Source organism: Phaethon aethereus (assembly GCF_964289735.1).
Source record: "Phaethon aethereus genome assembly, chromosome: 13".
Taxonomy (NCBI): Eukaryota; Metazoa; Chordata; class Aves; order Phaethontiformes; family Phaethontidae; genus Phaethon; species Phaethon aethereus.
Window position 1 is genome coordinate 17545736 of NC_138589.1, and position 121896 is coordinate 17667631.

Here is a 121896-nt window from a genome sequence, read left to right on the forward strand (position 1 = left end):
GTTATATCGAGTTATTTCAAAAAAATATCATAGTCTTTGCCAAACAAGATACAGATATCTGTACAGTGCAAGCTAAAATTAACCATAGTGGCATTGCAGTTAATAAAGAGAAGTTATTATTTATTGATATTGGTTAAATACAAAATGTATGTATTACAGCTCTATTAAGCAGGCTGTGGCCACCATAAATGCACTATTATCTGCTAAATATACAACTTATTAGAAGAGTTTCCTACAAACAGTCCTATGCGTAAATTTAATTTTCCTTCAATTATTTTAGGTATGAAGTTGAGAGTTTGGAGAGGTTTGCAATAGGAAACATTGCTTAAAAGTCTCCAGCAGTTCTACACACGTATTCATTTTAAAACTGCCACTTTCACTGTGCTTGCCTTTAAATTATTTTATCCTTTTTTGCCTAAGAGACTTTTCATGAGGATTTTTATTAATTTAGGGTTCTATTTCTAGAGCTATTTTTTAACGGAAAAGTGGGTTTTAGGAGTTTATTGTCCTATATTTAGAAAGACTATATTTGTAGTAGTATGTTTACATATTACTACTACTACTACTAAAACTACTGTTTTACACACACCCTCCCAATCGTGTCATGTAGTTAAGTATAAAAATAATGTAAAAAATGACATTCAGTAATAAGGAATGTGTATCTGTGTATGTTTCCTTTTGACAAGGTTTGTTGTAGGTTTGTGTCTCTATCTTTTAAGGGTGATTACTATGCGTTCATGATATCAAAGGCAAGTCAAAGAAGCATCCACAGCTTTCCCAGTCAGCCACCTCTCCGCTCATCAGAGTTTACAAGAACAGGGCTGTATTAGCTCCTGCCATGATGATGCCGTAGTACACAGGGTACCGGCTTTCCCTGAATAATGAATCCTCAAAGATTTTAAGTACAATCTGCTCTAAGAAATCAAACTGGTTTTTAATCTGGTTTCACCATAAATGCCTATTTTGCCATAGCTATGCATGCAAATGTGTGCATATCTAACATACATATACACTTGTATGTGCATATAATACATACATATATAAAAAACACATATATGAGTCACACATCGGACCTGCATACGTATACGTACATATTACAGCAGCTACAAGGAAGCTCAAAGACTGAGCTACAGGCGCTTGTGGACTGCCCATACCATCCGGTGTTTGCTTTTGGTGTGATGCTGGCCCCAAGCCAAATGAGGAGAGACCGATCCATATGTTACCGTCCTCCACCACTCTGAGCTGACCTGTATTCGAAGCACTGGAAAGCATTTTGGGAATGTCATTCTTTTAGCTTGGCCAGTCCAGATTTAACACAGAAAGAAATGTGCCATCCCAGAGCTCGGAGAAGGGAGGAGTGGAGCAGGGTGGGTGGGCAGCAGGCACCCAAGCCAAGGGACCCAGCGGCACCCGGGTGACGGAGGGCACCAAGGGTGCACAGGTTCAAGCGCTCGGAGAGGAGGAGCAGCAGTTCCATCCTGCCAGAAACATCAGCTCTCAACAGCTCGGAAGATCCAGCTATTGTAGCAAAATGGAAAAGGCTAAAATGTTCTTGGGGATGGCTGCTCAGGCTGACTTGCGAAACACCAGACAGTCACAAAGAGATTTCCAGCTGTCCAAGGAAGACTTTTGTCAAGGGCTTTATGTTAAAAAGAGGAGGAAAAGAAAGAACCAATTGTTAAAGCTGAAGCTATACAAATTCAGATTAGAAATAAGGCACATGCTATTAACAGTGAGGTTAATTAATCATGGGAGAAACTTATTCATGTTGTGGTGGCTTTCCCAACATTGGATAATTTAAAAAACAACATGCACTGTTTTTCTAAAGCGTATGGTCTTGTTCCAACAGTAAGCAAACTTAGTTGATATGAAGCAAAATAGAAGGGAGTTGTATGACCTGTGTTATGTAGGAGGTTAAACTTGCTGATCCAAGCAGCCATTCTTAATTTAAACTTTCTGGGAAAAGGGATGGTTTCACAGTGTGCAATTAATCAACATCTATTTACCGAACTGACATGAAACCTTTCTACATGAAATGCCATAAAAGAGTGTTACTGAATTAGGCACATTGTTTTCCGCAAAGGAAGTTTCTTTTTACTGAAATGTTTTGGATTTTTTTTCAATGAAACTTTGAAGAAAGTACAGAAAGTTCTTTGAAAAAAATGAGATAATTCCTTTTACAAAGGAAGTTATATTTTACCAGAGAAAACTATTGTCATCGTTATTCTCTGAATAATGGAGCAATACATGATTAAATCTAGTGAAATAAAGAAGCAATAGAATGGGCAGAATAATACATGCAGGACGAGAGCACCTGTATGCCATCTTGTAATAAATATGGCAAGAATAAAACATTAAAGGGGCAATGGAAGTGGCTGAAAAAGTGTGAAAGACAATCAGGGGTAGACTTTTTATTTTTTAAAGAGTTATATTATGTATAAAACATCAGCTCAACTGGAGAACAGAAGAGATTCAGACTGAAGTTCTGTGCACAGGGAAATTACAAAAAGCAGGAGGCACAATTGGCAGGAAAGGCTGCAGCCTAAGTGCTTAAGACAGGTGAGATGTTATCGAGCAGATAAAGCATGAGATGGGTGAAAGGCATGACAGGACATCGGAGAGGGTGAGAGCAAATTTGCTGCAGGGGTTGGTGACATATGAAAGGAGACAGGAAGCCTACCACTATATTACGATGTACTAATTTTCAGTATGTTTGGTTCCGGAGAGAAAGAAACAAGGTTTTTAACAATTAATTCTGCATTATAGCAATCAAATGACAAAGTCCGTAGAGAGGTAATTTGATAGATCTTTCAATAAGACTGGGCCATCCTGACTCAGCCTGAGTCAGTATCTTACTGCAGGATTGTCCAGGCTGGTTTTCACAAGGCTGCCAGACAATGCCACAGGAGGACAAAACTGGTCACCAGTTTTGGTTACTTTTACTCAGCTGGTAACCACAGCCGGGGAGGGAGAGTACTGGGTATGCACCAAAAAGGGTCCTGCTGCAACTTATTCTGCAATGTGGAAAACAATGTGGAAAACTCATTATCTAAGCTAGCTGCCCAGAAAAAAATGCATTTCTTCATAAAGAATGGGTGAAGTATTCTACTTCTTCCCTGGGAGAAAGGAAGGAATCAGGATTGAATCCTGTGCCTGGAGCAGCACTTATACTGAGACAGACTGTAAAGTTAAAGCCTGGTCCTACCCAGTGGCAAATGAAATTGTTTTTTCATTAACCAAAAAAAAAAAAAAAAAATTCAATTTTTTTAGCTTCTTATTAAATACAGTCCACTTGTCAGAACAATAAAATTTAGTAAGTTACCACTAACCATGTTATCTGATCAGTTCAATTTTATGTCACAAGAAACGCTTGCATCTGCTGATTAAGATCTGCTATTTCCAGTTAGCACCTCATGACAGAAGTTACCTGGAGCTCGAAGAGAGACAGAGAATTTCTTTTAATAAAATATTAATATGAATTAATTCAGTGGTAGTAGTAATTGTTACTGAGTTCATTCTTCAAATTCCAATTTTAATTCACATACCAGTGCTTTATTACTGACTTTTTACAGACCTTGTGAAATGAATTATAGCAAAATCTCTGCAAGATAAAAAGATGTGCTGTGTGAATTTCTGCTCATCATTGCAAAAATCTGAACTGCTCTGTTTACAAAATTTACCTGATGCTTCCACATGTCATCTAAAAGCCAAGTAAATCTGTTTGAAATAAGATTTCTCGTTTTAATGTAAATAAAAGTAATGATCGGTAAACACTGCAGTTTTTTATAATTAAAAGAACTAAAGAAATTATATCTTTTTTAAGTATGCTGTGCATGGCACTAGCCTCCTTCAGGCAGCAACAGGCTTGTCCTTGACACTCATTCCCTCCTCCATCTCCTCCCTTCTCCCAGCACCCAGCTACGCAGCCATACAGGAGGGGCAGCACAGGCCAGGGTCCTTGCGGCGGGATGCCAGCGCTAACCCACCACACAGGCTGAAGGCTAGAGCAGCAACCAGATGTGGCTAGCAAGAGCTTCTGCTACACTACAGAGTCCCAGCTGAAGTCAGCTGGAGACGGGGTGACCAGACGAGCACGTTTAAGTAATCTGCATCTGTGCTGTGCTCGGTGTCATGCCTGTAAGAGCTCCGAGCCACAGCTCTTGCTACGTCTCTCCCATCAGGACGGGTGCTTCTTTTATCAGTTCTCTCACTGAGTCATTGTCTGACTGTGGGAAATTAATCTAGTTTTGTCTGTACTTCAGCATTCTCTGTTGCAAAATAGCAATAAACTCCTTTATGTACATGTGTGCACACAAACACATGCGCACACTTTTACCACTTAAAGAGGGTTTTCTAGCATGTCTTGCATGTTGAGATGCTAGTGTCAGCATTTTACAATGAATGCAATATTTAAACTTCTGGGCACACTTTTCCATGTACTGAGAAGTTTCCAATGGTAGTAGTCTGATCTTTCAAAAGCATCATCAGATTCTAAGCTAAAAGAAAGGTTATTTAAACATTAGTTTAAATACAAAATTGACTAGGATGTAAGGTATATTCAGATATTACTTATCATACATATAACATTTTTGTTAAATATAACATGATGTTATGTATATATCTCCAGGCACTCTGAAGACAGAGTACCTTGTTTAGTCTTTCAGCTTCATATAAATAGAAATTTTACGCAAAATATTCAGTAGGGGAATTATGGTTACTGCTGGCTATTTCGTTTTTTTAAAAAAAGGTAATTAACCCTTTTATTCAGGCTAAATGTTTTATTCATTGGCTGTGATTTTCTCCAACTTGTAGAAGAGGTTAGGGAACAGTTGATGCCTTAACTTACCTTTTCTCAAGAAAAGATATGGGAATAATTTAGAGGCAGTGTCTCAACACTAATTGATCTAATCACAGCTTCTCAAGTTTTACTTCATATTTCTTGCATCTCAGATCTGAGGGCGATTATTCTGTGTTACATATGCATTTGGTGGAAAGAAACGTGGTAAGTGATTCAAAAAATTCTAGACATGCCTTGCAACTTAAATTATTCTATGATACTGTGAATTTAAATTCAATTAGAAACAAGTTTTGAAAAGTCAATAATTAATGGTCCTGAGAAAGCCAGATAGCCAGGCAAATACTCAGATAATACTTGCCTCATCTATTTTATTTATTTGGGTATTTATATGGCAGTGATTAACCTTGACATCATTAATCTTGAATGAGCATGGAAATGTTTAATTTTCATTATTTTGCTTTCAGTATTTGCTTCTGCTTCTACAAACATCTCAAGTCATTTAGCATCTTGCAAACACTTCGGAAAATAATTTGTTGCTAATGACTCAGATTTTTTGGTTTGTCTCCATTAATGAACATGAAGCTAGAAAACAAGAGCATCTTTTCAGTCACTGGCAGCGCTATGTCACCTAAAGCACCTTCCACGTGAGTTCACATTTGGAGAACTCAGCACACTCAGACGTTCTTGAGGAAATACCACAATCCCACGAGTACGCTGTGAAATGCACCCACCCCAGCTAAACGGGTAGTTTCTTATGTGTGAATTGTACCACCAGGTACCTTTATCAGACACACAGAACAGTTCACAGTGCCCGGATAACCTTTGAGCCTTCCATGACAGCTGATTTCCGTTGGCCTTTGGCTTCAGCCCAGTATTCTTTTCTGATGATGATTACTTCAAGTTACATACTGCGTATTATAAAGCCTGCTGTGTGAAGTGGGGGTTTTGTACAGTATTCTCAATAGGCTTGATGAAAATCCCACTGAAGCCAATGAAGAGATTCCCATTGACTCTATACTGGATGAAGGCCAGGAAAACTGCTCTGTGCTGTTATTTTTGGTTACTATCCATGTTGCTTCACCTTTTATTAAACTGCGTATTATTCGTTCGCCCAGGAACTTTTACTACAGAATTCAGTCTCACAAACAACTCCAGGTGTCTGTGAAATTCAAAGACAAGAACTGACACACTGACTTTTCACAGGAACTTGTACAAGATACTAAACTGCTTAAAATAAAACACAGATGCAGCAAACTTTCAGCTCTGCAGTTTTCATGAGAGCCAGTTGTTAACATGTGTATCCCTAATTGCACTGGGACTCACCTTCCTAGTATGGTGGTAAGAAAAAAAATAAATCCTGTTAAGTAAGGAATACAGCTGGCAGAAATACTGCCTCATGGGATAGAGGCATAAAGGAGAAGCTAAAGCCTACATATACACAGAGGAAGAGGAAACCAGAAAGGAATAAGAAAGAGCAAAGCTGGAGTAGGCAAGCTGGAAGTGATGAATAGACAAATATGAGAGAGAAGGTATGGACTGAATGTGAATGAGTAAAAGGTACCTGTAAGAATAAATGGAGTATTACTCAACTTGACCTTCAGCCAAATGTCTTTTTCTTCCCACACAAAACACACCGCAACCCCCCCTCCGCTAATAGAGCTAGGCTTTGTGAACCCAACCTTGTTATTCTATGCAGGTTGAAAACTTTGGGAGTAGTTCAATTGCTGTATCTTCCTGGTAGAGCTCACACACAGCTGTGTTTGGGTCCCAACTGCATTGGATCCAGGCACGTTCAGCAGACCTGCCAGCTCTCCCAGCGTGGATACTAGTCTGTTGCTTACAGCAGGAAATCTCTCTCTCTGCTGCTTTGAGCAGTGACTGAATAGATTTGTCCAAATGCTGGATGTCTGGATATCCTGAACAAATGGCCATTTCACAAGGATGCTGAATCACATATGCAGAGACTGCTGCATCAACTTCATTGCCCATACACTATACAGTCTGTGTGCAAATGTGCAGTATGTCTGACCCAGCTGGGATGTGTCAGATTCGCTCTGCGTAGGTCCATCAGCTGTGCAGCAACCGTCGCTGAACCTAATGCTTTTGGACCTGCCAGTGTTGGTAGGTACATCTAAGCTTTGCTTGGCCTAGGGGGGCTCCAGCATTGCTTTCGCCTTGGCCTTTCTGTAGCACGTCACTCTCCTCTCCTGTGTACACCTTCATCTCCGATTCACAAACCCGCTCTCCCTTTTGCTGTCCTTCCTAGGCAAGCATCTTCCCTCTTTCTTAGCTGGTCCTGGAGCTAAGAACACCCCTCCTATCAACAACGTAAAGCCCTCTGTGCCTGCTCCCTTTCTCAGAGATTATTTGCATTCCTACCTAGAAGGCATCTGTGGTACTGAAGACCAGGTCTTAACACGCAGTTTTGTAATCCAGCTTCCAGGGAAATTACCACCTTCTAAGTAGCTGAGGACAAACCTGACAGTCATGTTTGTTTAACGATCAGCTATTGCACTGTCCATTGCTCAGACTGGAATAGGTTCTAATGTTTACTGACCCTCCAATATCACCAGCCTGTAAAATGTGTAGCCTGTGGATGATTACACATCCACAGGGGAAAATATTATCAGACAGTAGCTTCATAACCTGAGACAGAACTCATAGGTAAATACAATCCTAAAAATACCATGCTATCATTACATAAAACACCAAATGTCTGATTATCATTACCCTATTATAATAATTTCTCCTGACATGGGAACTGATCTTGTCCCACTTAAGCCAGTTTGAGTTTTGCTATTGAATTCAATGAGTGGAAGATAAAACCCAAGGAGAGAACACAATAAAAGAAGGAAGAGGAAGACGTTTTAGCATTGAGCACATAGCAAACCCTTAGTTTTCACTCTGTTCATGTATAAATGTTCAGAATAGATATTCAGAAAACCTGTATGTCATACAGGTTTTTTTTCCAGACTCTCTGGGCACCAGAAGGATGCTGGTGACCAACTGGAACATCCCGACTGCTCTGTGGGCGTTTGCAGTAGTTCTGTTCCAGCCTTCTCGCACTCCCCTCGAGACTCATCTGTCTCTGGCATTAGCAAGAAGGGAGATAGAGCAGCTGGGGAATCAATAGGGACAAGCTGAAAGTTATTTACAGATGTTAGCCAGGAAAATTGGAAACCCGCAGAGCAGGGTAGCGTATGCAACTCTGTATCTCAGAGTAGGTGTTCTCCTGTAATTAGAAGCAGGAATGTTTGCTACTGATTTTCAGCTTTTGCTGTGAGCAATAGCACTGAATCTCAGCAATTTATGCCCAAATATTCTAATATTCCTGACATGGAGATTCTAAACTCTCTAAAAAAAAAAAAAAAAGGAAAAAGAACATATGGCACAATTCCAATTATCTGCAGAGACAAAATCTACCGCATTTTCTGCATGTCAGTTTGTCATTGCACCACAACAATGGTTTCAAACACAGGATGTTTATGAAGATTGGAGGAGGGCGAGTTGCATCAGCCTTAACATCATCTTCAGCAAGCTCAACTAAATCCTTTTTTTGTTTCATTGATGAGTCTGTCCCACATCTATCCTTGCTTCACACATTTCACTGGACTCCAGGAACTCTGTGATCATTTAACCTCCCCAAAAATAAACAAGCAGAACTGAATCGTAATTATACTAACCATCGTTACCACCATCCCATCCTTGATGTCAGGTTTGGGAGTACGAAACACCAATACCATCCACAGATTTCTATTTGTTGTGAATCTTATAATTTAAATTGATCATCTGAGTACACAAGAACATATTGTACTTGCAGGATGAAAGAAACACTCAGCAAATCTGTGAATACTATATCCTCAACAAATTGCCTATCAATTAGATTTGTAACATCACACTTCTTACTACAGCCCATAACTGAATTCACACTTTGGAAAAACACTCCCTGTTACCCAGTTCACAAAACCTAGTGTAATTTCTATTTTAATAGTTCTCCTGCTCATAGAAAATAGTTAACTCAAAAAGTTATGACTCCTTTCCTCAGACAGGTTGAAACAGATTAGCTTTTAAATTTATCCCCCAACTATTTGGTAGTATATTCCAAATGCAGTTTGTTCATATATACCGTAAATCCACACTAGTTTCATAATGACCAATCTGAAGAACAATTTTGACTAAAGGAGACAGTAAAAATATGAAAACATGTCAGAATAACAAAACTGAACTGAACATTTCCACAGAAATAGGTCTAATTTTTAAGATAGTTGTGTATAAAACTGGTGTGCTTAACTGATCTTAACACAGAAAGTAAAATTCCAGTATTAACTGCAAGTCAGAAGTCTACCTGGCCTCTGGCACACACCCTTCTTTTGTATATGTGGTTGCATAACTCCATGCTAAGTGTCTGTACCAGCATTTTCACATTTTCAAATTTTCAAATTTTTTGTGTTGTGTTCTGTTTCCAAGACTGGCCTTAATCAGCCCTGTGAGGCCTTCATAGCAGGTTCACGCTCTCAGCCTTCTATTAAGGCTCTAATTAATTCCTGAGTTCTAAATGTTCCATAGCTATAATTTATTTATGGGTCCAACATTTTCCTCACATCTGAAATTAGATTTTCAGCTCTTTAGTTTTTCCTAAATCTTCCCTTGATCCTTCTCAGTGTATATGGCTACTACATTTAGTATTTTTCTCTCTCTGACACCTTCAGAAAAGGCCTCTGGTACTGTACTTTTCTAGTTGAGTGCATTGTCATAGTGTCACCCAGAGTAAAGGTCTGTACTAGTTATTTGCTCTGAAAGGCTGACTCACTGCTATTATTTGCCTTTCCTTGTTTTAACTTGCCTTGAACAACACAGTAATATTTCTATTACCACCAGATACCACTCATTCTCATTAGTCTCTTTTCTAAAAATTAGAAAACAACATTAGAATTGCACATCATGCCTTCTTGAGCTTTGTAAACCAGGGAATATCAGGACCCCAATATTAAAAAAATCAGTAAATAGTCACTGTTGTGTAATAGATTTATTTATTTTAGACACTACAGAAACAAACCAATCATGGTTTGGCAAAAAGCCAACAAATCCCAACCAAGCTGTCCAGCCAGCCCATACACACATCCCAACAGAGCTCAAAGGCACTGCTGCAGCCCTCGCTGCTAACCAGGATACTCACAATGAAATAATCCCCTCAGATAATCTACCGATAAAATGAGCTTTAACTGTTTCTTTTTTAAGATTAAGGGTGTGTATGTCTACCAGCATCTTAAAAATACTTATTTTGCAAACAGTTCTAAAGATGTAAGAACAGGAACCACGTATTTTTCAGACATTCAATTCTGCTGCCACTGTTTACATGCAAAGATAGCGTGGTCCAAGGGAGACACCAGCTGAAAAGCCAGTTCTGTCCCTGGCGTGTTGCGTGAAACAGTGTGTTTTACTTCAACTTGGTCATTTGTGCAGTACCTAGCACCTATACTCTGGTAACTGTTCTTATTATCTGTATAAACTGTTATAGTCCATCTATCAAATGCCGCTTGTATCCTGCCTTCCTCTGACAGATACACTAACGCTCATCCATAAGTACCTGGTCAGTGCAGTTGATGCTGGAAAGCTAATACTATCCCAACTGAAGGAAAGAGTAAGGAGCATTATGACTTTTTTTTCCCCAGTAATAGGTATTACACAGCTCCACCTGAAACATTTCCTTGGAAGTCTCTCTGTTGCCTCCATAAATGCTTTCTCTGTTCCGAGATGGAGAACAGCAGCTTCTCTGGTATTCTACCTTAACTAAAAACTACCCATCCAGATCATTTGTACAAGCACAGCTTCTTCTGCTTCAAGGGTGGGGAAGAGAGAACTGGTATGCCAGTGCCTGGCTGTCAGAATACCTCTCATCCTCACCAGCTTACAGCTACTGAAGAAATGATCCTCTGTGTCTTTACACATTATGTCAGGGCACAACTGACAATATTATGGGAATTACGTATGTAGTGTAACAAGAGTTATGTTTGCTGATCATGTGTTAAGAAAACAGGAAAGTCACTTGGTTCAGTTTCAAGTGTGTAGGCAAACCAAAAACCTATTCCTAACTGTCAAGCAGCCATATCATAAGCAGTCTGCCACAGTGACAAAACCATGCAATGCCACAATGATCTGGAGTCTCCTTTCCAGGTTTATGTCACATTTATTCTCTCAACTCAGAAACATATTTGGTTGAGAGAAAAAAAACAAGGAATGGCTTTAAATGACTCATTTATACCTCATCCAAATTGCGCTGCTCCGAATGCACTGCGATGCTTCTTTTTCCTTAAAAGCAGCCACTCTGTTCAACTCGGAGCCTGTTTTATTCACAGCCCTGCTACAGCTATTTTCCTCCGTGAGAGCAGAGCTCCCGGAGCACATTTGCGTATTCAATCTGAGCAGACATTTCCACCATGAGGGAACCACAGTGAAGGAGTGGGAGTCGTAGGTGGGTGTCAAAGAAAACCAAAAAGCTATCTTATATGCACGCTGAGGACAGGAAACGGAGCTGGCTGTTCCTCAGCTGTGAGACCCCATACATGACACAGTGGTGAGAAGGAAATTAAATGAGCGTGTCAGTGGGAAAGGAACATGGCACTGGACATGAAATTAAATTACATTATTGGAAATTCCACTAAGTGAATGGGATCAAGAAATCAACCTGATTAGGGCACAGTAGTCTCTGAGGAATCAGGGAGAGGGCCAATTTAGCTAGCAAGCCAGTAGAAAAAAGCTCCAAGACAAAATCAAAAGAAAACAGGCAGAGTGGTAAGAGTTTCATAGATGCGTGCGTGTACCATATGTAGTGGTATCAACGAAAACACGAAGTGCTTTGAAATGCTGAATCACCTGAGATGGTCAAAGTGAGAGTTCCATGCTACTTATTTCAAGAGGACGTAGAAGAGGAGCAGCTAATAAAATAAATTAAAAAATAGAACTCGAGTATGGGTAAATATTGGCTTCAAAGAAATAAGTCTATTCATAGTTTTAGAAAGGGAAGCATATCTAGAGATAAAAACGCCCTTGAATTCAGCCTTGGTTTAGGAAGTCTTAAGAAACAACACTGTGATTTCTACGTACTTATCAGGTCTGTACCTGAGTGTCCTGCCAGACTCTCCCAACCAAATCTCTCTGTGACTCCAGCACTTGAGGCAGGTGAGTTCCTACGGAACAGAAGGGAAAAACAGAATAAATCTTTCAGTTTTATTCATTTATTTCAACCTTCCTCAGTTCTTTAAACACCTGTGATTGAAACTCCTCACAATCACTTAAATTCAAGTAGCAAGAAAATGATACTTCTGATTACAAAACTAAATTGGAATACAATTAACATAATTAAATGTGAAAACATGTATTAACTATTGTTATTTTTTACATGGGAAAAATCAGTGCCACCTGAGAACTAGTGTATCCAGCCATTCAAAATGTGTCATTTCTCCAAGCCAGGAATGTCAACAATAATCTCCCCACATATTCAGCTACATAGACTTTTACATAAATCACTGCAGATATCACCTGAAGGGAACTGAGGATAAGTTGCCAACTTCATTCTGTAGGCTCGCAACAAAATTCCCTCAAAACTACTTTTGTCAAATCAGAAGATCAAGGGATGTTTTGAAAAAGCAGAGTATTTTGCTGTATTCTTCTCTTTCTACTTGTGCCAAAAGAGACTTCCAGAGAATACAAGTTAGATAAATAGTTGCACCTGAATTGATTACTAACGCCAAAACCTGTTGAATTAATCCAAGCTGTGACAACTAAATCAAGTAATTTTGCTATCCACAGAGTGACAGACGCATGGACTGAATCAGGAACCAGATTATCCAGTGAAACATAGTGCTATCAAATCAAAGCAAACAGGTTTCATTACATTCACTATAAGAAAAGCAAAACTACTTCAGCTAACAAGTTTTAAAGGACTGATTTTCAGGATGCTGAATAACACATGTTAACACCAGAATAAGCAGCCTAAAAGTAACTCAACATACCAAAGAGGAGCAGAACGGGAGAATTTACCACACCGCATCGCTGAGCGACGAACACGCACTCAGCAAAGACTCCCAAACAAATGCCAGTGAACTTTCAAACAAATCTGCTCTGACTGCATTGCAACCTTCTGTGATTACTTTCCATGAATATTGTATCAAATGAAGATTGCTCGGTGGAACACTGAATTTTAAAGGAATGTTGCACAGTAGCTGAAGAAAGTGAACTATGAATTTTTAATTGAAGTATTCATATCAGAAACAAGTCTCTAGAAGTTTTCAGTCTTCTAATCAGATGGATATTTGGCGTGACCTGTGAGTGCAAGTGATACAGTTTTAATTTCAAATGCCAAATAAGAACAATGAATCCTGACAAGCATCAGACCAAGAATTAATGAGACATGGCTTTCACTTTTCCTGACAGTAAAATATTTAAATTTTAATGGCATAGTATTTTTTAATCTTTTTATTTAGTTTTCAGAAGAAAAAAATACAAAGAAAATTAAAATTCTATCCTCCACCATCATCCACATGTACCAATTTATGCAACTCCAATACACTCTAACTTTTGTTTACATCAAAAAAGCTGATCCAGCTGATTCAAGCCAGCTGACTGAAGAGGAGGGGGATCGAGCTGATAGCGTTCTTGGAGAAATAAGAGAACTGAAACTCCTTGGCTAAATGCAGTAACAGGGATTTTTTTCATTCTACTGAGCCACAAATGGTGTCCAGACTCATGAGGCCTTAATAAATCCTACTGAGTCATGAACTTACACGATCGCAAGTGTATCAATTTTTTCCCATCTTGAACTTTGCAAATTATTTTTGCAACAGAAAATTATTGCGTATCACATACTACAAAAAATATATATTAACCACACTTCCCAAACAATTTTTTTTTTAGGTTATACCACACAGAAGTTCCAGCTGAAGAGGAATTTAATAAAGAATGCTAGGCATCTAAAACCGGGCAGCTATTACAGAAATATCAATGAGGCACTGAAGACAGTCATTACTAATTAGGAAAATAATTAAAAGAACATGTGTGCAGAACATAATGGTATTTCCATACATTGTACAATTGATACAAGAACATATTATAAGCTTGATGCCACTCCTGTTAATAATAACGGTTTACTATTTTATCAGGTACAACCAAAACCATGAAGTTACTGTATAGCTCATGGAAAGTGCTCTCCTCCAAAGTCAAGATGAGAAGAAAAAGAACAAAAGGAGAAGATGACAGAGAAGGGAAAAAGGAATTCCTTTTTTGGTCGTTTTTATTTTCATTAATTTATTTTTGCTCTCTAGTTTTAACTACTGAGTAGGCTTCCCTGTAATGGGAGGAGAGCAGGAATCCCATTTCAGCCACCGGGAACTTACCACTCTCTCAGATGAATCACAGTGCCATCACACGCTGGTATCGCTGGTGGCAGCTGTAGTTAAGGGCAGCTTACAAGGACACAAACAGACACCTACGAACAGCCTATGCTCTGAACAGACCAGACATGAGCCTGCTGTCACCACGAAGCCAGGGAGCTGCTCTTGCAGAGGTTATGCTGAGCTGGTAAGCCTTGCTCCACAGCACTCTGAAGAAGCCATTCTTGTGCCCTAGTGAGGCAGAACACCAAATCTTAAATAAAGCGTGGGACCAAGTTAAATTCCTATTAGCTTTTTGCAGCAATGCTTCCAAAATAACACTCCCTGCGGACAACAGCACCATGGCAAGGGGAGAAGGGAGGGTTAACAGCAACTTGGCCAGACAGAGTTCGAGCCAGTCATCTGTAGGAACCCAAAGGGGTATAAGCCGCACAAAAGACCAAAAATCACTGTGACAAAATGTGTGGAAAATCTAGGCCAGAATGAGGAGGGAAATGAATTATCCATGTGCCAATCCTCATAAGCTCAGCCCATTCTTCAAGTCTGGGCTCCTACAGGCACTAGTAAGTTGGATAGCAGTTTTTACATGTTTCAGTGATTAAAAAATTAGATGGATTGTCAGTGGCTGGACAGGTATGAATCAGTCCATAAACATCAAGAAAAAATCCTGGTGAAAATCTCATACTCTACGAGGCTTCAAGATCATTTAACATACCAAGACATATGTCATAGGCTTCCAGATCAAAGCTTTCATGACCTTTGCTAAATATCATCTTTAGTTCTCTTCCTTTATTCATGTGGTGACCCATGAAAACATCAAACCTTTCTTTTGTAAACAGCAAGTGCATAATACCTGCTTTCCATTGCCATGCATGTCTTCTTTCACTGTCACTCTTAAATAACTGAATCATCTTTCTCTTCCTCAGTCCTCTACAATATATACGCTGAAAAAATGTTTGCTAAGAGCTACAATAGTCAGAGCCATTTCATGCTAATATTTCATGCTCTGATTATCTTTTTTTCCAATGCGTTACCTTTAAAAAAAAAATAACCTGTTCAACAATACTATATAGAGTTCATTTCTATCCTGTGAATGTTTTGTACTTATTCATGATACTGTTCTTTATTTCTTTGGTTGATGACACTGTCATGTGTCACCTCATCTGTCATTTACATCTCATTAATATCAATTGTGCCCTCAGGGATCAGTTTTGTCATCAGAAAATGGCACAGAGCATCTGCAAATGGAAGAAATACCAAGAATCAGTGCCAAAAATAGGAAAGAGACATCTCATCTCTCTTTCTCAGACCCCACAGATGCTCCTGTATATAACCACAGGCCGCTGACATTGTTCTAGTCGCTAAGGTATAAGGAAGTTGTGTTTAATGATCACATTGTTTTTATTGGAAAGTTAGCTAACTAGCAGAACAGCAAGCTGGCACTGACTGCAACCTGCAGTTTCCTCCTGCCCAGGACCCTGCCTACCCTGAAATAGCAGCTACTAAAGACAAGGCTTGATGATTCAGACTGCAAGAGAAGCACCGGGATGGAACCATGGAAGCCACTTTTTAGGGTTTCATTTCCTAAGAAAAGCTGAGTGACATGTGATGTAGATAGATTCTTACCAGGCCAGTAAGGGTAGGCAGAAATACCATTTCTCTGAATACCCCACACGCACTTTTCATTTTACGAACCACAAAAGTCTCTACATTGTTATATAGTGATGCTCTTTGGAAAGAAACCAAAAAGTAATCTTCCAGCCACAGCAGTATAGCACCGCTGCCAATCCCACTCACTGGAAAAAGTACGAGACAGGCTTGCCAGGATCATCGTACTGGCTTAAGTCTCATGACAGATATCTGATGGGTTGAACACTGGAAGTTTTTCTACAGAAGACCTTAGCTAACTTTCCTGTCAATTAAAGCTTTGTTTTTTGTATATCTGTATGACTTTGGAAGATGAGGATTCAAGAAAACACTGTGAAACACCTGATAAACTTTGCAGCCTGCTGGGTCATCATACTTGCATGCTCTTGAGTGTATTCTGCTGTGGAGCAGTAGATCTATCAGCATGTTCAGCTCCTTCTTTCTGCTGATTTCTATTGTTGAAACATACGTGACATGATTTTCTGTTTCTCTCTGACCCTCTTCCTGGAAGCAAGTCATTCTTGTCTTTTTAAGCAACCACCAAGTTGCCTTTTCCATGATTAAAAAGCTTATTCACCATATGTATTAAAAATTCCATTGGCTTGCACCCACATAGATATTTTTTACAAATTACACATTGGCGTTCATTATATGGACATTTCAAAAATTCTGATACTATTTACTCATTCTTTGCAGTAGGCTCTGCCTTTCCTAGGATAGCTAATTCCCCAATGCATGTCCACAAATGTGGCACTTGTGGGCCCCTTTGAAAATCACAGCTGTAACAGCAAAATTTTATGTTCTATCAAAGCTCCTGTAGTGCCACTCTCATTTCAAGTTGGACAGTGCTGTACTCATTATAGCCACATAACAAACCAACTTCCAAACTATTTACATGCTTGGTTCATTTGCTCGCAATTGTATTTAGGAAAATATCTCATACTGTTGGCTGCTCAGTCACTTGCCTCTACACCTTATTAGTCAGCACTGGGAGAATCCTCCACTGATTCACAAATAATGCTGAATAGCAGTCTGTACAGACATCTGCCTAACTGCATAAAAAAGAACTTACATCCTCTTTTATTGCAAATAATGTCTACCAGATTTTCCAAGAGGTATGTATTTCATACATCTTCCACTACACTTACCTACATCCCCAAAACCTTTATCCTAATTTCACTCGTCAGCTTCTGATGTCTTTATATATCACATTAGCATCTAGTCTGCCTCATCTTTTCCACTTCAGTGGCTGTATGTCTCATTGTACTGTTGCAGTTTATCCACAAGGCCCACACCTTCCATGCCACAACATCAAGATGACCGCTCATCCAGATAATCCTGGTCAGTACTGTCACAGCTTTGACAACAGATGACTGTACCTGTCACATTAGATAAGCTATCCCATTTGCTTCACATTAAACAGCAGGGCAATACATAGATATCATCTGTTACATGAGAAGCCTTGGTAAAAAGACAACTCTATCACACACAAAAACCATGAAGAGCAGAAAAAGCCCAGTGGCTGGAGGAACTGTAGTTTAATATTTAAAAGATTCCCTTTCTGAATGAAAATTACAAGGCAAAATCACACACATGCATATAGACAAAGTCACTTTACTATGAGATGGTCTATTCTTACCCTTGATCTCAATCAGCCATCTTGTTTCCATCAGAAACGCTCTTAATATGATAAGAAGTTCAAAAAAAATGCAAGGAATTAGACGCAATTCTTCAATCAAATGACAGGCTGTGCTCCTTACAATGGTTTTAACAGAAAATGGAATGATACGGGTTTGAAAGTCTGTAAGCATAGTCAGTGGAAAGATGCACTAGAAACACTCTCCGAAATATGAACAGCCTTCATGTTAAGTCTCTCTTTATCCACCTTTGCAAGAAAGAAATTGTATGGAGGTCACACCATTTACTATGTTTTATCCAAACAGACTGATGTAAATGGCCTATATGGAAATTGTCATCAAGTTGCAGCTTTTCATTACCTAAGTAGACAGGATCCTGTTACCCTGGACTCTGCAAACACAGGAGCTCTTCCAGCAAAAGTCATTGCAGCAAACGCTTGAAATAAACAGGCAAAGGCAACCAGGTAGGGTGGTGGACATCTTATCGAACGGTCAGTATTAGTACAGCAGTAACAACTCATCTGCGTAACTTCACTGATTTAACTTTGGTTTCGTTTTGATATTTTAGAACTGATTTATGGTGTGACATATATGGATTATTATAAAATTCCAAATGAGGTGTTAAAATCATTCCTTGTGTGCAAGCAGCAGTGAATTTGGGATATTTATTCTACACTTAGGAGACCTTACTGTATAAACTCACCTCCTCTACTATGTGACTGTTCTTCTGAAGGGTCAGATAAGGGAAGTTTACAGTCAATTAGTAAGGATAGTGATTATTAAGGTCTGACAGCACTCTCCTCTGGGTTGAAAATCTAGAAATCAAGTTCTTTTTTAGAAAGCAAAATCTGTAAAGGTCTCAACATTGACACACATTTTTTCAAAACTCTTCTGGGTGAATTTGGCCTGCAGTCCACAGCTGACTCCACTCCAGCTCTCTAACCAAGGGCTGCAGGATCTCAGATTGTATCACTGGTCCGAAACTGCATGTATCAGTTTACATGGCTGGTAATACCATGAGAACTTATGGCTCAGAATATTAAGTATTCTTCAAAGAGAAGTTAGTTAGAACATGTCAGAATTGCTATCTTCTCTCTACCCTGATCACTAAAAATGCAGACTTTTTGTCAAAAAAAATGAGAACTCTCAAGTTATTTCCTTAGTTTTACGTATTTTGATAATATTGATTGCAATTATTTTACTGTATTAAAAACTTAAAATTTTCACTTAGTAAAAAATTCCATTTTATATCTGGAAAAGTTTTTGATATAAAATTTTCAAGAAGCACTTTCAAGGTTAAGTTTATATTTACTTGTTAATGAGGATAAAAACAACCCAAAAAGTCCTAGAATGACAGCCTAAATTTAAGAAAAAAGTGCAATCTTCAACCCAGACTGCAGCAGCTCGCCTCAAACCAAATGTCAGTTACTAGCTTCAGTGCGGTTCTACGTTACCACATCTGAAATGCTTTTCTATTCATGCTACGCAGATTATTAGCAATCATATATTTGACTGGAGTGTGTACATACACAAAGCCACTTAGCTTTTAACCCAAGCAATAATATCATCTCAGCAGGAAGCTGGGAGGAGAGAAACATTCAAGATCCTGCAGCATCCATATATTATAGCAGCAAGCGTAATACAAGAATCTTAACAGAATTTTCTGCCTATCACCAACATATTTACCCATTAACTCTGGGAAAGCAGTGAGCCCCACAGGTACAGGGCAACATCTGCAAAACCCTCAAAGCGGTTTAGGAATTCCCACAGGATTTGGGCCGAGTCACTGAGTGTTAAAAATTGCGTAGAAAAAAATTCAGCCCAGGAGCTCGTTTCCCACACAAAGGACTTCAGCTGGGTTCCAGCCCAGAAAAGACAGAGACAGGCGGGAGTACGTCTTTTGGGAGGGAAGTGGTGACACTCAGAAGAGAAGGGCATAGATTAACTGAAAGAACTGCTGCCCAACTCCAGAGTGGAGCGGAGAGGCGGTTGGTGTATTTAGCTGCGTTGTCCTGCTTGGCTAATGCAGTTCTTGCTGCAGTGGCCACGGTGCTCATTGTTCTCCAATGCCTGGAAGCAAGATCAGCCCATGTAGCTGCTCTTTCAACAGCCCTTTAAAATGGGTCTGTTATTTCTTTCATGCAAATACCAAAATCATGCGTACATATCATGACTCTTCAGGTGTGCTAATGATCAACTGGGTACTAATAACTGTGATCAATAGCACATGCAGTAGGAAACTAGACCTAGATGGTAGAATTCACAGTTAAAAGTGAATATCTGAACAAGGGCTGTTTTTTGCTTTGACTTGATATTTTGCTTCATCTTAACAGATTAGTGTCCCCTTCTGTGAATTGGGGATGTTCTGGGATGTATCTGCAATGGTAGTTATTACCTGCTCTACAGGAGAACTGTCAGATTTAATCAGTTTATACTTAAATGTTCTAGACATGGAAATTCTATGTCAGGCTAAGGTATTACTATTGCTTAAGTACTATAAAGCAGGTGCAGCATTTCAAATCTCAGGTGACTAGAAAACAGGCACTGTGTAAAGCATGATGCAAACATTTCATGGTTGGGGCTTCTGCTGCTACGCTGTTATTATTTTCTTTCATTATTTAAATTCAGCGTTAATAAAAGTCAGTTCATACTGGAAATTACTGCTTAATGTTTTGGGAACTTCACCTTTTTTTCTCTTTTTTTGCTCCTTTATGCAGTTGGAGTAACTAATTGCTTTTGAAAAGGATGGATTCATTTTTAAACATGAATCACACAGTAATCTTACTAGGAAAGAGAGGAATTAGTCATAAAAACAATTGTGTATTTAAGCACAGAAGAATATGTAGAGCAGGATAGTGGGGGGTGGGAGGCTGAGATAGACACAAAGCTGCCACAGCTATTTAAATCAGCAAAAATAATACCGTAGTGGAAAAAAAAATGCTAAGCCAGCTTGATAGCCAGCAGAGGGAGCCAGGAAAAGCCCTCAGTATCCAGAGTTAGAGAATAAAAACAAATGCAAACAGATGCATCTTTTCTCACATCTTTTCTCCCATCTTCATCTCTCTCTTGAAAGCGACACACTCTTGGATTCCCAGTACATATTACCCATTTCCACTACTGCAGAGGCATTCTAAATGCAGTGAAGTATCTTTAAATGTTTCAGACTTACTTTCCATCAGAGACCAGCAGGGTTTACAGAATTTATAGAGAAAATGGAGAGCTCTGCATGGACTTGGATAACTTGCCTGCTGTGCACTTCAATCCTGATACCAGTTGTTCTCCTGCAGTATTCTGCAGAGCTGAGCCACAAAGAGGATGTATGCACTGATCCATGGCTCATGCTTCTCCCAAAATACCTATCCATAGATGATTACCCCTGAATCAAGTAACTGAGACACTGATACTGCACCTGAGCAGAGGAATGACTAATACTGGATTAGCAATGGACTCAGACATTGCTGTTGTTCACCAAATAGGACAGATGACAGTTTGAAGCTTTATTCAGCCAGCAACATAAATGACTGAAGAAGTTACTGGATAGATTAATAATATCACATAAAACGACTCTTCTTCTAAGCGAACAGACTAGATCACGATGAGTTGTAGGAAAACCCAGCCCCACACTTCTTTCATTGCAAGTTGTCTTATTTACACGACTCTGAAAATCTGACCCAGAGCTCAGAAAATGCTCCTTTACAATAAAATCCAGAAAACTTGCGGGGGGAGGGCACATTCCTTATGTAGCATCACTTCAACATTTCTTGGGTGCTCATTTTGGGCCATGCTCTTCAGCTACAAAATCACACAGGTAACTTTATTTAAGTGAATAATCCAGAGTCTGAATGATCAGGTCTTTCAAAGAGGTGCATCAGCACTTTCTGCAAGTAGGAAGCAGGACAGACTTTGGGCAAATTGTACATAACTCCTTTTTTTCCCCATAAGCAAAATACTTGTTCCAGAACATCTTAATTTTCATTTAGACCATCAGAGTAGCTCCACTAGTTCCAGTTAGACTACTGCTTTATCTTGGCTAGTCAAAGATATAAGGTTTTGCAGGGAACAAATGACGTCACAGGCATTCTTCAAATTAAGTTTTCCAGGGTTTCTAAAAACAGATCTTTGACTAATACTGAGAGAAAGCTATATTCACATTCATAACCCTACAGGTTTACAAAAAGCATTTGAAACATACCATTATATTCAGGATAGCATCACTTGACTTATCCCATCTGAAGGACTTTGATCAACATTGGGCACTCACAATTCATTAGCTATAGTGAGCCATGGACCAGGATTTTTTTTTAAACTATTATCTTGTACATAATTCTGAAGTGCAGCTAGAATCAAGGAAATGTCAGTCTATTCATGAACATGCTGCTAACAGAAAAAGTTAAAATATGATTAATAAAACCCAAATCTTCCTAAACTGACCATATTCTTCTGTGTCCTTTGGACTTCAAGAAAAAAAGGGTAGAAACAGACATTTAAAAAGTCTGTATCTTGGTCATGAGTACACTTAGGACAAAAATTATTTACTGAAGCTTACATCATGTGCTATTATTTTCCACTGTGACACAAAATCATAGTTGTTCGGCCCATAACAGTGATATGCAAACGTCTTCTGTCCCAAGCACTGGCTCTGTGGCAAGGAATACAGAGCTCATTATGTTGTCAACTCTCAGAGCAACGATAGGGGAGTATTCTGCTGGCTTAGCAGAAAAAAATGGAAGAAAACTATCAGTAGCTTGTATGTACTGTAGAGTCTTCTTCTGTAATGATATAATTGTTGCGTGTTCGGCTGCACACTTTGGATTGCCAAAGCTGCTTGATCTACCAGACCTATCCTGGACGCAAACGTATTTCACTTAGTCCTTGCTGTTGCATATTATTATTTTTGTTTGGTTTTTCCCCTGAATATTACCTTAAAATCTTGTAAGAATATTTTACAGTGCTGTAAAAATGGTGATAAAACTCAATTATAAGGAAATACTTAGCAAAGAGGTCTGAACTTCTTTTTTTACAAATTCAGTAATTATAATAGTTCTTGTCTTTTCCCTCTTTGCAAAGTGTGTACTTGTTCCTAAGAGATACTGATACGTGTGCATTACCAATGTTCCTACTTTATCTTAAAAATAGCATTAGTAACATACAATACAGCAGTTGCTTTGGTAACTGATTTTTCCCCTTTTAAAGGCTGAATAAATAGTTGTGTAATACACATGTAAATTATCAGCAGATATGTGATTGCATTGGGTCTGAAACAACTTTTATACCATTTTTTTTCAGTGTTTCTATGAATATGCATAAATGTTGAGGTATGACATGCTTACTAAGTAAATAACTTATGTCAACATGGCATGTTTTGATTAAAGAAGGTTATTTGGAAAACTATGATTTTGAGTAGAAGCTGAAAAATTAACAAGGGTTGTGGGAAATAAAACTTCATCTAGTTTCACTCTACTGGTAATCTTCACCTTAATGACAGTCCCAACTGTACAAGAACTTTGGGAATGAAACAATTACATCATGTGTATTTTGAGCTGATTTCAGTAGCAGAATCCAAGCCTGTTGTTTGTGATTCTGGGGCAAAGCAACAAAAAGAGCCAAACTTCTTAAACTGCAGAAACTATTCACATCTGGCCTGCAGTCCGCTTACGGTGCGGACTACTTATCTTTTAAAGCAGCCATAGTTCCTAGCAGTGCACCAGCTATACGCGACAGTTACACTCCAATATCCCAAGAAAGCAGATGAATCTCCCTCCAGTCATCACACTCTGTACAAATACAGGGAGCAACTAAACAAGAGCCAAGTAATTCCAGCTGACTTCATTACCAAAGTCCAATTGGTCTCGGTGAGAGAAAGGAAGACACTGTGTGACTCCTGGCAAAATGAAACGCATGACAATAAGCAACATTTCTACTGAGAAAGCACTTGTGACTAATTTAGAAATGCAAATTATTTTAACATATGTATGGGCATACTTGGACATGGTCCAGAAAAACTGAAATCATGCCACTGGTTATACCTGAAAACGATATACTAATTTCTCCCCCCTAGAATGAGTGCAAATATACTTGATCTCAAGTACTATAACATCTTTCTAGCAACTTACTTAAAATACAATACTATTTTATTACTGAGAGCATTAAAATACCATGTTTATAGAACAAATATTTAATTAAAATTAAGATAATAATAATATCACACTGAAGCATAAAACTAAATTTGTTTTGTTATAAATTAAAAAGGGTACGTTAGCACAGACACATGTGTCAGGAGTACGCCATACTATCGTATTTGTGAACTACGTGCAGATCAAAGCAGATGAATGGCCAAGCTACCATCCAAACACAGTGAATGCTGCCTGGCATCACCAGAGAAGGAATGAGTAAGGGTAAATGTTTTCTCAGAATGATTCCTTACAAAGATGTACTCAACAGATCTAATGTTTCTAAAACTAGATGCAAGGCTACCAAAGTCAACTGAATGATTCCTATTAATTTTGGCATTAGGCTCTAAGAAAAGAGGTTGCTTTGGAAAAGTGGTAGTCCTGCCTTAAGTATTTTAGGAATATAAGGACGGTGGGTCAAGCTGCAGCTTCAATCTTCAAAGTCTCAGAGGACCTTCAAGGGTGACAACATGTTAAAAAACCCCAGGAAACAGGCATGAAATCAAATATAAAGATGTCTATTAAAATACTCTGTCTTGTCAAAGTCATTAATAAATTGTACGGCGGTACTAGCCGATACAACTGACAGGAGTGATTTTGTGCATCAGCTCCAGAAAGTTTTTAATCCTTCTGCATTGATTAATGCCAAGAATCAACTTTTCTCAATCTCTGAAGATGGCCCCATTTCCACCTGAAAGTGTTATGCTTCAAAATGAGAAGTATCATAATTTGCTGTCTCCAAGCGCATAATCAGGTATCGTCAAACATCACCCTTCCCTCACTTGAGAGGAAATACGCAAACTGGCTTTCAAGGCGCTTAATCTACTACTTACAAGTCCATACTTACACCTTGGCCTGCACAGGAATTTAGAAAGAATTTTATTCACTGTCATCAATTATTTCTGTGCTTGTGACAGTGCAGAGATCTAAAATACGCTTTTTTAATAGGTTTCACACTTCCAGGCACTTATGATAAAGATTTTGATGTTTTCAAACAGCTATTTCATATAATCTGAAGTCCGGTGGGACTTGAGTTCGTTTGATGCTCGTTACATGTGATTGTTATGTCTTCTCTACTCCTGTTTCTAGCATTCCGAACTAATTTAAAACACACAGTGTCATTAAACTGCCCTGATGCCTTCACATTAACTAGCAGTTTTACCAAGTGAAGTACTTCCTTTTTATCACTATAGGCAGTGAGTTTCATGTGATCTTATTTTCAACAGCAAATGACTTCCTGTTGTGAGTTCAACTGTTTGAAACACTCCGCAAAGAATCCTACACTGCAGGAAATAGTCCTGTTCTATTTAAATATTTGCTAGTTATACAAATTACTTCCTTTCCAAATTGCTTTTTTTACTTTTTAAATTGTTCGGTTTAATTATCAAACTACTTTCAAGTGCAGGATAGCTTGGTTTTTTTCAGAATACTATTAGTTTTAAGTTATTTCTGTAACTAATACATGTTTTTACAAGATGCTTTTCAACTCCCACAAAAGTAATTTGAAAATAACTACAGCATCAGAAAAAGTAACACTGGGATATTTAAAGTTTAAAGGATAAAGTTTAAGTGACAACTAAACAGTGATTTTTCCATTCTGATGAAGACAGTTCTTGTCATTTCAACCCTTAAAAAATCAAAATATCTAAACATTTCCTTTCTTTTTTTCATGCCAAAGCCAAAACATATTATGATTTTATTTTAAATGGGAAAGAAGATAGTCTCATGTTAGATTAAGTGCATTAAATGAGTACTGGGGATATTTGATTAAATGTTTTGGAGGCAAATGCACAGTGACATGAGCCTAATGAACTACCAACTACCAACTGATTTGATCGAAATGACACCACTTTCAGGTTATTTAGAAAGGTCACTGTAAAAATAACAATTCATTTTTAGGATTAGCTGTTGATACCTGCTTGCTCAATAGACCAGCACGTATCAAGCAATGACAAAAGCAGTTTTATGAAAGTTGAGTAGTAACGGCTTAACTCCGTTGCTTACATCAGGATCTAATTATAGAAGGCTGGGTCACGCCGCTGGCTCTGCCTGCTTCCTCCAGCACACCAGCCTGCGCGGCTGAGTCAGTGCGGTGAAGAGGGAGGAAAGTCTACCGCTGATATGGGCTCTCCACCTGGCTGAGGCCATGACTCCACTCCTGGTCAGAAAAGGAGATACATTCATGTCTGTTTTCAAGTGTTAATACAACCCCGCTCCAAAAAAAAAAAAAAGAAAATACTTTCCCCCAAAATACATTTAAAGAAATGCAATTAAATGTGTGAAATAAACTATTTGTAGGGTTGATCGTTTTTTAACGCCATCTACTTGATCATCTCATTGCCAAATAAGGGAAAAGTCCACAAAATTTTTCATCCACAAAAGGTCAAATCTTCACAGGGGCTAAAAGTTCAGACCTCAAGACTGCTTTTTAAATTACACCAAAGATCTGTATTGTTTGTCAATTTACAGGAAATTTGTCTGCTGTGCAATACAATTGTGAAACAACTAAATTGTGTAGGAGGAGGACAGCAGTTTGTAAAAGAGGAGGATGGCACCAAAATTAATATAGGAACCTGCATTTAAGAATGCAGGAAAGTCCTTAAGTTTCTTGTGCAGAAATTGAAATAGTAAGTTGTAGCTTCTTTAGCAGCCAATGCCCATAATGTCATTGTTAGTACAGTCAATACAACTCACCTTCTATTTTTTATTTGCTAAGCTTCAAAAATTTAGTCTGCTCCTGTTAGCTAATCTTTTAACTTCAGTACATTTACCATGTTTTAATCTCACAAGGGCAACAGAGAGAAAGGTCTGGTTAAATGACTTTTCTACAAAAAGGCTAGTAATTACTGATAGCAAAAGTACCATGCAGTTTTGGTATCTTTTTTGTAGGTGTCACCACTAACTTTCCCAAGACTACTTGTTCCTGATCTACGGGATTTCAATCCTGGGACTTCTACAGTCACGTTGAATGTTGCTTTTTGTATAGCTGTCAGTGACAGATTACAATTGAAACAGTTTCTATAGATGGAATTTGAAGCCAATTCTTCCTTAAGAAAGAAGTATGCAATCATATCTAGAGGAAGGAAGTGTAATGAATTTATAAAATCCATGTTTACTGATGAATGAGCCCTAATTCTGACTGTGATGAATAATTCCAGTCTTAAGAATGGGAAAGGTTACTAAACAGAGTACATTGCAGTATGAAAGAAAACACACTATCTTCATTCAACAAATTAAGGAACAAGAGGCTCCTGAAATTTAAGCAGGACAAGTGCTTACAGTTTTCCTTTTAATTAAGGTGGTAATTTTATATGACTTACTAAAAACAAAAGAAGGTGCCTAGTCATTGCTGAGAAAATACTGTTTGAAGGTCAAATTCCTCTGCAGCTGCATAGAGGTCGTCTGCATTTCACATAAAGGGCAGAACTGGCCCAACGGTAGAAAAAGAAAATACCTCTAACATTTAATCTGATTTTTTCTCAGCTTCTAGGTACTTAGTACATGATTATACTGAAGTTATTCCATAAGTTTATAAATCTGAAGGGCCCAGTCTTTGAATAGACAGTCTTTCAGAAGAACTAATATATAATCATAGAAGAAGGCAGGCAGTTAGAAATGTTAGCAAGCTTTGTCCATCCAGACATTTTCTGGCAAGTAAAATTATTTCATTATTTTAAAGGTTGATGAAGTTAAATGGTGGCAAAAGCCATAAGATACCTCAAATATGATGATGATTCTCCTTAGGTTCAGTGCAGGATATCAGTCCTGCATCGGTCAGCTGAACGGTCTCATTGCGCTGTCAAATTCTTGTAGGTTAATAATTACAACAGCAAAGAGCCGTGCAAAAGGATACATCTTCTCCTGGTATAAATGATGAGACTGGCTTCAAAGGACTCACTCCTTCAAGTGGGGTCATCCCATTCTGTCAATACTAGGCCAAAACGAACTCTGGCATTTCTCTCTAATAAAGGATGTTAAGGTAAGCTTTGTGTCTTTCCCTCTCCAAGTACATGTTAATAGTGCAGCCAGAAATTTTAAAGCATGTTTAACTGGAGAAACTGATAGCTTAATACAGGTTGGAAGATTTACATTAATGGTGCTGTCCACAAAATAAGTTCCACAGAACTTAGGTGAACAGCATTGTGCCAGTGAAGGAAGGAATTTTAATCTGCTTTTTAAAATATAGTAAATGAGTATTTAATAACTAATGGAGACAATGACTCTTTAGTTCTATGAGCTGCTAGGTATCTAACTGAGGAATATTTTGAAAACCATCCTACCTTGCTGTTTGTAATTAACTACAACCCCAAAAAAATACTAGGTTGCTTCAGCTTACTGGGAAGAAGAACGACAAGCTGACTGGACATCAATATTATCACCAGATAACACAATATGATTTAGCAATCGCTCTCATTTTTTCAGAAAGCTGCTAAAATGAAATGTTTAGACAAACATTTCCATCGCTAGTAAAACCAGCAGAAACTAGCCTTATTACAATATTTTTAGACCCCAATTTTCATTCCCTGAATAGAAAGTTCACCTTTGGGGCTTTGTCTCGTGCTTCCTTGTTGCAATCTCACTACTATGTACACTTTCAGGTCAATGTCACTGCCCCTTTCCTGCTCCAGGTTCCCGTAATTCCACCACAAATGGCTGAATCCTTTTTTAGCTATCATCAGCCGCATTTGGGATTTGGGATTCTGGAGCAAGAGGGTGGCCATGGCAGAGGACCCAAGCAGGGTACCACACATCCTAGCAATAGGCTGTTGGTGTAGGCCTTCCCTGCCACGCCACCAGGCATAGCCAGCGCTGGTGATGATGTGATTAAGTGTTGCTGTCACATAACCCGGCGGGCTGACACCCTGGGATCCACAAATGCTACATGGTCTGACATGTGAATTGTCATGATTCCAGCGGGGACAATGAATTCTGGTTCCTTAACAGATCTGGGCTTCATGCCAAGTTCTTAATAAATCATAATTAGGAGCTCAGATGTCGGGAATTGGTATGATGATCAGATCCAAGCAGAGAATTTGGTTCAAATCCCCTCACTTCACCATGCAACTAGAAGAATGACCACCCAGCACTGAGAAAAGCTCAATTTAGCAATGCGTATTGCTCCGTTTAACAAAGTGAATTGCACTTAATAATCTTCCGCTCTCAGAGCAATCTGTCTCCTGAACAATTCTACTTCATCACAGCAAACTAGTTCAAGAAGAAATTATTTTAACCTTGGCATTAGAATTCTGGATAAGATATTTAATACTCACAACTGGACAAAGAAATAAGGTCATAGGAGACATACTGTTCTGAACCCTGCTTTCCCCTTTTTAGAGGTTTGCAATCTGTATTGGAGACCTAGAAACACAGTAAGGAAACTATTAGACAGAAACAGATCCTCTCCTTCATTAGAGCTCTACTTGGTGCAGAAGACAGAGCAGATATTAGTAAGGAGAGAGCTGCTGGGCTGAGGTCCAGCTCTGAAGCCCCAGCAGGGAGTCCTCCTACAGTAAAGGATTTCTCTGCTAGCCGGCTGTGGCCAAACCCCATGCCCTTTGTATAATGGAACATACAGACCAGAATGTCGGAATCCATTCCAAGAATTGTGCCAGATATCAGTTAACAAGGAGACTCATTTTTACATGTTTTATAAATGCTGGTGGCATTTATATGAAGGCTTTGGGCTTTGCTGAAGAATAAGTATGAAAGAGCCTACTTTACTTCCTCCACTGAGGTTGCTTTTCTAGTTCCAAGCAGCAGGACTGCAGCAGAGTCAAGATAAAAGAGTAGGTCATGCATAATTAAATATTAATTTCTACCAAGTTCTTAGAAATCTCAATAATATTATACTCAGTATGTGTAAACACTTGACTGTTTCACCACTTTTCCCTTCAGTGTTTTACTTACACTAACCTGTTAGTGATATTTTCAATAACTTAAATATTTTTTCACCTTTTACAATTAATAGATCATCTACATATGATATGATTCTTCTTAAGCTGAATCATTTTCCTCACAAAGTTAGTCTAATGTTAAAAGTAATTTTAGACTGGCTGCATATTTGGGGGGGGGCTAATGTTTTCTCTTGGTAACTTTTTTAAAGGAATTTGGTATTTGGATGCATTCTGCCAACACTGAAGTCAGTGTGTATTCTACCACTGACGTAGATGGGGAAAATTAAACCAAAACCAATGTTTTTGGCAAATGCCATCCTCTATGCTTGGTTTTGAGCGGGCATCTCTTTTTTTTATCGGCTATAAATAGATGTCATATCTAGCAGAATCACATTCCTTGTTGTTAGCCAGCTCTTTAATAGCAAAATATTTGACCACTGCAACATTTTTCTACTGGAGTAGTTAATGGAAACCTTAGTATAGCTCCTATTATGTATTCAAACTATTTGCCAACTTCCTCTCAGCATGTGAAAACTCTGATTTGTGAGCAATGTGCTTCATATACTGGGAGTATCCCAAGGAAGGCAATTACTGCATAAACCGTGGTTACGGTGTAACGTTCTCCCAAGTATAAAGGCATTAGGCAAAACAGATGAGAACAGGTTTTATTGCTACCAACGGCTGCAAAGAGCTACCCTTTAAAACCAACTGTACCAAAGGCTGACCTTTCTTAAAGTAACTCAATCACATTCCAGTTGGCAACACAGTGATTTTATCAAAACACCTTCTGTTTTTATAATGAACCTCATTAATTTTTGCTGAATTTGATTTAAGTTAAATTTTAAGTGCGGGTATAGCTTCTCTTTTAGGAAATACAGAATACTGAATCATGCGTTCTTTAAGGCAGAAAAGTTAAGGAACATATTTGCACACATCAGTGATGCCTCCCTAAGTTTTACGGACATCTACTTTTCTTTAAAATACCTAGCAGATGGTTCACAAGTTTCCAGAAACAATCACAGAAGTCAAGCTTATAGGTCAAACCATCTTCTCTGAATATTAACAATAGAAGTAGCTGTTATTTAAAAACCAGAAACCCACAGCCCTACTGAAGTACTCCAACATAAAAATAACATGGGCAAGTTAAAACGCACTAACACCTCCTCAGAATTCAAACCGTTCACAGAAAGAGTGGAAAAATTTAAAAAAATCACATCCAGGGAAAGGAAAAGGTGATTAGGGTTATGCAAAAAGGAGTTCAGGAACAGTACCACCTTGCAAAGTAGGGATATGGAACAAAATGGGAAAGAAAATTCATGCTTTAGAACACAGCATAATCATCTTGCAAGCTAAAAACACGATGGCAAAATTCATCTCATATGAGCAATTTTTTTATGCAAAACTCAGGAGATGAAGCTAAAAAAAATCAGCACATTTATGATTCCTGTAATGCCAAAAAGGCACCTTAAATCCAACCCCAAAACCTATTAACCATCATTCCTGTCAAACACTGAAAGCAAGATTTTAGAAGTCAAGTTCAAAATGACTCGTCCTGTTTTGCATGATCAAACTCTGTAATTCGCTTACAGAAACAACTTCACAGAGCTGCTCAGTTCATCAGAAATTGTGCCTGGGTGTAAGGTCAGAGGCAGTTTTCCACACCCAGCTGTGTGATTCATCCCAGCTCCACCAGGCAATAAAAAGTTTTTTGTTTTGCTTTCTTATTCATGTCTTCAGTGCTTCTCGTATCACAATGCGCAATATATGCTCAGCTAGAGAGATGTGATTCTTGTATTAGATTTCAGCTGAGGGGTGGAACGCTGAAGACTAAACATTGGTTTACTGGTGTAGTCTGCACTATAAACTACCCCAGCAAAGGAAGGCACAAAGCTTTTTCCATCTTTCTTTGGAGCAGACCCTTTCTAGGTAAGTAACTTTCTCCCCGTGCAGCTCCTTCTTTCTTTCCCTATTGAAATCTTACTCCATGAACAACTTCGAAACTAATTGTCCCAATCGTATGTAAAGGATGCACCGGGTAATGGAATCTTCCTGCATACCGGGAAATATCTCAAACAGAAGTGATAAGCATCAAAAATTTTTTCTGAGGGCTCAGCTGAAGCTAGAACTTAGTTCAACGTTTCAAGCTGGCCACAAGGTGTGGCACCCATTTTAAACTAGATGGCAATGCTTGGAATGTAAAAATAACTGATGCAGACTTAAAGACGCTGTATTCTACCTGTTTTTTTTCCATTATAGACCTGACATCTTAATGGTAAGTTAGACTCGAATATTCCTGTACGGAAACATTCTTTTGGAAATTAAAAAAATGATAGTCTTTTCATGCTTTGAGAGTTTTTTCTGCCAAAATCCTACATAATTTTCTAGAAAGTTATATCCCTGCTATACAATTTTATGAGCTATTTCAAAAGTCTATCATCTAAGGTATCACTTACTGTTCAGTCCTATGGGTAATTTTAAAAGTTTCTGTGGGACTTTATTAAATTATTGTAGAATCCTACTACTCTTGTTCCCATTAAATTTCACAGCATTTTTCCACAGGGGTTTGCACAGTCTGTTAAAGCAAAAGCCTGGAGTCAGTATAATCTAATTTGGACATTCTGATGAATGAATTTAAAGGGAAAATTGAGTCATCATTAATTTACAACACATTGCCAGACTTAACAGTAAATACTGATCACCATAGTTTTGGAAATATCTATCAGAAAGCTTACGCTCCAAGTCTTTTACTAACTGGTTTGCTACCACAAACAAGCAATCTCAACAATTTTGTGCTGATGTAGACAGCTAGGTATTTCCGATGGATTCTAAACCCTTATTCTTGAAAAAGTAATTTTAAAGGTCAAAATAATTTAGCTTCTTCCTTCAAATATTCTTATAGGAAAAAAAAAAACCAAGCAAACAGAAAATAGTTTACTGTTATCTAATTGGAAAGCAGAGACTTAGTCTGAAACAAACACATTTTATGACTATCCAGGATGAACAAACAAATTGGGGCAGAGAGCTAATAACTTATGCCAGCATTGCTCCATGCATCAAGGATCTTATATGCTCATGGGAGGGCATTACAAAAATTAGACTAATGTAGCAGAAAGAATGAGTCTGATCTTCTGTTACAGCATTATTTTATCACCATTGCTTAATATTTCACACAACTTCACAACGAACATCTTCTGAAAGAGTGAGACAAGTGCACCTGCTGATTGGAATTCACCGGGCTTACGCTGGACTGTGAGGCTTTTGAAAAATATGTAGCAGATGAGAAAAGTCCTGTTTTCTCTGTGCTTGTTCCCTTTCATGCAGATGGCTGTAAATTTGATGCAAGTATTTAAAATCTTTTCCAACCTCTTTGATCAGGTTGTTAATCATTGTTTAATCAGCTCCATCCCTACCTCAGGAGCATTTATAGGATTCTCTTCCCTGGTGTACGAGCATCGTAAGGGGACTGACCCAATGAGTCAGGTGGGAAGATGCTATGAAAATACTGTGACAGGCAGCAAGAGGTTATGAAAGTCAACTCAGGATTCACATTTTGAACTACTCACTACTTCAAGAAGTGAAGGAAAAATTCGTACACATTCATTATCATTGCTATTAACAGTAAAATAACTAGATAATGCCCAACTTACAGGCATTATATGTAACCTGCTTTGCAGTGATCACAGAATAGCATCCACCTTCAGGAAAATAGCCCAGGAATGCCACAACATGTAGTATAAATGACAGGTTTTTGTTGCTGAACATACATATTCAACATTTCCAAGAAGCATCTATATGAAAATAAGATGAAAGTAACAGCTTATTTATGGTACTTTTCAAGTATCAGGATCACAGTTTCCAAAGGTGGTAAGAAATCAAAAGAAGTGGTCTGCAATGTAAAATTTTTACTGAAGTTACTACACTCAAGGCAGGCCATATCCCATATCTCCAGCCACAAATAAGTCCATCTGCAGAAGTCTACCAGAATATGGAACAGCACTGTTTTGTAGGAGGTGCTGCAGTAGAAAATTTCCTGCGAAGTCTGGCCCTTTATAACACAAAATTAGGAAAGACTTCAAGAAACTGCTCCTTGAAATCAACAGAAAGTCTTTTAGTGACCCCAGTTTCTTTCATTAACTTCTAACTCAGATGAAAATAAACATATTTACTGCAAATTAATAAGCAATGGCAAACTGACGGAAGTTCTGTTACTGAAGAACCCCACATGGATTTGGTTTTCCATTTCACAAGAAAAGTTCGCTGGTTGAGTAGGGACTTCACTATACTTTTCTTAATTTTTTACATACACATATATATCAACATAAAATAAAAGCAACTTCTCACATGTATGATACAGACGTGAATATAACAATTTTGTACTTCATACATTTTCTCCATTCAGTGTATATTTTGTGGACAAACCTCTGAGTCACAAACCCTAGTAACTCATTAGCATAACAACAGTATATTAGTAATATCAATGGCATAGTAAAACAATAATAGCTTAAGGAACATCAACATTTTGTCACCCATGTATCTCCCATGAAAAAGAATACTAATATAAACTCCACTGACAAAAGCGTGACTTCATTCTTCTGTCACACACAAAATATCACTACCATATAATTAATGCCCGTAAATTCACAGGCTGTACTTGTGCATTGCTTTTATCTCCCTTGGAAGGAAATAATTCCAATGGTTTTCATCATATGCAAGTCAGTTTTGCTACGACTCTTTCGAATCCAAAAAGAAAAGCATTGTTTAAAAATTAATTAAAGGCTGTATTTTCAGACCAGACTCCTGTACACAAAAGGAAGGGGATTCACAGCAAGGGAAGGAGACATCCTGCGTCAAAGGGATCCTTGCCTGTCCTTGGTTTGCTGTCGTTCTGTGAGGGACTGAATTCACACTATCACATGCTCTGGCTGATGGAGTGCTACTGCTTACCAAGGCCCTAAAAAGTGTCTTCCAGCAACATCAGTTGTTTCACTAGGTTCTAACTCACTCAGTTGAAAATAAAAATATTTTTAGTGCAAAGAAATAAGTAATTGCAAAAGCACCAATGGTACTTGTAAGTTTTGTTATTGATTATCCAACTACTGCAGGTAAAATAGGGGTAATTTCTGTCTTCAGTCAGCCCACAGGTTGCAATATCTGATTCTAGCACATCCAGTGATGCAATCTTTCTAGAACAATGAGAACTGAGGTGAGTCATTACGGTGGGATAGGACATGCAGGGCACTGATGCAACAGCAGGGGGTCGTTATTTCTTTATTTAATGCTGGAGTACCAGAACAGGTCTCAATACTGTCAGCTTTGGTAAATAAGAGTCAAAGTTGTGACTCCCTCACTCAGAAGAGGTAGGGCTCATCTGGACCCACTTTTTGGTGATGCTTCTTCCTCCCCTCAAAAGTTACTTGGGCTGCAATGAAGTGAGGTCCACTGAAAGCCAGCGCCACTACCAAAATTTCTGAAGTGGGGGAAAGAAAGCACTCCAGGTGTCTGTGAAATCACAGGGATGTGGTACTTCTCCAGAACAAGATTCTGGTTTTAGGAATTCCTAATTCGAAGAAATAATGATGGGCAGAGCAACATTCTGTTGTCTCCTTTCTCCTAAAGACACAAAACAGCAGGAAAGCCCTGTCACACGATGGGTAACTGCTGGGTCCTGGGCATCTGGATTTTGCTATGAATTCTGTCTCTCTCAGACTGGAAAGAAGAGTCATGAGCTATAATATATACAACTGGACATATATTTGTACATGCATATTGTATATTTACTAGACAAGGGGGTGAAGAATTATCATATATTACAATTACGTTAGAGGTGAAAGAAGCTAAAGGAATGTAGCCTTTAAGGCTGCCGCTACTCAAAGCGACTCCAGCTTAATATGCATGCAACAACCACACACAATCATTCATGCAGACTGATAATGGGATTCTACATAAAAAATCCTTTGAAGAAGATTTTAAAAACTGTAACCGAAAAACTTTTAGAGAGTAAATAAATTCTCCTTTATATATAACTCCAGGAAGATATCTGGCTTCTTAAAAAAAATCTTATGCTTATGGAAGTGTGGAAATCCAACCAGAAGTCTGGAACATCAATTACAATTGAGTTCTTGTGCTTGGTCTACAGATCAGTGCACATTTGAACAGCAGATACACAAATATAAAAATATTTTCATAAATAAATTCTAGTTTTCTCTCTCTCCTTCCTCTTCCCTTTTCATTTGTATGTGGAATTTAAACCTTCAACAGTAAAAAAAAATACAAAAAGTTTTGTGTGAAACACAAAACTGCAACAAGTATCATGAATAACAACACCTTTTTTCCTATTAATACAGCAATATAAACTACTGTTTCTCCTCCACTTACTAATTTATTTAAATGTCTTTTCTCCCCAGCGCTGGATATAAACTGTAGATTGAAGTTTTCATGCTGTTTCTCTCCCTATCTCTTTCAGTATTTTACAGACTCAAATGAGTCAAGTTCAGCTATTCTGCCATAGACTGTGCAATTTAATGTCAGATGGTTTGGTATAACTAAGCACTTCCAATCAGGTTACTTATATTGTATTTCTCACAGGTTGTGGAGGGGAGATTGACATTGCATTTTTTGAGTCATGACAGAAGTGTCACAAAATTAGCTCGCAGTAAAAATTATACTTAACAATCAAATGTTACTTCTGAATGCAAGGTCATAGCATTTAAAAGCTCTGGCCTTACACTAAAGCAGATGTGTCTATTAAGATACCTTCTGTGATTCATTATTAATTCTAGAAAACTATTCTGTTTCCTGAACAGCATCATTATTCGTTGTTGTTTACTTGAAAACACCTTGCTGCTATCTGCATACAAGTGAGCCCTGCTTCTCACAGAAAGGAAAGAAGTAGAAAAGCATGTAGTATTGTTACTTGTGAACACCAGTTCCAACCTTCGTTGCTGGGTTCAAGGCCTCATAAAAGAGATCTTGCAAAGCTGAGCTATTCTTTGTGTTCTTCTGCACAGTTAAAACCACCAAATTCATCAAAAGACGGCCCCATGTCAGGAAGTCTTCTGCTGGAAGAAAAAGCTCTTTTCCATACAGAAGAGAATATGGGAAACTTAAAACTCCATGATAAATGTGAAAAATCTTCAAAAGAACACAAGAATTAAATGCAAGCTGCTGCAGCTTCTAAACTCTCCAGCAAAGCTCTGTTTTAGCAGCATGAAAGGAAGAGGTGGAGAAGTAGACAAATGATGGTAAATTGAATGAAGTAGGAGGTTATAAGGGAAGAAAAAAGGTAGTATGTCTTCTGGAAGTGAAATTACAGGAAAACACCAGAAAGTTGGAAACTGAAAACAGAAGTGGAATGAAACCTTTATATGCTGTGTGAATCACTGTTTGGCTAGAAACCAGGAAATAATTGCTGGAACAGGCAAACAGTGAAAAGCCGTTATAAGACCCTCGGCAGGAAACAAGCAGGATGACTTGGGAGAAGCTGCTGGACTGGTTCCGGACAATTTCCATTGATGATGCAGGTTAACGTAAAACAGTGAAAACAGGAATTAAGGAACAGACCCCTGCTCATTGTGAGATGTAATACGACAATGGTCTGATCCGATAAGCTACAGGAAACACTGCACCCAAAGAATCACAAATTAACTTGGTAAGAATGAATCTGCCTAAGTCAAAGGGTGACATTAAAATATCTAGAACAGAAGCAAAAGATTTCTTTCCTCCATCCTTCCATAAAGTGGATGGCTGCATCTGCTTTTAAAAGGAGCACTTTTTTTCTACTAAAAAAAAAAAGTTTTCCATAAAGTGTTCGCTTTCCTTGGAAAAACGCTGATTCATTTTCAAAAAAATACCAACTTATCACTGAGAAATACGCAGAGAGCTTTAAGTTTTGTTATGGTTCTGGATCAGAGCTGTAGTTTGACAGCCTTGTACTTCCACGAGAGGAAAAAACTGGAGCATAACTCTAAGAAGGCAAGAGCAGAAATAAGGTACGCTGCTTCCAGCATTGCTTCCAAATTCAAAACTTCAGGTTTTAAAACAAAACCTTTTGACTGAACATTTTTGGGTTTTCACTGTTTACTTTTTTTTTTTTTACAAAACAAAATCAAAAAGTATTCCCATTAGCTTTAAAGGCAAACTTTTAGAATAGCTGTCTTTAAACAGAAGTAGATATTTACTTAGCTTGATAATTGTAAGTACAGTTGTGTAGGACATTTCTTTGAGAAAAAGTAGGAGGATCACATTGTATTGCACTGGGTTTAGTCAAAAAAATGCTGTTCTCTCCCACAAGATTATCAAGAGGTCAAAGTTGAAGACATTACTCCACTCTATTTTCAAAAGTATAAGGCATAAGCATTGGCTGAAAATATCATTTCTGTGAGGCTAGATATCAAGTTACTGGTAGGAAAATGGCTATGATTAGGAGCTAGTGCAATGTGAATGAGCAAGCCAGCACTTCTGCCCATTCTCAGAGTGTGCTCTGAGTGAACTCTTTCTTTGAAAAGACTGGGTGACCAAAGATATATCTGACTACTTGTGCAATTAATAAAAATATTCAGTCCTCACTTGGCAAGTCTGACTTCTGGGTGGTCATTAAATATTACAATATTCAGCCTTTGTAACACCCATGAAGTCATACTCAAGCAAAGGAGAATTTAGCCCTCAGCCATTAACTTAATTAGCTTTTATTCTGTTTTTTCAGGCCAACTCAGAACACTACCAGCATGTACAATTTTTCCCATTTCTTATGGAGGAGACAGATCTGAGCAAATGGAAGCATCACAGAAAACATATATCTTTTGGTGGAAAAATGCACTTCTTGTGCCTACTGATGACTTTATAATTTTACCCTCTTAAGAGATAATAGTGGTCTCTTTCTTCTCCCCTGATGTAAATTAGAAGTGCCCTTAGTAACTCAATAAAATAAAACGGTGAAAGAGAACAAGGAGCAGGCCCATTACACTTTTGCTTTACATAAAAATGGTATTCTTCGATAGAAGTTTTCACTGTGACTGGTCTTTAGAAACTGGAGCTCTAAGGAGAAATAATATTTACACAGGATTGTAAGATTTTGAAATTTAACTTCATTCTAAATTAAAAACAAAAGCTTTAAAAGCTATGCACGCTATCACACAACGAGTGCAAAGAACAAGGCTAGTAGGGAATTGTATTTCCCCAGAATACTCTTTCAGACTCCTAAACCAGAGATTGTGTTTCTTATTAAATAGCTGTTAATTGATTTTTCTTTCATAAATTTGTCCAGTTGCTCTTTGAACTTATGAAAACTTTTGTTATCCACAGCATGCTGTGGCAGAGTTCCACAGCTGAATCCCACGGGTTTATAGGAGCATCTTCTTTTGCTTTTCTGAACCTGCCTGCTGCTACTTTAACTTCTTGCTCCAGATCTTGTTGGAAGAGACAGGGAGCAATCTCCTCCGCACTCTTCCCATGTCACTCTAATTTTATGGATTTCTATCGTATCACTCATTTACAGGCTAAAAAGTCCTACTCTTCATCCATTCTCCAAGAGGAAGCAGTTTCACTCCTTTGATTTGGCATGCTGTTTCCATGATTTTCCACATTCTGGAGTTCTAATGCATTTCATTTCAGGCATAGAACCAAAACTTTATATAAAGCGTTATGGATTAAAGCACACAACATTTAGTTACGTTATATGCTTTCTGTTTTGTTTATTTTTTTTTTCCTGATTTTTCTCAGTATCAAATTTTCTTCTTTTTTTGGACCACTACTGAGTGTTAAGCTGACATACTGAGCTGACTGATATTCAACTGACTGATATTCTGACCCTGTTTTGAGCAGGGGGGTTGGAGTATAATTTCTCCAGACGTCTCTTCCAATTTCAACAATTCTGTGAGTCTGTAATTCAAGCTTAGGGGACAGCAGGTGAAATATTTCTATTTTGCCACTGCACAAGATACTGGAATCACTCCTCTCCCAGTGTTATGCACAGCCTCAGCAACCGCGATTCAAGAAAAATGAACACAAAGTGGATCAACCACGGAAAATCATTACTAAGACGAATGGGAAAGGCAAAGCTTATCTTCCACAAGAAAACTAAATGAACTTAGGTTCAGCCTAGCAGACTGAAGACTGAAAAGGTTTTTGATTGATGTCTGAAGTACATTAGGGAGCTAAATACAGTGAATGTTTATTTAAGCTATATGACAGCACTGAATTAACAACAAACTGTCCAGGTGTGTTAACCATTCTTGAAAAAATTCAAGCTAGAAAATAGGACAAAGATTCTATGAAGGTTTTAAACAACATTTCCATCTGCCAGTGATTCTGGCAGTTACCAAAGCCAAAAGCTCATTATATTTAATATGGAGTTTACTGAGTTTTGACATTTTTGTGAGCTCTTTCTTTCTTGAAACTAAATGATGGGGAAGATAATGCAATTTTTCAATGTGCTTTAGCTTTCACAGAATTTTACACTGTAATGGAATATGACACTTTTGAAAATTCTCCATCCACATCTATCTCAAATGCAATATATGCAGTTTGAAACTATTAGCTACAGCAACAAGCAAGAGATAGGCTTTCCACCAACTCTGGATAAAACTCTTAACAATTTAATAAGGAAAAACTTCAAAACTCTCAGAAGTGTCTATACTGAAAAAGAAAGGCAAGCCCAAAGAAATACAGCTCTTGGAAAAAGCGATTAATGACTTAGAAATTACAGTTGCTAAATCTTTCTAAGGAGATGTGACAAATGTTTACAGCGCTAAAGCAGAGATTGTTCTATTAGCTCACATAAAGTCCTTTATAAATGACTGGAAATACCAAAAATTGCTAGCCTATCAGGTCAGAAAATTCAAGACAACAGCTTGCATTTTATCTATTAAAACAGAAGAAGAAAGTACAATCAAATTAACCAAACTGAAGAGGCTTCTATCTTGCTTTTTAAAACTTTGTGCTCCTTGACCTCCCTGTTCATTATGCATTTGAGCTATACAAAGGTGGGGTAGAGTTTGGAAACCCATTGGTCACAGCCCTTGAGAGATATTTAGCTGCTGGTGTGTCCGAAGACTCAGCATATCAGGTTTTATTTGAGCTGCAAAAGCCAACCTGGCAGTTAGGAAGTACAGAGCACGGGACATTATACACCTCATAAATTCTTTTAGTCGGAGTATTCTACACAGAAGATTTTGAGTCACTGACTTTTTCAGGACTTGTTAAGAACATAAAAGCATGCCCAGTGGAATGCTGCTGCGATGAAAGGTCTGCCGCTCCATTCAGATGGCTTATGCCTACTCATAAACAGCTTTTGTGAACCTCCTCTTCTTCCCAGCCACAGCATCCATTTGGACACATATGTTCATGATGTTTTGTGGAGCGTCACATACAGAGGCGTGTAGACTAAGGTGAGAGTCTTGTTTGTTTTCTGCAGAAAAAGCAACAGTCTCTCCAATACTTCACAAACAAAAAAAATTCTTTAATTTTAAACAGGAAAAAAAATGGTTACTTCCACTTTTTAGAAAAATAGCAGTGTCTCTGAGAATCATTTTACTCCTCCTTTCACAGAGCAACGGTCCTCTGGAGAGGACACAAGTCTCCCTACAATTCACATTTTAATTCTGATTTTAAACGCTCTCTCTTACCAAGTCTTAACCTCACTAAGGGAATGGGACATATGTCACAGGCCTCAGGGAAGTCAGTTTGAGACACTTTTTTGTACACAAATTATTTCTAGAATATGTGTGTAACACTTAAATCTTTAATTACTATTATTGCCGATTACAGGAATCTCCCCCTTATTAAAATGGTGAACTTCTGACAGGCTTTAAACAAATTACTCTGTGTGGTGGAACAGATCACATCTAGCAACAGCCAGCCCAGTAAATCAGCATTCTGTCTAAGGAGCAATAGCGATGGCAGCTACCTTGTAAACCTTCTTTTGAGAGGTCCTGGGGAATTGAAAATGGGTGAACAGGCTCAAGGTAGGCTCAGTTGTCAGTGTTTGCTTATGGATCTTTTTTACTGTTTTAATTTTATTGCTCAACAGATTCTGTTTGAGAGTTTTTTGGATACCTGAGCTGATTGACCAAGATAATTAACTCATTTAGACTTTAGTTTTCTGACCAAAAATTTTAATTTGCAGGTGAATACATTTATCTGCCCAAGTATATTCCCAGGCCTTTTTTCTTTTTTTCTTAATTCTCCTGTCACTTATTGAAATTTACTGCTTGAAGAATATACTTAAATGTTTCAGCCAAAGGATCTGGCTCAATCCCATCTCATTTGATGGGAAACCTTTCAAAGACTTTGCTGGAAGTGGATGGGTTCCTAATGGCTCCTTGAACTAACACCGGGTCTAAGGGGCAGCCATGGTAATGCTGACTGGCTGTCATTTCACTTTTTTTCACAAATATTTAGCCAAGTTCCACTACATGTTTTATATTCTTCCTCAGTGTCAACAAACCCTGAACATTAAATAACTTCATACACACCAATACAAGTTAAAGAAAACTTCCTCGGAGTTTCCTGGCATTCTGGATGGAGTGCAGCCGAAGACTTCAGCTCCAGCTTCACTACGCTGCCATTTTAGCCATCCGTTTTCTTTAGCTCAGAGATTTATGATGACCAGAAACAATTCAAAGACCATAGTTATAACGCATGCGTAATCCTCAGCAACATATATCTAATAATACAATTATGATGAATCTTAATTAACTTAGATTCTACAATTTTAATATCTGCAGCCAAGATTTACTGACATCTTGCAACCATTAACTAGTTATTCTTGTAGTAGCCTGTATGGAACAACTAAGAGAAATTATATGTTAGCCTTGTCTCTGCAATGTACAAGAACTTCCCATTATACATGGAATGTATATAGAATCATCTAGGACTGCCTCATCCTAAATGCTAAAATACATGTGGAACTAACATTATCGTCTAGATATAACTCTCATATTTGGCTCTATCAATATGTGCCATATTCTACTTTTCATGAGCCACATCTATAAAATTCTGATCTTAGATGAAATAAGCTTATTTCAAAGTTATCAGTTATGGAATATTACTTTACAAAGTTAGATTTTCAGCATTTCTGTAACTTCCCTAGTTGACTTAAGCATTAATGCATGAAATTGTGCCTACGGTCAGAGAATTGATCTAACCCTACTTCAGCTAAAGATTACTCTCATATTAACACAGAATTTTAATTGAGTTCTCATTCAAGTGATCAAAAGTCACAAGACTAGAGCTGATGCATCTATCCTCTATTTTAGCATCATCATTTCAGTTTATACCATCAGTCACATCACTTAAGGTTAAACTGTGTGAAACACGACAGGATCCATTCTATGTAATACAGACCTCTGTAACATAATTTAGACTTACTCTGATGCAGTACTGTAAATTACTTTTGGTTTACGTGTTCAAATAATAAAATTCATGTATCTTATAATAGGTTTTGATATTATTATTCTTATGTTAATATAATATTGAACACATTAAAATGCAACAGGATGCAAAGAAACCAGCTTGTACAACTTCACTTTAGTGGAATTAAGATCTTTGTAATGAAGAGGCAGACCAAACCAAAACACAGATTTTACTATCTTCATAGTTTAGAAACATAAGACAGGAATAAGTTCAGTAGGGCAAAATAGCATAAAGTAAATTTAGTACTGAAATACATTTTCCATAGAACAGACTGACATTTCTTTGCAGGTTTGTAAAAGGCACTTTATGACCCATTGGGAGTCAAATGTAATATTTGTGGCACAAGTACATACACCGTAACATTTATTGAGTCTATTTATCTGGGATAAAACACATAGGATACAAAATGTGAAAGCCATTATAATATTTCGTCCCCATTTATTTACCTGGCCAGGATACACTATTGAATTTCACAACTCATTTATGATGGAGTCATGAGAATATGGCAATTGCATAAATAACACCCCAAGTCAAAATGCAAAGCTGTAACCATTGAAAAAGCACAATTGCTTTTTATAGCAGTTCTTAATCTGCTCTTTCCTCACCACGGAAAGATAACACATTAACCATTTATTGATCTTTGATGTCATCATGTGACCTTTAAAATGAAAAGGCGTGGACTTAAACAAAAACTCTGTTCCATAACAGATTAATGCAGTTGGCCTTTCTTGTGACATTGTTATAGCTTCCAGAGCAAGTGTTTCTGATGTTGGATGCCAAGTATTGTAATTGCGGCAAGCACAAAAGGGAAGAGAGGCACCACGGATCAGAATCATTGGTTTAGCCTGCGTAATGAGAAGCAACCCTAAGTAGAAAATACTGGGAAACATCTAAAATAAATTATGTCTGTGTTAGAACCAATGATTAAAATACATGAAACTAGTCATGAAATTGGTTTTCAACTTCCAACTAGGCCATACCCAGATTGTATACACCACATACAAATATATTCCAGTATACACACATCTCATAGCCAAATCACTTTGAGCTAGGAGTTCTGGAACCTCCACACACAAGTGATTAAATTGACAGGCATGAAATCCGTTTGGATGCACGAGTCTTCCCGTCTTGTGCAGACAAATGAATGATGATGCTCACAAATATATGGCTGATATTTGTTTGTGAGAAACTGTGTGTGTGAACCGGGTTGAGCTGTTTGGCAGAAATCAGTGCTGCAGGAAGCGTCACTCGAGATACAACATGGCAGATTGTAATTAAAGATTCAGCGTGGTGAGATCAGAGCTGGAAATATCCAAATAACTGATTCCTCTCAGTATTTTGTGAACGCAGAGGATGTAACAACTTACGGATGACATTTTGCCTGCACTGAGGATGTGAGTGCTAATAATGAAGACATATACTTTCATTTGTGATGATACCTTTTCTTTATAACTGCACCAGTTATGCTAGAATACCCCTAATCAGATGAACTGCTGAGTCATTCAGGATGCACTGCTGACTCATGACTGCTTCAGTTCAGCTGTATGAAAGAAAGGCCTGACAGAAATTGTTTTGGTTAAGTAGCTGCAGCTGAATTAAAATTTTCTATCCTGGTACTACTCACATAAAACCAGGAAGATTAAAGTGTATAACTACCTTCTTGCCTGCCCAAAAGCGCAATGAGATATTTACTTGCTAAAAGGAAAAAAAAAGGAAAGGTATTCAGCATGTTCTCAAACACCACTTTTCTGAAACAGAAAAGGTGAGATAAACCTCACAGTTTTAGAAAGGAAACTGTTAAGTTTTCTATCAGGAAACAACCAATGTCTACCATGTATTTGGTCTCAGAATTTTACCACCATTTGGAAAGCTGGAGCAAGCAATGTGGAGAGCTGTTCTTCAGGTTCCAGCATTTATTCCAGAGGCCTCCCCGGCCATTACGCTTTCCCCCAACAACTGTCATTGACGTTCTACATCTTACTTGATATTTCCACAACAGAAGTAATAGGACATATGTTTTCCAGTTACAATAAGAACAATGTGTGGAGAGACGAGACTCTCAGACTATGCAGTGCCAAATACTTTTCTGTTGCAATGATGTGGCCCCACTGATTTCAAGATGTGGCTTTAGGGATAAAAGAAAGAATGGAAATGCAACTACATCACAGGCCAGCTTCTGAATGAAGAGGGAATACAGTGGAGTATAAGCAACATTATGCATAACATGTAATTACGTTTTAAAGCAGAACTATGAACCAAAATACTTATTAATGGAACCCCTAAATTTATTACTTTTGCTAAAGAGGTAAGCCACTAAACTATCTTCGAAGTGGTGTTAAAATAAAGGTCAGTCAGTCATTAGCAGCGTAAAGTATCCTCCTGCACTTCGGAGAATTCAAGTACTTAGTAACGGATGTTAAAAGACAAGCCAGAGTTCTTTCAGCACATTTTAGCTGAAAATTGGAATATTTTTCACACAGAAATGTAACATACAAAAAAAGATAACCTTTTCACTATAGAAAATGGCAGTACTACACTACAGAACAACAGAAACATTAAATTTCTGTTGCTTTTTTTGAAATGCGACTTTGTAAGTGTTGGCTAACACTGAGCAAGGATAGACACTCAGCAAATATTACAAGTACTTTTTGCCCTATTTATTGCAGCTGTAAGGTATTCAAAATTCTTCCAGACAAACTCCACCTGTAAAAACCCACATTATAGAGCAGAGGCAGCTGGGAAGCCATATTTTTTCTTTCATGGAAAGTTTTAATCAGAGACAAAAATATTTTACTAAATTCAGGAAGGGGGTCTGTATAAAACATGGTTTTGATTATCAGAATTGAGAACATTTGTATGTTTTCAGATTTTAAGAAATAAATTTACCAACAAAAGTTCTTCTTCCATCCCAAAAGTGCTATTTAATTGAAAAGCCATTTTCTTTCCAGCAAAAAAGAAAAAGTTTTGATGAAAAATGTCCTACTTGCAACTACTAGTTTTAATGTTCCGACTAAGAGTCTGGAAACCATTGACACTGATAAATTTGCTAGCAGTAGCAGAGCAATGCTGCAAGCTTCCTGCAATCCCCACCTCCCTTCAGGGACCCAGAAATAGCTGCTGAAGTCCCAGAGTGGGTTTAGCTGATTCATGAGAAATGCAATTAGGCCAGGAAGAAAATGCACTGATTAGTTATTTCTCAGGTAGGTTTTGCTGCTAAGATTGCAGGTGAGAACTGCAATCTTGGAGTGGCTTTTGGCTCGTAAGAAGCTCAGCCAAACTGAAGAGGCAATACCAACTGTCCTCATTAACTGACTCTTAATCCACAAGTATAAAGTAATTTGTATTCTGCCTTTAGGGATTAATCTAGGCCAAAGCAAGAGTTTCTAGTGAGCCTTAGTGCACAAGAAAATCCCAAATACTTAAAGAAAAGCTTGCAACAAGAACATGGTTTAATACATATCATCTCCTAGTTTTTGCAGCCTTACTATAGAGTTCTACAGCATTTCCAATCAGTAACAAGCTGTATGTGTCAATAAAGGAAGTTTGCATAATGGGCATGGAGAACTGAGTTACTGAACCAATGGTCTGGATCTAGTAAACATAACAAAATTTCTCTCCAAAATATATGAAGCATTTTACCAACAAATCAATGAAGAAGAACATTTCTTACAACTTCTTGTCCAGTTATGTGTCTCCACAATGCTTGTGTACTGCACGTGTAATTGCGACAGCCCAGTCTTGGGCCACAGATAATTCACATTAGCACAATAATTTTCCCTTAAGTGGATTATACCAATCCTTCCCTCGACACATGATAAAAATGGAGCTTGTTCTTCCTCCTGCCCTAGGTTTGATGGAGGATTCAGAAATTTTCAAAAAGACATTACACATTAATAATGTTTAATTGCTATTGACAGGTCCCAGGTTTTTCATGTCTAAACCCTTGTATTTTAAAAGATTCTTATGACTATTTTGACAAGCTACCATGGTTGCCACAGGCCTTTGAAAGGCAGAAGGCAGAATCCCCTTAAGCTAAAAAGTGCCTTTTCTTTATACCATTGAATTGTACTCAGGCTGAGATGAGTTACAAATTGTTTAAAATTGACATTTTCTTCTTTTATTTGAATTGCTGAGGAAAATTTAGGAACATAGGACTGGAAGGGATCTCCTGAGTCATCAGATGCAGTCCGTAGGCACCATGTTACACAACCCTTTTCATAAAAAGTATTGAGCTCCGCCTTAAAAGCGGCTGTTCTTTTTCTGAACCCACCACCTCATTTGTAGGCTTTTCCAGAACCTCATATAATTAAAAAACCTTCTGATTTCCAGCCAGAATATATTCATGGCCAATTTAGACCCATTTTTTTCATAATCTAATACTGCCCTTTAGCTTAAATAACTCTTTTCTGTGTCTTGCATATATTCCCTCATGTATTCATATTGTCTCTCAGTTTTTCTCCTCCTATGCTGAACAAGCCAAGTCTTTTTTAGTTCCTTATCCTAAAATAGGTCCTCTACTCCCCTAATGAGCTTCAGGAGCATAGCAAAAATGAACTGTCCATGGGCATCCTAAAGGGCCAGGTCTGCATCGCTGCAAAAGTAAAGGAACATGACACACTGAGAACTCCTGAAACCTACTGGGGACCCATGACTAATCTAGAACTGCCACATCACTCTTCCCTCACCCAAATCATCAAGCATGCATCGATAATTTCAGTTAAGAACAGGACAAAGCAAAGTCCTGCAGATGCACCTGGTTTTGGAGCTCACCACCAGCAGCAAACAGGAGAAAGACAGCACTGGTACAAGCTTAGATTTTTTATTTCTCAAGTACTTTTGGAATTGATAACTCTTGAAGTATTTAACCTAAGAACAAAACCAGAAAACATCAAGAAAGGTTCTTAAATGTCCAACAAAAAGCCACGGAAATCAGTCTGAATTTTCCAGAAGCTCTCAAAAGACTTTTAACCAAGTTCAATGGGGGGTGGGGGGATGTAGATTTTAAAAGTCTAGTGCAGCCTATACAACAGAATTAATGGGATATATGTCTATACAGCAACATATTACACAAAGATTGGTGTAATTTTATCGCCCATGGACTTCATGATGGATACAATAAACACTATGAAAAGAAGTGTGAAAAATACAGCATCAATGATGGGAAAGAAAAAAACAGAGTATATAATCACATGTGGTGAGTCAATGTTGATTTTCATGCAAAAAACAACACAAAGAACATTAGCTTGAGTATTAGAAAAAGCTCCTTATTTGCCAGAGCCTGTAAACTGCAAAACAGTGAACGTCTGAAAGTTAGTAACACAGAGCACTGGATGAACAAACTAGCGCTGATCTGAAAGAAGGAATTTTAATTTTCTGTCTTTTCTATCTTTTATTTCTCAGGGCTTGGAGTTTTTTTTGCTTGTTTGTTTTTTTTTGTTTTACCCAATAAATTTCCTTATACATTCTACTCTGAATTTCCCTCTGTAAAGAAGTTTCAGGATGATAGATCAGAAAGGCACCACATCTCTTTCTCATATAGTGAACACATCTGATGCCCTGGAGCACGGAGAGGAGCCTCAGTGCTGTTCCACCATCTCTCATCTAAGCCCATTGCTGAGAAGCATTGGAGAAAGACAGTGAGATCAAGGGAATCAGTGCATTTGCCAACCTGAAAGGTGAATACTCCTCAACAGCATTTATGAATGATTTAGTATTCGGAGTGCACTTGGGACTCTCTTGTCATCTCACCTATCACGGACACACACACAGACAGACACATAAACTAGAAAATTAATACTTTATATCTAGCTTTTTCAAGTACAATGTGTCACTGCTGTGGTTCACCCTAACTTTACAAAATACATTCTGAAGACACCACAGTAGGACAACAGCAATACATTTTATCTAGCAAGAGACTTCTTGCTTAAGTATTACATTCCAGAGACTAACCAAGTGAAGGATAATGTTGGTACATCTCTTCAACATATACCCACTTTTCTTCCTTCCTTGGGTAGTTCTGAAACCTGCAGCAATGAACATCCTCTTAATAAAAACATAGAAAAGGAGTCATTTCTGACGGAAAGAGATCTGGGAGCATATATAACAAGAGCCTTTAAGGCCACCAGGTGTTGTACAGCTTCCAAGACCAATCGCAGGTCAAAGAGGCAGTTGCTAACATAGCTAATTAGTCATTTGATTTAGAAGTGCTCCTGAGTTAGACGTTTTATCTGTTACTGTTCAATTTTGCTGTAGGTCTCAACAGTGACTACTCAGTGGCTCCTGATATCTGTAGTCTCTGTCCTCTGACAAGAAATAGTTTCTTTTTGTAACTGTACACGTTCTGTGTCCATATATAAATTTCCTTCATGTCTGCCTTCACTCATGAGATACCATTGAGAGAAAAGAATATTCTTTGATCTCCCTGAAGGAAGATAGCTCAATATATCTACTACATTTGAAATTAATCCTCCTCACTATGTTTTTTGTAGAAATAAGTTTTCTAACTGTCAAGTCGAAATAAGGGTGCTACCTTCTAACAGAGCTAAAAGCAGTAGTGTGTTCTCAGTGTTCTGTTAAAGCCAGCTGATGAACTGAGTTACTTTTATCCAGTAATCCTGTGAAAGAAGGGGCAAGATTTGCCCTGTTAGGAATTTTACTATTCAAGAAAGGTGGCAGCTAACAACCACAGGGACTAAGGCATACTCATGGTTTTCTCAAGATTAGACAGCTGATACACATAACCTTCGGGCTAAGCAGACCACCAGTTAAGATGATGGAGAAGTTCTGTTTTTATATCCACTGGTATTAGACTTTTGAGACTGCCAGAAAAAGTGGCTGGTTTTGTGACATGGGTAACAGTTCATTTAGAGCTGAAACTCAAGACTCCAAACGTATTTCACAGGCATGTTTTCCTTTTCTAGTTGGGAGCACGATTACTTTTTTTACGCCTTCCTCCACATTAACTGCTTTTTCAGTCTTTCGATTCATTACATGGATAGAGTCAGCAAGGAGGCTGCTACTGGGCATGACTGGCTGTATCAGAAAGAGGCAAGGGCAGTACTGTCTCTGCTGCTGTCACCAATATGTGATACCAGAACCACTGAAGCAATCACACGAGTTAAGCAGAGTCCACGGCCCGGTTTGACCATAACCTCCAAGAAGCACATCACAGCAGCCAGCACCACACCCACATGCACTGCTGGCCACGGTGAGACATAATGGGTGGGTCAGTGCAGGATTTCCAGACAGGGCAGCACGGGGATGATACTTGTGGACTAGAAAGGAGGTGTTTTTGGGCAGATGGTACATGCATGGAGACAACAATGTTTTGGCCACTGCTGTTGGACGCTGTGCACAGCTATGCGCCTGAGCCAGAAGCAAAGCAGCACCTTTGCCATAGCTATGGCTGAATCAGTCCTGGTTCTTGGCATTTGACTACAACTTGACTCTTGTGCAGATGCGTGGGAAGGCACACAGTATGGGACAGGTTGTGTGGGACAGTAAGTATAGCTCTCAGTTCAAGCACTGTCTCTGCTGCTTTGAGGAACCAAGGAAACTACCCCTTGTAACAAGCCTACCAAGTATTGATCCCTCCAAGAAACTCTTGTTCAGACTGCAGCTGCTGCTAACCAAGCAACGAACGCCAAGACTGCTAAGGCAGAAAGACTGACCAGGCACATTAGCCAACTCTACCACTTTCTGAATGTCAAATGTTGGCAGGTACACACAAGAATCATCAAGGAGCCATCAAACGATCATGTCCTCCGGTTACATTGCCCTGTAACGGACTTGTATTGCTAACATTGTGGAAAAGTTCAAGAGTCAGACTTTGACGTAGCCTGAAACCTAAATATAAAGGCATATGAGTGAACACAAAGATGCAGAAAACAGACTGTCCTCTTAGAAATGATAAATGCCCAACTGCAAGTGTGTTTTACTAGCTGAAAATCACATTTGAGTAGTACATCAGCATCGTAACAACCACAGACAGTTCATGATTGTCTCATAAGTTTACTTGCTTCCTGCCTTCCTCCAAGCTGAAGCTGCACTGGAACCTGTACACAACGCAGTGAAGAAAGAGCGTACGGGAATGCAGATATATTAGGAGCTCCAGCACAGGATACATTCTGCTACCACCCTTTTTAATTACTATTTGCAGTTCAAGGCTGCACAGATTACCTCCACCCACACAAGGTAATTTGAACACTTATTTTGTATAACTATGTACTGACATGATGTTAACAGTTGCAATTTCAAGGAGTAAAATCTTTAAGAACTACAGTTACAGATCAAGCAGAAAAATCTCAGATCTTTCCCTCTGGTTTCATAGAATCACAGAACAGCTGAGCGTGAAAAGGACCTCTGGAGGTCATCCAGTCCTACCTCTTTCTCAAAGAAGGCTAATTTCAAAGTTTGATACGGCAGCCCAGGGCCTTGTCCAGTTGAGTCTTGAAAATCTCCCAAGGTGGTGATTCCACAACCTCTCTGGGCATCTGTTCCAGCACTTTACCTCTCTCATTATGAATTTTTTTTTTTCCCCTCTGCCCAGTCAAAGTTTCCCTTCTTGCAGCTGGTAACCATTGCCCCTCATCCTTCTGCTGTGCATCTCTCAGAAAGGTCTGGCATATCCTCCGTATTACCACCTCTTAGGACCACTATTAGATCCACTATTAGGCTTCTCTTCTCTGGACTAAGCAAAGCTTTGCCCCTCAGCGCCTTCTTCCATGAGGTTCTCAGTCACCCAATCACCTTAATGGCCCAGCTGCTATCACACCGTATCCCTGAGAATGTAGACACACTGTACTGCTTTGCATCAACGAGGTTGAAAGGGTTGAAAATTATCCCCTACATAGCATAGCAACATCAGGTGCGAGGCCGCAGTCTCCAAGTAAAGTCAATTTAAAATTTGCACTAGCCTCAGTGAGGCCAGATGCTCACCTAAGACATCTGCCCTTACTGCCTGAACAGAACTAAAATTCAGTTCAGGGGACAAACAGGGTGAAGAACATATGTCAAAGATTTCTGCATTAGAGAGGAAAAATGAACAAAAACAGCGATAAGGAATTGGGTAGCCATTTTCACAGGGATACTTAGTTGACACATGCTCTGAAACAGTGTTATTAAAACTAAAACAGAAAAATATGTTCCATTACCAAGAATTAGAATGAGAATGGGCTGGTTTGTGCACCCAGAAAAAGTGTAACTGAGAGGCTGTCCGAGATAACAAAAAACAAACCAAGACTGTTATCCGATGATACTAATACCAATATTCTGTACCATGTCTTGTATGAAAAATTATCTGTATCATATACTTAAAAACAGTATGTTGCATGAGCTCACAAATAAACAAAACTCAGCTCTTACTTCCATACAGTAAGTTTAGATAGGCTTATTTGGTTTGGTCTAACTGTTTAACAATAGAGGGAAAACACAGTAATACAAGTCAATGAGAATTACAACTACAGTTGACCAGAATGCCAAGCTGAAACAAAAACACTTCTGCTTTCAGGAAGCTCTGAACCAGAAGTAACATGTTGCAAAGAGAGCAGATGAAGAAGTAAAATTAATGCATTATTGTAGAACTAAAATAACACTGAGTAAGACTAAGTGGTGAGAGGTGAGCTGGAACCAAGTCCTTTGGTTCCTACCAAATGTGATTTACCTCCAGTCAAAGACTGCAGGCCAGAATTTCAGGGAAGGTGAATTGCTGTTGCTATACTGAAGTCATTACTTTAAATTCACTGAAAGTCCAGCTTTCAGCTTGTGGCTTTTAATACGCTCCAACTCGCTTTGTTCCAACCAGACTGTCGAGGAAATTTGGGGCTGAGTGTAAAGGCACAGACCTGATTCTCATCTCTACTCAGGTTTTACATTCCCTGATTTTTCAAAAATTACTCTCGATTCACACTGATAAATTAATTAGTCTCTCAAATTAAAACTAGGCTTTTTCATGTACTTCTTTTAACTCTTTTGGTTTAAGAAAGCCCTATTATGGAGACTGTAGACCAGTCCATGCCTACCACAAGTGGGCTGGCTGCCGTCTCATGTATAATGATACACTCTGTTACAAACACTAAAGAAAAGTTAAATGGTTCATTATTTGTAAATCAGTATTGCAAATGGATTTAAAATTTTTAAAAGTCACTCTGGTGGAAAAACTAACTAGAGTTAAATTCTTGATGATTCTGAACTTGAGAATGTTTAATGTTTAAAAATAAAAATGAGAGTATAAAAAAATTAGAATGTCTCAGAACAAGATATTACTGTTTTGCAAGTTCTTTGTCAAAAACTGCGTAAGTATGCTTTTGAAGCACACTTTTCCCACAGATAAATGCAACACAAATACTAGGTCCCATAAGGCCTAGTTTATAGCCCTTACCCTAAAAAGTAGTCCCAAGGATTAGCATAGTTAAGTATGTACTGTAACGTACAGCCTGCTGTATATTCATTCACAGTGAGTATAATTCTCTTCTTAGAGACATTACCAAACCCAGCAACAGTCCTTGTAAGTAAACGGAGAGTTCCACTAGCTTGTATTTAAAGGCATCTATAATAACAAATAATTAACATGCATGATATATTTAGATATTTTTAAAGTGCAGACTGTATAATAAGGCACCATATAACATACATTATTTCAAAACATAAAACATCTTAGCAAATTAAAAAAAAATAATTCCTTTAAAATTTAGCTTCCATGCTCCTAAACAAACCTCCTGTAAATACATACATCTTTTAAAAAGTGTGCTATTGGTAACTCTAGCTAACTAGGCATAGAAAGAATTTCTGAATGCCCACTAGACACAATGAATGCTACTTCTCCCCGGAGTACAATAGGCTTGCCCCATTTTGTCAAGATCTAAAAGCTCTTTTTTTAAATTTCCAGGCAAAGAGTACCTAATCCTTTACTAGCTCATAATAATATTTTGAACTGTGCTATGATACTCAAATACAATATATATGCATTTTCTTGAGTGAAATCTAACATAGTTTCCCAGGGCCTGAGAATCCTGTAACTGCAAAAAGAAGTCCCTCCTTAAGGAATGTAATCAGAAACAATGCCACAGATAATCCAATGAACTCCTAGAGTAAGGGCCTGGCAATTGGGATATGGATTCCATCCCTGACTATGCAACTTACCATGATCTTGAGAATCATCAAGTCGTGATACACTTCAGTTGTCAGATCATCATTGTCCAAGATACTAATATGTTTCTAGTCAGTATTTTGAAATTACTGGAAGTATTCAAAAAATGTGTAGATGTGGCACTTTGGGACATGGTTTAGTGGGCTTCGTGGTATTGGGTTGACAGTTGGACTTGATGATCTTAAGGTCTTTTCCAACCTTAATGATCCTCTGATTCAGTTTTGGGCCCCTCACTACAAGAAGGACATTGAGGTGCTGGAGTGTGTCCAAAGAAGGGCAATGAAGCTGGTGAGGGGTCTGGAGCACAAGTCTTACGAGGAGCGGTTGAGGAAACTGGGGTTGTTTAGTCTGGAGAAGAGGAGGCTGAGGGGAGACCTTATCGCTCTCTACAACTACCTGAAAGGGGATTGTGGCGACGAGGGTGTTGGTCTCTTCTCCCAAGTAACTAGTGATAGGGCAAGAGGAAATGGCCTCAAGTTGCGCCAGGGGAGGGTTAGACTAGGTATTAGGAAAAATTTCTTTACTGAGTGGTCAAGCATTGGAACAGGCTGCCCAGGGAGGTGGTGGAGTCACTATCACTGGAAGTGTTCAAAAAACGTGTGGACGTGGCCCTTCAGGACATAGTTTAGTGGGCATGGTGGTGTTGGGTTGATGGTTGGACTTGATGACCTTAAAGGCCTTTTCCAACCTTAATGATTCTGTGATTCTGTGAAAATCTCATAAAAAATAAACTGATTAAATTTGGGTTTATGAAATCTAATTTAAATATCCATTTAAACATAAGAAAAACTTTTTTTACTGTGAGGGTGGTTGAACATTGGAACAGGTTGCTCAGGTTGTGGAATCTCCATCTTTGGATATACTCAAAACCTAACTGGAGATGGTCATGAGCAAATTTGCTTTAGATGACTCTGCTGTGAGCTGCAGGGTTGGACTAGATGATCTACAGATGTTTTCTCCAGCCACCACTACTCTGTGCTTTTCTAATAATTGTATATATTTTTAAACACTTCCAGCATATTATGGGGTTTTTGCTTGTACGCCCAGAAAAATGGACTGGGAGGCACCTTCTGGCTTAAGGCTCTCCACCCTCGCAAGTATTGTAACCCTCTTCATAAATGGATCAGGCTCCATATTGTCCCTCATTAGTAAGGAATGATTCTTTTAGTTTTCTGAAATGTTGTGTGTCATTGCATAGTTTCAGATTTATTGTTATAATCATTGTTATAATCATGCAGTGATATTCCTTTTCATTGTGCGACCCTCGTGAGTAGCCTAGCTATACAGAGGGTGTTTTGTGAGTGGCATATACAGAGATACAAACTGAATCCGTGATTAAAAATCACAAAACACAGTATTGCTTAATGCATAAAATTATACACCTAGATGTTAAAACTCTGCATATTTGTGTATTAGTAGATATTGCTAGTTCAGTGCAATTTTTATAAAGCAAAGTTTCAGGGAAAAAATCCATTAGCTTGCTAATGTGCTGTAATATGCTGTGATCACTCCGAATATTACATACACTCTATGTGTAAACTGTACTGAATTTGTCAGATGTCTTCCCTTAAGAGAATCTTTCAGTCAGATAAATCTAACAGTTTTTTCTATCCTCTTGCTATTTATGGATTCTTGATAATGATTCTAACACATCTTGTCCAGATAGTACTAATAAAACTTATCCTGACTTCCTTCAATTGGCACTGTGCAAGTTTCAAATCCCATGCTGCATTACAACTTGTAACATTCATAGGTGTTTACACACCGTCGTTTGTTGCTTAACAGAAGAAAGCACTTGAACTCTCCACTTCACACCTCTATTTCTACCCACATAAAAATAAGGCCATAAACCAAAGTCTCTAATCCTGGAGTCTTACCTGATGTTCAGGATATGCAGGAATATAAGAAAATAATGTATGCCCTTTGCTCCTGCTTGATGTATATCATGATTTCCTAAATCTTTTGAAAATTCAACTGCTGAGCCATCAATTTTGAAAGCTCTGTATACGCAACAGTTCCCATATGAAAATGACTTTATGTGATCTACGCATTCCCTTTTTTTGCCTTACTCACAAAGTTAGCAAATCTTTCAACAGGAATGTTTTGGCTCCTTCCTATTATCTATGATGACATGTTAGGTGGAAAAACAGCATTTGCAAACAAGAGGAAGCAGAATATGGAAAGATGAAGTTATTTTTGGTGTCATTGGGAGGTTCTGGCAAAAGAATCAATGTGTTAAGACAAAGACAAAGTTATCTCCATTACCAATATAAGAAAAGATGCAAAAATTATTAGCTTCAATCCTTGATGCCAGACATGGTTCTAGTTTCATAGAATAAGATGGTGAATGATACAACTGTATAGCAAGAGGGACAGGAAAAAGGGGAGGTGGAATGCACCTAAATCCACAGAGGTTAAAAGAATACTTCCGCTCCCTTCCATGTTTTGTGAATGAGGCCCTACATCACAGAATCAGAATCAGAATCACAGAATAATAATCATAATCATTTGTGTTCCAGAACAAGCATGTGACCTGGTAAAGCATCTTCTACAATGGCTGAGACACACCAGAAACCAAGTCTGAGCCACTTCTATCTGATACAAAGTCTTACTCACAACCAGGTTTTCTTCAGTGACTGTTGTTATGGAACGCTGCTTGTACTGGTTTAGGGAAACATTGTTTTGACAGTGAAGTTTCCCCTAGCAGGGTAATTTCTGTACTTGCTTTTTTTTCTTGCAGTGGTGTACACGACCTCTGTTTCCTTCTCCTGTGACACACCAGTCCCTGCTTTAATTTTTAGGGCAGCTTTTTCTCCATCTTTCTTTCTCACACAATGTCAGTCTGTTAAAATGACTGCAATGAGTTGATCCTCATACTTGCATGGAGATCTGTTAAAATCAATATATCACTTGACTCAGCTCACAGAATCAGGGCAGACACTATACTTAATATGAAATATTTCCCATTGAAAGTAACTGACAAGCAAATATGTACTAAGCAATGGGACTTCCTTATTTTCTCAGTCTAGATGGATAGTGACAAGTATATACAACTGCATGATACAGATTCCCATATGAAGTATTAACCTATTAACATCTTCCTCCACATATCTTAGCTGGCACACATTTTTTCATGTATCCTTAGTCAAAGTTTCATTTTTCCCCTTCCCAAAATAAGGCAAAACTGTATTGGCCATACTTAATAGAACAGAACAGAATCATAAAGTTGTAAGAAGTAAAGACAGTTTTCAGAACAGCTGCCATTAAAAGATACTTTTAACCATAGAAAAGTTCTATTCCGTGGCATACGCTGTACACCAACAAATAAACATTACTTTGTTTCCTATATGCTACTGTTTGTTTCATTATACTGTGGTATTTCAGATTCTATTTCAAATGCTTCCTCTTGATGATAAGTAATTGCATGCTACAAGATCCAAAGAAAGGTTTGGAGGAAGACTTTAATTTAGCATCAGAATCAAATGATCACAACTACTTGTTTGCTTCCAAAGACAGCATGGCACAGGGCAAAGTATATGGGGCTTTTCCCAAGTCTACTTCTTCTTGTCACAAAATAATGTAAATCAATTATTCAAAAGAAAAAGGTGCCTTCCTATTTCCCTTTCATGTTCATCTATTCTCTAATTTTTAGATGCTATATGTATGCGAAGGACATCCTTATCTTGTTTTGAAATTCCTGTTTGACTTCATATCCTGGATAATTTTTCTGACAAGGTTCCTGGGGTATTTCAGCTCGCTCTCAGACCTAACAGGTGAGCACACAGCCATCATGGTGCCAAGCCCGAGGGAATCCATTATCCTGTCTATCACCGAGCCAGAACAGTGGCGTTGTAAGTGACTCTCCTCTTCCTGCTGTAGGTACTCACCACTTCCTGTTAACTCTTCCTCTATGAATTCACTAAAACACTTTCTTTCATTTTCACACTCACTGATTTTTTCCATCTTCTGGTCATCCTCCCCTCTTTGGTTAGAGAAAGGCATCTGGTTACCTTATTCCCTGCTTTCACTTACAGTTGCTGCTGCTAAAATACTCCCTTTTGCCTCCCATTTTTTCATGCAGCCAAGGCTCTGCACAGCTTCCTCCTTGCATTCATCTTTGGTTCCTTGCCCTTCTCTCCTTCTTCTCACTCATGCCTTGTTTTCACCCTTTTCTCATTTAATTTTCATACCTTAGTACAGGAATTCTCTCAGTTTCTCCATTTACCAAATTATTCTCACCCATCATTCAGCTTCCACTTCAAGATGGACAATGCAGTCCTTTACAGCGACTTTTCATAGAGCTGGCTGCCAAAATCCACTATTCGACTACACTCCTCAGGAGAACTGTATTATTGACTGTACAGTATATACAGCACTTGCACAGCACTGGACAAACTGACTAGGCAATCAGTAACAAATCAATGGCACAGCTATGACAACAGTATTTTAGCTTTCTCAAATATAGTAGTTTCCTTTTTAAGTTTAATCAGTCTGAGAGATAATTCCTGTAATTAAAGTTGTGGAAACCAAAGCATCCACCAAATCAAAAGAAGTGTTCAAATGTGACGTATCGCACTTGGAATGCCTCCCCTGCTTGCATTGCTCTCTTGGGATGGGAAATAGGAGAAGGCGGCGAAACAATAAGAGTAATGAATAATCACAGATTTAGCAAAAACATTCAGTTTAGAGTTTGTAATTTGTACAAAAATCTGGATTTTGCAGCAATTTTGTCTCAGAGAAAATATATTTCCATTTAAAGGCAATAAAAATTGGAAAATATGTATTTCCAGAAAATCTGTTATCAGACACGTTAAAAAAACAGTAGTAAGTTTAAATATTTCTATTTTTTTCCAAAAGACTCAAAGGTATACCACATGACTTTACTAGTTACAATAGAAAACTCCTGGGCAGATGAAGGTCACTTGGATTTTTTAAAACTGAAAACCTCGTTTCCTGCTAAATGACAGGGAAATACACTGAAACCACAATCAACTTTTCCTGGGCTTGACAATCGCAAAAGTCCTCTTTCTGCTCCTCACTATTGACTCACACACCACGGCATCCCACGGGACTGTGTACTCTAAAACAAGGAATGAGTAATCAGGAAAAAGATGTTTCCCCTCTTCAAAGTATTCACTAAAGCATTCATCCTTTCAAAACTTCCAAACTAATATTTGTTTGGGTTGTAAATCTTAGGGCAACAATATTAACAGTGTTAATGTGATCTAAACACTGTACAATATAAATGAAATTTTCTAAAATATAGACCAGGTCAGGGACATTTCTTCCAATATGGTGCAGGGTGTGTTGTTCTAATTTAAGCTGTCTGAGAGCAGAGTAACAGCAAAGACCAGAAAGAACAGTCTGATTATTAGACCTGTCTCGAAAGAAAAGATGTAGATTATCCTATAGATTGGGAAGGGACTTTTTTTAAATTAATTCAAGACACCTTTGGAGAGAGTTGATACTATGAAGAAAGCCAACAGTTTCAGAGAAGGAATATTGTAGAATGCATCTGAAAAATGACTCACTGGATTTGACTGCCATTTTGTTTACTGCTGTGGAAAGCTGCAAAATAGTAGGTGTAATAAAGCAGACTTTGAAGAGAAATGTATTAAAATGTCTACTTACCGATGGAATATTCCACTGAATGAGCACTCCAAAGAGCTGATTCGCTACCGTACACAATAAAAATCACTTTACAATAAGACAAAATAATTGATTTATCAAGAAGAAACCATGGGGTGTGATTATTAAGTAATGCATTTCTTGGGAATTAAGAAAATTTTGCTGCACTAATTACTAAAATTGCTAAAGGCATGGACAGTTTACAGTATTTCTTAATCCTTTCAACATTTTACTCTTCAAATATCAAATCCCCGCAATCCAAATATCGCTGGCAAATTCGAAAGCAGAGAACAACCCTCCAGTTACTTCAGTTGAGATAACAATACAGTTATGTTTTACGTAAGCAGAGTGTTTCGTCCTTAGGAATTCAACATTATCACACCACCCAGCAGACCACACAAGCCATAAACATCTTTGAGCTCCAAACTACCGTAAGATAGTTTTTATTGAACTGTAAGTCAATACTAAGCTGGTTAGCTGGCAAGTTCATAATCACCAGAGGTAATATTCACAGTTCGGGAGATGGGGTCAATCAAGAGCTGGATGTGCATGTGTTATTTCCTACTTTCATGATAGAAGGTGACAATGTTCAAAATACCCAATACCGGTATTTCAAACAGGAATCCTCTCAGTCAGAAGAGTCTTTGGCTTCACCCCACTTGGACCACATTTTGGTCATAAATGAAATTTTAGAAATAATTCAGCGCTCGATACCACCAACATTTATTAACCATGCCCAGACTTACTGTATTATACTCAATAACCGTCTCCAATCTGCTGCTCAGATAATAGTCTGGGCAGTGCCAAGTCCCACATTAACATGGAGTGCAGCGTTACACAAAGGACTGAAATCAAGAGATGAAAAAAGCCAACACAATGAAGACGAACGAAAGCTACAACCACTGCAAAGCCAGACTGCGCAGCACTCGGTGTCACTCCCAGACTCCGGTGGAATGACTACCAGACATCAGCTATGAGGTGAGAACATGGAGTCTAAAAGCCAGTAACAACTACAGCAGGCTACGAAGCCAAGGTGTGAAGAGATGGTCAGAGCAAACCCTAATGGCACTCTTTATCAAGGAAGATAATATCAAGAGGACGCTCCACACTTTACCTGGAGAAACAAATCCTTCACAGCGTGAAGCTGCAGGAACACAACTTGATACTCAAGCAGCCAGAAGCATAGCCCTTTGCTTCATAGTGGCGTGGCTGTGGCATTGCTAAGGTGTCTTTGCTGGTCCTGTCTCCTCAAGACTCCATCATGCCTGGTGGAAAGCAGGGCTTCCTCTTGTGATGAACTAGTTCGTCTTCACTCATTGACAAGTTGGTGTGAGAAAAGCTCCTCAACCTGGGAATGCCAGAGCAGGAGGCACTCGGCAGTAATGGCGGATAAGGGCGGGCGGGAGGTCAAGATGCTGGCCGGCCTGCTTGGCACCATCTTCACAGGGATCCCTCCCTCAGGTAAGCCGCCACGCTAGGCCGTGAGTACGCCAGTGGCCATGGGGCGGCCCTTTTCTCAGAGCGCAGGCCCAGAAGGGTCCAACGTGGCAACAGCCGATGGTGGTGTGCCACCACGTGCCCCACAGCTGCTTCAAAATGCCGGTTGCCCAGCACCTCCATGTGAAGACCAGGTGGCGGGAGGTCTGTGGCTTCCATTTCCTGGAGAAGGCTGGCTAATTTGCAAAATGGCTGCAAGGGAGCGGGAGAGGCCTCTCCTTGCCTGGCGGAGGGTGGCTGCTGGGGGAGGCGAGGGGTGGCCCCGAAACCCGCTGCCCTTCCTAGGCTGCCCCTCCTCGAGGAGACCCCGCCACCTCCCTTTCCTCGGCGACGGCCATGGGGCGGGTGGGGCGGCCATGCGGCGCCGAGGGGCGGGAAGGTGGCCGGCGGGGCCGCCCGAGGCCGGCGGCGGGGAGCCGGCCCCGCGCCCGCCTCTCCCCGCGGTGACCTTGGGCGGGCGCCGCGGCCCTCCCCGCCGCGCGGCCGCTCCTTCCCCCCGCTTTTTTTTTTTTTTTTTAAATATTTATTTATTTATTTATTTTGGCCACGGAAAGAGTTTGAAGCGCTCCCGGCTCGGAGCGGGGGGGGGGGGGGGGGCAGAGGAGGCCGCCCTCCGAGCGGCCCCGGGACTTTCCCTGCTGGAGGGCGCGGGGGGACCCGTCCCGGTCCCCGTCGCCCCCCAGGGCGTGGAAGGTGGCGGTGGGCGGCGAGGGGAGGTGGGGGGGTGGGGGTTCGCTGGCCCCGCCGCCGCCGCCGCGGGGGAGACGCGGCTGCCGGCGCTGTGCGCCCGAGCTGCTGCTGGTTACGCCAGCCCCGCCGCCTGCCTCTCTGCCTCTCCTCGCCTCTGATTCTGCGCACAGCCAGCCCCAAAGCCTGTCATTCTGCAAAACACAGTTTACTCAACAGAGAGAGCGAGTGGGGGAGCGGGAGAGGTGGCGAGAGGGAGACGGCGCGGAGGAGCCCAGTCCCGCAACCCAGCATGGCTTCAGGGGACCTTTACGAGGTAGCGGGGTGCCGCGGGGTGCCGCGGGGCGGGAGGGCGGCGGGGGGGCGCTGGCCGGGGCGCCGCGGGGGGCAGCGGAGGCGCGCCGGGGAGCCGCTCCGCCGAGCCCTCGTAGTTACCGAAGAGCGGAGGAAATCGCCGAGGGAAGGGCTGGGGTGGGGGGAAAAGGGCTGGCGTGTCTGCCGGCGGGGGGGGGGAGGGATGGAGCGGCTCCCCTCCCTTCCCGCTGCCTCTCTCTTTCTCTTTCTCTCTCTACTTTCCATCGGGCTTGATCTTAGCAGGCCTTGAAAGAGAGAAGGAGGAAGGAGTGAAGGAGAGCGAGAGTTAGCGGTAGGATGGGGCGGCGATCGCGGTGTGATGAGCCCGGAGAGTGGAGAAAGTCCAGGTAAAGTCATAGGCGCTCTGGACGTGCTGAATGTGCAGATTAGTGCGAAAAAATGCGCCTTAGCGCTGCCGGGAGGCGCAGGGATGGAGGCGGCTCTGCGCCCGCTGTGCAAAGTGCAGGAGCCGGCGCCAGGTTGCTTCACCCCGCGCCCGGGGTGCTGCGGGGGCGGCGGCCGGGCCGGCGGCCGGGCCGGCGCGGGGGGCCGTGCCGCGCCCCCGGCACCGCGGCGGGCCGCAAAGTTTGGCGGGCGCCCCGCTCCGGTGGGGCCGGGGGGCGAGTAGGGCGGGCGGCGTCGCCGCGCCGGCCCCCCGCAACCCGGCGTGCGGGGGGTATGGGGGGGGCGTGTGTGTCCCCGGCACGCGCAGCGGCGGGGAGAGCGCCGGTGCAGCGGGCGACGGCCGCCCCCTCTGCAGGTCGGGGGGAGGGAGAGAAAACGCAGCTGGCAGGCAGTGGGCGAGACCCAGCCAAATTTTGACCTCAGGCACCCAGTTCTAATGCCCAAACTGAGAACAAGTCTAGCCGCTCTCGTGGTGCCAGAGAAGAAGGGAGAAAGCAGAAATTAAAAATAAGAACGGCTGGACCCAGGTGTTTTAAATATCCAGCTCCAGTAAGTGGAACTCGGGTGGAAGTCTACAATCTAAAAAAAAGACCAAACAAGACTGGACGTCCTGCAGCGGGTCTCGGTGTGGAGCACCTCCTCAGGCTCCGTGTTTCCTGGTGAAATGGCCGTTCGCGTTGTGGTTGTCTGGAGCACAGAGTGTAAGGGCTAGGACAGAAACCGTCACCTTCCAGTGGGAACTGTGTGCCGATGATTAGGCACTGCTCAACCGTCGGGGTGTGCTTGGGTGTGGAACTGCTGCCGTGGTTCGTTGGACGTGGCTGGCTTACTTTCCCTTTGAGGATCTTGATGATCAGCTCTAGGGTCTTAAGTGCAAGAAGTGGAGGATCTGACAGGTTTCGTGTAGACAGTTTTTACTTTGTCATGGTCTTTCAAAGTCGTTAACGAAGGTCATAGTTAAGGGATGACATTGCTCTATTAGGACTTTATTTTGCTGAGCAGGACACAGACCCCGTTTGAAGTGAACAGCGCTTACGCTCTCCTCCGTGGTGTTAAATTATCGGAAGTACATGATGATTTAACTAGTATCGTTGACCTTTTCCCCACCATTTTGCGATATCTGTTGTATTACTTTGCACTTTTAAGGATATTGCAAGTCAACTGCATTGCTGTTGTGACTCCGGCGTAGCCAGTGGGAGTTCTGTGAAGAATGACTTTGACCTGAAAAAGTTACCAATAAAATTTTGTATTAGTAACTTCCGGGATGCGTAGACGATCTTTGCCTGGTAATGTCTAAGTTTTCTTCAGATGTTTGGATTAGTTCTGGAAAGAAATGAAACTAGTACCTCTTAGGCTAATGGTAGCCATGCTGGTTTAGCTCCTACTCATCATGAAAAAATTCTGCTAAAAAGTCTTTGTGTTATTGTAAGACGACAACAACGTTTGGCAGCTGGATGTGGGCTGTGCATTGAGTGCTACTGCGTGGCATGTGAGTGGTGCTGCTCAAGTGGTAACCTGCCGTGGAGATGTTCTGTGAGGGAGCAGACTTACAACCCGGTTTGCCATCAGTTTTAGGCCCGGTCACTTTGCAGGCATTTGCATGGATGAAATGTGAATTGTTAGTACTGCGGTTCAAATCCTCTGAATCACTTCCTTTCTTTGTTACTCCATTTGAACTACTTTTGCTTATCATTGTATAATATGGAAGAATTGTATCCACCCGAACAGGTAAGTGGAAGTATGGCTACTCATTCCTCGTTGTGAAGGAGAAGTGAGGTGTTTGGAATATGACCTTCTCAGCTGGTCATGGTGTAAAATCTTCATCCACGTGTCAGACGTGGAAAAAAAGTATGTGCAGGGCTTCAGTTATCAATCCATCTGCATTTTGCATCTCCACTGTGAAGTTCTCCATGACGGATGTCAGAAGAAATGTCTAGAAAGCTGAAGAGTTTGTATGTCTAATAGGTAGCAAGTGTGTAGATGGTAGTAGCTTAATATAAAAAACGACTCGGCTTTGCCTCCCTGCTCCTTCCTGTCCCAGAAAACCAGCTGCATCAAAGGGACTCATTAGAAAGAAGCTCTTAAGCTGCAATGTCCCACACCAGTTAGCACATGAGATGAAGTGCTTTCTGCCTTCAGAGCTGTTCTTGCTTGGATACTCATTCTTTTTCTGTCCTCCTGAACAAGTAAAACATTATGTGGATTGCAGGATGACCATTAAACAGCTTCAGGATTTTATCTTGAGATAATTTGGGGCTATTGGTGTAAATTAATAATTTGGGGTGTATGGTGACATTCCAAAGGTGTACTCACTCCTGATTCCCCTTTGACTCCATTAGCAATATCAGAGTTCTTCAAGGATTCTTACTGAACTTCAGCAAATAAGACAATAATTACCTCTGCAATTGGGAGTATTTAATACTGGCTGGAAAATTATTTTTGTTAAAGCTAGTCATGATCTAGGAGTCATGATAAAGCACATGAAAAAGTACAGAGTGTATTACCTATACTAACTTCTCATATTTTGGTGGAACTCAAGAAACCGAAGTATAAGCTTTTAAGTTTTGGAAATATATGTGCATATTTATCTTGTCAGTTCATTCATTTTCTACTATCGCATTATTTTAAAAGGCTTTTCAACCTTTTAAACTTAAAGATAAAGTCAATATCTTTATATTGAAGCAAGTAAGATCACAGACAAAATAACCTCAGTGTTTGGTTAACTAGGTGCCTTTTTCTGGTTAGAAACTACTTCTAATCACCTGAAATACCTCCTATTATATTTCTTTTAGGACTGTGAGACAGGCACCAATTTATTCTAGAAGCTAAAGAACACCCATTGGGAATTCTCTGTTTACTGGTAGTCAGTTCTAGATTGGTATATTAGAACCAAGACACTTTACAACAAAAGAGAGTCAATTCCATTATATGATGGAAGGTAGGTGTTAGTTTTGAAGCTCTGTTTTTAAGTAAATTTTTCTTTAACAGTAAGGAATGCTGTATATATTTTAGTGTAATTCTCAGGTTGTACAAAATACTAGTTTGGCTTTGCTTGACTTCCATGTGCTTATGATGTCAAGCTTTTCTGAGTGGGTGAGAGAGTCATGGAATATTCCTTTTTTTTTCCTCTTTCTCATAAGTAACCTGTTTAACGAACTTTGTGCATATTCCTTAGAAATAACAAACTGAAAATAAAAGCCTGATAAAAGGGTATTCACAGTGGCCTTCAGTAAGGCAGCCCTATTTTGCTTTCTGATTCAAATACACTGTTGGATGTGTTGATAGGAAATCCTCAATTTTGGTAACAAATGGAAAGGGTAATGTATTTACTCTTAAATACCAAGTTTGTTGATTCACATTAAAGTTGCTGTCAGTACTTGGAAGTAATATTTTGTGTTTTCCATGCACAATTTAGTTCTCCCGTTATCTGCACCCAAATGTCTCTCTCATAAAGGCTCTGGTATTAAAAGTATATGAGATGGCTTTAGAGGGGAAAAAAAATCAGTATGAACAGTGCACCTAACTTTATTTGTCCTAGCGCAGAGCATCCCGTTTACTGCCATAAAATTCCACATTATTGATGAATATGTGAATCAGTTATCAGTATCATAGAGATGCTCATGAAGCTGACTGATGCTTTTTTTTTATTTAATGTTTTGGGGGGTTATATACAATGAACACAATTAGACATTCAGGGATGACAATGTTGAAATCCGAACTCATATTTTAACATTGTGTCGGATGATATTACAACACCTTAGGTAAGTGATCTAAAGATTATAGCTAAATCTCTGAAGGGGACTGTCACATGCATGTATTTCTGGATCATAGTAACAAAATTAGTTTTTAAAACTCATCGATTTTTGCATTAAAGTGTTGCTTTTTGTGGAAAAGTGACGTTTTAAAAAATTGCATCTTCTCACTGAAATGATACAATGCCCATGGATAGGAGGCTTGTCCACCATAGTGACAGGTTTCAATTAAACCTTAGTCTGTTCATGCAGCTGTTTAAGAATGAGCTACAGTTTAGTTTAGCTCACGTGATCCACCAGAAAGATAATGTATTTCCAGATGAGTTACAACATCTCCCATTTATACCTGCACTCAGGTACCGGCAAAGCCAAAACTTGAAGATAATAATGGCACAGTTTGGCCTGCTGAATCCTTGTTGCATGTGGAGACATGCAAACGGGAGAGAACACGGCTGAACTTTTGGATGCTAGGTTTGGTTTGCAGATGCAGAGTTTAGAAGGTAATCTTTGTTTTACGAAGTGAGGAAATGCAAGGTTTTGAGCATTGTGGCTTTTCATCTTGCATCTCTTTCAATGGAGTCACTTTTTAGGAGAGACAGATACTTAAACCTGTTTATTGAACTGGAAAACAGAAATCTGTATTTAAAGTATTTCACACGTATCTTCTAAGACAGAGGTGACTTGCAAGAAGATGGTATATTTAAGTAAACGTTATTATTTCTGAAATGAATCAGCTTCTTTATTGCTATGACAGTTCCATGGTGAAGGAACAAGACTGATTTCACAAGCAGCAAACAGAGACTTGAAGTAGGATCTGGGGAATATAGAACAGAGTTAAGCACCTGCCCCTTCTGTAGAATGGCAAGCTATGGATGCAATGCTGATTTCAGTAAATCCTGGTTTGTTCCCACCAGCTAAGCATCTGGTCATCTGTAAGTAACACCTTTTTTTTTTTTTTTAGTGGAAAAGCTTTGTTAACAACTATTTTGAAGAATCAGCTATTTATCTGTACATTGTCATTGATCTATTATCAAAATCAGTATTTACAATACAACTGTCACAGAATCATTAAGGTTGGAAAAGACCTTCAAGATCAAGTCCAACCGTTAACCCAACACCACCATGCCCCCTAAACCATGTGCCCAAGTGCCACGTCCACACGTTTTTTGAACACAACAAATTGTCCTCACAATAAGGTAACCTGCAAGCAATATTACCCTCGGTCAGTAGAAATGTTGTTGCCTGATGAAAGTTTTCAGGACTCTATTCCAAATTAGGTGTGATTTGCAGTGCAGACAGTATGCTTCAATCCTAAACTGGGCAATCATCTGGACAATAGATTAAATTGAGGTATAAAGCCAATAACGAAGAGTTAACCTGAGGTCCCTTCTGCCCCGGTCTCGTAGTTCTCCAAATTAAAGATACTGATTGAGTTTCAAAAGCATAACTGGATAACTCCAGCAATATTCATTATCTTACTAAGGAATTCCAGTGTCGAGCCACATATGGAACATTACAATGCACATAATGACTGTCTTGTTTACCTACAAAGTCATTCTGTTACCATGATTCCAACTTCCTCATTACATTGTAAACTGCTTGGCATATTTTGGGATACTGAAAACCAATCAATTTCTTACGCATGTTACAGTTTTGTTACAATCTTGATGAACTGTTTTTTCTGGATCAAGTGTAGTTGATCTCAAGGTATATGTCATAAGCATACTCCTGCCTGGAAGGGCTACTGAAAACACACTCTGTATCATTCTTGAAAGCCTAAACATTTGCAGTGAAGACTTTCCCACCACCAAAGACACTGAGCATGCTTCCCTTCATTGTCCAGGTTCAGTGTTCGTACCTATCTGAAGATTAAAATGACATAAATGTTTGAAATGCTTTCTGAATGACAAGTACAGTGTTTTACTTTGGGCTGGTCTTTGATTCAAAATTAAAATCCAGTAATAAACTCATTGTTTAGTAATTGTTTCTGAAAGTTAAAATATTTAGAGACAGTTCAAATAATGGCAAAATTTAAATGTGGTCTAATATTGAAAGAAATTGGCTAATTATTTTTTTTAAATCAATGGAGTAATTGTGATGGCCAGCTATGCTGTAAATAGCATTTCTTTGTCCATTCATTTGACTTTTAGCAGTATTACAGTTTCTTGGCTCTGTGCATTTTCATCAGTGGAATCCCTTTTTGTTGTTCCTCTTTACCCATGTATTTTTCAGACAATTTCTGCAGCACGTTTTATGACACTGGCAAAAAAAGATTAATTAAATAGTTAACTGTTCCTTGTGTTTAAACTATTAGAAAACTATAATATATCAAACAAATATTTGCAATGTAGGGCAACTAGTAGTGGTGTATGTGAATTCTGGCTTGCACTACATTCATGCAAATAACAATATTCTGTTTCGGACAAAAGGAAAACCATCCTTTTGGCCTGTTGAATAACAATGTCACACTGTTTATTATCAAAACTTTAGACTGGTAATATTGCAAAGCTGAAGGGAAATACACTCAGTCTGTTTTCTTCTATTACACAGAGAAAATGCAGATTCCAATGCTATTTCAATACTATCTCATTATGAGTCATAATGTAAAATATTGTGGCAAATCTATTAGGTCTCTAAAAGCTTTCACAATAAGTTGATATGATTGACCTGTGCGGGCAAAAATGATTCTTGTTGTGGCTTACCAAAGAAGGGGAAATAGGCTGACTCTTGCAAAATTGTAAACGGTAGCAGCATGATCAGTAGACTACAACAAAACACTAAAACAAAACCAGCATTGAAGACATCTGTCAGACACTTTTCTTTGAAAAAAGCATTTGCCCCACTTGGGCTTTGCTAGATTTCTCACAGCCCACCCACAGATCTCGCAGCCCATTCCTTTAGAGGGGCAAAACAGGAATAATGAGGATATTTTCTTCTATAAGGCACTTCATTTATTTAGATTTTGTGGGTTTTATTTGAAATCATCTTATAATAATGTAATCACTTACATGTGCTCAGCACCCAATGGATTAAGAAGGGATACAAGGGACTGACTACACACCACAAAGCCTGAGCTCCATTGCAGGCAAATTAGTAGCACCTATAAAAAGAAATAGAATCAGCATATATATGTGAACATGTCTTGGTTTGGAGAAGAGTTAACAGGAGTTTTTAGAGGAAGGGCACATCTCACAGAACTCTTAGTCAATACACAGATAAGAATGGCTCTGGCTGGTGTAAATGGATTTTCAAAAAAACCTTCTTGTGAGATCTCAGAGGAGCGGCTACTAATGAAACAAAGCTGTGGTCCAGAAGGATTGGTCATCTCTTGGACTACCTGGTTCACAGAGAGGAAGCAATGAAGGGTGACTATGATATTGTTTCCAAACATCAGTACTGGGACCTGTGTCCTACAACAGAATCATCAATTATTTGAAAATAATCACATTTACAGCTGATAACTTAGAAATTATTATTAGCTTTGCAAAGAGAAAGGTTGACAGTGAAGATCTGGATGACAGCAGCTGAAATTCAGTGTTTATAAATGCAAGCTAATGATCAAAGGAAAAATAATCCTGATTATACATTCATAACAATGAATACTGAAGAAGCCATTACTATTCAGGAGAGATCTTGGAATCATTGTGAAAAGTTTTTGGGTTTGTCCACATGAGTATTTTAATTTGGATCAGGTGCATGCTTTTGAAGTGAATCTCCCTGTGATCCCCATTTACCACACCTCCATTTGCATCCCAGAACTGTCTTGGAGAGCAGTGACCGCACTCCCTTCAGATTAAACTAAACCAGAAAATGTGTTCCAGCTCCAAGTGGGTGTCTGGTCCATGGGACCAGACTACTGCTTATCAGAGGTAAACCTCAGGCAAACAGAATTTTGCGTGTTATTTTGAAAAAGCAGTTGAGAATGAAGCAGAAGATGGTGATCATCACGTCACTGGGGGATACCATTGGGCTTCCACATCTGCAGTACCGCATCCGCTTACAGGAGAACACAGACCTAGAAGTAATGCAGAGAAGGCCAACAGGGTGTTGCACAGTATGGAATGGCTGTCAGTGAACAGACACCTTACGACAACGTTCTGGCTGGCAGAAGAAGTGATTGAGGAAGATACGAATGGTATGGAAAGGACAAATGGCGGACGATTAGCTAATGCAGTGATGAATGCTATTTCTCATTGCACAAGAAAAGGCATGCAGCAAGTGAAATGATTAGGCAAATGACTGAGACAAAGGAAATACTTCTTCGGAGTATTTAAATCTTGGAACTCATTGCCATGGGATGTTGTGGAAGTCAGAACTGGTTTCAAAGAATGGCAAAACAACTTCTTGCAGGATAGATCCCTTTATACCTTTCAGCACAAAAAAAAAGTCTTTAAACTGCTGATTACCAGGAGCTAGGAGGGCAGAGCAAGGACAGCACTTACTCTACAGAAGCTGTTTCTTAAGCATCCTGTACTAATTTCTGTTAGAATATACAACATGTTGAGTTAAATGGACCTTTAGTCTGACCTTGTGTTGCAGTTCTTAGTTTTGTACTTACTACAGTCATTAAACAAACATAGGTATTGACTAAGATGTTGATACGGCCTGCAGAGATCACAAACATACTGGCCTTAGAAGTCATATTCTGGTATTCTAATTGCTAATCATTGTCAATTAGCATCCTTGCAAACTAAAGGACAAATCAGAATAGTGGATGCAGTTTCCAACACAGAAAAAGCCAGTTTCTGTTTTGGAGACCTCCCAGGGTAGACTTCTAACAAGATACAACAGGTGGTAGAAGCAAACTAAAGAGTAGCAGAAGGGAGGAGGTCGTGAAGTAACATTGCATCAAACATGCATAATAAAAATAAAGTTTTGGCTCATTGCTGTAGCTCTGGCTAATAACTGGGGTAAAAGGGATAAAGATAAAGTAGAAAACATTTGAGTAAATGCATGGAATGAGGCAAATGATAGTCAGTAGTATTAGAAAGTTATATTAATGTAATGAAATGTTTCCAATGATCAAAAACAGTTTTCTCCTACTTTTACGAGAAAAGCATTTCAGCATCTAAAAGGGCTTATCCATGACTTTTCTATATTTACATTTTCGGATGGTCTTCATAGGCTTCCTTAATGCTGTACAGGGTTGTTAATACACATCTATCATCTTTAAAGGCCTTACCTGAATATGCATTAAAAAGCCACTAACTTTTAACAAACCCATCAAGTTGCTATTGTGGTGGTGTTTTTTCCCAGAAATGGTGATTACTAATGTACAGAAGTACAAACAGTCTAATTTCTAACAGACCAGCTCAACTTGTCAAATTCTTTCATACACACAGAATTAACTTCTTTTTGACATCACTTCTCAGTCACTGCGTTGAACAGTGGTATTGTAAACTGCCACGCTAACCACAAAGGAGAGAGCTTTGCTTATGTATCTTATTAGTCCTAGTAAAAAGAGAGATATTGCCAAATAAAGTACAACATTACATAGGTTTTTAAAAGACTACTTTGCAAAATTTGCTTGACTATGCTAATGGACTTCCCTTTAAATGTTATGCAGTTGAAATTTGCTCTAATAATATTTTTGAAACTGTTAAATCATTTCCCTTTTTGGAGAAGTGGCTGTTTTGCAAAATATAAAATTACATTATCACATTAATACACATGATGAATTTGTCTTTCAGAAATCTTTTTGCGATAGGTTTCAGGTGTTTTAGCACAGGAAACCGGACAGGAAAGGTGCTGGGGAATTCTTGCTAAATATGGTTCACATGGAAAGAAAATGGACAGTTAATGCTTACTGAGCTCCTAAGTGGGACCCTTAGACTGCAAAGATGTTGATCATAAACTTGTTTGGTGATTAATGCGAGAGAGGAATAGCGGACTCCAGCGCGAACGTGAATGCATGAATTTAGGATGACACAGCATGAGAAGACCTTCTTTGATGAGAAGTGATTGAACTTATCTGTATACCTAAGCAGAGGACGTAGCAACCTTTTAGGTTCAGCAATGGTACAACGTAACGGTATAGCTTCAAATTAAATAGGAGTATGACTCAAGTATCAAACTCCCTACAGGGAGGAGGATGGAGACTTTCTGGATCCCAAATTAAGTGCTAGGAATTACAGGGAAAACTACATTTATATACTAAAATGCCTTCACATGACTCCAGGGGAAATAACCTGGAAGTTCTTGAAGGAATAAATACTGTCTGATGAGAGGCAATTAAAACTTTGTGATTCAACTGCAATAACTGGAAGCAAGACTGTAATAGAGTCTGGATATACAAACTCAAGCTTTTCACAATCCAAAAGTGTGAAAAGTTGAAAAGCAGCTTCCACTCTTGTGTAATTAAACATTACCAGTGTTTCATAATTTTCTTCGGTGCTGAAATGTCAGAACCAATGTACAGTAACAGTCAGAAAAGGAGATGGTAGAGATGATGAGCAACTTGACTGTTTTATCCAAGTGGGCACTAGTCACTATTATGTACCTAATACTACTATATGCTGCAGATTAATACGTGATAGTATACAGAATTTGTATAGTCAGCAAAATACACCATAGTGTGGAAACAGTGATAAAAGTAACAGGAAAATGAAAGAAGCAATAGGTATCAGCTTTGGCTCTTTGGCGGCAGCAGCAGAGGTGAATTTTTCTTAGTTAGTTAGTTTTTACAGTGGAAATGCAAAATGACTGCTTTTCTGTCTTTATATATAAAAACAAAGTGCAAGACAGGTAATTAAATAAAAAATAGACGATTCAGGCTGCGAAACTTTGTAAAACTGAATGTTCCCGTTAGTTACCTTTATGGCCTGATAATGGCTTGTGTACAATCAAAGCCCTAATCATGTGTGCACTGATGATACACAAAAGATGCAACAGAAACACCAGAGAAAGCTGTGTTTGATAATGTGTTTTTACATATACGGGGGAAATAGCAGCTCTTTTACTTTACACCCACAGAAACACTCATGTTTCTTAATAAAATAAAAAGGGTGAGGCCCTTGGCCAGCTTTTATGGCCTTCTCACTGCCGCATTTTATTTGCTGCTTGGTGTCAAGAATGGCAATCGTCATTTAATTGTGGGAATCGTGGTTTTCTCAGAGCAAAATTGTTTGGCATCACAGGGCTGAGCAGTGCCTTCAGGTGATTTGGATCAGCTTCTTCCTCTGACTTTCGTCTGGTTTAGAACCTGCTCTTTTGTACCTAATCCTGATGTGTTAGTGCCATTAGGGGAGCTGAAGTGCAAATACGCCGTCAGACTGCGCGGCGAGCGGGCTGCCTGTGTCACCTGACGGCAGCTAAGGAGCATCGGAGTGCTCTGCCCCTCCCGTGTCCATCGGAAGGAGACCCTCCTGCCCTCTTCCCCGCTGCCTCCCCACCAGAGGCGCGTGATTTCCAGTGCCTTTCCCGTGCGCTGGCGTGCACTTGCATCAGATGACAGATTAAAGCAGGAGTGCCAAGGTGGCCGTGTCATCTCTCCCTGCTGACTAAGACCTATGCAAACAGTATGTTGTCTGGCATTTATCAAGTGGACCAAGATAACAAGAATTCCAAGCTCCAAGGAAGACACCCTTTTTTTGTTGTTGTACACTTCACAAGCTTTGGATTGCTATTCTCCTCAGTCTTCCGTTACACTGATAGGATGCACTTTCACCAAAGAACAGCATGGCTCGACACATGGACTGCCTGTGCGTTTCATAATCTTGTATGAACTGTTGTTCTTGCTGCTGCAGAAAGCTTTAAGGAATTGCTAGAAGAATTGATAGAAGACTGCTGTTTCTCCCAATTGAATGACGTGTCCCCTGGCTTTGTCCTGAGCACCACGAAGGATGCTGGATCTTTTTCCTGCATTGTTTGACCATCCTGCACCTCAGCTTTCTGGCATGACATTACTTACAGTATTTCTAGCGAGTGCCAGCGATACCACATTTCTCACTCTTAGAAGCGGTATCAAGTATTGCAGTGTGTGTGTGGTTACCACTTACTGACAAGCTACTGTGGGCTGTCATTCGAATTGTTCTGTAACTGCGCTGCTGTTATTTTTTGTGCTTCATCCACTCATACCAAATACCACTGACAACTGCCATGTTTAGAAAACAAAGGCAAGTCTCATTTTAATGTGAACCGGACCTTCTATGTGTACCGTGAATGATGCAGTTTTCCTCCCCTGCTATTAACTGCTGCTCTTATAGCCTACTTAGTGTACAGGGAAAAAAGTCTTGCTTACTGGTCAGTTAAGATGTGTAAACTATTATTTTATTTTGAATATGCAATCTACATTGCAGTTGTATCTTAGAGTATAGACCCCTTGATTTTCTACAGTCCATTTCAAGATACGTGTCCAAAGTACAGTTCACAAACCAAGGACAACATTCTTTAATAATGCTTTATCCCCAAGCCACAAGGCAGAATTCCTTAGGTCACTGAAATAATTTCTGCCTTAACGTAACACCAAAATTTCTAGATTCCCTTATTAATTCTAGGTTTTTGTGCAGCTCAGAACAGCTCTAATAGAACTTTCCCTAAACATCTTTCTTATTTCATGTCCAGCTGCTGTTGCTCCTGTTATCACCAAAAGGCAACCATTCCAAGATCACAAGCATCTCCGGTAATCAAAAGTTGCAGTCTAATGGCAGCTGACCTTTGAAAGTGCAGGGTTAGCACTGAGGATGTAGTTTAGTACTGGGAATCACAAAGGTATGTTTTGGATGCGTATTTAAATGCATACACTTTTACAGGCGTCAAGGGTATTGCCTGCAGATATTTAGTATTTGATATATCACTTATTCAAGGCTTGGAAAGTACTTGAGTAGTAAGCCACAGGGTTAGCAGAGGAACTGCGTGATAACCCTTAGATCTCACAGAAGAACTGATAGCAAGACCTACGTTTTCATTCCTCCTCTGATTATACAGTCGTGTAATAGGGCTTTGCAGTGACAGATACAGTGTGACCGAGGGAGACAGAGTGTGAACCAAGGCTGTTTTATAGTCAGTTTTGTGGTTTTTTTTTCTTTTGAAGTGACTAGTCTTAATTCCATTTCTGAGGAGGTTACTTGAACATCTGACTCAAACAGACACACTTCTGAATGGGGTAAACCAGTAGCTGCAGCACTTCTGGGACAGAAACTGCAGACTGTTAGGAGCACGTTACCCTTTGCAAACATGGTGGCAGCTGCTTTTGATCTGTGGCTTCTCGCTGCTATTGTGTGAGGGAATCACACTCGCTGAGTTTCAAGAATCACAACAGAGACTACATAAAGCTGTGGCTCATTTAGGACTAGGTGTTATTTTAATGAGCTTAACAAATCCTATACAGGAGTGAGAGTTCCTTTGGTGTTCTCAGTCCTGCAAAGCAGCGCGCTCAGTCTGACTGTTGAGCCTGTACACTGTAGAGCCCTAAAAAACTGCACCAGTTCCATGCTGCACCAATTTCAGCAACATCAGCAACCCTAGTGTAAGTAGCTCGCCCGCTTTAGCAGTTGTTTTCAGCATCAAGTTGATCAGACTTCTCTGAACAGAGCTTAAATGACATTGTACTGCAAATGGCTTCCACTGCTGCAGGTCACCATGGTCACAGACGTTCACAGAAGTCCAGGAGGTCCATACTCATGTGGAAGCAAACTGATTTGCTTTGTGAAATAAGTACCCACAGAAGACAAGGAGTTGGCATTTTTGTTAACCAAACTTATCACATGGTTAAAGCTGAAACGTTCATGAATGTTATTACTGTTCTTGTAAAACATGGTTTGTTCATGTGCAGTATGGACACTGACCTTCAAAGGGCAAAATTCATTGCAGCACCATTTGTCTCACTTTTAGCAAAGAAGGACAAACATCAGTCAGCCACATCATATAATGTCTGTGTTCAAAAGAAATAGGCATACCTGGATGAGACTCTGTCTTACAATGAGCAGGGGTCTCACCCTCTGCTCCTAAAGTTAAAAGTTGCTTCTGGAAAGGATTTCTAACACCTATGTCCCATAGTGGTTAGGACTGAAAATGCACTGGAGGAAACACGGCCAACGAACTCTCAGGCTGCCTCTGCAGAAGAAACATTCACCATAGAAACCTAAAAATGACTCAGGGTGAGGAACTGGTATCACACCTATTTGCTGGCTGCAGTACAGTTTTATTAATGGACATGTATTGCAAATTATGTATTCTTGGACAGTCTACTTTGGAACACTCAAAAACTAAAAAATTACTTTTATAAAATTATTCCAGTGTGCTTTATTACCAAAAGCTGAGGAATATGGTAGATATACCAAGAAAATTAAAAGCCCTAGGGCTAAATATTTTTATAAAAGTCATTTAAAAAACAGAACTTCATCTAACCAAGTTGACCTTGCTTGTTACAGTGCTGGAGAGATTTGGTTGTGCGTAGCTATGAGTATAGCGCTGTTTAAATAACATAAGAATCTACCAGTAGTGTAATGCTTTGTGACTTCTAGTAAGACATAAGCTATAGCTTTTGACTCAGATGATTAGGGAAATGTCTGATATGCTAGGTTCTGCTGTCACTTACACAAACATAATTTATGTATATTAAAAAAAACTAATGCTATCTTACTATTTGGTAAAGCTATCTTTCCTTTTTTAGGAAGCCTTTTGAAAAAGTTTTCAGGTATCTAAAACCAAAAGATATCTGAGGGTCTGGCCCTTAAGTGAAAATATTCACGACTTTCCAGAATGCTCCTGGTGCAAAAGGTTGTGGCTCTTTTTCGGGCAAATGAGGGCATCCTAGAATACACCAGGACTGCTGTACCTTTCCTTATGATACATCTGTGCTGCTCATTTCTGTGTGTGTGTAGCTCAAGAAAGTAGTAAAAATCTCCCATGTGACATATGGATAAGGCAGTCACTTTCTTCAGTGGGGACGTGTAATTAATTTAGGCAGTATGTACAGTGATTTCAAGATCATTCCTAATCCCGAAGCACTTGCTCTACTCTGAAGGCTCTAAGGCACTTCCTCCATGCTCAGCCCTGCTCTGTGCTTTTCCCATCTCTTTCCATCCCTTTGTGCTCCTAGTGGAATTTCCCTGGATGTTGCTGACCTTGTCTTCGGGAAGTCACCCGGCAGCCCCGCAATCCCTGCTGCCCATCTCTGGCACCCCGCTGCCTCTCTGCCGCCTCCAGGCGTAGGGAAGCCTGGGAGGTGAGACAGGTTGTCCACAGCTGAGTCTGCAGAAAAGTTGGCTTCAAAATTAAGCTCAATATGTACAGCTTCCATGTAGGCTACAAAAGTACCATAAGGATAGGAAAGTGGAGCTTATGTACTTTCATCAGTGAATGAAAATCTCATTCATACTTGGCTGCCCTGGACCAGTGAGCTCATGCCACACTAATGCAAACTACTGGCTGAATTTACCCCATGGAGTTACCTGATCTCTGAAGTGCAGAACTGGGTTATTTTAGTAGAAATTGATTCACTAGTCATGAATTTAATTTGAGAAAATCATGTAATTTTTGCTTTGCTGTTCTAAAAGTGACAGCAGTTCTTTTACATAGCCCAACAGTCTCAACAAACCGTTTAATAAGTCTGAGGCTGAGAAGAAAATGCTGTTACTTCTTCATTTCCCACAAGACATTTTATGGTGAATCACTTGTGCCTAGTGAGTGGTTTCTCAGGTCAGCAAAACCAACTCCTTCCTCATTTTTGGGCACATGTATCCAAAGGATACTAATCCTTTGGATGAAAAGTCTTGAATGTACCTTACCATGGTAAAAAAAAAATACACAAACCAGTAAACTCAAAAAGTAGTTAAACTCTTTTCTTACATTTGACTAGTGCTTTATATGCCTGCTTTCAGAACATTCCCAAAGTGTTCTGTTTTAATTTGCTTAATTAGTATTTTTCAATTCATAGCATGTCGTTATAAAAAAAACCAAACACTGAAAATTTAATTTTTTTAAAGGTAGATTATTAAATTTTTACAGCATGTGTAACTTCCATATGTGACTTCTTTTTAAGATTTTGCACTTACATAGTAGTATGACTCTAAATAAGGTCAAATAAATATTTAGCACTAGAATTTTTCACAAATGGATGAGGATGATGTTGTCCTGTTTCAGAAAGGGTACAGATTTATGCGGATGTAAAGCAGTTTATAGACAGATGTGGGTAATTATATAGTTGTATGCAAAGATCCCGTATAGCACAGGGGAAAACTATTCTCTTTGTCCATATGACTGAACACCCGGGTACAGATTTAAGACAATAAGTAGTAAACTTTTTGCATAGCACGAATAAAACTGGGGCACAGAACTGAACATGGCACATCCTCTGTACATTTAATTTTTCCTTTTTCTTTAGTCAAAATTGTACCATCTTTAAAAGATGCATTATTTTTCTACATAATAAAACAAAGAAAATCAGTGACTCGTATTGATCGGGTGAATGCAGTTGTTATGTCCTGTACTTCATAAAAATGTTCTCCCTCAAAATTATATTAAGTAGCGTGTATTTGAACTTCAGACACAAGTGATGAACCCTAACACTAACGATGAAATTTTAGAATATGGCTTCTGAAGCAGCTACAAAATTTTAGACAGAGCCATCACATTAGCACCCAAATTTTACAAAACTTAAAGAAAGATGGAGACCATCTGTTCAGTTAGCTGCAAACCACTTTGCAGGATTTAAGGTTTGGAAAATGAAATAAGCTAACAGAGATATAAAAGGTACCAGTGGCTGGAAGTTTACCCTTAATAAATTTGAGGAAATGAGATGTACTATTTAACATTAAGGTTATAGCGTTTTATTTATAGCACTTGGAAAGATGCAGCAGCAGCAATGGTGTACTTTCTGTGAATCACTTCAAATTAAGATGCCATGATTTTCTAATAGATGTTGTTTAAATCAGAATGTGGGACCTGGTGTGGAACTGCTGAATGAAAAACATTCCTGTGTAACCCAAGACAGGCTAGACAGTCCCTTCTGGCCTTCAAATCTCTGAATCTCTGGGCCTGGAAGTAATGCCATGACAGTTAAATAATCAAGTCTGGGCCATCATACTGAAAAGGAACATAGGTTCCTCCTAAATGGAAGTAGCATTGGTACTTCTTCAGCACCATGGTATATAACACTTATTCTAGATCTGTGTTCTAGGGGTTTTTTTAAATGTTGTCAAGACACTACATCCCCAAAAGTTTTATAACCACAGACTAATCATCTGTCAAAAGAAAAGAAGCCAATTTTGGTCCCATTGAAAAAAATTTCATGCTATCATATATCATTCACTCTGGAAGGTCATTATTATTTTAATAGATTTGTATTTTTTATTTTTAGACTATACTACACAATAAACACCTAAAATGCTGGAAAGCTCAAGCTCAAAGATGCAGAGTCTCTTCCACCGTTATTATTAGAACATCTGATGAACAGGATATTATTAGCTTTTTATTTTAAACAGTGGTTAAAATCCTATCATTTTAAGAAAGGCATGGTGACCAACTGTTTAAGAATGAGTTCTAGTGTGTGAATAAACTATAAAGTGCATATGACTCTCATGTAGCAGAAATTTTCAGTACTTTATACTGTTACAAATAAAAAACTATTTGACTCTAATTCTTTAGAATCATAAATTTGTTCACTGTACATGCAGCCTATTTAGATTATCACAGGATGCCATTTATTGAATAACGTCTACATTTAGTTACATAATTAGATTTCATATTGCTGACTTATGAATCCTGTAACTAGACAGGCATTAGACAGGGGAAAGAACCTAGTTCCTAAAATACAAACTCTGGGTTAGAAGAGAGCCTGAAAAATCTCTTTACTCTCTAAGTATCTACCATAATAAAACTGAAGCCAAATAGATGCTTATGTTGACGAAAAATTGCAATCATGTTCCTTACACAAAACTTAAGTGGCTTATTGATTCACTTGGACAGGACTCTCCATTGTTAATATGTATAATATTATGAAGGGTTAAAAAAAAAAAAGTGCATCACCAAACAATTGAAAGTGGAGAGATTTCAGACATTTTTATAATCTTGTATAAAAATTATTTGATATTAGATGGCCATCAGAGGTAGTTACTAAATACCTCAGAGTGCTAATCTGAGTAAGAAAAGCTTCCAACGAAATGTAGATGTACAGGTGATTCATACACTTCGTTGTCCCTTACTGTCACTTTTGGAAGATTCTTTCTAGCCATTTAGAAAGAAACTGAAGAACGTTCCCCATTCATTTTTCCCCCGTGGCTGTCATCTAACTAGCATACATCCTTACATGTGTTGTAAAACATCTCAGATTCCCTTTAAAAGTAATTCACAGGTGCAAACTTGCCTTTTAAAATCTGCACTGACTATTTGTAATTGTGTGCATGAACAGAATCAACAAGGCAGAAATTGTAAAGATAATGTAGCATACGGTACTGCGTGTGTTGTATTTGCCCTGTACTGCATAGTGCATATTCTGAATATTGCATGTGACATTTAACAGCCAAGGGCAAGGTCTTTTCCAGAATAACACTGAATTTTTATACTGCAAAACTAACGTCTTTGTCTTTGGGGCACGCTAAGCAATCGTTACTTCTGATCTGACAGACACCCTATACTAGATTTTGTGATTAACATATTCTGACCATTTAATTTTAAGAACAAGTAAAACATTATGGTGCACTGCATATTAAAAGAAAGTGCTCACTGCTCCGAGCTCCACCTGTTATGCTGTTAAATAATAGTAATGATCATTAGTATCCATTTAGAAGCATAGATTTGCATGGTGCTTTCTAACTATGAAAATAACATTTCAGAGTAGTAACTGGGGAAATACTCTGGAGGGAAATTCTCTGATTATTTAAAGACCGCGGTCAGCTTGTTTCAATCCTTCTTCCATGATCACCTGAAGTTTCTTGTTTCCTTGGAATTAAACTAAACACTTTAACCATGTGCATATCATCTTGAAATCACTAAAACATCAAAACATAACATACTTTCTTCTTATCCAGAAGGCAGGTTTAGTTGCGTTCTAGATATGTTATCAGGTTTAGTTAATATCCCTGAAAATATTCCAAAAGGATGAGGTTTCTGTTCCTTCATTAGGGTGCAGCTGGCCAGCATAGTAAAAGCCCTACTTTCCCCAATACTTATCAGCATTTCTGTTGATGTAGTAAGACTAGAACACTCTTCCATCATGTGTGTTACTGTTTATTTCTACATTACATTTTCTGTGTATGCCTTTGTACACACCTGCTCTTTGGAGAAAAACTTCTGACATGTCATCAGAAGTTCCTTATGTAATTCCAGAGCCATCTAATCCAGCTATATTCTTTTCCCTGCGAAAGGAAATGTGTATTCATCTTATGAGTCTCTTACCCCTTCAGCAGGAACCTCTTGGTCTTGTCAGGACATTATACTGCATAATCTACTACAAAACTGCTAAATACAAGCAGCAGCTGGCATAAATACTAAATGCAGATATTCAGCACAAGTTCATCTTGGGTTTTTTCCTCTCTCTATATTGCTCACTAGGCTTCAAAACAGGTTTGCTTCATCAAAATTTTTATTTTGTAGACTGTTGTACATAAACATTATTTCAATGCACCTTTCCCATTTTCAACACCAGGTCTGAAATCACTTTACAGTGAGGGTGTTCTTTATAGATAAGGCACATACAAATGAAGAGAACAGCTGAGGTGGTGAGGACTAGAAACAGAAACTCAGACTTTCAAGCCCCATCTAAGCTTCTTGTCCTGCAGAGCATTCTGTTACTATCTCTGCACAATCCTCCAGGATAGGTACAAGAACTACAAGCATATTTTTATTAGCATGTTTCCTCTTACCTTTGTGGTAAACGTATGGTAACGTATCCCTCTTATCCCTGTCTTTAATTCCTTCATATTAAATTGGTGGAGCATGTTGTATGTTCACACCCCAACTTAGCGCATTCCTTGTCTGCTTATACCATAAATACCACCGAATGTTCATACAAACACTGAAAATACACTGAATAATTACTTCACAATGTATCTCAGTATTAAGAAATGTCCATTTATTGACTAAGAAATATCTTTTTAAGCTTGTGATCAGCCGACCTGGTCCTCCAACCCATCTCTCCTTTGTGCATCTCAGAGAGTACATTGCGCTTGCTGTATGACCTGAAAGTCAACAAACCCTGATGGTATCAGGTCAAGGAAAGAAGGCATTTCAGAGCTGCTTGTGGGAAGCTCCCTTCCAGCTGCCTGGTAAATCTAAACTCAGCTGAATTGAGTCAGATCATACACCCACTTCCACAGATTGCACAGAAGTCAGTTTTCCAAATGGAGCTGCTTTTCCAAGTGGAAAAGAATTAATAAAGAATTAGTAAATTATTAGTAAATATTTTAGATAAAATTTATGTATCGTAGAATCACAGAATAATTTAGGTTGGAAGGGACTTCTGGAGATCATCTGATCCAATCCCTTGCTTAAAGCAGCACCAACTTAATTAGGTTACTCAGGGTCTTGTTCAGTCAAGTTCTGAGTATCTCCAAGGATGGATATTCCACAGCCTCTCTGCATATCTGTTGCAGTATTTGACTACATGTATAGTTTGTGTTAGGGATGACAGCAAGGACATCCGAAGATTATCATGGACTCATTAGAATTAGAAGACTCATTAGGTGTGAGATTCATAAGAGTTTCTAACAACTTATTAGCCATTTGTTAGAACTTCTTTTTGTAGTTTCATAAACCATTCGGAATCTTAGTATTAAATGTGACCCAGAGGTTTCTTACACTAAAGTGTGAATTTAAGCTTCCATTCATGAAGTATGTGGAAAACAGTATGGGTGTTGGAGCACCAATGTATGTTGTACTGTGCACTAACCCTCAGTTAATAACAAGCAGACAGCTGTAGCCTTCCACGGCTTCAGTTTGTGACTGGCATAGTGCCATGGCGAGAACATACACTAGCCTAATCCCAGTGAGAGAAGTGTAAGCAATAAATCTCAGAAACCCTACATTTATAAACATATAGTGCCCCATTTTACGGAGGCACATGGAACAAAGCCCTTTGCCACATCATTGCTGTAAATGCATCCAGGAGCAGCTGAGGTATCAACACAACCGCCAAGTTAGGAATCTGACTAACAAATACGTGGAAAATTTCCTCAGTAATATATTCACTACTTACATATGCAATACTGCTTCAAGTACAGCCATTTCTAAATGGTTCCTCAGCTTCATCAGAGTTCCAGCCTCACCCTGACGCTTGGTACATCTGCATGATCTATCAACAGAAAGAGAAGATAGCCGTCAGCATGGAGATGTGGCACATGCCTCCACAGTAACCCTTGGAGTGATCCGGCAGGCATTTTGAGCAGGATGGCAAGATGTGTACCTCTCTGCCAGAGAAACCCTGGTGGTGTTCCTTGGGACCTCCCTGAAAACAGTAATGGATTCCAGTCTATAGCAACCCCTACGGCTGGAAGTACTGCCAACACTCGGCTGAAACCCTATCATCAGAAATAATGACGATCTAAAAGAACTCGGGACTCATCAATTAACACTTCCTTAGCTTGTGCGAATTACCAAGGCTGAAACAGGACTCGCTGAGGTCAAGGAATGGTGACCATCTCAGTCAGCTTTCAAGAGGACCTAGGGCCTGAGGACAGCAGAAGGGTAACCTGTGATTGTCTGCTCGGCAGCACGCCGCTCGATAGCAGCTCCCCCGGGACTCTACCCTCGCCAGAGGAGTTTCACGGTAGCATGTGGCCAGAGCCTGCCACGCAGTGTGGTGTAGCCAGCCTGACTCACTGCAGACATTTGTACACGCACAGATGCGTTAGTGCCTTTCATCCACACTGTAAGCAAGCGTCCTCCTCGCGCAGCCCGTCTAATTGCTCCAAAACACACTCTTACGTTAAATCAATGAATATGCTTTTATGCCATTGCATCTCCACGTTTAGAGCACTGTCCCCACTTTTTAAATGCAGATTTCTAACTAGCTGCACTCTCAAATGATTTAAAGTGCATCCATCTGATGAACGCTGACAGCTTTTGTAGCTGCCCTTACTACTGTCCTTAAGATAGTTTGTTCCTTCCAGGCACCAGTAGTAAGTTGGTTTTACACTGGACAGAATTCAGATCTCGAACACAAATTAAATCTGCAGTGAAAACCAATGCAATAATTGAGGCTAGAATTTGGCCTGCTGACCCTGCTCATCTGAATGCTATTTCTGAGGGGATAATGACGTATTATTCTTCCTTTTTGACAATTACTCTTTCACAGATAATTTTTGAAATTTTATGTGCCGTTTTTCTGTGATGTTGCACTGGTATCCTGGATACTTACTTGTAAAATTCTGTGCTCCTATCATGCCATTATAGTTGCCTAAAGCATGCTTTTTTATTCCTTTTTTCTGCTCTGCCTTTCTTTTTGGCTTACTTCTGTATTCTGCCATCACATTAGCTTCATGTGTGTAACCAAGAAAATGAAGAATTCTGCTGAATTCTGAAAGAAACCTTTGTGTTTCATGACTTTTCTTTTATTCCACTACTTTACTAACTGCTACTCTGCTTTTCACTCAGAGGATCGCCCCTCAACCTTCCGTATTGTACAAAGTTATCTATTTTTATCCCTTTCCTTCCAAAACCTATCCCTGCATGGTATTATTCACAAATTTGACTGTTACTATCTTCGCTATATGGATGCTCCAAACCAGTTGCCTCCTATTCTAGTTTGGATAGAAGCATGAAATGGATATATGATTTATCCTTCTGACATCTCCTTATCCCTGTCCAGCCGTTAATATGACATGGACAGAGTTCTTCATTTTCCTCTCCCTCCTGTCTCAGTGATGCGGGAGAGATTACCATCCTCCTTCGTGCTCAGGCCTGTAACCTGGGAATTCTTTTTTACTTACTGCTGTGTCAAATACATATTGATCATTTCAAAAATACTTGAGTCTCCCTGTGTACAGTAGCTAGAAAAGGCATATTGTCACTGGTGTTTCTTTACACACCATACCCAAAAATTGCTATTCCATATCCCATATCTTGGAGTAACTACCTAATACATGCTGGAATTGTTTATTTTCCTGTTTTCCAACACAGAGCCTTAATTTCTACCAAGCTATCATTTCAACACGGGGCACATTCCTCGAAAACATATGCAAAGCTCTTATATCATCTTCTTTCAAAAATCATTGTAAAATTCACTTGAAAACCTTTGGTAGGGAGAGCATGTTGTACAATGGCCGCTTGGACTGACCGGTGTCACCTTGTAGCCCCCCCAATATGCTGTACCCTCCTGGTGTCTCTCGTCGCTCTGCGAGTCTATGATTCTGTATTCTTCTCCCTCGCGCATAAGCTTCGCAAAGCCAGCAAGCTGCCCTTGGACAATTCTCCTCAGCTGTCACACCAAGTTGGTAAAGGCTCTCTGAGCAGCTGAAGCTCATGCTCACATTGAAATCCTAAGTCCTCAGCGCCTATGGAAACCATCAAGTGACAAACAGCTCCCCAAAACCTAGGCTTTCACTTCGTGCTCAAGTTTACTACTTCGCTGTAAAAGGGCTAAGAAAATATTTTTCTACCTACCACACAAGAACTGTGGTTTATTTTGTGACAGTCGTACCAGTAGTATTTGTAAAGCAATGAATCACGGAGTGGTAGTACAGCAGAGTAGTTCAGATATTTATTTATATTGTATTATAGCTGAACCTTTGTTTTTTGGGGTTTTTTTTAATGTGGAATCTTCTCTTCTGGTTAAGCTTTGGGATGGGTGTAAAAGCGCTGAAGTCCTGGCCTTGAGTTGAATCTGAACGAAGTCCATATGGTCGGAGAGAAGGACTCAGTGAACTGTACAACAGAACACTAAAATAAGCTAGAACTGAACAAGATAAAGGAGGACAAACTGTGAATGAACATTAAAAAACTAGAGAACATTAATTTTTTTCTAATGATTTCAGGTGCAGCTTTTATGTAAATTAATAATTGCTTCCTGCATTTCTGGACTTGCTTTAATGTTGGTGAAAAGCACCTTTAGTCATATTTTTGTTTTTTAACTCCAGCTTACACATTTCCACATGTGTTTGGAAACGAGTATTTTTAACAAGTTCCAGGCAGTTTTACTGAAAGAACTGCGATATGTTCACATAAACACTGGTTTGCTTAGAAGTCTCTTCAAGTCCTGCTCCTGTTCCTATAAACTGCTTTTAAAATAAAAGTAAAAAACCCTCGTGGTTTAAATCCCAGGGATTCCTACTTTGATTTTACTTGCATCTTAGTAAATTGGGAGTAACTATGCTGACTTGTAGTACTGTAAAGGAAGCATAGGCAGAATCAGGTCCTTATTAGCTTGTGGTGAACTTTTCTCTTCTGATAAACACACACATCTCCCATGCACATACTCTCAGATGATACAAAACTGGAGAACGCCATTGAATGCAGCAGAGAAACATTAGAGGAAATAATCCACAGCATCAGAAAGCTGAGCGCCATACATGTGGCCAAAACAGCCAGCTCTTTGTAAAGCTTAGCAAAATATTTTGTCCCTTTGAATTTAGATTTCTCATTCATCTTTTAGTCATCTGTGCTTGTTACAGAAATAGATTGTAGAAGAACAGTTCTGCTTAAAGCAAACTTCATCCATGTCTCAATTCTCTTAGGTTAGCAGCGTACACTAACTGTTTTTAAATCTCTCTTATGACAGTAAATAGGAACCACGTTTATTTTTTACTTTGTCGGTCTAAAAACCAGAAAAATATCTGTTGTTTCTAAATTTAAAGTGTGTGCTATAATGTACAAATCAAATTTAGCACTGTAGTAAAAATTACCAGCTGTACTTTAGCACTGAAATAAAAGTAAGCATTTATCACTAAATTCAAATGTTCTTGATAGCTTTCTAACAGATGCCTTCTGAAATCAATTGTGCTAGCAAGTTTGTGGAGGGTGTGTTCAGAACTGACCACTTTTTAACATAAAGGACATCAAGAATTTGCTGCTGCTTCCTGCTTTCCTTTCCTTAAGAAATACCAACACTGAAATACAATAGTGAACTGATTTATTGTGCAAAAGAAAATGGGGATTTGATAAATGAAATGCATCATTATGCTTTAAAATAAATAGAAACCCCTGTGTTCTTTGGATTTCCACGTATGTTTTATGTGTTGATCAATGTTTGTAAGTGAAAGGGACTTAAAGCATTTACTGAGGAACAGACCTAAAGAGGTGTCCCCCGTGTTGCGTAACAGTTCTGTCGATGACATGGGTGCCCACTTGGACTGCAAAGGAAAAAATCCTGCTCTTCCTCCCTATAAAGGACATTGTCAAGATTACCTTAACCTACTGCTAAAGAATATATTTATTTTTTAGTGCACTTTTCTTGCACTTTTGAAAACTGCCTTGCTTTCCAAATGAAAACCTAAAATATTTTTTACAAAATGATTACATTTAAGAATGACCAGCTATTTGGTGTGCAACCTATCAACAATAACCCCGGGCAGAAATGTGTTCTGTATCATGAACATATCCTGTATGAAAGGGCTCTATGATGTAATTGCCTACAATGACAGGGACTACACATGTTGAGCCAGAAGTCCCTTCCCGGTCCCTGTGTCATCTCTCAGTTTTCCTTTTCCAGGCCTTTCCCAAGGGATAGTATCGCTCTGTACAAAAATGCCTTTCTTCCAGTGCAAAATTCTTGTGTATATTATTATTCCTGTTTGCTCAAAAAAACATGATTGTGGCACTTCCACCACAGGTATTGTTTACACACGTACATTTAAATATGTTAATAAAGAAAATTATTTAGATTACATCCTTAAGTTTGTAGTGGGAGAGCGAAATGGCTTTAACAGACTGGGAGATTTGAGCACTGTAGGTTCTGACCAGGAGAAGGCTGCAGTAAATAAAATGAGAGAAGGGCACGAAAATGGGTTGTTAGTAGAGTCAGCAACAGGGACAGACGGCATCAAGGGGGGAAACACAGCCCGTGCATGGAACTGGAGATGTGGCACCAGGGCAGTTCTCAAGACCCAGAAAAGAGCAACTGAGAGACCAGACCAGAATTTCAGTATCAGTGAGACCGAGTTTCAGAAAAAGGTGTGACTTTCAAGAAAGATGGCATAAGGTCACTAGAGATACGAGTCTACATGGGAGCTGTGGTTGGCTGTTTTTCTGCGGGCTATCAGCCAGGGCTTCGTTTGATCCAAGCTGGAACGAAGGCAAGCTCCTCCTGCCAGAAGACTCCTTACACAGAGGAAATCATGTTGCTTGCATAAGCATGGAGCGAGGCTTGTGTTTCAGTTTCCTTAAAACACCTGGATGCCAGGGAAGGTAACTAACAGAGAGCACTTATGCTGGCAAAATGCTGGGTCCAGAAAGTCTTAGGAATGTGAAAACACCACTTTTAGCAGTAATTGCTAATTGCTGCATCACTAGGGTAAAATACAACTAACTTGCAGTGCACTTCTGGTTTTCTCTGTAAACCTGGGCTGTTGAACCACATCGCAGGAAGCCTCCAGGGCGTTGCTGTCCATCCGGAGAGGAAGATCAAAGACGTAGGCTTACGTACAAGGAGCAGCAGGAGTTTTTACAGCATGTGTTTGTTCTGTTGTAAGTCTTTGTATGTATGTGTTGGAGAACACATACACCTAACGCAGTCGTTTGTGACCACGTTTAATATGAGGCTAGTAGGCTTTTTCCAGTGAAAATGCAGAACTTTGAGGATTTCTCTAGCAAGTTTAACACCTCTTCTGATTCCGAGAAGATTGTAGAAGATTAAAAATCCGTATGCTTAAGAAGAGAAAAAGGGAAGAGAAGAAAAAGCAGTGCCTTCTTGACATGAACAGGGTGTTCACTGAACTTCTTGGGAAGATGTCATTTGAGGTTTTGCCTGTGAATAATTCTGATCAGGAACGTCTTCCCTTTCATTTTTATGACGCTCCAGCCCTTTCACTTTCATTTTGACCTTCCAGGTAACTACACAAATTTACTACTGGTGGGGTTTCATAGCTGGCACATTGATTGGATTTACTCTGTTTTGAAACTGTGGGTCAGATTCGGAAGAGAGACCCAGCATCCATTCCACTGTTATTTTTCTAATGTGAATACTGACTGCTTCAGAAGGTGTGGTGCCATAGTTTTCGTACATCTGGAACAAATGCTCCAATTACCAGATTTTGAGAAATTAAATACAAATACAAGAGGAACACAAATAAGTTACAAATACAAACAAGCAAGCGATCTACAACTAATGAAATACATTATTTCTTAAAGGAAAGCTAACAAAAAAGAGAAAGTTGGGGCAATAATGAATTTTTAAAAGACAAACATGTTGAATCAGATGGCCTTTATCTCTCTCAGAAATCTTACTGCCTTTCTTTCCTTGGCACTTTCTTCAAATACCCTTCCAACACCCTGAGGCACAGCATGGGACAAAGACCTCCAGTGAAAAAAACACATAAACCAGTACAAGCCCTGTAATTTATAGTAATGAAAAGCAGTTTTTCTAGTATAGTCATGAAATCAGTCTGCTGCTCTGTACTGTACACTAACAGAGACCATCTGAGCATCACAGATTACAGTTTAAATTGTTTACATAGATATGCATGGCCAGAAGAGGAGATGACATGTACTTATTTTGGAAATCACTAAGTAGATACGCAATCTTCCAAACCCTTCCGGAAGTTTATTGATCTCCTGGAAGGTTTTCTGGGGGTATAAGGATTTTTATTTATGCTCTGCAGAGCTCCTGTGAACTGAGAGATGTGTATGTTGTGCTCTACCTTTACAGTTGCATCTGTAGAAATAATTCAATAGGAATTGCCCTTTTCTACCTTAGCCTCAATTTTTCTTTTACTAAGTGGACAATAACACTGCTCTGTTAAATGAGTGATTTTGACCCTCTATTTCTACTATAATTGATTAGTATTTTTTTTATTTCACATTAAGTTTAGAATACAAAATATGTTTTAAAGGCTTTTATTGGTCCCTTCTACCAAGTAACCAGCGGTAGAATGAGAGGAAATGGCCTCAAGTTGTGCCAGGGGAGGTTTAGACTGGATATCAGAAAAAAATTCTTTCTTGAGAGAGTGAGTGGTCGAGCATTGGCACAGGCTGCCCAGGGAGGTGGTGGAGTCACCATCACTGGAAGTGTTCAAAAAACGTGTGGACATGGCACTTCAGGACATGGTTTAGTGGGCATGGTGGTGTTGGGTTGATGGTTGGACTTTATGATCTTAAAGGTCTTTTCCAACCTTAATGATTCTGTGATTCTGTGTGACTTGCATTCTAGCTTGTGCCTCTGTACATAGGTTTAAGGCTAGTTGAAAGCTAAAAAGTGTGTTGCAAATGCATTTGCACAGATGCCATGGTCTCATTCTGTTTGTTCTCTTTAAACATATTTATATGGTAACATACCAGCACTTCAGTTCATCCAGAATTAGCCAGGAGGGGCAGGGAGAGGGAGAATCCAGGCAAGTAATGGTATATGTCAATTCTAGCACTCTCCTAACTGTGATACCCCTGCAAACTTTGTTTGCAGTCATTTCACTTTTATTAAATTGAACTACTTAGTTTTCCAAACCAAATATAGTGGATTGGAGGATTTGGCAAAATGTAACTACCAAGGTCACTTTTGGGAAGATGTTATTCGGTTCTCATTAAAGACAGAACTGAGGGGGGAAATGGAAAATTGGACACTGAAGCCATAGATATTTTCTGCATATTCTCAGAACTGTGTATTGCTTATTCTAGGGAAGGAATGAAAGTATTATTTCTATTAATCACAAGCTGTCACAGAATTATTTCTCATTAAGAAAACTCATATGAATTTGTGAAACCTTACGTAAATGCAGAAAGATTATTACTTTATATACTACCTGTTAAAACAAATATGCATCATTAAAAAAACAAAACTGTGATGTTTGTTATTAGTGTGGACTGTGACTAGAAGGAAAATGGGACATACCCAGGTGTGGGTAAAAACCTGAAGCAGTTCACTGTATGCAGTGAAGGATCACAGTGGCACTCTGAAGGGGATAAATATCAATGAAGAACTTAAAGCCCCAAGAAAGAAAAGGGACCGTGTTGAGAGGTCAAGTATGTTCGATGCTACCCTCAAATGCATTCAGTAATGAACAATGAGGCAGTAATGAGGACGAGGCAAATATCTACTCAGACTTTTTATGCCTCATTAGTCAAGCCAGTGGGTATGATGGCTGAACCAAAAAACTCAAGGAAAACAATTAATTTTGGATCAACCCACATTTTTTTCATTTTCTCCCCAGCAAAACAATAAACTGAGAAGGGGATTTACCAGAGACAAAACATTTTGTCTTCAGTTTATTTAGTCCCTCTTTATTTTAGTTTTGTTAGTTAAACTGCAAGTGAAACATTGATAGTTTTGTTCTGAAAATGCTGCAAGGAAATGCTTGGTCCTTCCTAAATATATTTGCTTTCTGAATATTTTTTCTGAAACCATTTATGAAATTTGACCCAATTTCATAAATACTTTTATCCTCTCTTCATGATGTGTTGAACTGGTTAATCACATTCTCCATTGCCAGTATTTTCTTTCCCAGGAACAAAGACCACTCATGTTTTGTCCTTTTATCCTCTTAATTGAAATGCATAATGCCACATCACCAAAATACTTGAGTGTTTTCCATATTAAAAAATGCTCTCCACGAAACCGCTTCCCTTCACGTTGGCCTCCTTGTAGTAGAGCAAGAGTGTGAAAATGAGAAATCAGTATAGAGAAATTGAGAGGTCTGTGCGTGAGTGAAAAAAGATGAGGTTAAAGAGATGTTTTTTGTATGTGATTCTGAAAATGGCAGGATATTTGTCCTTTCTGAGGTTCTGCCTTCAGGGAGCAAGTGGAGGAATGCAACTGGTGTAATCCCTCGAAAGGAAGACAGATGATACCTACTCCGAGGTAGCATCAACCTGACACAGAGTTTGTGTTCCAAGTCCAAACTCCTGAATTAAAAAGGGAGGGGAATGCATGTATTGTGTAGCTAGTACAGACAGAATAGCACTAAACCAAATTCTCTATAGTAGTGATAGCTGTGGTCTACTGAGTTTAGCAGCAATTTAGTTTTTTACCAAGGACATATATATGTATATGGGTGTGTATATATACACACACACATTTTGCTTCGTGGTATAGTGAGCCACAGTAATAAAAGTAACAAATACACAGACAATCCACAGGCCACTACAGAATTCCATGGTTCAATGTACAGTCTTTCTGGCTAGTCCCAGATAGGAGGATGAGAAGTATTTTAAAGCCAGGGATAATTTGGACAGCTGTTCTCTATAAAGTCAACAAGATCATAATAAGTCTATTAGTTTGACAATTGAAAGCCACACATCCCAAATGAGGACCAAAAAAATGCCAGTTCATTTTTTATTGTGAGGACTTTTCCCTCTTTTCAGACAAATGATCTCAAACTTGCTTAGACTGAGCTTCAGTTAATTGTTTTGCCACACTGAGCAATCCTGAAGAGGACTGTGCTGAATTCAGAGTAAAGAGGATGCCTTGCTCTGCTTCTGCCGTGGTTCTATGCAGATATTTGATAAGACAGAGCACAGGAACGAGCTGTTCGGGATGCTGCAGTTCAGTGCCCTGGAGATGGAGGAAAGCTGTCCACCCTAACTCAGACACAGATCTCAGCCTGGTTCCCATGTAAATGACTTGAGATAGAAGTATAATGTTTAGCTGCTAATTACATTTAGATCCTTTGGGGAACCCACCAAGATTTCTATGAATGTACAGTTCCAGCCAGTGAACAGACAGAATTAATCCATTGGTTTGCTCTAACAGGGGACCTAAAAAGAACAATTACTTACGCTGCTGTGATTGCCCTTCTTCAAGGTTAAATTCTCCATACAGATTCCACTGTTGTTCTTCACATGAGATGATTGTTCTTTGAAGAGCAATGAAAACTATTGCAGTAGCTATCCACTTATTTATTTTTCTAAATTAACAATTGTGCTTTTGGTTATCAATAATGATTTTTTTTTTCATTAGTGGCATCTTTATCCCTTGTAAGCCACATCTTTAAAAAATCAAAAATTTAAAGAATCGGAAAATAAAACTTGGGAGAGACTTCAAAAGGTTTTCTCATCATAACCTGATTTTCCAGCAATGACTTTTCATAGCAGATGTTTGTCTAACAAACAAAAACTGTTTGTTCTAAAAAACCTCCATACCTTCCCCACGTTACCCGTTCTAACGCTTAACTCTTACTACAGTTACAACATTTTTCCTAATGATTCAATCTAAATTTCACTTGATGCAATTTAAACCCGTGACTTTCTGTCCACTGATTGTGCTTGGGTTTTCGTAGGCACTCCAGTTGAGATCTTGCCAGTACTGAGACAGCACAAAGATTTCTTCAGTTGTACAGTCCATTTTCCACAAAAGCATGATACTGTTAATTCACATTCAGCTTGCAGTCCCTTTATCCCTTGGTGCAGAAATGTTCCTTAAAATGACATTCTTTGGCATAGGTTCATGAAATTCATTACTTCTGCGTAAGGATCCTGCCTTTATGCCTTTAATTTGCCTTTTTTTTTTTAATAAATTAGTGCACTCACAAATTTGTGTATTTGCTCAAATATTGCATTCATTAATAATACAAATTTTTATAAGTTGGAAGTAGCAGAGTGGATGTATACTACTCCAGATAAGATCTTTGGTGTAAAATACTGTGATTTGTTACAATCAGTTCTCTGTTCAAGATAGTTTCAAGACAAGAAGTATGGGGATGTTATAGGGACACAATGCATGTGTGGATTCAGGAGAATGATCAGTAACTGACAATATAGCAAAAGACACTTTATTTAGCTCTGTCAAACAAGAGGTAGCTGAGGCATGTAACAGTAATAGCCTCATTTTACAACCAGATTTTCAAAGAAATCATGCTTTCATTAATAATATGCAGGCCGTCTCTTGTTTCTTCACATTCTGGCTCTTGCAGATTCCCAGGTCAGATTTGATCAGGTATTTATTCCTCTTCTTAATGTTTTCAGAAAGGAAATGGCCTTGCTGCCGGAATACTGCTGGGGCTACTGCATTCCTCTCCTGTATTGCCAGGTCTGTCCATGGGAATTCTTTGTGGAACAGAAACATGTAACACTGATGCCTAAACGTTACATCAAGCAGTTCGTACACCCACCAAGCAGGTTTTCATCGGCAGTCAGCATGGTCTGTGTAGGATACAATGGGAATACAGTGTTGGACTGCACCCTATGAAAATAAAGTAAATTTAAATCTGTAAAATAAGTTGCTACATTTTGGCTAGTCTGGGTCATGTCAGACTTTCCATGTCAGAGCCAGTTCATCTTTTAGGCACTGTAATTTAGGAGAATCTCATTTATACTAGGGCACCTCTACAGTGTCAGGGAGGCCTTCCTAGCTGTAAATGAAGAACACCGTTTTCATGACAAAACTACTTTTCTTTCTAATATGGTATTTTTGGTTTTTTCTTTTAGGTGGAGAGGATTGTAGACAAAAGGAAGAACAAGAAGGGCAAATGGGAATATCTCATCAGGTGGAAAGGCTACGGAAGCAATGAAGACACCTGGGAACCTGAACATCATTTACTACACTGTGAGGAATTTATAGATGAGTTCAATGGACTACACGTTACTAGAGAAAAGCGGTCAAGACATGGGAAACAGGCCAGCGCTCCAAAATTTTTACGGGAAAACCGAGGATCATCTGTTGAGAAAATATCACATAGACCTGAATCTGGGAAGTCTAAAGGGTCAACACACAAAAGGAAGAGAATTAATCCATCTCTGCAAAAACAGAAAAGAGGATATGCAGCAAAGCCAGCATCTGCTAATGACAGGGCTGCTAAAACTGTGACTTACCGAACTACTCCCAGCGGTTTACAGATCATGCCACTGAAAAAGCCACATAATGGTCTGCAGAATGGAGATGGCAGTCATGAAAAAGATTCTAGACATTTTGGGAATGGCTCACAACAGCAAAACATGGATTTAAATGATCATGAAGGAGAACAAAATTTGCCCAGCGTGTTGGAAGTTAGTAATGATTCACCTGTTGTGAATGGAATCGGTATGTGATTTAAACAACTACGATTTTTGGAGGGGGGAGGGTGTTAACTGCAGCAATTACAAATAGAGAGTCCACTTGTGGAAAAATCATTGTCATCCTACACAAGTGATATGGTGAGAAGCACATAAACAAGTTTTACGCTCTTTCCCCATATATTATACCATTTTATTATCAGTTGGCTTCTCTCCTTCCATTTCCCATGGAGTGACAGGAAGGGCTTTGTTACATACCTTTGCCGTGTAAAGTCCTTGTGGGGAAATGATGACAAAGCATGGAGTAGGAATGCCAAGGGAGGTATGTATAATACAGCAACTTTGGTTTTGTGTATCTCCAAGTAACAAATCACTTCTCAGTTACGCGTGCTTAGACCCGACAGTCTAGAAAGATCAGGATTATTTTAGAAACAGAATTAATACCACTCTTGCTAGAGTATCCTGGTAAGTATGTCTGAATAACATTCAAGTTCCTCAGTATTAATACTAGTCGTATTCAGGAGTACTCAGAACTGCCAGGTCCTTGTCTCTGACTGACTGGATACATCAGAAAGTCGCAAGACATACTTTAAGGGAAGGTACAGACAGCCTTGAAGTGAACAAGACAACCTGCCTATAGGAAAAATTTCTTTCAAATCCCCACAGTTACTCGCTGGCTTAGTTCTCAAAGAATAAAGGTTTGTGTTCTCTATAAAATACTAGGCAGTTTAATGCTACTAAGTAGCTCATTATTTGTATGTGTCCAGTCTTCTTTCTTTTTTTTTTCTAATCCTACCAAACTTAAAGCTTCAATGATGTTTTGTGGCAGTAATTTCCAGGAGTTAACAATGAGATGCACATTTTATTTGATCAGATTTTTGGGATTGGGGTTTTGTTTGGGTTGGGGGGGGGGATTTTTTAACCTCTACTTTCACTGAATAAGCTCTTGCCTTCATATGAAAGGATAAAGAGGAAGACATCCTGTCAATCTGTAGGCAGCCCCAGCCTTTTTAGCCTTCCTACCATGTGGAAGTCTTTCCAGATTCCTGGTAGCTTTCAGTATCCTCCTGTGTTTCAGTATCTACACGCCTTTGGCGGGGGAAGAGGGGTGTTTAATACCTTTTAAAACAGCAGGAGCTGTTCCAAATGATTTCCTACTGCTTACTGATACAGTGGCAATACAACCTTTTGAGAATTATTTTTTCTGCTGTTACACACTGCATAAAGGTTTTCATTGAGTGATACACAGTTGCTCTTAGGGGTTTTTTTCCTTGCTGGTTACAGTTAATTTAGAACACAGCTATATGTATGATTCCTTTCATTATGCATTTAATCTGCTTTACTGTTGCCAATTCACCTTTTTCTTATGACTCAGTGAAGCTCTTCAAAATCTTTCCTAGTTTTTACTCAACTTATTTTGTATTCAAATTTTCCTCTTATACTTCTCTTCCCAGTTCATTAATACATACATTAAATAAACTAATACTTCTGCAGGTCCTTGGGGCAGCCAACTACTAAACAGTTGACATGATGAAAAGTAACCATTTGTTCCAATTATTTATTTTTATTAGCCACTTTCTGTAGCCCATGATAGCACTCGTTTCCTTAACAGCTTCTTGTGAATTGCCCTGCCAAAAACTTTTCAAAAAGTCAACATAAATTATATCACCCTGATTTCCATTTCCCACTCTACTGGCAACCTAGAAAATGCTACTTGATTTGAGAAGTAGAACTGACCTTGCCCAGTCTTACTGGTTACATCCTATAACTGCTGGGATTTTTCAATCAAATATCTTGTTGAAGACTCCCAAAACAGCAAAATGTATGGTCAGCTTTAAATGCATAGTAGCCCAGATGATGTCAATGACACTTAAAATTCAGAGTGCATGCTTTTGTATTTTAATGACTTTGAGTTCATATGAGACTGCTTTAAAAGTTACCTGCTTTAAAAAGACTTGTATATCTAATTACATATGTGTATAAAGTTATTTTGCTTTGCTTTCTTACTGCTTCTAATGAAGTTTTTTAATCATTTGCTTTATATTATTCACTGGGGAAGTTCTGATACAAAATGCATCTTTAAAATGCATTAATTCCCATATTTTAGAGTTTGGGGGTTATTTTAATGAAGAACTAAAGGGCGACAAAGAACTGTAAGGTCAGTTGAGCCATCCATTTGTCCCCACAGGAGCTAATGAATGGCATCCACCAGCCCCTGTTTGAATAATCCATGTAAGAGCGCTCTATTTCAGTAGAAAGCTGCTTTGCCTAAGCAGCCAGGTGTTCTGCCATGTCCAGCGGGCTCCTGCCTAACAGCTGATGTATGCAGCTCCTTTAAAACATTTCTTTATGACAGTTTTTGCATGCTCCAAATCTGTCACTTCTGTCTGTACTGTGCTGTCCTTTCTCCCTTGTATTCTGACCTCCCTGTAGGCAAAAGCAAAAGTTCTTTAAACCTCTACCTGGTTTTCATCTGAAAAACCCATACTCAGCAGCACTCCCAAGGTCAGAAATTCCTCCAGTCTTGCCTTGTTATACCCTGCACATGCCTAGTGGAGAAAACTACAAAGAGGAGACATGAGACTACCAAAGTAAGAGCAGAGAGAAACTGGTAAAGAAGAGTCAAAATAAAAATACTAGCTTTTTTCCTAATATTGCCCTACAAGCTTGAGAGAAGTCACATTTCCTGGCACAAGATTTTGCATCATCTGAAGTGTCAAATTGAAGAAACTTGCACTGTTCTTCAACCAGTCCAACAATTTACTGAGCTCCCTCAGTATGCACACTCACAGGGAAGTAGCACAGAAGATGCCAGTGTGATTCTGCCACGTGTCCTGTCAGCATCACAAACTCATCTTAGACAGGATAAGATGTCCACTAAAACTGGTCTGAAATTTTACAAATTACAAATGAAGAAAGTTTCAAAGAAAAATGCCAATTTGTTGAATAATCCAAGTTTTGTTCCAAACATCTTGGGTTTCAAAACTTTCTCCAAACCTGAGCCAAGGTCCCAAGGCTTTGTCCCTGGAGCCCAGGAGCCATGTGGCAGTCTGCTTGGCAGGACTCCCACGTTTAGCTTTGAGGCAGCCAGCTATGCCAGAGGTTTCAGGCAGTCTGCCACGGAGTCTGGAAGTCAAAAGCCCAGCATGCCCCATCAACGCTCGGAGGGCTCCCAGGCACTATATGTAGAACAAAGAGGGAGCCTGGAGGACCTGGGTTTGGCTCCCAAAAGCTGTGGCTCCTGGGCAGAATCCAATGAGTAGACGTTTGTGTCAGCTTTGAGATTGCCTATATGGAGCCCAGATGAATGTCAGACTCATTTCACAGCTAAGTTTAAGAGTGCACAGAAAATGTATATAGAAATTTTAAGTTGGTCTTGACATGAAGTCTAGATTTGAAGAACTTAAAAACTCCCCACAGTTTGAAAATCCAGATATAGGTCCAGCTCTGCTTTCAGTCTTGGCCTGTGGTTGAAGGCCTCTGAAACCCATGAACTTGAACCAGGATTCTTTCATATTATAATAATGTTTAACTACCAGTGTATTGAACCAAGCAGTATAATCAGTAATTTATAAACTATAACTAATCAAAAAATGCCTATTTTGTTTGTCTGTGGTATGCCAGTTCTGATGAAACAAATAATAGCTATTTGAAAACTAGTTTTTGATGACTCCTTGAATGGACTTTCACCAGCCTATGTTTGGTTTTGTGTATTACATCCACTTGACTATGAGTGTTTCCTGCTCAGCCTCTAGATAAAACTCTCACTAGTAAGCTACTTACCCCAGAAAGATGACTGTATAACTGTATACCTACAGACGTATGCACAGTATCGTATATGCAACATAGTGGAGGCGTGGAAGTTGGGACAGACCTTTCTTATCAAAACCTCTCTTCTACCTTCTGCACATCCCATCATAAGGAGAGTAGAGTCATCTTTATTGACCATTATTTAAGGGTCTGCAAATTGGAAAATGGTGAAAAACTCTGCAGGAGAACATCCACTAATGCTCCCATGAGCTAACAATACTGTTCTTTCTGATTATATTTGTTGTCTTCTGTTACCACATTTCTGTTTCTCCCCAGATACTGTAATTGAGAGTGATTGTTTTGTCAAGTTTCTTGACAGCGTCAAAAAACATCCCCTTTTAATTTTCTCTTTCCCTTTTCTACATCGCTCTATTTCTGTACCATCTGCTGAAGAATTTTTGCTTGTCATGTATCACTAACCACTGTTTTTCTCCATTACGAAAATCTTTGTAGTCTCATGGTGCCCTTAATTTAAATACTCTCTATGAACTTAGTCACTGCTTCCTCTTGGTTTTTTTAGCTTGTTCTGTTTTATTTATCCTGGAGCAGTACTGGCAGTAAAAGACAACCAAATATGCTTGCTTTCTCAGTTTGGATAAAATCTCATTGCTTTTAGATATCTTACAGATGCTCCCTTAGCAGAGAAGTCTGAAATTATTAGTAAATTATCAACAGAAAACTGCTCTTAAGTATGTGCAGTATTAACCATTACCCACAAGAAAGACAGAAAGGAGACAGAGAAAGATTGTTGGGAAGACTGAGGAATGCTAAGCTGTTTTACCAGGAGAGCGAGGGAGCGTGGTTTATTTCACCTAGCAAAATGAAAGCCCTAGCTCCACAATCCTTTTGTTCAGCATAAATGCATGCTGCTCACAAAAGCCTTCCTTCCCATGACAGCCTGATCGTTATTCCCATCCCTTCCCCTGCACCATTTTCAGTACTTTTGAGGCTACCAGGGGAACCTGATCTGTTTGAAAATTAACCACAGTTTTGCTGGGTGAGTTTCCAGCCAGAACAGTTCATCAGGTTGGTTCACAGTATGGCTACCTACCTGCTAGTTACCAGCACAAGGATCACTACTTAGGGTGGTGGCACAGAGACTGCTCCATCAAACTGACTGTGATCAAACACTAAGAAAAGATACACCTGAAAAACAGTAGCTTGAGGTGTCCTCTTCTAGCAGATAGAAGCAGTGGAAGGAGATGGGGAGATCCAAGTCCTCTTAAAGCATTGAGTGATCTGAGGCTCACTGCGATCTTTTCTCTCCTTCCTCTGCCACTCTTTGCCTCATCTTTTTAGACTACAGATTTCTAATGTGTTTTCTGCAGTGCCTAGTATTATGGAGGTCCAGTCTCGGGCTCAATCTGGCATCTTTAGGAACTTTCTAATGCCAACAGCAGCAGCAGTAACATCGTTACATGTTGTCCCCTTTGAGAGTAGTGGAGTACTAGAGAAGGTACAGGGACAGGCAACTAGAGTGAGGAGGATTACAAGAATAAGAGAGGCTTCAGTTAGGAGAGGGGGAGGCTGAAAGGGAATATGATTGAAGTTTACAAAATCATCAAGGCCTCAGATAAAGTAAATGCAGAACTGTTGTTCACTAAATCCCTCAAGAGCTGAACTAGGGACCACTCACTAAAACTGGTAGAACATCAGATAAAAGCACAGATGAAAGAAAATTCTTCTCTGTGTTGTGGCTACACAACTTCTCAAACTCATACCACAGGAGGCTGTGGAGACAGACAGCATCAACACGCTCAAAAGGGGATTAGAGAAATCCATGAAAAGGTCCACGAGCAAATACTGAAGGAAACAGGAAGGCTGAGTCCTCATTGCTATACAACACTTAGGGATGGTACATGGGGAAGGGACTGCAGAAATGGCTAAGCTTGCATTTGCTCCTTAAATAGCATCCTTTACTGCCGTTCTTGGAGAAGGATTACTAGATGCGCCAATGGTCTGGGAATATCTGACGTTCCCTTTAAAAATATTGAAACTTCTTCTAAACACCACTGTGTTTTTAGGTATTCCACAAGTTAACAACAAGGTAATAATTAGATTAAACTCCCACTAAAGGAAGGAATATTTTCTCTTGTTCTGTTTTCTTTTTGTACTTAGACTGAGCATCAAATACTACTAAGCCAGTAAACCACATTTAGAGGTACCTAAAGTTTTCTTAGATAATTTGTGACATCCCTTATTTGTTTCACATGCAGTATAGATTGCTTTGAGAATGCTTCTTTTTTCCTGTGTCAGTCATTTTTCATCTTGACATACTAAGGTGCTGTTACCCTTGTATGTATTAAGCAGGTGCTAATTATTAACCCTCATGCAGAGACAATCCATGTGCTTTAGTGGCTCCAGAGCAAACCTTCAGCAGCTCCATCATAATCCATGCCACGGACACGGTAACTGTCCTGCTTTCACTTGAGTGTTGTCTTTGGATTTTCCTGATCATTTTCTCCAGTTTATCAGATTAAGCAAAATTACGAGGATGTATGGTGTACGCTGAAACAACAATTTACTCACTATATGTTGATCTGTTAATTATCCATTCTTGGAAATGACACTTTTCCATTTGTGTTTCTCTCATATTTAAATTAGGGCTTTCTTTCCCCAGGTTAAATTTCTGTCAGCTGGTGTGCAGATAGTTAAAATATTGTGATAAGATCTATAGTTTCTTACATCATATGTTTAATTTACAAACTGAATACATTAGTCAAGACTACAACAAAAAATAAAAGTTATTACTATGAGACTTTTTGTTGAGTTGGATTATCTGTGTGAATTAACCTTCTACCATTCTCTAACCATCTTCATTTAAAGTAGATGTGGCATAATCTTCAACACTACGTAGATAATCAGTGCAGTTAGTCTGACACATCTTCCATTCAATGTTCATTTGCGCCTCTGATTTATAAGTTCTTTACACTTTTGGGGTAGATTTAACTCTTCACATCTTAGTATCTTATTGCTGGCTCAAGCAACGTTGTAAGGATTGACTAGATAAAAATGCAATATTTAAAAGTCTGCCTCAATCAAATAATTTTTTTTTTCAGTATATTTTCCCAATGCTATTAGTTTTCCATTAGTAATTTCATCAGTTTATTTTTGTTTGTAAGAATAGATGTCAAAATATATGCAGTAGCAAAACCTTATGAAAAAGAAGAAACATGCCATAAGAAATTATTAATATTTTTTAAAATTCAAGCACATGGTGATTTCTACACTTGTAGGTAATTCTTGTCCAGAAGACAAATTTCGAATTCTGCTGGCTTCAAATGCTTTTCTTTTCAAATTGATCATCTCATGTAATTTGTCAATGTTTGCATTGCATCAGTTGAATCTTCTTATTTAATATAATATAGGCAATACTTTAGATGGTATCTCTTAATTTACCAATGGAAAAGAATTTTAAGATCGACTGAAATAGCAGACGTTTTAACAAACATGCATCTCTGTGTGTAGGTATATGTGTACACACATGCACACATTTAACTGGTATACCAGTTAAATACTGTTAAGGACTCTCTGTATTTTAACATCACATATCAAGCATTTCACACACGGTGAACAACTCCCCAGGCCACTGCCAACTGAGAGGTACCAGACAGTTCGGTTACCTACATAAACATCAAGTTGAAACATAGCTAATCCAAAATAAGGATAAGTGATTTTGGTTTAGAGAGTCATCTGTTATGAATTCACCATTCAATTCTGTTCCAACAGAGTATTTTTAATTGGATAGTGGTCATTTAAACTATAAAATTTAAATCTATGTTCTAACATTCATGTCATCAGCCCTTTAAAAATTCCTGGCTATTTGATACGAGAAGCTGGAACAGGTCAGCTTTGGCAGGAGTAAAGAACGGAACAAACGAACGTGTTTTCATTCAGCTCTTTCTTGGCCTTTCTGAAATACAAAGTATTGTGGGCTCAGGTCTATTTCAACAAAAAACAGATTTGGAAACTATTTCAATGAACAGAATGACTTTAATCTCTCTTCCTCAACAACCTGTCTCTGCTTTACTTTGAATGGCAATAGTGTGAAACATACGTAATTAGAAAAGGAGTATTGCATAAAAATCTTTTCAACATTCCAGCTCAGCATTGTTACCAATCATAATATATTGCCTATTAGGAACTGTAAACATAAGCAAAGTACTAGTTTACGGTTTGTACGCAGTGTAAGTCAGAATAAACTGTCCTTCAAAATTGACATCCTATTACTCTCATTTGTTTTTAAGGAGAAACTGTATCTTTCTTGTCATAGTTCCCTTTTTTCCCTACTGCTGGATACCCTCCAAAATGTCATCAACATTAGTATTTTCTATGTACAAAGTCCAATATTAATGTCATACCTGTTAGTCAAAAGTCAGTAATTATTTTTACTGTAAAATGTAGTAAGTAGAAGCTTGGGATCAGAGCAAAGAGGATGGTTAACTGCTACTTCTAACGCTAACCACAAGGATGTATGGAAGAGAATGCCAGTTGTGTCAGCTTAGTAAGGACTCCCTTAACTTACTGTCACATAGAGGTGTGCAACAGGTGTCTGTTCAGGTTGTCATTTGAAGCTGATCATGACTTTTTGGTCACCATAAAAGGAAGACAGCGTAACTTTGAAAGATGGGATTTGGTCTAAATCTGTCATGTCAAGTTCTTCCAAAGATGAATTAGATCTTCCTATGAATTCAGGGATCACCCCAAATTCATATGAAAGACTACGATACAATTGCTTTCATCTTCAAAGCAGAACTGAATCCCATCAAGAGTACCAGTCCTACATGCTATATAATTCTTGGATCTAGAGGTTGTCCGATCAGAGAACAAAAAGTACTGCATGTTAGAATACAGAATAATAAGAATGGCTTGAGGCCACATTTGACTAACCAGGCATATTTTTGATTTACCAGATTTATCACGTAGAGGCTATTGTAAATACTGAGCTATGTTTAAGCTAACAGGACGTACCACTCCATTTCTTTGAAGGTACAGACATGATTATGCTTTGATTCTTTCCATCTGAAAGGTTCTTCTCTGGCCAATGGAAGCTTGAATCTACACAGCACTGTGAAAAGGAAACTAGATGGGGAGAAAGATTATGTCTTCGATAAGAGACTAAGATACAGCGTACGTCAAAATGAAAGTAACTGCCGCTTCAGGGACATTGTAGTCCGGAAGGAAGATGGTTTCACACATATTTTGCTGTCAAGTCAGACTTCGGATAACAATGCATTGACCCCAGAGGTAAGCATGTAGCCATAAAAGCCAAAGGCGGCCATCCTAATGTGTGGGTTATCTATTCTAATTTATTACCTTAAAAAAGAAATACAGAGTTCAGATACAGCTAACTTCTTCACGCTTGGGATTCCTATCAAAAAGAATGCAGTGGAGAGTAGTTTTTAATTTACATGTCTGAAACCGAAAATTAGAAGTAAGAAAGGAATGGTAGAATCAATATTTCCAGTTGTACGAAGCAGTTGTTCACATGTTGAAGTTACTGATATTTACTATCCTTAGGAGAAATCTGGTCTCTCTCATTTTATTAATTTAAGTAGTGCTCCAGTTCTTGCATACAGAGGAATTTCAGGCTATAGCCTGAGACAGTAATTCTAAAAGTATACCTTGATCCCTAATTGCTTTTTCTCTAAATCACTTTGAGTCCTTGTTTATGAAATCTTAACCAATTAGGGGCTCCATTCTCAACTGAATTGCATAAAGTCGTACAACACATAAATGGTATTAATGAGTTCCCTTATTCCAAACATACAGTTACGGTCAGACTTGGACTTGTAGCTTCTACTACTCCAGTGACATATATTGGTCACTGGAAGGGCTGAGAAGCTCTTCCTTCCATTCCCTGTGATCCCAGCATAGTGGGCAGCAATGCCCCTGTGTACCTTTCCCATGTTGGAACAAAAGGGGTGTCAATAAATGCCTGCATCAGGATGCACGTCCGGGAAAGCAGAGAACACGCTTGAGCCCTGTTCCGTGCAGGCACTAATGGGCTGATGGAAAGGGGTTACCGTAGATCAGAGAGGAAACCACAGGAGCTGCCTCCCAGCACCAGTTTTGCCTGCCTGAGCATTCTGCAGGCAGAGCTCCTCCACAAGCTGCCCGGAGCGTGGCACATCTCTACCTTTTCTGCCCTCCAGACACACCAGTGCAGCTCTGTCTTACACGGTAACTTCAAGATAAGAGTATACAAAATACCAGTTTGGGCACCATTTGAGGGAAAAGGAGACTGTAGCTTTGAGGAATTATTTTATTCAATAAGAAACTGAGTAACTTTGAAATTAATTACTTGTAATGAGCTTCAGATAAAACCACTGGCAAGTATGATGGGCCTTAGATTTTACTCCCCTTCCCAAATGCACACCTACACATGGCCATTAATACCCAGAATGATACGAAATAGTTAAAACTGTTAGAACATACATTTATCACTCCTAGATTTTAAACTGTATGATATTAAAAGGACTATCTTGGTAATTAACACAGAACACCAAACACCTGCTTTTAATACTAATTCTTGAAAACGCATTACATTGCATCAAATCCGTGTATTAATTACCACTAATTGACACTGCAGGTAATTTAAACAAAGAGCTCAAGGGCCCTGAAAATGTATGAAATCAAGGACTTACTATGTTCAGGCTGGCCAGACATACCTTTACATTGCTAGCTGTGCTGTTACACATCATCAGTGTTCAAATGCTCTAACCAGTGAATTAATTCAGGCTCTTCAGGTCTGCCAAACCAATCTGTTTCATTCTTTGAAAATTTTCAATATGCCAGGAACCCACCTCTGTGGAAGAATAAATGATAAGCATGTAATAGTAGACCTCTTCTTGCATCACCGGAATAGACTATTTCTAAAACCTTTATTGAAGCTCACTTGAAAACCAGGAAATATATTTTAGAAAACTACATTACTGATCAGGATCTGGATGGTCAGGAATTAATCAAGGTAATGAGTTCTCCACATTGAAATTGTCTGTTTAAAACTCATCCAGGCTGAGAGCGATTGAAAGCTCTTGCTCTCTGAAGGCTGCTTGCTGGCAAACATGAAACGACTTCTTTGGCCTCGGTCCAGGCTGCAGGCCATGGTCGTTCACACCACAAAATCCGACACCTCCAATATTGGCAATGGCACATCCTTGATGGCAATTATAGCAAAAATCCAAGAAACTGAAAGGAGGAATACGGTGAATGCCTTGTCCCTACAGTTTGTCACACATAGCCATAGCTGAGACAAACAGACAGTATTTTAGGGACATTTACAATATTTTGAGTTTCAACACCTTTCATCACCACTGAATAAAAAGTACAAACAAAAAATTCCTACAAAATGAAGAAAGTGTGTTTCATTTTGTTAAAAGAAACACTAACTTCAAGCTTTATTAGACGTTTGGTAAATTATGTTTGCCAAATAGTAAATTATTAATTTACTCAGAGCAGGTCTACTTGGTGTGGTTAAAATAGTGCTCTGGTTATTCTTGGCCACCGATGTTAGGAAAAAAAGGGAAGGTGTGCATTGCCCACAATCATTATAAAATTCAGCTTATACAAAATCACTCTCACCCCTAACAACTCTTCTTCGCTTTGTGCTTTATCTTAATCTTCAGATGTAATTTAATCTTGTACTTTAATAGTTTTGTTCAACCATTGGCCTCTGCTATTTATACCAATTTAATTAAAATAACAAAGAACTTCTTTATTTAAAAAAAAAAAAAAAAAACTTTGAGAAGTCTGCCTGAATCTTTATCCTATGTTTTTGGTAACCACGTCACACCTGTGGGTTTGTGTAGGTGATTTTAGCATGAAATGTGCCGATGCTCCTTCCAGCAGCATTTGCACTGATTAAAGTTGGCTCAGTGCCACTTTAGTAATGGAGTTTTTTTCTAGAAAAATGTTTAGGGCACTATAGAAATTCTTTCTTATGTTTTACAAGACCTTATAAAAGTTCCAATCCAGTGTCTTGAAACAGCACAGCTTGTTTTTATTTCAGTGGCTTAGGCTTGCTACTTTTAAAATTCATTTTTAAGATAGATATGTAAAATATTTCATTATTATAAATTCCACTAGGGCATTTTCTCTCATGAGTCTTTTGCTGCTTCTGAAGTTCTTTCCCCAGTGATGATGTTGCTGGTTTAACTCAGCACAATTCAAGCATCCAAATGCTATTTCAAATTTAAGATTAAATGGATCCATCCACTGTTTTTACTTTACACTGTTAATAAAGCTAGGAATTAATATTGCCCTGAATTAAAAGCAAAACATACCCTAAACAGCAAACGTTTCCATTGAAGACTGATATAACTACCTCAAGTACAGTTCTCATACAAAATAATCAGGTTTCAAATTTCTAGCCATGAGAATTAGTGTTTGAAGTTCTACCAGGTGCATTGCTTTGCCTTCACTTTTCCTAACTTAAAAAAAAAAAAAAGCAGGCAAGTTTACTATTATCTGTATTTTTGCTCTCGTACAAGGACAGATTGATCTTTTGCCCCGTACTTCTGCCTGAAGCCAGCCACATAGGTTCCTAAGTACTTTATTTATCAAACAGAAAGGACTCGGAGTCTGTTTGCACAAACAGTCAGTAAGTAACAAAGTGTATTTATGTGAAAAGGTGCGCTTGTGGAAGAGGTTCTACGAACAACTGAATGACTTTAAACTTTTGTTTTACTGTAATATTTGCAGAATATTTACCTTTAAGAACATCAACAGTGAATCCTTAGAGATTCAGAGAAGTTAACCTTTTAGACTAGTATTTCTGTTTATATGAACAAGAAGCGTCTGTTCAAGATACTTTGTATAATTACAGTGATAAATTCCCAGCTTCCTGATTTCCCCGGAATGTAAGCAATATTGAAAGCAACGGGCACCAAATGCCTTTAAAATTTCCAACATCGAGTGAAAGGCATTAAAATAAGCTCTTAGAAGTGTAATGACATTTTTAAACATTTTGTGTTTATTTTGCAATATAAGGTGTCCTATTAAAGAACTAACCAACATATTTTCTTGGCAAGATTAAAAAAATAAGCAACTTTTGAGAAAGTGATCATTTTATTATATATTTAGGTTTCACTAAAACAGTAAATGAAGCATTAGACCTGGTGTAAATTTATAATTTGATAGATTTTCATAAGCAAAGGAACTGGCCCAAACCATTTTGTAAATACTTCCTCAGAAATTTTAGTCAAATGCATGCAAATAAAAATATGTTGTCCCCACAACTGAAAATTCACTAAAATACCATTAAAAAGCTGATTTTAAAAAGCATGGAACTGGAGAAATACTGCTGTGGAGCCATGCAAATAGTAATACTAGATCTGGTCCACCAGAGAAGGTAAAATTTAATTGGACAAATGCCACGGTTATACCAAAATGAGGGCAGGTTTAAGGACCATGTAAGAAAGAAAAAGAATGCGGAATCTGACAAAGAACTATAACTAAAGACACATAGTATCTCTATATGTGCAAACTGAATCCACTAGTGCTTTAAATGGAAAGACATACTTAAAACCAGGCAGCAGTTCTGAACTAAAATTATATTTACTTTGTAGTACTCCAGTTTAATAGCCAGTTCTGTAACCCTACAGACAGACCATCCTTTTTATCTGTATTTTATTGTTAGTAGGTTTCCTGTAATCGTATAAACATCTGTAGAGGAATACCTATACCCAGATAATCAGTGAGGGAAGCCATGATGCCAAGGCAGCCGGGGGCAACAGTGGGCACAGGTTGGCTGTAACTAGGCTGAGTTACAAGGTGACCGGGGGAATTTGGGACTGCACCAGCAAAGGAATCATGGCATAAAACAAGGGAGTGAGAATTGACTTTGCTGGCATTGGTGTATTCCAGTGAGCCTCCGAGCACCTTTTGATGACAAAGTTAATGACAAACTTACAGATATTTAAAAAAAGTACTTTTTGGAGACTGAAAACACCAATACATTATGGTTTCCTGGTTTCTGATACTGTTTTCTTTTGCTAGAAACTAGTAGAGCAGTGGAACTAAATTTCCACTCGTGCTTAAAAATGCTATCCAAAATACTGTCAAAGCCTTCCCATTTTCAACCATGTCTGAGAATCAGTTCCTAATAACAGCCTTTTAATACCACCCTGTCCAAAACATTGAAAAAACAGTTATAGCATAATATTGTTCTTTTACTACAAGTAGTATAACCTCTGCTCAAACGTTTGTTATACCTTTAGATGGCTTTAGCCATCCAAATCAATGAGGGGTAAGATAAAAAAGAGACAGATTTGTAATGATAATGATGTATTTGGAGGATAGCAGTGCTAACATCAAAGAGATGGTGCATATGCAAATATCACTGGAGGAAGGGGAATGGTAAAGAAACTTGCTGAATGGAGTATCCTGTCGTGGCACATGGTTTAAAGCAACACTCCTCATTGTATATAAAAATGTTTTACAGGCATTCTCTGATACTGCTTACACAACCTCCCTAAGAAAGAGCAGATTTTGAGAACATTGAAAATAAGCTAAGAGGACAATCTGGCATTCACATGGAACTAGGAAAATCAAAATTTGTATTTTTTTTATTCTAATATCTACCACCTTCTAAAGTTTCTTTTTTAACTTTGAACACAGGTTTTAGGGGTTTTTTTCCTTTGTTTCCCCTTTACAAAATACACAGTTTTGTGATATTTTTACCAACTGAGGACTGACACAGCCTCTGAGACTCTGAGGATATACAGTACTTGTAAAATCACTGATGACATTTTTATACCTGCACAAGAATTTCAAATACACTTCCAAATTCTGCTGCTTTTAATTACTTCACTTCCACCCACTGTTACGTACTCGGTATTACAGGCGTTCTGAAGTACACTTCTAAAAGTGAAGCATCTAAAAGTTCCCCACCTGCTTTCTCATGTCCCGGCCTCAGCAGCCAGTAAAATCATTTTTATGCAAACACATCTGGAAAGCAGGCAGGTAGCACTGCACTGCATGGCTCAAATATACAAGTTCAAGCTTGGTCTCACAAGCCACAGCATTTCTAACAAAAGGCTACCTAGAATGGTATAAACAAAACTTCTGTTCTGTTTTTAGGGACATTTCCTAAGTAAGTCACTTCAGAGATCTAAAGAATTTTTGGAAATAGAAAGTAATGAATAAAAATAATCACAAGCTAAAAGTCTTGTTTTTCTCTCGCGTGAAAACCATATTTAATCCCCCAACCACATTTTGCTAGCCTTAACCTAAATTTACACTTAACAGCAAATCTTCCAGTACAAAGGAGAAAAATTTGACACAACTGGACCCTGTCTATAGGACATACTTTGACGCATGAGTACGTTTAAGCATAGGAGGTGTCACACTAGATGAAGTCACGGCCCTTGAAGTGATGAGCAAATCACTAAAGAGAAGAAGGGAAGCTGAAATGGCTGAAATCAATTACAGCTTACAAACTGCTGAATTGTGACCAAACGTCAGTTTGACATCAAGTTACCCGTCAGAAGTTTATGAAATAATATTTCCTTTTAAAAATCATTAGAAAAACAACTCTCTGCTCAGAGGAAAGGCCATTTTCTTACAATACTAGCAGCTCAATTCTATACAGATTTCGATTAGGTTTGATTTATGGTGCAATTAATAGCTTGATCCAGTTGTAAATCAGAGTCAAAATGTCTCTCTTTCAAGTGGCTTTTTTGCTCTAACTTTCGTAGACTTTAACAATATCACTGACCACAGAGAAATGAATAATATATTTGTCATGTTAATGTATATGATGTCCTTTTGCCCTGCTTTGCTCTGGTTGAAGTCATATAAACCAAAGTAGTTGAAGAACTGAAAACTGGTGTTTATAGATTTTGCTTACGACCTATTGACCTTAATAGGTGATTGTTGTGATAACCATGTTACTGAGGATACAGTGATGTACAGTGAATATACACAATGAAACTTAAAAAGTGATATTTGAAATTATTAAATTGCAATCAACTAGCACAAACTGGCTAGAATTTCCCATAGAATAAGCAAAGAACAGCCAAGTCCTAAAAACTCTTCAAATTAGTAAGCACCAACAAAGCACTTCCAAATATAAAATATTTTGTAAAATCTCAGTGTTATCATTCAAAGTATATTAAAATTATATAAATATATATAATTGATGTAAGTATTAATAGTGCCCAAAATTTAAGTCTCTCAAAATCAGTAAGGTTTGTAAAACTAGGGAAATGATATTGCAACGGCATGCATGTCGAATTGTTTACTTTTCTTTATCCACAGATCATGAAGGAAGTTCGGAGAGCATTGTGCAATGCATCAGCTGATGACAGTAAACTCTTACTTCTCAGCGCAGTGGGAAGTGTATTCTGTAGTGGCCTAGATTACTCATATTTAATTGGCAGGTTATCCAATGACAGAAGAAAGGAAAGCACTAGGATTGCAGAAGCTATAAGGTGACCCAAGCTTACCTATGATCTCTAAATTATGAAATGCAGTGTGTGATTATAAAGATATTTATCAGGTCCAAAAATGTTGTATATTTAAATGTTGATTGCATTCTAATTATAGTCCTACAGATTTTTTTAGTAAGAAGAACCTTGGACCTTTCCATATTAGAAAAGAAAGCACATTTATTCCAGTGCTAATATCCACAGGGATTTATTTTATTCCAATTCTCTGTATTTAATATTTCAAATCATTCTTCCAAATTCAAATACAACTTTGTTGTTGTTTTTCCAAATTAGCTATTGCTTCATGTTCTAAAGTGGTTCCTGAAAGGCAGATATTTTACTTGTTTTAATGTTCGTCATTTTAATGAATTTCAGTATAAATGGGAATCCATGGCTTACTCACATTCTGTTGAAATAGCAGTCTGCCACTGTGTTTCAGAACCTTATTAGAAGGGTCTCCACTTTTTTCTTAACCTTAAATTACTTAATATATATGTAAATGTAGTTTTATTTTCATAACTAAAATGTGACTTTCCTTATATATATATATCACATTACCTTAATAGAAATCCAGAGTTTATGACATGCAGTCTACAAATCAATCTGCAGAATACATCACCAAATATTTCCATTATCCACAAGGTATACTTTACACATATTTGGCAGCTCTTCCAGAGTAAATCAACATTACTCCACTAAAACCAATGGTATGTCACCAGTCTGTACCAGGAGACGTTTTGCTCCCTTTTTTGTTTCCCCACTTCCTACAAATAAATATTATTTTTCTGAGAGCTTTAAAATTTATGCAACAATTCTATGAAGGAATATTAAATAATTTGTTGATCCATATTTTGCATGTATTAGTATAACATAAGATCAGGTTTAGTTATTACATGACATGTGTTAACCACCAATTGTCTTGGTTACAACTTCTATAGACCAGTTTGGATTCTCAGTTTAATACTTTTTAAATTCTCAAGTAGTAGTTATTTTGAAAGAATTTAAAATGTATTTCTTAAATATAATAAATTATGACATGTTTTTAAGACCCTAGCTATGTTTGAATATCATGTAGTGATATTTAAAAAAAGAAAAACCTTTTAACGGATACATCCTAGTTTATTATTTTTTTAATGTGAGGGATTTTGAATAATGTGGAACCTGAAAAAAGGTGAGGGAAAAAAATCACTATTCTTGTTTGAAAACACAGGCACACTCACACTCCATTAGAAGATACCAATTTAATATTATTCATGTAAATATTGTGTAGATAGGTATTGTTATACATGTATACATTCATCTACACACATTTAATACACAGGTATACTTATCAATTCAACATTTAAATGACTATAAGCCAGACTATGATACTCAGTTTTTCCATCCCTGGACTCACAGAACACTCCTGAAATGCTGGTACAATGTACTGCTTCTTGTCAAGAATGTTGGCTTCAGGCCCACTGGAAATAGATTTTTATTGTACTTCTGGAAACAATACACTACATTTTCCATTTAGCACTCTCTGTGTTTTCTGTGAACGAAGGACTCAACACATGGAAAATACACTGTAATAAGAGTGGAAAAAAATGTACACTTCACTTTTTCAGTGGTTAGGATGTCCTAAAACACATTAATGGATCTCTGCCTCCACTGCTTTACATCAAGTTAGACTTGTATCAAAATGAAACTAAAATCTTGATTACCGTGTGTTTCCACTTTCTAAAGTATGGATCTCGTATACTGATCACAAGTTAAAACTGAAGTTTAAATACCCCTCAAGTCTCATCTCACATGAATGCTTTATTCATTTGGCCCCTGTCCTCATCCACTGCCTTTGGGGATTGCAGCTCACAGATGTGTGGCACTGTAGCTTCTCTCCAGTTCTCTCTGAACATAGATCCATCAGCCTGAGCTGCCATTATCCTGATGTGTGTTCAGCAGTGCACTCCTGGAGCAAGGAAGAGGCAGACAGACAGACTGCACTGCAGCTGTGCATACGTGGCCTACAGAGCCCTGCAGTCAGAAGGCTCACTGGAATGATGCATGCCCATCGCATCATCAGTCAGGCATCGTTATGTGACCCAATACACAAAATTCGGAGTGTGCTGAGAAGAAAACAAAGAAAGACAATTTGACTTGCTCAACTTCCTTATAGCCTTTGACATACTTAGGAGTCCTGACCTGCAGCAAGACCTCTGCAACAATGAAGAGGTATCTGAGCATCCCAAAGTATATTTGATGGTCAACTTCCCAGATATCCTCTAGCAAAACCAAAAGCCTTCTGCATGTGACACTTTTTCCTGTCTTGGAGCTTCTGGGTCTACTGTGCAACAACAGTTACAATTTTAAGTCCTTTTCAAAGACTGCCTTAAAGTGAAACAAGAATCTTCTAGCCCAGAAACTACATGTGTGAACTTATGGTTTGGAGACATAGAAACATGTACCAGGTGCTGGGTACAAAGATGTCTCACTGAAACAGATAACGGAGCAAACAGGGAACACAGATAAGTGGAGTGCTGGACTCTGCAGCTTCCGTAGGCCAAATGCGGGCATTTGTTCCCCTCGTAAGCTCCCAATATGGTAGCCTTCCACTCCATCCTATAGGTGGCATGTTCCATACCCATCTATTGTACCACCCTCTGTGGTCCCCATCCTTCCCTCATGACAAAGGCTTATTGTGCTCACAGTGCTCGTTTCAGCAGCTCGTATACTAAAATTGGAACGGAGAAGATTCCTTCCAATACTTAAAGGGGGCCTATAAGAAAGATGGGAACAGACTTTTCAGCAGGGCCTGTAGCAACAGGACATGGGGTAATGGTTTTAAACTGAAAGAGGGCAGATTTAGACTAGATCTAAGGAAGACATTTTTCACAGTGAGGTTGGTGAAACACTGGTCCAGGTTGCCCAGGGAGGTGGTAGATGCCCCATCCCTGGAAACATTCCAGGTCAGGTTGGATGGGGATCTGAGCAACTTGGTCTAGTTGAAGATATCCCTGCTTATTGCAGGGGGTTGGACTAGGTGACCTTTAAGGGTCCCTTCCAACCCAAAGATTCTATGAAAACGGTGAAATTGTGTCTTAATCAATGTTCTGTTCCACTCTCCCCATCTCCAGGTCCTCCCTTCTTTGCTCACTCATATGAAGATCTCACATTTCCTTCAACCCTTCCCCTCCATTAATGTGTTCTGCTTTGTTCTTCCTCCCCATCATCTAACTGTTTCCTCTCCACGTCCCTAATTGCTTTTCCATATTCAGTTCCAGTCCCATTTATCACCACATGCTTCCTGCTTTTCTCCACAACACTGTTTTCTTCTGCCTCCACATGATACTCAGATCTGCTGCCACCATTTATCCCTAGTTTGTTCTTTTTACCTATCATTTGTCACATCCCTGTTCCCATCTGTAGTCCTACATGGAAGGTTTACTTGCTTAACCACTAAGGTTCTCAGAATTCTGGAATTAATCAGGTGCAGTGATCCACAGTCATTACTCAACCATAAACAAGCAAAGAAATAACAAGATAAGGGAACCGCATTGCTTCTGCAAACAAAAATGAACCACAACTCTCCTTAATACTGCTATCCTCTAGAAAGAAATGGTCTTGAACAGAAAAATGTGATGTTCCTTATTTCACTCTTTGTCTTGCCGCTGATCGTCCAGTTTGTTACTCAGGGTGTGAACTGAGCTGCATCAATTCCCATGAGTCTCTATTTTCCCATGGTCAAAAATCAACTCCTTACTAGATAGCCTGAAAAATAGAACTCATTCGCTGAACATTTAATGCTGGGTCACCCCAGACTCTTCATTTTCATTTAAATTACAGCCAATGCCCTTGTATTCCAGTCCAATAAAATACTTCTCTTCAGTCTGTTTTCCGTTTTGCCAAATGGGCACTCTAACCTGCAAGGCACACCTCCTGTCCTCAGATGCAGAAGTCTAGGTCTTTTTGACCTCAGTGGGAGAGCTGCAACTCATCAAAGGGCACATTTGACAAAATGTTCTTTCCTAAAATCTGTCAGCAAAGATGCACTCTGGACCTAATAAATACCCAGCACAGTAACAGAATCTCCTCTTTTGTTTCAAATTTGATTTATACATGTCTCTTTTCTAAAGTAATTGAGCATCTCGTTTGCCTCCATATACCTGCTGTGCACTGAGCTACTGGAGCCCATAATTTGCCCACAGTTACATTCATGCTTTTTCCTAATTGGTGTATAGGCTGTTCCATTCAACAGACGTCTTTCCATAGTTGCTGGTAGGTAACTTATTTAAAATATCTCCTTATTGCGCAGAATTTAACATGTTCTAGTTCATTCATCCAGATGAATCCGATCACATTTACTTCCTCATTATTTTCTATCACTTCACATTTACTGTTGCAGGCAGGCAAGGGCATCTACTTCGTTGTGTCTTTGCCGAAGACATTTGCAGTAATGACCCAACTGGCCTAATTCTTTCCCTGTTCAAACATTTCACTCTCTCTGACTCCCCTTTGTGGGTCATGTTCTTTCGGCTGGTGTGCCGTAAACATTTACTGTCTCCCAATCCATTGATGGGACTTGCAGTAACCCTTGACATAGGATCTTAAGAGAACTTTTTGCAAAAAAAAAAATATCAGTAATCCACCTGAGTTTCCTGTCTTTCACGCTATAACGTGTTCATCAAGTTAGCCAAACCAGATCATCAGAATCCATACTAGCCATTGTGGAGCAAACTCAGAAGCGCTATGTGTACAAACTCATGAGTTACTGGTCCAGAAATAAAACTAAACCTTACCAAACCATTCTGCAAAAAGTACAACAGTCAGTGTATTCCAATTAATCAGTTCATATACAACACATACAAAACTATTTAATATCCCAGGTACTCAGCAAGATTAAATAACTAAATACAAGAAAAATTTTCCATGTGCAAACTAGAAAGTATCTTGTAATTCTGACCTCATAAAACTGGGTCATGGTATTTATTATGTTCATCTGTGGTTCTAATTTGTTTTCAGATTAAGTACTTTAAGCTTGGGTATTTATCTAAGTGTTACTTCAGTATTCAAGATCTTTCTTTTATTTTTTATTTTAGGGATTTTGTAAAAGCTTTTATTCAATTTAAGAAGCCAATTGTGGTTGCTATCAACGGCCCTGCTCTTGGGTTAGGAGCTTCTATTTTACCACTATGCGATATCGTTTGGGCAAGTGAGAAGGCATGGTTTCAGACACCATATGCAACTATCCGACTCACTCCAGCTGGCTGTTCATCATACACATTCCCACAAATTCTGGGTGTTGCACTGGTAAGGTTTTCTACCTCAAATTGCTGAAGAACCTTTCTTAAATTCATAGTCTTCTTTCTTTCTTTCAAAATTAAAACAGAAAACAACTGTTTCTCTTAATTGTCATGAATGGAAATGAAATTGTACAAAGTTCACCTAATCCCTACCACTTTATCACAAAATGACCTCAGAATTCAATGTATTACACATGCTGTGCAAAAGAAAGATTGAACACAGGTTGAAAAGGCAAAGTTTGTCAAGATCACGGTAGAAAAGGGAAGAAATGCATTATCAGGATAATACTTGTCTGTGTTGTGTTAGGATTGTGCGGTATCACAGCAAGATACTGCTCTGTGCTCTCTAGGGACAATCTATCCTAATTCCAGTAAGGCTGCTCAGTTTTTACCAGTATAAGAAAGCAGAATTTGCCCCACAAGGTATTTCATACTAGGTTCCATGACCCTTGGCACAGTATCACTGTATCACTGACAGTTACTCTTGTAAAATCAGCAATACAGATTCATCATGCATGCCAGCACATTTTTCTTAAATGAAACCCATGCTGTGTTCTGGCCACCTGCACAATCCTTAAATAGCTAACAAAACTCCTTTTTAAGTATTTTGCAGTATGGAAAGATACAGGAGACCATTTGTAAATTTAATCTTGAAAATAGCAGGCAAGTATGGAAAATTTTTTAATGGAATTATAACCCAAGATCATAAGTAATCTTTTGGTTTCACAGGCAAATGAAATGTTGTTCTGTGGAAGAAAGCTGACAGCACAGGAAGCCTGCAGCAGAGGACTAGTGTCACAAGTATTTTGGCCAACAACATTTAGCCAAGAAGTGATGCTACGAGTGAAAGAAATGGCATCCTGCAGTGCAGTGGTAAGAAATCAAACTCCTCTCTGATTAAATCACATTTCATGGAGGCAAGATGTGAATCCACGGCTCATCACATGGTGGGTTCTCAGTTTCCACAACCATACCTGTAGAAGAGGGCTAACGACAGACAATCTGGATGGGGATCAGTGAGCTTGCGGAGTTTCCCATTTTTCAGTGGCAGGGAGGCTTGTTTCCCTTCCCCATCTTCACATCTATTCAGTATGAGTGGAACCTCCTTGCCTCAGATGATTTTAGCATAGGTTTCCTTCATGAAGGTGGAAGAACCTGAAACTATGAAACTGTACTGGGAAATGTCTGTAGGGCCAGTAAGAAAATATATTTGCCTTTCACATTGTCCTGGCCTACTATGTTTCAGCTGACTCTGCCTTCTTTTCTGCACCTGCACAGTTCCTGATTCTGCAAAACATTCTACACAGTGCACCAGAAGGGTAGGATAGTGCCAGCTAACCTCTGCTGTGAAGGAGAGGTGAGATCCAGACACAGAGGGATTTGAACACAGTCTGGTCACAGTGTATTATAACTTTCCTTTTGTGCACATAACAGTTGAAAGAAAATCCTTTCCTATTTTTACTTCCTAAGGTTTTTTTCCCTTCAGGCAGATATACTCCTATTCTAGGCACATCCTTGTTTAAAAAAGTGCAGTAAGGAAAGCGATACTGGCTGCAATAAAACTGCACTAACTAAAGTGCAAATTGTTGCAGTTTCTTGCTATACTTCCTATGCCTGAAGCTGTCTTAGCATCCCTCAGTTTCATTTAAAAGATCTGTTGTAAAAGAGAAGGTAGAGACACAGGAGATTTTTAATTAAATGAAGTGTAGATTTGTAGATTAGATCTCAAAAAAGACATTCAGAATGAAACTCTCTGGAAATGTAGCATAAGCTTATTTGATCATGCTGATATAACATGTATTATATGAGTTCAGAAGACCTCTGGACCTTACTGTGAATTCTTCCTTCCTTCACTGTTATTGGCTGCCAATGAAATTTTCTCTTGAGACCTGTTAGGAAAACTGGTGCTAACTTGTAGACAAAGGTGGGAGTTAAAACTGTCAAAGACTAGATTTACTCTCAGAGATCCTAAATGCAAATCAGGCTGAAGTCACAAAAACAATGAATATGATGAGCTCATCCAAGTTCACTGTGGATACTTGTTCACAAACAGACCAAAAAAAATACACAGGCCCCACAACTTGCAATTAACACCATTTAACTTGAGTTAAATACTATTTTGGAATAGCAGTGTTGTAACCTAAAACAGATAGGAACTGGGCTTAACATGTAGGTGTTGACAAAGCTGAGTGGAGAGTATAAGTCTCCCTTACGATAAACATTGTATTAGTTTACATTGTCTTCTGCCCCCCAAAAATCAATAATGTATGAATTATTAATGGTTTTGTTTTACTAGTTGGGTTTCTTGTGAGATACATACTGGTGTTACATATTTCAAAAAAATTTAAAGGCGGCAATCTCAATGTGTCTAAAAATGGGTCTGGGAAAAATGACCTGAGCTATAGGAGCAACCGTTGGCCCGCTGTTCATGCCTTTAAGAACTTAGAGCAATTACTAAGGGCTTGAGATTGGGCTTTCCATTTTAAAAACCTCAGGTGATTTTTTATGACTGCTTGTATATGCTAAGCAAATCTAATTCCAGAACACAGTCAGAGGGTGCTTGTTTTTCTTAACACTCTTCTTTTATAAAATACTTCACTTTTATAAAAACGTAAGTAAATAAACTCTAAAAGATATTTGCAGTAAAAGCCCTTTCCTATTCATTTTGGTTTTGATAAGGAAATGATGCATAAGGGAAAATTGTTAAAGATGATGGACATCCACATTTGGGTTTCCAACATCTATAACCTTAAAGACTACCTTCAAGAAAACAGGTAGCCAATATATCATGCCTCACACATTTTCATTGCAAGGGACCACATTTTCAACAGGATGGAGTTCAGCTTCTTCCAGTGCTTCATGGCAGACCTTTAATAAACTAAGGTCGTTTATGAATGAATGCCTCATTCCTTTTAAAGATGTTGGCACTAAGGCAAAAACCTCAGAAGTCCTTAATTCTTAGAGATGCTGACTATCAGCAAGTGGCGTTACGGCTGTAAATCAGATCTAATTTCTGTGCCTAAGGGAGTTACTCAGATTGTAAAAAAGTCAGGAGTGTAAAAATGCTGTTCACGCCATTATCCATAATGATTTTGTCAGATTCAAAATAAAAGACTGAGCGATATTTTGGCTTTAGGTATTGGAAGAGTCCAAGTGTCTCGTGCGGAGCTTTCTGAAATCCGGACTTGAAGATGTGAATGAGAAAGAGTGTCAGATGTTAAAACAGCTGTGGAGTTCTTCCAAAGGACTGGATTCATTATTCAGCTACTTGCAAGACAAAATTTATGAAGTCTGATGTCTTGGCCTAACTGAAAGAGAAAACGCTCCACTTTTGAACAGAGTCAAACATTACCTGTGTTTGAGACGCAGAGGCAATGCATCATTGAGGAATTTGTGACAGTGTATCCTAATACTTATGGTTGTGTCGATTTCCTTGTGAGCTACACAGCTGCTTGTAGCTGGTTTGATTTTGTGTAACCGAGACGTAGGCAGGCTTGTTCCGTGCACATAATCTCTACAGAGGGCTGCATCTTTCACATGCTCATCCAGCTAAAAGTATACATTCCATGTGCTGAGAAGCACCACTGAGGCCCAATAAGGCACGCCGTCTGTAATGATTTATTTTGCCTGTCCTTCTTAACTTATTCTTGCTGTTGCAACACATCTGGGCTGACATAGAGGGCTCAATCTAAAAACTGGGTCAGCACGATATTCTGTAGACACAAACACCACACTTTAGAAATATTTTAATGACTTTTTTCCTAAGTTCTAACAGTGTAATGGAAAAACCTGATAATTTATATGTATAATATGTACAGTTAGCTTTACAAAAACTACTAGGATTTTTTTCTTTGTTGAATTTATTTAACTTATTTATTTTGTGTTCATATTTAGCTGTTTATTGATCACAGGTCTTATTTTCATACTTCCCTTGACTGAATTAATGGCATCACATGAAAATGCAAACACATTTTTAGCAGCAAATTGTGTAGAATAATAAAGAATATATAGAAAACACATAGAATGCTGCGGGCAGTAAAAGAAACAGCCACGTGCATGCTCCTCTGTGTGCAAAATTGTACAAAAAATTTGCAAAATAGATTCATTTGCCAGGGTTAAGGGGAAAAAGTGGATTCTGAAGCAGTGAGTCCCCCCTAAGTCTCTCTTCACTTTCTGCCTTCTTGAGGAGCATTGAAGGGCTTGCCAACAAGATGCTTCACTGAAGTTTACTATATTCCTGTTAGCCGGACGTCAGTAACAGGGTGAGTGGTGCCGTTATGTGGCATCGTACTGTTTTTCAGGTTTAAACATCCCCTTTTGGTCTGAAGTCTAAAAGCAAATCCTTATGAGCCTTAGTCTAGTTGCCTGATTCCTCAGGTGTGAGATAATTTCTGCTCTGGAGGCCTTTGGGTGTGGGCCAACAGTTTATACAAGGTGCTAGGTGTTGAACTAAGTGGAGGGAGAGGTTTTGTTTTGCTTTTCCCCAGCTCTCCACATCTGGCCACCCCACCATCTGTTACAAGAACTTATGGCTATCCATAAAAGCAGCCCACAATAAATGACAAAAATCCAATCTGCTATTTTAGTGTGATCCTAGTACTTTTCAGTGACACTGACTGACTTCTGAACACTGGATCTCTCTCATTTCTTTCTTGCTAGTAAGGCAATTAATATGGAAACAACACAAGCATGCTCTGTGACTTCACCTGCCATTTTAGTATGCCCAAATTAAAACCTCTTGAAGCAGAAGCTTTGCACGTTTGTTTGCTTTGCAATTTGTGCACTTGCTCTCCATCCTTGAGCTCAGTGACCTGGTTGTGGTTTAGACCTCTGCAAATGAGGCTGCTAGGTCTTCTCACTCCCAGTATTTCCATTTCAACAAAGCCTTTGTAAAGTTAACAAACAGGTGATTATAGTAAACAGTAGCCTTCAACATATTAATATAACATTTCTTT

At 38.9% G+C, this 121896-nt stretch overlaps 1 protein-coding gene across 1 annotated transcript; it reads left to right on the forward strand.

The window, feature by feature from the left end:
* Positions 1-66844: 66844 nt before the first annotated feature.
* CDYL2 (chromodomain Y like 2) lies at positions 66845-120236 on the forward strand (the record flags this gene model as incomplete). Its single annotated transcript, XM_082005652.1, is given in 12 exon segments — positions 66845-66914; positions 70331-70549; positions 74977-75034; positions 77456-77581; positions 94526-94577; positions 94581-94625; positions 94858-95449; positions 104261-104478; positions 111493-111665; positions 116738-116948; positions 117671-117814; positions 120078-120236. Coding segments are annotated over 12 exon segments (2067 nt in total).
* Positions 120237-121896: the final 1660 nt, after the last annotated feature.